General features: G+C 40.7%; 1 protein-coding gene and 1 non-coding gene across 12 annotated transcripts; both read right to left on the reverse strand.

Annotated features, from left to right (window-relative positions):
• Window positions 1-1,521: 1,521 nt before the first annotated feature.
• ODAD2 (outer dynein arm docking complex subunit 2) lies at window positions 1,522-116,053 on the reverse strand. Of its 11 annotated transcripts, none has more exons than XM_061587161.1 (21): window positions 111,452-111,572; window positions 110,504-110,641; window positions 109,164-109,425; window positions 106,473-106,633; window positions 105,909-106,104; window positions 104,003-104,109; window positions 103,575-103,711; window positions 102,617-102,733; window positions 85,735-85,949; window positions 84,326-84,430; window positions 82,766-82,910; window positions 66,299-66,445; window positions 64,727-64,936; window positions 63,699-63,935; window positions 61,948-62,058; window positions 60,079-60,233; window positions 58,708-58,950; window positions 46,618-46,732; window positions 29,013-29,201; window positions 26,351-26,572; window positions 1,522-1,976 (listed from the first exon to the last, which is right to left on the reverse strand). In XM_061587161.1, exons 3-21 carry the CDS (start codon window positions 109,385-109,387, stop codon window positions 1,863-1,865), a joined length of 3,150 nt encoding a protein of 1,049 aa, XP_061443145.1. In that variant the 5' UTR covers window positions 109,388-109,425; window positions 110,504-110,641; window positions 111,452-111,572; the 3' UTR covers window positions 1,522-1,862. The 11 variants fall into 11 exon arrangements, with proteins under 11 accessions (XP_061443145.1, XP_061443154.1, XP_061443143.1 ...); XM_061587170.1 differs by having other exon boundaries at window positions 106,473-106,630; window positions 111,446-111,572; XM_061587159.1 differs by having other exon boundaries at window positions 111,446-111,572.
• LOC133365699 (small nucleolar RNA U3) lies at window positions 7,028-7,240 on the reverse strand. Its single transcript, XR_009758292.1, has one exon. It is a non-coding gene; the product is annotated as a small nucleolar RNA U3 (small nucleolar RNA).
• Window positions 116,054-144,179: the final 28,126 nt, after the last annotated feature.

The raw sequence follows: 144,179 nt of genomic DNA on the forward strand, positions 1-144,179 counted from the left end.
TGAAATACTGTTCAAGTGTGCCTTAACAACCATAAAAACTCAGCAGATTTGATTGCATAAGTGTTTCTTGATAGCTAAATGGAAAAGTTGTGAATCTTAAATATCTCCAGATAGCTATAGCAGGGTGGAATAGTTACATATTAAATGAACTTTATGAAATGTGGAAAAATACACATAATGTCTTAGTATTGTTTTCATATAGACATCTAATAACATATTTATTACAAATTAATTATATTTTAATATTTACTAGAGCATTCCTAAAGGGCATTTTCTCTTTATTTTGGTTTGCTGCAACATCTCTGAAGATATGTGGGAATATTTTTACCAACAGCAGAAACATACTCATTATAGCTCTGGTGTACAAACATGTTTGCTGGATTCTACAAAATATGTCATCCACTGCCTCTCAGCCTCATGAAAACCCTATTCATAGGTCACCATAAGTCGGAATCGACTTGAAGGCAGTACATTTACATTTTTACAAAACATGTACCTACATTTTTAATCTTAAATACATGGATGACAACTTTCTTTTCATAGATGCTGTAACTAGTTATAGCATCACTAGTCAGTTGCAGTTTATGGGATGATGCTAGCATACCACAGGACCTTTGACTCTCAACACATTTTTCTTTCACTATGCTGAAGGGCTATCAGTTGACATAATTAAAATAAATTAGCTTTGCTGAAGAAAGCTCAAGCAAAATGTCTTTGGGGACAGAAAGCCATGAGCTGATGTAGACCTTTCGTCTTTCAATAGCGGTTCTAAACAGTTTTTGACCATGTAGGTACGGTAGCAGCTCTTCCGTGATAAATAAGGAAAATTAGACCTTACAAATAACTTTCTACATGCCATGCGACATGTATGATAAAGCTACTGCTTATTAGGGTTCCCACTGTTCATTGCAATGCAGATTGTTCTGACAGCGACTTAAAAATGAATAAAAATAGCATAATCCCTGCCCTACATCAAAAGGGAGCTATGATGGGAATTGTGGAGGTAAGGGCTAGGAATTTCCAGGAGACTTTGGGGGAAGCCATGATAGTTAATTTGGTAAAATAATGCAGCATACATATGTAGGTTCCATATGCTCCAAGTCAGAAGGGGGAAATGACACTGAGAGAAATCTAATAGGGAAGTATAAAAATGCTCATTTGTTGTATTCCCATTTAATAAATCGAGCTGCGAGTTTTAACACTTGATCTAATCATGTTCATGATGCGTTTCTAATCCAATTAAGTGATTTCTTTAGTGCTGATAGAACTAAAGGGATATTCAGGGGAGTTTTGGAAGCATGTGGACAATTCCATCTGTTTGAAGTACTTGTACAGTTCCAGATGTGAAACCAGTGCATGTGGTATATGCAGTCCTCTCTGGAGATTTGTAAGAACTCAAAAAAGCAAAACCATAATGACAGAATGATTAGACAGGTTTAGCAGGAAAAGAATTGCTCAAGACACCCAGGAATGAGACTACAACCACATGCAATAAGAGAAAACATCTTTATTATATGCCCATGACATGCCCCTTCCCCCCCAAAAAAGAATGTGGAGAGACAATGTTGTTAAACTTACATTTTTAAATAGTCCCTAGTGTGCCTTTGGAAAAGGTAAAATAGTGATTTTTCTCCAAAAAAAACACCATAAGAGTATGTTATACTCAAAATAAAAAGGACTTTTCCATTTTTTATATTTACTTCTGTTGTGTTAATTTTAGTCAAATATACATCACCTGTAACAAGAACCTAAAGTACATATTTCTGTGGCATTCTAATTCAGTGTTTTCCCACTCCAAGCTAGTAAGACTGCAGTATTAAGAAAGAAAATTCCTGAGGACGTAGTAAAAATTGTTTGGAGAGTCAGCCGTACTTTGCTTTCTCTGTAGCTAGAGCCAGCCTGCGGATGTTTGCAATGCAACCAGCCGCTGCTTCCTGAAGTGTTTCGTCCGTAGAGCCTGCCATCCCCAGCAGAAGCTTGTTAAAAAAGCAACAACATGCAAGAAAAAATAAAATAAAATGAGAATGAGCTCCAAACCAAAACCATTATACTGAAAATAAATTATTTCAAAATAATATGTCTACAGAAACATATCCAGTAATGAATGAAAACAGCCATATGTTCCGCAAGTCTGGAATTAAGTTTTCAAGGCTGGATTCTCAACAGCCCATCTACAGAAAGAACAGTGGCCAAAATGTATAACAGAGTTCCAAAAAGGACTAAACAGATGAATGGAAGATAAGCATATCAATGGCTGTTAGACAGAAAGCTCAGACCATTTCTCATAAAGGTTGTTTGTATGCCTTTCAGTGCTGAAAACTAAAAGTGCCCATCCTTTTTAAATGTCACAGCTGAAGCATCCAGATCTTGTCACTGGTCAAAGAATGAATTCAGGGCTAGATACTCCATTAGCATGACACAGTGTGACTGTTCTTATGTTTGTTCCACAAAATTATTCACAAAGATAAATTTTATTGCAGGGTAAGAGTCTTCCCGTCTGGTTTTATTGCTATGCCATGTATCACTTTTTTCCTAAGTGGATATAAATTTCCACTTGGGAAAAAGTATTTTGTTATCTATGCATCATGACATGTTATTTTCTGTTGAAGGCACACAGATGGGGTAGCCGATACAGATAGCGGCCGTTAAATTAGAAGCAAATATCAGAAAATAACTCACATCTACATAGAAATTAATTGTGGTAAAGGCAACAGCTGAGTTACATATGCCTATGAGGGCAGAAATGAGATTGTGAAGTTCAACACAAGGCTGACACACACAAAATGGCAGCCCTGTGTCAAGTTCTTTTCCCTCTCCCTACAATGTTTAGCCAGATTTACCTGTGCCGTTCCCTGGGAAGAGGTGTCAATCATTAAACCACTCAGGGAATTGTATCTCTCTGAGGAGAATAGGAGTCTGCTAACAACTCTCAGCTCCCTTCACAAACTACACTTCCCAGGATTCTTTGGGGGAAGCCATGAGCGTTTAAAGTGCAATAACGGTGGTATAAATGTATGGTGTGAATGTGGTCTTAGTACAGAATCCAGGGCCAGCCCCAGGCATGCTGGGGACCTTGGGCATCAGTTTTCCCCAGGCCTTGGGGTGTGTGTGCATGCACACATCCACACGTGCGGCCCCCACCCCCCCACCTACCTGTCGCCTGTCTTTTAGCATTGCCATTAACCAAGATGGCGGCCACAGTCCCTAAGGGGATGAAGCCTCCACCGCCATTTTGGTTGATGGCACGCGTGCGTGCTATGCACGTGCATCTCTGCCATCAACCAAGATTGCAGCAGGGGCTTCAGCACCTTAGGGAAACCTTGGCCACCATCTTCATTAAGGGCAAAGCTAAAAGGCAGGAGACAGGTAGGTGAGGCGAGGGAATGGCAGGCAGGTGGAAGCTCCTGCCCTGCGATCTGTGGCTCCTGCCGCGGATCGCAGGTGAGCAGAAGGGCCCCTCAGGGGCCCCTGTAGCTCCAGGGGCCCTCGAGTCAGTGCCCCACCTGGCCGCCCTTTAGAACCAGCCGTGACAGAATCAACAAAATGACAATATGCCTACTTAAAATCTTTGCTCTCCACCAATAAAAGGTTGTTTTGTGGCAGCAAGTCTATGACATGTAACTGCTTAAACATTTAACTTAAGGGTGCTACACAGAACCTTAGATTTTGGAAAGCCTCCCAAACTTTTAATATGGCCTCAGGTAATCTGAAGTCCACATAACCTTAATTAAAACTCTCCTTTTTCAGCCTGCAGCCCTCAGTATTCTGAATCCATCCAAACATCATTGAATCAAACCACAAAAAAATCTGTTATCATTCAGTCTTTGTGCACATTTTTCATACTGCTACAGTATTAACATAAAATTATGGACTGCTAAATATAAAAGCAGAAATTGAACACAGATTTAAGAACTATATTCTACCTTTCACTGACTTTCCAGTGGCTGGGATACATGGATCACAGCTGCGTACATATGGTACATGCTTATACAGATCAAAGCATTTTATACTTCAGGAAGTATTTGTGTTAGACTAATGCACAGCATAAGCATCTTGCCAGTCACCTCTCACCCTCTGACCTCTCAATGTAACTTGTAAAAACATTCCATTTTCTTGCTTGAATTCCATTTTATTTTTTTTTAAAAAAGGTTTCTACATATTTAGCACAAAGTTCACAGATTCACAGAACTGTAGAACTTCAAGAGGCAAAGGTTTCAAGGTAAAATGTTGCTACATGGTCAGCTAGACCAGTTCAACAGACAAAAAGCAGGATTTGCCTTAATCCAAAACTTACTTTGCAGATTTGCCTATATAATTAAAAGACACAGTCCATTTATTGTTTGTTACAAGAAAGGAGGACAACCGTATATCAGCACTAGCACCTATACTACAACCCCTAAATAAATTAACAGACAAAAACAACACAATCAACAGAGCAACTATTGTAAATTGCTAGAGACTAAAGGAGCAACACTTGGGAGTAGCGATAGCACATGGTGCACCAGCCTATAGCTCTGTCTATAGGCTGACAGTTGGATCAGATATTCCACTTGCTCTATGGACGAGCTGGTCCTGATGATAATAAATATACCACTTAATTGCAGTAATCTCTAAGCGGCACACAAGAAACTCTATACAATGAAAATAAAAATGAGATAAAACTACAAAATCAGAAGTCAGTTAAGGCTTCCTAGCATAAAAACATCTTCAGTGGATGCTGGAAGTTCAACAGGAGGGAGCCTGTCTGCCCTCAACTGGAAGGGAATTCCATAAAATTGGGCCCACACCACAATACTGAATGCACGACTCTTGGTGGATATGAGTTATGCATCAGAGCCATGGAGACCAGTAACAGTGATTTGGCAGGATATAAGGGATCAGAAGGTCCCTGAGGTATCCTAGACCCAATCTGTTATGTCCTTGTAAGAACCTTGAATCTGGACTGGTAGTGTATTGGCAGCCAGTGCAAGCTTTTGAGTTATGTGCTGGTGACAGTCTGTCCCCATCAACAGTCTAGCTGCAGTGGTTCGCACTAGCTGGAGCCTCTGGACCAGACATAAGGATAGCACTACACAAAGGACACTGCAATGATTGAGTCTTGAGGTTACCAATGCATGGATCACTGTGATCACCATGGTTTATACCAACACAATGTTCTTGCTTTCAGCCTCATGGGAGACATTTCCATGTTGTAGTTTGGGAAGGAATTTTTACGTAAGCAGATTCCCTGTTGATTCTGCAGTTTTTAACTTTCCCTAAGACAAACGTCTTCATCATCAGGCAATCTGCTTATGGAAAAAAATTATTTCCAATCTGCAACATGGCAATATCTCCCTTGAGGCTAAAAACAAGAACACCTGGTTTCTGATCTTCAGATATGAGGCCATCTATAGAAAACCAATTTACATGGTGATTACTAGGTGATAGTCAAGTGACATGTCAGAAGCTACACAGTATGACAAGTGTTGTCATACTGTATGGTGGATGAACACTGCTACTAAAATTAGCCTCCAAATCATGGTCATATGGACCAATTCTTTTGCACACAATCAGTGCACAGCTATTAATTCATAGTCCCATAATTGTTACAGAAATTAAGTCCCAAAATGATGCGCCCAATCAAGCTGATAGGGAGAGAATTGGAACTTTTGTCACTGACATCAGTGGATAATGGGTAAGTCCCTGATGTTGCTATGCTTTATTGACTAACAGCAAAGGCATAGTGCTCACATTGGAAATGACTGCATTGTTCAGCTCTATTTCTCCAACTCAACCTTTCTCTGTTTCTTGAAGTGCCTTCCTCCACTCAACTCCTAAAATGTCACCACCTATTTATGTTTCTTCAGTGAACTGCAGTTCTGATCAGCTCTCATTGCAACATGTTCCCTCAGGCACGCAGAATTTTTCCTGTGAACCTTATAGATGAGTTAAAGGCAGAAGTATTTCATGCGCCTCATTCAAAACCAAAAATATGCATGTACACAGTGTACATATGGTGGTTTCAAAAAGTCTTAAGTTTGACATTTTGAAACAAGACAAACATAGGCTATTTATAATTATAGTCTGGATGTTCACAGTAGATCTTTTGCGTTCCTCAATGATGAACCCCAAAATAATTTTCCCATAATAGTCCTTTGGATGATTTTGGCTTGGTAACCAATTCATTAAACTAGATTCCTATGAACAAAACAGATTTTTTTAATGTTATTTAGTAGCAGTAACAGAAGTGTTTCTTCCCAGGGAAGTCCCTCTTTCCCTCCCTTTTTTTTCATTTCTAGGGCCCCTTCCCACCTTCATGTGCTTTTTTCAAGGATACACCCAAGAATGTAAAACATCAATGTGACAAACATGTGTATTGTTACACTTGGCAAACTTCATGTTCTAGAGTGGATCTGAGCCAGGATTTCCGTTGGCAAAGTCATCACATTATCAGTTCTACTACACTGGCAAATAATTGATCATTTTAAAAAGATGTTCGTTAAAAGGTCTCACTGAAAACATGAACTTCAAGATGGTGTTAGGTTTGTTTGAGACAGCATGGCCACATGCAATACTATACAAAAGATGGCAGAGTTGTTCTCGTTTGCAAGTCTGGCAAAAAAAAAGTATTTTGTTGGAGAAAATACTGGGCTCATTCATTTTAGAGAGGTTTGAATGCAAAATGTTGGAGGCAATCTATAATTTCTAATATGAAAGAATGGCTTGAAAAAGCTTGACATTTTGCCCTTGAAGCTAAAGTTATATGTGAATATCGGAGGGGGGACGGGACACAAAAATTGACAATTTTTTAAACAGCTACTGTCCTTTTATTAATTCCCCCCCCCATCGCTCCCAAATATACACAATTGCTTTATAGTTTCTTCACGTGATATTTTTCTTTTTCATTGTGTGTGTGTGTGTGTGTGTGATTGGGTTGGATCTAAATGAGCTTTTCTGTGAATGGACAGAGTCATTTATTTGTTGAATGAATTTAGATCCAGGAGGGTATCCATAAATGAAAAGGGGGGGCAATCTTTTTTCTTTCTTTCCCACCCAGTCTGTGTCCTCTTCCTCCAAAGTTCTTAATAAAAAAAGGCAGAAAGGTCATCAATAGCAGGCAACAGCTACAAAAATGCAATGTTGCCTGTTCATGCTCAGAAGACAACACTTTGACTCCTCCTCGTAGTTCACTAGGCCAATTACTTTTGAGTATGCTTCTCTAGTTTGATACTATAGAAATGATCCCTGAAAATATAGTCTTTGCCAATTCCATCTTTCCCCTATAGCTCCCTGCACCACCTTCATTGCTGTTCCAGATATTTCTCCAACCTCTTAATTTGAGAGCTGAATTCATTGTCTTTTTACTTTTGCATTAAAGGTGTATTCATTAAAAGAAAAACACCAACTTACAACTTTAAAAAAATAATCTTTTACATTGGTTTTAGTTAGGGAGAGGCAGGGTGCACTAAGGTCCCATAAAAAGGATCAGATAGCAGGTGATGTAAAAGACTCTCTGCCTTAGACTCTGGAGAGCTACTGCCACTCAGAGTAGATGATGCTAGGCCAGGTGGAAAGTTTGGCATTTATGACTTGGTGTAAGTCAGCTTCCTATGTACCTCCCAAAGCTACCATCCCCCCCACCGGCTTTGATTATTTTTAGCACCACACTTTACTCTCTTTAACTGTTGTTGTATTGATTATTGTCTTGTGGCCTATTGCTAAGTGTCCTGGAAAGTTGAAATTGAAGGATGGAATTAAAATATGTTAAATATATCAATAAATCCCCAAATGGCCAAGGATCATTTTTGCCCTGTCATTCAGGCAAAAGAAAGGACTCCCAAATGCTACACCACAGTTGTTGCAAAGAAATATTGGGGTACACATGAAGATACAATGTTCATAACTTTAGCAAAGTTGATTATTGACTCTGGATCTCCTCAGAGCACATTGTAATTCTGTATGACTATGGCACAGGAAGAAGCAGAATTACAAGCCAAGCCGCCATTCCGCATATAATTTTGTTTTCGTGTTAAATACTTCACAATATTATCATTTTTGCTCATTAGCATTTTTGCTAACTACATTACATGCATGCAATTACAAGTAATTTACATTACAATTTATAATGTAGTTCCATTACATGTAATTACATTACATGGATGCAGTGTTGCGCTGGATGAAGGTCAATAAACTGAGGCTGAATTATGATAAGATTGAGGCACTGTGGGTGGGTGGTTCCCTGCTCCAGACATTGGGTTGATTGCCCATTCTGGATGTAGTCTCATGCCCGTATGGGTGAGTCATTTGGAGGTGCTCCTGGATCCACCACTATAACTGGAGGCGCAAGTGGCATCCATGGTGTGGAGTGTCTTTTGCTAACTTTGTATGGTGTATCACCTACAGCAGATCCTGAACCGGGATTGTCTGACCACAGTGATCCATGCACTGGTAACCTCAAGGCTGGGTTACCAATGAGCTCTATGCAGGGCTGCCTTGGAGGCTGGTGATATGGCTATTGTGTTGGCTACCCTGCCGGAAATACATTACACCTGTGTTGAAAGAACTGCACTGGCTGCCTATTTGTTACCAAGCCAGATTCAAGGTACTTATAGCGACATACCAAGGCTCTAAATGTGGGACCCAGATATTTGGCAGAGCACCTATCCCTATATAGATCTGTCTGTACTTTAAGATCTGCTGGAGATGCCCTCTTTAGAGTGCTGAACCATCCCAAAATTTGGTGTGTGGGAATGCCAAATGGGTCATTCTCAATGCAAGTGTTCTCTGATTATGGAACTCTCAAATAATGTGGTGACCATAAACACATTAGGGAGTTACATTTGTGGTGACACTGATAGCTTTAGTAGGATGTACATTGGTTCTGTGTACTTTCTGATTTACAAGGTGAACAGTGGGGATTCAGGTGAGGTTTTCACATTCCTGAGTCAGACTGCATCATTAGCATCTTGAGTAAGACCAGGGACTCCCTAAAGTCCCAAGGTTCTTTGCAGGTACCCTAAAACACTGCACTTTGAAAGCAAGTGGGGAGTAGGGATGTGCCAGAATTCTGCCTCATTCAGATTTGGGACCAAAATTTTCATTAATTCATTTTTTCTCAATGGCTATCAGATTTTAACGTAGCAAATTTCTGTGGCTATTTTTGAAAATGGACTTTTAAAAAAACCCACCTCTAAAACATGGATTGTAAGATATCGGTATTTCTTTTAAAAAATATCAGTATTTCCTTCAAAATATCAATATTTCTTTTAAAAATATTGATATTAATATTGATTTTTTTTCAAGTAAAAAAAACGTGAATCAGTAAAAGCAGCAGCTAGCAGATACAGAACAAGCTTGAATTGATGCCATCCTGTTAGGATGATGGAATGCTTTCGAACCGGCACCAGCCAACGGATCTCATCCCTAATGTGGAGGAAGTGGAAAGGGGGAGTATTTTTCAGTTTGATGGACAGGGCAGGTCTAGGTGTACAGTTTAATTTAATTTTCTCAGGGTACTCCAATTAGGGTGATTTGGGGGAGAGACTAAAAACTTTGTTTTTCATGTGGGTTTGTGTTGTTTTTCCCACCCCCCTTTTCCCATACAAGTCAGTGGAGAGATCTCTCTCTGCCAGGTAAAATATGTATTCCCAGAAATCTGTGGTGGTGGGCAGAATGACCCTGAGCATAACATTTCTTCTGCCGCAGTCTTTCCTACGAACCCTTGACCCTTTTTCCACCACCCCACCCCCATCATTCCTACTGTACCCACCCCAACTGAGTTAAGTCAATCTATGTGGGAGACCCCCTGCAGGTATTGTTCTGAAATTTGGCAGGCTTCATTCTCTCAGAAGGGGTGACCATTGCATCCAAGCAAAAAATAAAAGGTACTTTTAAGATGCCCTACAAAAAAAAGACTTAGGAGTATCTGCCTACAATGTGCCAGGCTTAATATGCTCTGGAGGGGCTCCTAAGTCTGGAAATTTCATTCACTACTGTGACAAGGAAAGAAAATTATAGCTGTTTTTAGATTCCCCGTTATAATGAATTGGGGGGGGGAATAGAACCTAGTTTTAACAGATTTAATTAGATATCAAGTAACAAGTCAAACTGGAAACACACAGTTCAGGGTGCTGCAGCCACATACACAAATCGAATCTTGCGGTTGGTGCACACTCCTAGAATATGCCTATGTTTTCTTATAAATCAGCTACAAGGATACCATTTTGTATCCGGGATTATTATAATTCTTGACTCTTCTTGATATCTCTTCTTGTGTGGCATGTGACAAGTGCAAATGTGCTTGTTCCACCATGTGTGCTCATACGGTAGGATGGCACAATCAACGGCACAGCCAACTGCAGCTCCCCATTGCATGAACACTCAGAAAAACAACCTAGCTTATGACTGTCACATATGATGTGTACAAATGTTTTACTACTGAAGGAGTATGTCATCATGGATGAAGCAGCCATAGTACAAGTGGACACACATGGGCTGTGCTGATGCCCATGCAGGATCTTTGTCCATGATACAGTGCAAAACAGTGATTGTTGTAGGAAAATTCTTCACTATTTGGCACCTTTGGGGTTTAAAGCTTCTTAACTAACCCAGCTATTAGGTAAGCTATAGTCTGCTCAGGTTGTATATATACATAAATAAAACCATATATCATAAAGACACCAGAATCTCCAGTCACCTTTAGTCCAAGGCAACTGAACCCTGGGTAAGTGCTGGAGCCCCTACAAGTCTCTCACTGCTCAGAGTGTGGGCTGCGCACCACAATATTTTAGTTTAAATGCATACAAAAACATGTATTTTAGGGAAATATGCACAAACATCTATGGATTTTCATGTTTTTTTAAATTTAAATTAAATTCCTGATGAAACAGGATGGAATGAACTTATGAAGGAGTATATGCAAAACTGAAAACAGACTGATCCATTCCTACATAAATCAGAAGGCAGTAACTTAACTATGTGAGGGAAAGTGCCCACTGGCTGGGCCCAACTTTTTCTTAAGAGGCTTGTTGCCAAAGAAGCTTTCAATATGAAGCATTTAATACTCTTTGGAAAAACATGCTTTATCCTTTTAAGAAATAAATAGCGAGCAACTGCCAAATCCTGCAACCATATTTAGTACTAGAGAGTTGCAAAAAATGATGAGTTGTATAAACATCAAATGTTTTTAACTTGCATAAAAAGTAAAAAAGATGCAACCCCTTAGTTTTATAATGGTTGATGTATTTCACTACCACAATGGCAGATTATTGTTTCTGAGTGATACTAGAAATTACTGACTGCACTTTTCCTTTCCAATTTAGCATTTTGCTTCCTCCACAAGCTATTTTATGAAAAGATGTAAAATTCCTTATACTAAGTTCTTCTAATTAGCAAGAGGATAGGAATAGTAGCTGTTCTCCAAAATAACATTTTACATGATTTTTATAATATAACATAAAAGAAAATATTGTCGTGAATAAAAACATATGGTAGAAACATATCCAAAAAAGTATCAATCTAGATGCAGCCAAGATTTTCCTTTTAACATTGGAAACATTTGAGGCATCCAGGTTTGTGTTTTTTATATGTATATATGTAATTTGCCCCTGCGAAAAAAGGCTTCCTGTTCAATTAAATGACAAACAATACAGCATGTAGTAGAATCCAAAAATAATTAGGATTGCCATTTCATTGCTACTTAAATTCAGAGCTCCTTTCTATTTCCAGATGAACAAAAGGGTAACACAATATTTGGAATGCACAAGTTGCCGAAAGAGAACTTGGCCTCTGATACCGTGGTCGAAAATGAACAGATTCCAACTGAAAATGGACAATGGGAAATTCCCCTTTGGAGTGAAACCTAACTATTGGCATGCAATCAGAGGATGCATTAAGCCAAGATGCTCACTAATCCCTTACCCCAGAACAAACAGAGATGTCGGAAGCTGGATCCATTGGGCTGATTGCCTTCTGTTCTACTCTTTCTTAGGAACACTTATGGTAAGGAGTCTCTTGGCATGATCTAACTAAAACTGTCAATCAGAGTGACAATGAATTTAGATACCATTAAAAAATGGATACCTTAAAGAATTTTGTAGGCCAGGGAGAGTTGAGCACAAGTTTTGTTTAAGGTTGTCCATTATTCGCCATTTATTTAGTTGGGTGTTTGTGGAGTATGAATCAATGGTTGAATCCATTTTTTAAGAATTCTAATGCCACAAAATGTCAATATATGATCTTGAATAGGGGATCTTTTAAAGGCATTTTCACAGGTGAAGTTTAATTTGCCTTTGAGCCTCTTGGATGTTATTTCTGAATGTTTTTAATGGATAGGACATGTGGAGAAACTGAACACACACCATATTAGGGGTGTAGAATCTCTCTGTGTAGGAGACAAATAATTTGGTGAATTGGGTGATTTGAGTCTCTTTCCCCTCTCCTGAGTTCAGGTATGATGTCAATAATGGATCAGGGTCCCCAAAGGCCTTGTGTGGCTCCATTGATTCTGTTATTTTCTTTACCTTATAGCTCTATGCTTTCCTATACCTCTATCTTTCTCTAGGTCCATGAGCTTTGCCAGAAGTAAGGCTGTCCAAAATATGGCCTGTAGGGCACTGAATAGCTTCATTTAGATAACATTTTGGACAGTCTCATGTTGTAAGGCCTAGTGGAGGACACAAGCACCAGAAAGGGAAGTCCAATGTGTAACTGCAAAGTTTTAAAAAATGTACAAGTAAGAATATGCATAAGAGCGTAATAACACAAGAAGAGCCTGCAGGATCAGGCCAGTGGTCCACTTAGTCCAGCATCCTGTTCACACAGAGACCATCAAGATGCCCAAGGGAAACCCGCAAGCAGGACCTGAGCACAAGAGACTCTCCCCTCCTGCAGCTTTGAGCAACTGGTATTCAGAAGTATACTGCCTTGATTATGGAGGCAAAGCATAGCCATCAAGGCTAGTAGCCATTGATAGCCTTATCCTTCATGAAAACACCACTTTTAATTATTTTAAGGTAAGAAAAAGCAAGATATAATCCCCAACATCCTCCCTCCCCCCATTAGGGATTATGGAGGAAAGTAAACCCCTCTACTTTCCCACAAAAGCTCCTGAATCTTTTGTCTGTAATTTGGCAGTCTTAATCCAATCTGGAGGGGCTCTTATGCCTGTAAATTTCATTCACTTTAGCCAAAAGTGGGGAAAGTTATATTCAGTTTTAGATTCTCTATTATAGTGAATAGGGTACACATTATTATTATAATTATAAAGAGCTGCTTGGAATCCAAAACAGATATTGAAGTGGAGAGTGCAGAGAGTGACTCAGAAACAGATTGGAATTTGTAAAAATGCACAATCACAAGGTGAAACCTGGGCCCTGTGCACACCTCTACACTGTCATAGGTAAGTTGTAAGTTCATGCTACTTATTTAAACCTCAATCAAATGTATTATATCAAATGTAAATATGTGTTTTGTATTTAGTGAGCCTCTTTCACATATAGCAAGTCTTTTTATGTGAAAAAATAGTGTGTCTCTTCCTTTGGAAAGAACAAGAATTACTCCTTCTTCATCCTCAGCATATGACCAGAGAGATTAAAATTACAAGATGAGGGAAGAAAAAGGTCTAAATGGTACCCAGCATCTTTTAAAGTCCCTAAGAGCAGAAACCTAGCCTACCCAAAAGCTAGTTAACTGAATCTTACTCTTATAGGTGACCCACACTAATAATTATAATGTGTCAGTTTGGTTGAACCAAACTATTGTCAAAAATCACCTGTTATCACCACATGAATACAGTAGCTGTCAGCTTAATATTTATAATATTTATGTAATAACTGAAATTTCACCTGACATTTTACAGTAGTGCTTGCATGAGAAACATGGCAGAAACTATGACAGTGCAACAGTGAGTTGTCGTTAGAGAAACAGTCAGCAGTTACTGCATATCCAAACTCTGAAACCTATTTTGAAAACAAGTTTAACGATTTGGATCAGTCCAAATTGGCTACAATTATGTATTGTCCAAAGCTTTGCACACACACCTATGCAAGAATTAACTGTAGATTACTGAAATTAGCAGGGGAATCTAAACCCATGGCAAAAAATGCCAATAATCTAAAGTAAGCACATAGATTGGAATCTAGAGTGTGTGACGTGTGCATGTGTGTGAGAGAAAGTGTTCCTGATTACAATCTGCCCCCACCCCGACAAACTGCTCCAGAAAATTAGGATGTCCTAAGAAGTGGCTTCCAAAAAGCATAACCTGTAGTCATATAAGGAATTTGGGGGAGCCCAAAGAATGATAAAGAATGATAAAGTATTTGGGTATGTGCACCTGGCTCTTTGAATTCAGGCCTTATTATTTTAGCTCTTTCCAAGGATATACCAGCTGTATAAATAATTTCTTATCTTTCATGTGGCCACTGACACACTGAAGGGCAAGAGCGGAGGACAAGAGAAAGAACAAAATGATAGAGAGGAACGAAAGGAACAGAGGACAGTTGCAGTAGGAGCAAGAAAGAGCAGGAATGAGAAGGAGCTGCAGAATCACTGGTGGGGAGCTACCCTACTTTGAGGGCAACAGGGTCTGGTGCATGGCTAGTGCATCCCTTCCATGTTTGCTTATGTCCATGATTACAGGCATGTCCCTTTCTCCACAGAAATCAAGGAAAAAGTCTTGAAGAAAGAAGAAGGGTAAGAATCTGCAATCAGAAAAGCAACTGCACACTTGCTTCCTGAGCTTGGAAGAACAGGGTCACTCTAAGGCAATGGGAAAACATGATGTTCCTGACTGCAGAACTTTCCCCTTTCTTCCTGGAAGTTAACAGAGTTCCATTGTCTTCACTACCTAGTGGAGAACAGGGATGGGCTTATGAATAGGTGACACATTCATAAGGGATCAATATTTGGACCCTGGAAACAGCAAAGTGTGGGGTGGAGGTACATCACCATCAACACTTATCCTGATTGCATATCCAACCCCTTTCTTCAATATTTCTCCATTTGCTTAGATAGAGAAGGGGAAAGGTCAGGAGGGAGAACTATCGATTGCAGGGGTGGGATGCCACCAGGCATAACTATTCAGCTAAAGTCCACTTTGAGAACCATTAGTCCACACCATTAAAATTAGAGGCTCAATCTTCAGAAAAAAACTCAAATCACCATAAACATTCAGCGACTCTCATGGGATATAAAAAATTATCCCCTGAAAACCAATAGCAGTTCTGATAATCCAGAAAATATGAAGCCAAAGTTCTTTTAGCATAATTTCATCTGAAGTGCTTTTCAATTTTATGTTTATGCTATTACATTTTCTGAGAGAAGTAACAAAGATAGAAGGTGCTTGGACTAACAGACGGGACAAAATTCTTTGTGGTGATATATATATATAAGACAGTTTTGAAAGCAACAAACAGAACTTCACTCAAGGTATATATCTATATCTATATATCACACTTGTTTCAGTTCACTTACCATATGTAATAGGCATTACGGAGTATGGATTTTGCCAGAGCTGTTGCTTTTATCCTTGCTGTGTATGTTTGTTCAAGTCTCACCCATTGGCCTCACTTTCTCCAACCATTGCCATCTCCTCCTTTGCTCATCTAATCTACCTTAGATTCTCTTTTCTGCATTTATTTCACTTTATATTGTTGTGAGTCTGATTTTCCCCTTTCTATAGATGAATGTAAAGTTTTGCAAATTTGGTGCACAGTTATTAAGTAGAGTTCTTCTTTTCAAAGTCCTTGACTGCTTTTCCAGTTCATATTTAAAACAGCCATCTAAAGACTTCATAAAGTACAGAACAAAAACACTCAATAACCTCTCAAAGGCTGTTTCTCAATGGGCTTAAATCAAAACGAGAAGTGTAAACAGATGGGTATTAGTGTTGTTCACTAAAGTTGTGGCAAGTTAGTTTAGTGGATGGCTCAGTTAACCAAAAAATATGGATAGATAATATATATGGAGTGAGCACCGACCACATGATTCAGTTCGGCCTCCTATTCAGTGCTTTGGAAAATAACCTGATTTGATCTGAATATTGATTTGGAAACATGAAATTCTGTGCCTCCCCCATTCACTACTGTGGGGGAAAACAGCTCTAACATTTCCCCCTTTTTGAGATAATTGGATGAAATCTATAGGCATATTAGCCCCTCTTAAAGCCTGACAAATTGCAGACAAAGGGTAGAAACACTCTTATTGTTCTGCCAGTTCTAGTGTATCTCCATCTCTCTTTTCTGAATGTGGGAGCACATGATGCTTGTCAAACCCCGCCCCTTTTTACTGTAAAACCTAGTGGGATCAGCTTGAGTACATTTTTTAAAATGTTTCAAAGAGATTTCACAACTGATCACCTGATCACCCTGTTCCCCCTCCAGGTGTGACCAATGGAAAAGCTTCGCTGTAGGCAATTAGTATGCTCACAGCCAAATATGCCCAGGGAGTCTGGTGCTGGGCACCTTATACGTTTATTTCCTTATTTTAAAAAATAATGTGCAACCTTTCCCCCCAGAATTGGAAGAAATTTGCAGATGTCAGCCCCTTCTAAGAGGGTGAATGAAGCAAAATTTCAGAACGATGGGGACGGTTGCTTTCCATGGATGGACAACTGGATCTGGCCAATGGGTCATCCCCAGAGGGTCAAGTTTGACAGTTTTATGTATTTATTTACAAATCATTTACCATGAGGTATCCTGAAGCTATTTACAATATAGTAACATATATAAAACAGTTAAAACAACTTCAATTATAAAAACAATTTAAAAAATAATTCTAAATATAAAAAAAAGTTTAAAATAACAATAGCATAGGTGCCAAATCAATTCAAATCCAAAACAGATATCAACTGGGATAAAGATTTCAGAAGCCTTGGTGAAAGAAGGAAAGTCTTTAGCAGGCAGCAAAAAGAAAACAGAAAAGGTGCCAAAACTGACATATCTTTCCATCCCTACTCAACTGTAAGGAGCTTATTGTGGCCCCAACTGGATGCCCCTAAAATAAGTAAGCCTAGTAAGAGGATGGGAAGCCTAAAATATTAAACCAAAATGATCTTCAAAAACTCCGTAACTGGGCATAAAAGTAGTACCAGAGCTTGGAAAAGTTACTTTTTTGAATTACAACTCCCATCAGCCTATTCCAGTGGCCATGCTGGCTGGGGCTGATGGGAGTTGTAGTTCAAAAAAGTAACTTTTCCAAGCTCTGAAGATCAGAAGCCCAAGAATGTTTACCAATAACTGACTCAAGAGAAATCAGCTTAGCTCATCTGATTTGCAGCTATAGTTCTACCTTAGGAATCTGGAGCTCTTTCAGACATTTTGGCTCTAAACATATTCTTTTTATTTACATTTCGCTCAATCCAGCAATTGTTTTTTAAAGTATGGGAGAGCCAAACACGAGCTTTCCTGCCCTTAACATTTAGCAATTCCTTGTAATGAAATAAAATATTCACATGAAAGAAATGCAGCAGTCCACATGGGCACGAGCTCCACACATGTGCTCTGTCCAATAGGAGTTGCTACACTGGGATGACTGACATTAAGGATGTGTACGAAGCAACAGCATTTCAGTAGTGCGCCTATTATGAAAATGCCTTGATTGCAGTTCTGCTACAAGTTCTGCTATTCTTCTGGTTTGAGAATCAGCAGGATTTGCACCGCACTGATCAGATGGTTGGCTCTGGTGTTGGCTCTGGTGTCAGTCAAGGAGCAGACCTGTGCACATTTGTGACAGGATGTTTCAGTCACAAAGCCACTTCCCTTTCCTTTTCAGAGCCAATGTAAAAGAATAAAAAGGAGGGACCTTCAAAAATTAAGCATCACACTTTTATGTAACTTTAAGAACTGGTGCCAGAGTTTTCTTTTTCTCCACTTCCCTCACCACCCCTTTTCCCTTTTGTGTCATGTCTGTTGGATTGTAAGCCTGAAGGCAAGGACTGCCATTTAAAATCTCTGTACAATGATTAGCAAATTGTAGGCACCGTTCAAATGATTTAATAATAATAAGGAACAATACATCACCACTACTACTACTACTACTACTACCACCACTACCACTACCACCATTTGTCAATACATGATAGCAATTCCAAAAATAATTGCTGGTAAAGCGTAAGAGCTGGGGTGAAAAAAATGTCAAATTAATAGATTGTGTACACTGCTACATGTTTAAGAGGTTCAAAAACGTTACTGAGATTTTTGCCCACCTGTACAGTAGATCTGAACAGAAGCTTTGCAACTTCCCTCCTTGGGACCCTATCCAGTCTTAAATTGCCCCACCAGCTGCTGAACTTCAGAACTTTTATGAGTCTGAAGATTTTTAAGGTGCTGCATGATTTAAAGACTACAAATAGATATATAACCTTCACCATTTACTTGGAGCATGCCAAGCAACCAGCCAGCAAAGAAGAAGCAAAGAATGAAATGTGTTCCTTCCCTCTGCAGCTACAATGATATGAATGGAAACCTTGCTGTAAAAGTGAGATTACCCTCTCCTACCTGTTTCACTTTCATAAAAATAAATATGTGTAACAGCTGCTACTTGCACATAAATACACCCAAATACTGAAACTCTGGTAAGTTACCCTAAAATATATTGCTCTGGCATCACTGAGATGCTCATATCTAGACTGTGCAAAAAATGCTCCCAAGAACTGTCAAGTTTCTGTAGTTTTGGAAAAACGTATCCATGAAAGTACTTCACTAATATGGAGACCCCAAAGTGCTAGTTTAACATTTATAAATTTTATCTAGATAGTAACATTAAACTTGCTGTTTTCAGGCAGAAATGTATCATATTTCAATGAATGCCAAAAAGACTAGTCAAGAAGTCTGAAATACCATTTTTATTGTTATTTCTTATGTTCAGCTTCTGTGAATAGTTTCTTTTGCAAGGAAACTATTTTTGCTCAGCTCAGTGCCAAAAGTAATTACCTGGCACCATGCCTCAGTGTGCTAAGCCCAATATCTGCCAGTTATAAGAAACTCATTTTATTCACTGTACATTTGACTTTTTTTTTAAGATGGTACTGTTTACAAATAATGCTCCTTTAGGATAACTTTTCTCAGCTATATCAAATTAAAAGGACTTTGGCCAGGATCCAAAGGCCATGTGTGATATTTCAAGAACAAACTGAGGTATTTCAAGTACAAACTCTAGTCCACCTTCACACCTCCTGAAATGCCACTTTTGTAGATTAGGGAACTTTTCAGAGCTGTATGCGATGTAACACACAGAGAGAGATAGAATGGAAAACCAGTGACCCCTCTGTGCATGCATGAAAGATGCTTCCCACTCATGCTCAGGGCTCTTTTTACAAAGTCTCTTAAACTGAAATTTGTCTTAAGACAATTGCAAGAAACTGCTCAGTATATTTCTGTGGTTTAGAAAAAGTGCCAAGTCGGAAGGAAAGGACATTCCCTGAATTCTCTGAAGCAAGATAAATACAGAAGAGAAATCTAGATGAAAGATGAAACTGTTATCTATGGCTCATGCCAGATTCTTTGGCTTTTTGGCAAATCCTGTTAAGGTTGGAAGAGTCAACGAGCAGCAACCTTTTCCATTAAAATGAGCAGTATATATTTGGGTTTAGCATACCTTGTTTATACATTCTGAACCTTCAAAACTGCCTATTTAAAATGTTTTAATGATTCCTTCTGCACAAATTGGCTACAGCTCCATTTATTTGAAACGACTCATTTATCACCAAAAGAGCTGCAGGGCACAGCTTCTGTTGAATTGCTCCAACAAACCTACAGCTTAGTGGGACAGGGTTCTTTTTATAAGACTAAAATATATTCAGAACATGCCAACATAAGAATGCCAGTGTCCAAATATGTTATCCAAATGTTCCTAAATTAGAAACTTACCAAAGTGGAGACTAAAGAAGGCAATGACAAGCTCATCTCAGTTGCTGTAACCATCTCTTACCTGGGATTAGATGGACAATGGGCTTGTTCACCCAAATTCTGTGATTGCTGTACACTTGGGGCAAATCTACACCATACATTTAAAGCACATATAATGCCCTTTTAAGTCACATGACTTCCCCCAAAGAATCCTGGGAACTATGGATTCTCCCTCACAGAGCTACAAATTCCCAGCAACCTTAAACTACAGTTCCCATGATTCTTTGGGGGAAGTAATATGCTTTAAATATGCATTGGATGTGCTATAAACGTATGGTATATTCGTCCTCTTCCAGGGACAACCACCCCACCTCTCCTGCTTCACAGTCTGAGAACTCTTACTGGCAATGTCAGTGCCCTCTGCAATGCATGTTCACACTATATATGGTGCACTTCTAATACAAAAACATTCCCAGTTAGATCTGTCTCAACTCTAACAAGCAAACAGCCAAATGATCAGAAGGAAGTATGCAGATGTTTGGACTAAACATGGGGACAAAGGGAACAATGTTATATCTGAACAAGCTCATAAGTACAGTATAGATTATCTATGTGTTTAGGCTTGCATAATTACTAGAAAGAGAGGTGCTGAAACTCAAACCTTTCTCGAAGCTGCACCAATTTCCTAGAAGTCACTTGCGGCATAAATCTAGCACAAGTTTTAGATCTCTCCTGCAACATTAAAAATTGCCATTGGAAAGGTAAAATGCATCTCAGAGTAATCTCAATAGGAAGACACCATGTAATAGTTTTCTGGTATTATTTATGGGCTTCTTGATCAACAGTTTATGTTGAAGATGGTTTTGCTTGTAGCTTCACAGCTTTCTTTTCCAAGCTGTCTGGGTTGTTTTTAATTTCCATCAAGCTAATGCCACATATTATATAAATCACAGCTGGGCATTTTAGTGTTTAAACAGACTTTTATGGATGTCAACACAACTATCATTGTAATAAAAGTTTGGTTTTTTTCCTTCCCTAAGAATTTCAGATGAGACCATATCTTGATGAAGACAAATATTTTATCTTCTCACAAAGTACTAGAAAAATTACAAGGGCCCTTACTACTACTAGCCAACCTAAAAGCCCACCATCCCTGCCTTTTTCATGTGTTTTATGAGAAGACAGAAAACTTTCAAATACATTTTCTGCAAAGTTACAATTGCATAGTTATTGTGCAACAAAACAATAAGCTGTGTCTAAATTGGCACACAGAGAAACATCAACGGAACATATTCCTGATCTCTATTATTATAAACAGAATCTTCTGAAAATCAAGACTTTGGAACAAGCACTACAGTAGGAATTAATGTTTCAAAGAAGCTGCCTAATACCATATGATGACAAACATCTCCCGTATCTGCTCCACAAATAAACAAAACAGATGTTTATCAATGTCCATGCCACCAAGAAGGAAAACCTCAAGAGGGATATTCTAAGATAACATCTTCCCTTTATTCATCAAACTTAATAACACAGGGTTCTATTTACAAAGAAATATTTTCCTCTACCATAGGAGTAAAAGATAACAAAAACGAAAAACAGGAGATTCAAAACATTTACTCCAAAAACTCCAACATATATAACAAGATCACCTGTCATAACTTACAGAAATGACTCTGCAACAATAACCAATCTCACTGCAGGCAACATGTCACAGAGTGAAATTAAGCTGCTATCCAAAGGCCTGCCTAACACCAACAGAACACAATATAGCACAAATGGAAAGTGATATCAAAGCATTTGAAAGGAGATGCAGATTGGCTGGATTTTTTATAATGACTTTTAAGAACAACATAGACTTCTACAACAGAGATCCTCTGCTACAGGTTATGCCACCAACAACTTGGACACCTAATATTAACAGGAATCCAGTCCTAGAAACCTTTGTCTTATCTGCTGCCTGGGCTCCTGCTGGGAGGAAGGGAGGGATTTAAATAAAATAAAATAAAATAATAAATAAATAACAATCACATGCCAACTCCTTTCAACCTTTCAAAAGAAGAAATAATAGCCCTAAGAGACCTCCAGATGCGGATAAGGGTGGTGCTGTTGTGATACTTAACATTGCAGACTACGCAGCAGAAGGTCAAAAACAACTAAACAATGACACAACATACAGACTAATTTTTTAAACATATAACATCTCGACAAAGACATTACCACAAATTTCAATACTCATATCATGAAAACTATACAAAACCTTACAAGCAGGAAACTTCTTAAACAGGAGACTGCTGATCTCCTTGTTAATCTAAATTTGACCTCTGGAAATTTTTACATGCTACCTAAAATCCACAAGCCAACAATTCAGGGTGTCCCATTGCCTCAGGTAACAATCATCAACTGAAAGGATTTCTTAAAATTACAAAACAGTGCAAAACCACCCATCATACATCAAAGACACCAACAACTTCTTAGTTAAAATTAAGCATCCAAACAAGCAGTATCAATTCCAGAAGAATACTATACTAGCTACCTTAGATGTCACCTCTCTTTACACCAATACACCACATAGTGATGGGATTCAGGCTTTACATGAATTACTTAACACCAGAAATTCTAACAATCCTCCAACAGAGGTTATCACAACTTTAGCTACACTGGTCCTGACTTGCAACAGGCACAGCTATGGTGATTCGCATGGCTCCATCAGAAGCAAATCTATTTATGGATAAACTGGAACAAGAGATTCTCATAAAGGTCACTAACAGATCATATGATGGCAACCCACTGATAACATATCTGTGGTCTGGATAAATGACAAAGAGAACTTAGAATAATTTAAAAATTACATCAACTCTATTCATCCAACTATTTACATTCAATAGCACCAATGATAATCCACACATCTCCTTCCTTGATGTCCTTCTCACCACTGAGAACAACAAAATAGCCACTGATCCCTACAACAAACCCAACAGTGCTCACACCTATCTAAAGTGGAAATCCTGCCATCCTACACAAATAAAGAAAAATATTATTTGCAGAGCTTGGAAAAGTTACTTTTTTGAACTACAACTCTCATCAGCCCCAGCCAGCATGGCCACTGGATTGGGCTGATGGGAGTTGTAGTTCAAAAAAGTAACTTTTCCAAGCTCTGATTATTTGTAGCTTAGCTATCCAATGTATCAGCAGCAACAAAGATAAATACCAATGAAGGATCAGTGAACTTAAAAGCCTCCTTTCCAGAGGATATCCTTCACATGTACAGGCATACCCGGCTTAACGTTGCTTCACTTAACGTTGCCTCGCTATAACGTACATGCTCCATACGTCCCCATACCCCGCTTAACGTTCACGCACTTCGGAATAACGTACATTTTATTGGCATGACGCTGCTGCCATCTAGTGGTGATTGCGTGCAGTACAAGTGAAGATAATTGCTTCACTTAAAGTAGATTTTCACTTAAAGTATACTCTCCGGTCCCATTGCGAACGTTAAAGTGGGGTATGCCTGTAATTGATTTCAACATCCACTCAGCTTCCATTCTGTCTAGAGAAAACCTTCTCCATCAAAATGAGGTTTGAAAAGAACAATGTATTCCATTTGTGGTAGATTTCAAGTATCTCCTAACTATCACCTGGCAATCAGAGAGAGCTACGCATTGTTCGCAAACTCTGACCATCTTACGAAAGCCATCAACAAGCCTCCCGTTATAGCATTTCGCCAGCCTCCTAATTTATACAAACCACTAGTGACAGATGTACTTAAACCACCTATCAGCAATCCTGGATCTCATCCTTGCCACTCCAAATGCTGTTATCACCTGTGTGTACCTCATGGAGGCAACTACTTTCAGAAGCACCAGGATGGGTAGAATATATTACATCAAACAGATCATCACTTGCAGGTCCTGCAATATAATTTATTTCATTGAATGCAAAAAATGGCATCAACCTGGAAGACATGAGCTCAGCTTTTGTGACTGAAGCCCCTCTGAGCATTCTCTCCTCAAAGCCCTATAACTGCCACCTTGGTAACAGCACACACACAAACATGCAAACACACACAAGCAGAGTGTGCCCAGGAGAGGGAGGTATGAAGGCAGGGTGGATTCATGCCTGCACTTGACTCTCCAGTCAACCCAGAGCTGCTCATGGTAAAACAACCACCACCCACAAACCAACAACTTCAAAAAAATGAAAAGGGCCAGAAAACCTTGATGGAAGATAAGGGGGAAATTTGAAGGCACTAGCATGGTGACAGGTACCATGTCAGGGACTGCCAGTTTAGCAATGTGTGTGAATGCAGCCCATGTCTTCTGGTGCCAACTGAAGCTCTGCAGTGGATTTTTTTTTACTACTTTTGAACCGGACTTTCTTGTCTCCTGTTCTGCTTTCCAGCTGCTGATTTTATTGTGGCATTTTGTTATTGTTTGGATTGCCTTTTGTATTTTTATGCTGTAAACCACTTTTCAGTTCCTAAGTGGAAGAAAGGTAGGATAAAAAAAGTAAAATGTTTTCTCCTAACCATTTTCTGCTGACCCTAGTTAAGCATTACTTAGGCACAGAAATTAACTTTAGTCAAAGCTAACCAGATGTGCTCCATAATCAGGTTTGCTAACCAGGTTTAAATTATGGTTAAAAGGGAACCGTGGTACCAGGATAGTGTCAAGATAATGGCTAATACAGAGAAGGTTGGCAGGACAAAAGTAAGGACATTTGCAACTTCTGGAAGAAGATACATCCAGTCTTGAATTTGTTAACCTGAGTCAATAGATCAGGAGCTTTACATCTGCAACACTCACCAGTGTCATCTTTGGAGGGGACTGATTTATTGAAAACTAGGATGAAAAGGTATGTAAACTACTCCTCAAGAATTGGAGATAGTTTACAATATGATCAGGAAGGAATACTGGTTATAATACCTACATTTAAGTATATATTTCGGTTGCAGATTTTAAATTTCTAAGTAATCAAAACACTTTTTCCTTCATTCACCACTGAATTTTCAAATTGAGGACTTCAGAGCAAACAGCTTTGGCAGTAAACCAACTCAATGCAATTACAACCAGTATAATATTTTGACTCAGTTTAAATATTTCTGAAGAATAAAAATAGTTATTTGTGAAATGCATTTGAAGTGCATATACTTTTCCTATGTTCCCAGAATAATAATTTGTAATTTACTACTAAAATGACTCCCTAGATTTATTTATTTATTGTTTGTTTGTTTGATTTATATCCCGCCCTTCCTCCCAGCAGGAGCCCAGGGCAGCAAACAGAAACGCTAAAAACACTTTAAAGCATCATAAAACAGACCTTAAAATACATTAAAACAAAACAACATTAAAAACATTTTAAAAAGCTTTAAAAACATCTTTAAAAAAGGGTTAAAAACATATTATTAAAAAAATGTAAATGAAAACAAGCATTTTAAAGATGGAAAATTCAAAATGTATGCAGGCACTAAAAGTAAATAGGGCAATTAAAATACATTAGTCAATTTTTGGCAGTTACCTGTTGGGTGGCTACAATATAGTCAAACATTTATTTGGTGCTGGAGAGAATTACCAATACATACAATAAAATTTTCCCCACTTTTCTTTTCTGAAGAATGATGAAGAGGCTTACAGCTCAGTCCTAACCATGTCTACTCAGAAGTAAGTCCTTTTGAAATCTATGGGGTTTACTCCCAGGTAAGTGGGGTTAGGATTGCAACCTTACTCATCCCCTCCTAACCGCAAAATGTTGGGTGACTATGTGATTTGGTTTCAAACTTTTCAGACAATGATACAATTCTCCTTCGTTCAACAGTATTTTGAACTATTCAGACACTCAAGAGGGACAACAATATTCCTGGGGATGGTATAGTTAAGGAAAGTTTAGAATGGAATGAGGTAATATGAGGGATGCATGGCACACCCACATCTTTTTCTCATCTCTCCCCAGTACCATGGACAGAAACAAAGAATGTGACATGATGTTATTGCACTTCGTATTCTCCTACCCCCTTAAGCAGCAGCAGCCAATTGTGGCTGCGCGCACATCATACTTTTAAAGCACATGCATTTCCCCCAATGAATCCTGGGAACAGTAGTTTGTTAAGGATGCTGGGAATTGTTTCTGTGAGGGATAAACTACAGTTCCCAGGGTTCTTTGGGGGAGGCCACATGCTTGACATGTGCTTTAAGTGCATGGTATGTATGCAGGTAAAATGTGAAGCAGACACTCAGAGCACTGTGACATTAGATCACAAAGTTTATTATTCTTCATGTTATGGATAGAGAGAAGGAATAGATGTAGGACTGCTGCTTCAGCTGCAGCCATCTGTTCTTCATAACATTTTGTCCCATACTTACGCCTCAGTTTTGATTGGAGATACATGTTTGGAGGGATGGCCATTTTACTATCCAATAAAATCCCCTTCTAGAAGCCAAGGCCATTTTTGCATGCCTCCACTGTGAAGACATCTTACCACTGATATGGTTAAAACTGGGTTATTACCAAAGAGGTTTTTTCCTTACCTTTACTACCCCATTTTCATGCATGGTGATGCAATTGTTGGGATCCTCTGACAGTTGATAGAGGGCTTGTGCAGTAGCTCGATGAACTGCTGGGTCACTTGATTTCAGGTAACGTACTAAAGGGGCAACAGCTTTGGTGTCTCCAAAGGCAACCCTGTTACTTCCCCACATACAGCAACGAGAAATAGCCTCAGCTAAATGACATCTTAATTTGTCGTTGTTCTACGCAAGGAGAAAAAAATAAGTCTGTTATTTATACAGTAAGTTAATATTCTGAGGCATTTTTATTGATGTCACTGTCATATGACAGTATATGCAACTAATAAAAATACAATGGATATTTCCATCCCTTTCAACAGGACCCCATTTGATATTATCAAAGCAACATAGGAGCCACTTCATATGGTGAGATCCCATGCTGTAGTGGACATCATCTGCATAGGGGAAACAGATGGGCAAGGCCAAACATGGTCACTTCTGCTCCTAGACATATACTGTTTACAAGGAACACAGCCCATATTCCTTTACAAGGCCACAGAGCTGCTCTACTGAGGCATCTACCCCATTTCCTTATCTTAAGGCAGGGATGGGAAAGCTTTGGTCCCGCAGATGTTGCTGAACTACCACTCCCATCATCCCTGGCCATCAGCCATGCTTGCTGGGGCTGATGTGACTTGCAGTTCAGCAACATCTGGAGGGCCAAAGGTTCCCCATCCCTGTCTTTAGGTAATGGAATTCTTTAATTGACTTGCAATAAATAATAAATAAATAAACATGAACAGTGAGAAGCTGAATACTTTGGAATAATTTATCTGTTATGCAATTAGAATTCTGACTCTTAATGTTTTAGAACAAAATAGACATACACACACATGCAGTCGGCACACACACAATGCACTGGTTTATACATAAACTATAAACTATGGTTTAGGGCAGGAATAGCCAACATGGTGCCCCCAGATGCTGCTGGACTACAATTCATGTCATTCCTAACCACTGCCCATGTTGACTAAGGCTGATGGAATCCAACATCATCTGGATGGTACCATATTGGCTACCCCTGGTATAGCACTAAACAGACAAGCCTCAGCAAACTCAAGTGAAGCATCAGGCTCACAAGCTTTTCCCTCCCCTCCTCCCTCCACACAGCTAGGAAGACTTTCGCCAAGCTTACTTTCAATCTCTGCTTAGTACTACATGTGAACCGGGAATCTGGTAGAAATCAAACAATGGTTAGTTGCTAAACAATCCAGCTTCAGACCAGAGATTATGAAGCTGGTTTCACTAATCATTGTTTGTTTTAATCCAGGATTCCTGGTTCACATATAATGTTAAGCCACGTTTCTCTAAAATGAAATTAAACTTGGCAGAAGTCCTCCTCCTGGCTTTGGAGGAGGAAAAGAGTGGAAGGACAGTGTGTGAGCCCTTTGGTCAGGCTCACTGAGGCTTATCCACATAATGCTAAACTGTGGTGAAGTGTTATGTGCACACCAACCTTATAAACTGATTTTTTTAAAGGTGTATTAAAGTGAATAAACAAAACACCATAAAAAAATTTAAAACGAAGGCTATGAAAATCATTTTTCTTCTTAAGTAAATAAGAAGAGGTCAATATATCATTCCAAGAACAACATGCAGGACATAGAGAAATTGCATTTCCCTGCCTAGTCTCTCGGTCCTCCAATGTATCTTTGTAATTTAAAGACAGACAGATGTAGTCTCCTCCTCTTCATAGTAAAGCCCACACCACAGGCTTTCATTCTGGACCTCTCAAAAGTTTCATTTTTTAAGAATACCCTCTGTTTTTTTTAAAAAAATGTTGGTTTCCTTTTCTATACAACATGAGAAAGAGAGCACGTTCAGCAGCCATGTGTGCTAGCTGCAAGAGAGTACGGGCTTATCTACACAGGGGTTTACAGTGTGTTTGGTGCTACTTGCATCTCCTTTTAAGTTGCATGGTTCACATGATGTTACTGGCAAACAGAAGCTATCACACAGCCTTCCCCCTGTAAATCCATACTAACCCAATCCTCTGATAATCTGAAAAGGGAAGGAAAAAATGTCTTCACTCCATATCTCTAGGACTTGCAGACGCTTTGCTCCAATGCTTTTAGGTGTGTGTCAATTGTTCCCCTCTCCATGCCCACTCCCTCCTCCTCCCTTCTTTCATTTCATTTCCTGTGGGCTGAAGAGAAACTTCTGCTGCTCTCTCCCATTCTGCAAGCCTTTTTTATGTTGCTGCAAACGGTGCCTTTATTTTCTTTCCCCCCCTAACTTGCGTGCAAAAGCATAACAGCGTTTCAGCAAAGATTTGTATTTCAGCTATATTGTACCAGTGAAAATACTAATAATTGCACTGCTGGGTTTTTTTTTTAATGACACTTACTGGTAGAACAAACTGAGCATGCTCGGCTGCCAGGTAACCAGAGGGAATGGAAATGTTAAATTAGAGGGCGTGGTCTTTAGGAAACTGCATGATTGATGCTTCCCCTCAAAACACTGTGTTTGCAGCTGGCATTGAGCCCTTACTGTGGACGGTGTAAAGGGAAAACAGAGGTAAAAACAGCATCTTTAGTTATGCTCCCATGTGGATAAGCCCTTTGCAGCAGGTTTCAGTAAGCTAGCAAGTGTTAGAGCATATTATAAAAAAGGCATTACTTACTGTATTTGCTAGTTTGGACAACAAAGGGACAACACCATGGTCTGTTATAACAGCTAAATTCTCTTGATCTTTTGCTATGTTGGTGATAGCAGCGCACACACTTGCCAGAACTTCTTTATTCTCTGATTTCAATAAATTGACAATCAACTCTAAACCACCAACAAATGAACGAACCATTTCACCAGCATCCTGAGTGGAGTGAAAACAAAACAAAAGAATTTACTTAATTTTTAATCTGGCTCAGTCTCCATTTAATGTAGTGAAAGCAGTGGCTCAATGAAAATACAATTTGCAGGTTTTTTTGCATTTTATAGCTGATTTCACATGCCATTCTTGATCCTTGTTTCCAAACATGCACATTTATGAGAAGCAGTTTGGTATCTTGTTGGGGTTTATTAGTCGGATCCAGACGTCATGCTTAGAGAAGACCACTGAAATCAGTGGGATTTAAAGTTAGTCATGACTAACTTAATCCCAATGATTTCAATGGATTTGCTCTAAACATGACTAAGTCTGAATTCAACCCCTGTTTGTACTTGTTCAAGTCTGAAGGTTGGTTAAACATAAAATGTGTTCCTTCCTATGCATGTTTCATTGTACAAATCCAAACTGCGATCAATCTATGTGATCTGTACTGCAAAAGTAACATTATTCCTGCAATGTTGTCTGTGCTGTGCCAGATGATGTAGTATGAACCAGATGATAATGAATATATTCAGCAGCTATTCTCATCCCATGATCCTGGCTGAAATTTCTCCACTCACTCATGAATTGCTTCTGAGTATATTTGTGATCCCTCTGTCACACATTACATGTCTTTGTTCCTCAAATCTATTATAATAACCATAAGGAGGTTTCTCCCATCCCCCAACAGTGTAGGTCAGGAAAAAGAACCCTCATTGCAGATATGTACAAGAGTGATACAGCAGAATAAATAACCTTTTCCAAGGTCACAGCAGAAGTCAGTATTTGAGTGAGTCCCAAAAGGACTAGAGCCCTATCAACCAGAATCTTTGGGGCACTTTGGGTCACATGATTTGCAGGACCAGATCATTGCCATTTGTTCATTTTAATATCAACATTCAATGACATATGTATTTATCTGCCAAAATATTGAAGTTTGAATCCTCTTTCAGGTCTGTGAATGACACTCTCTACTTAGTATGAGCTACTGTAAACTAAATGCTGCTTTGAAAAGGCATCGTGTTTATAAATATTCTACCCTTATAGATAAAAGCTTCCCAATAAAAAGTTAGTAGTATTTTCCATTTAGAATGTCTTATAAAGCTTAATATGTCAAAGCCAATTCATCAAGTCTAGCTGCTTTTGCCCAAAAATGTGATGGTGTGATTGAGCAAATAAACTTGAGTTACCAAGAGTCCTCTGTACACTAGGTTTCCTTCTAGAGACCTGTCCCTGTCTAATTCCATGGCCTGCCATTTTAAAGCACACCCCAACTTACTAAGTCCATTTATAGGAGGGCAGGCAGGAAGAAAAAGTTCAGTTTGCCTCTATTGCGTTTCATAGAGTACCATTATATGAGAAAGAAAAACTAATAGCATAACGTAAGTAATTAATACATGAAGCAAATGTCTTGGCAGATAAATGTATAAGGCTGCATACACATGACATTTTATTCAAGAATCAATGAAAACTGAGCTTGTTTTTTCTACCTTGTCCACACACAGTCTAGTCCTACTGCATATTTTTTGCCTCTGAAAAGCACTTCTTGATAAATAAAATCGCTTTCATTCCAAAAATAAAAGCTCATTGCAGATTGAATCCGCATTACCATACAGTGTTTCCATTTGAAGACAGATGTAGGCAGTCATAGTAATGGGGGTGTATCCATACTTCCCAATGACATTGTGGGTAAATGCGCACCAAGATCACATGGGGAAGATTTTCAAACAGGTAATCTAATCGAGGGGAGGGTTTTAAAGGCAAATCAAGTAATCATACCCCACCCATCTGGATGGAAAGATCTACATTCAATCTAGATTGAAAACAGCATGTTGAGCATAAACATTTATGATTCCATACTGAGAAAAACTACGTAATTGTGCTACAATCAGACAAGTGTATACACAGCCTACGTCTATATGAGGGATAACCAACTTTGATATTTGTGTGTGGGTACACAGTTCTAAAGACAGTTCTGGGCCAGAAATGTGTCTTGTTATACAAAATAACCCTTTCATGAGCCGTCAAGCTCCATAAAGTTTAGCAGCACCTATCTGCAAAAATTTCAGTTATGGAATGCATCTACTTTTACATGGCATTTCATACCAATAGGTCAATTTACACACTACATGTATATTACAGACAAAATCTAAATGAGAAAGAAACATTACAGTTAAATTTTTCAAAAGGAACTGAGGACTAATATTTTACCCTGGTGATCAAGATTTGAAACATCTGTCAGGGGACAGTCAAATATGTTTTTGAGGCCCATCCCATGGTCACCTGTTGTCCATTAAACATGAATATTAGATAGCAACTGCTGTGATGATTCCTTAGTTTGTTGGCTTTATGAAATAATTTGCATTAATATATATTGCCTTATGACTAAGCTTAGAAAGGCCAAAGTAAATTATGCATCTTTTAATAGATGATATATAATCTCCTGCAATGCCACCCCACCCAAAATGAAGACATGGTATGTAAAATGTATATACTACCCTTTATTTTAATATGATTTCAGAGAAGGTCACAACATACAAAATACATCAACATAAAATCAGATTAAAGAATGACACAAAGAGCAGTTTACAGTATAAAATGCTATATATGCTACCCTCTATCAACTTTAATAGGCCCAAACTGCTTGTTCATAAGGCCTGGTCCCCAGAACTAACCAGTGTTGGCACCAGTCTAACCTCAAGGGAAAGAGTGGCCCACAGCTAGGGTGTTGCCACTGAGAAGACCCTATTATGAGTTCTGGAAGGCCAGGACTTGTTTGATGATGGTGTAATCAAATGGACCTGATCGTAAAGCATGGGCTGTATAGTACAGGAAGAGATGCTCCTTTTGGTAGCCAGGTCCTAAGCAACCAGACAGCCTCTAAACAGCAGGCCCACCTAATGACTGCTCTATTCTTGTCCTTGCCTTCTCACCCTAGCAGTGTGCTGAGGAGGCACCTGACAGTCCCATGCCATCATGAATAGACAGCCCTAAATGAGCTGAGATTACCAGGGCATAAGGATAGCTCTCCTCTGTAGGTCGTCTTGCCAGATAGCTGTGAGAGATTGGTTGGAACATCCTTCACCATAAAGATGCCTCAGAGTGCTCAGCAGGGTAGCCTTCCTGCCTACATGCCGCACCTGCCAGATGTGCCAAATTAGTATCACTCTCTCAATCAGCCAAATTAACTTAGCAACCCCCAAAGCTTTGCAGCATGAAGAAGGCAAGAAAGGCACGCTCAGTTTTTCCAGTTGGGAGGGCACACCAAAAAAAAAAAAAAAATCCTAAATAGCTTTGCAAATGGCCAGTGGCTAATCCCATGATGAAGACTAGTCAGGGTGGTGGCGGAGGGGAATTGGGCAAGATGACACTCAGAGCCACACTGGCAAAAGCAGAGACTCCTGATTGGCTGGCACTTCCCAAACTTGTGGTATACCAGTGCCCTCCGTGTCCCTTTCCCAGACATCATTCATGCTATATAGAGATGTTATGTGGTTATATACCCTTATATAATATGGAGAAGGTAGCACATTCTCTGTCTATTATTTATTTATTTATTATTTGATTTATATCCCACCCTTCCTCCCAGCAGGAGCCATGACATGTGCTCAGGCCTCAGTACATAGCTTCTCTCCCCACTCACAATAGTACAATTCATGTCTTTATGTGATGAAATATGAATGAGCCAAGAGAAGCCAACTTAGCACGAAATGAGCATACTCAAAGTTATTTTTTCCATTATTTTGTAACAACTTCTCAAAGTTAAGAGAAAATTACTTTTAATCAAACTAAGTTTCACACTGAAATATGTAAAGAATTGTGTTATCTTGGCACTTCTTGGTGAATTTTGTGATACTATGAAGAAAGATTTTTGAATGCTGAAGTTCAGGCTAGCTCAAGAGACCATAACCCACATATAAAAATGTCTAGATCATTTTGGGTCCTATGTGTCTTTGTTTAGGATCAACACAGCAACCATGCTTGAAACAAGGAAAACTTTGTAATTTCTGAATATTTTTTACTACATTATTCAGCATAGGGAATAAAGTAGTATCATGACTACAAAATGCTTTCCAGTATCAACAGACTTCAGAACACTTTTTATTGCAATTCTTCATAATTATTTGCTTTGATTGGCTAATACACTTCCATTCTGTCACAGCAATTACTTCTACCGTTATGGTTTATAGCTATTGAATTAACCAGCTAATTACTCTAAATCTGCTTCTATTACAATGATTAGTTACCTACCTGGCCACTGTTCTCTTTCTTTTTAACAAAACCTAGTAAAGTGTTTCAATTTTATATATATCTTACCATTACAAAACAACATTAGTTAACACCAAGCAGTTCTCTGCTGTGCTGATGCAACCCTCCCTTCCTCATTCTGTGCACCAATGCAAGTAGCCCAGGTATATCTGATGGAGGAGGGGAGAGGAGGGGAGGGGAGGGGAGATTTTCATATAAACACAGGCTTCACGTTTGTTGTTTGTGTCCTGTACCATAGCATAATATTAAGGAAGTGATTCTGCAAATCACTTGCCCTAATTTTAGCATTCAGTAACTTTCAATTCCATTCTGTAAAATTCTTGCTCTCTGTTTAATCCTGCAGCCCTGTATATTTAAGGGTTTGGTGATTATTCATTTAATAGTGCTCTACAGAGAACTTATTCTTACATATTGATCAAAAGCATTTTGATTACCTAGGTATAAATGTAAGGAACATATTGCCTCAGCTTAGTCTCTACTGACTCTAGTGATTTTATCACCCCAAATTTACTGCATACCCTAAACCCTTAAGGATATGGAATTAAAGTATAGACTGATTCATTTTGTTTCAATTTCAGTTAAATCATTAAGAGGAGCTCCAATTTTCCTCATCTTTATCAGTGTCTCTAGCACTGGCTCCTCATTAGCTACAGGGCCAAGTTCAAGTTTCTGGTTTTGGTGTACAAAACTCTATACAGCTTTGGACCACGATACCTAAAAGATTGTCTTTACCCCTTATATATCCAGTCGATCACTGCACTCTGCAGGTGAGGCCCTCCTGCAGATGCCATCTTATCAGGAGGTGCACACAACAGGAAGCAGACCTTTAGAGTTGTGCACCTACCCTTTAGAATTCCCTCCCCTTAAATATTAGACAGGCACCATCTCTGTAAACTCTTTGGTCCCTACTGAACACCTTCCTTTTTCAACAAGCCTTGAAAAGTAGAGACCATAACCCAGTCTGTGTCTGTGTTGCAACTGCATTTTAAGATTTTTTAAAAGTTTTTTAAAAAAATGTTTAGTGTTTTTAGCGTTTTTGTTTGCAGCTCTGAGCCCCAGCTAGGAGGCAGAATGAGATACAAATTTTATATTAGTATTATTATTATTTCATAGTTTGGGAGCATATTTTGAACTTGACAGTTGCAGCTTTTGCATCTATAGTTCAGTACTACCACCCTTTCCCAATACTATCACCAATTTTCAAAGGTGATGGTACTGAATTATATGTTGCAAATTTATCAAATATTGCTCTTGGGAATGATACACTTTTGTCTATTGTTAAAGCTTATGAAAGTGACATAGCAAGCAATTGGGGAAGAGGGAATGGGATATTTTGGCATTTGGTAGTATCTTCTCGCTGGTGTAGGTATAGGAGAAGCCCAATACCAAGTTTTTAGTCACTGATATATAATGCTAGGTTATAAAAATTGAGTAACATCTCTAACCCAAAATGCAGGAAGGGTTGCAGGCAAGTTGGGATATACTGTATGTAACATAATCCAATGTTTTGAGAAGTTGACTATCAAAGCAATTTAGTCACAAGGCAGATGAAGACCAATATGACAATCTGTAACTTTACGACATGTTTTGACAAACTAATTTATGAGCATAAACTTTGGGCTGCCTTATTTATCATGGCTAAAATGTTGCTAGTTAAGGCAACGAAAGGATTCCAGAGTCCCAGAGTCAAAAGAATGGTTTTTTTAAAATAAGGTATTTAAAAAGGTGATAGCTATTAAGTGGGCACAGATCCTTTTGTGTTTCCAACAGATTTCCCTCAATACTCATTCTCAGTGCAATCCTATACATGTATACTCAGAAGTTGATCCTGTTAATGGACTTACTTCTAAGTGTGTTTAGCTTATATGGATGTTTCACTTAAATACAGGATATTGAATCTGTAGGCAAGATGTAGTGAAAATTTACCCTACTATTTATTGAGTTGCTCAATTTATCAGAAGATATCTAGAAACATTTCTTGCTAGACCTGGTTGTCTTTTTTTTAAAGAAACCTGGGGGGCATGGCTAGCCTGCTGCCAAGATGGCTGCTTAACCCTGGATCTCAGTGATATTCCTCATTTCCTTTGTACTGCGAATGAATGATTGTCTATACCTTTCATGGCCTGTGAGTAGCTTTGGTTCGGGGATTTAGAGGAAATCACAAACACTCTAATTTTAGTTTTCCTAGCTTTTACATCCCTGTTCTGTTACATTACAACTTTTGACAGCTCAGTGGAGGAGGGGGTGAAACCGACATGCTCAAAATGGCAACTAATAAAGTGAAGGCAGGAAAACTGTCAAAGGCTCCTGCTGAACTTTCTCTGGCAGATTTAGCTGCACAAATGCAACAAATGCAAATTAATCTTATGGAGAGTTGGCAAGCTGTTCTCAAACCCCTTGAACAGTCATTTAAGGATGTGACCACCCAAGCTGCAGAAATCACTACAACCACTGATGAAGCTTTTGAGCTGGCTTTAAGACAAAAGATCAGGACAGACAACTTAATGAATCAGGTACTAGATATCCAAATTAAACTGGAAGATCAGCAGGATTGTATTCGCAGACAGAATCTGCGCATATGTAGGGTACCAGAAGGGACTGAAAAAGGAGAGATGATTGCTTTTATTGGTGAATTATTTACACAACTGCACCTCACAGACCTGTAGCAGAAGCTGAGATTGAAAGGGCTCACTGTGCTCTGCGTCATAAATCAAAGAATGGTGGTCCCCCTAGGGACATGGTTATTCACTTCGAGCGATTTCGCAAGTGAGAATTAATCTATGATGCACTGCGAAAGCTTAAATGGATCTCCTATGAAAATGCTGAATTACAGATTTTTCAAGATGTCTGCCCTGATACTCTGCTGAGCCACAAGGCTTTCAGGCTGTTCACTGAGATTCTGAAAAAAGCTAACATCCCCTACCACTGGGGTTACCCTTTCAAGCTTATGGTTTGTCGAGGAGACCATTTTTATACAGCTTCAACGATAGGTCAAGTATTTGTTTTACTACACGATCTTGGGCTTGAGCTCCTGAACTTACCATCTGAATCATCACGTAACAGAGATACATTTTCACCTTCAGCTAAATGGTCTAGCCGAAAGAAGCGGGGTGCTTCTCAATCTACACCTCCTAGCCCTTCTGCAGATCAAACTGCTGGCTCCTCTTCCGATCCTGACTGAATTTTCTATCAGACAACCTTCATTCTTTTTATACGTTTGCTATTCTGAGGAATGTTGCTGCTTATGTTTGGACTCTTTCTCTGCTACTATCCCAATGTTGGCAGAGTTGACCCGTGGGCAATCCTGGGATGTATTTCCAGATTGTGAGGCTGCAAAGTCTCCCTCACGATATGGGTTGACTAATTGTTCTAATTGTTAAGGTCTTGTAGTGTTCTTAAAATTTTTTTGTCATTCCATGCCCTCTCAAAGTCACATTATTATGTAACACACTTAGGAAATGTCTGGACTAAAACTGTTTTCCCTTAATGTGAATGGATTGGGGATTCCTGTGAAGCATGCTAGAATCAGAACTTTATTACGGAAGGCATATCCTGATGTCGCATTTTTGCAAGAAACTCATCAAAAAGATGTATCCTCTAACAAACTTAAAGGTTGATGGATGGGTGATTATTACACAGCTTGTGGATCATCCAAATCCAGAGCAGTTGCCACTATTATAGCTTCTAGATGTCCTTTCCATGCGGAAGAATTGCTTTTGGATCCCAGAGGATGCCACTTATTTCTTCGTGGTTCTATAGCAGACTCAAAAATAACTCTGGCATCTATCTACTGCCTGAACACTCAACAACTCTCCTTCCTGCCTGACTCATCTTGAAACATTTGCTGAAAGTGATACAGTAGGACCCCACTCATACAGCAGGTTAGGTTCCAGACCCCTGCCGAAAAGCGAAAACTTCCGAAAAGCGGATCAGCTGTAGCATGCAAGGGCCTGGAACTTAACTTGCTGATCGCGCCAGAGGGGGAGAAGCTCAGCTGTAGCGTGCTACAGCTGATCTTCCCTTCCTCTAGCGCAATCAGCTGGAGTGCAGGAGTTTGATCACCCCAAGAAGATCAGCTGTAGCGCACTACAGCTGATCTTCCCCTCCTCCGGCGCGATCAGATCGAGCGCGGGAGTCTGATCACGCCAGAAGAGGAGATCAGCTGTAGCGCTATACAGCCGATCTTCCCCTCCTCTGGTGCGATCAGATTGAGCGCGGGAGTCTGATCGCACCAGAAGATGAGAAGATCAGCTGTAGCGCACTACAGCTGATCTTCCCTACCTCCGGCACGATCAGCTCGAGGATGAGAGTCTGCTCGTGCTGGAAGAGGAGAACAGCTGTAGTGCTCTACAGCTGATCTTCCCCTCGTCCGGTGAGATCAGTTGGAGAGCGGGGAGCTCTAGTCCCCCTCCAGCTGATCGCCCCGTGGACGCCGTATTAGCGGAATGCCGAAAAGCAGTGCACTGAGAAGCAGAGCCCTACTGTATTTTTGTTGGAGGTAGAGCTTGCAAGATTACTTTTCAAAAGTAGTAAATTATCATTACAATTACACGGCCCAAAAAGTAGTAATTACCATTATAATTACAATTGCTCTGAAAGTAACTGATTGCTTTTCCTCAAAAGTAATCACTACAATTACATTTCAGTTACTTTAAAAAATGCCTACAAGGTGCTGGTCTTGGCTGCTGCACATCTAAGTAGCCTAAAACAATATTAAAAATAAACACACACATACAGAGGTAGTAGAATAATTCTTTTTATCCATAAGATAGCAATGGTGGTCTCTCCACTGGTAAGGGAGGTGGGGAGGGAGACAGAGGCCACTACTCAGATCTTTGCATGTCAAACCAAGTGAAACCCCCCCACTCAGCCAGCAAGCATAATCTCTTTCATTTAACCACCTCCCGGACTCTGCCCTACCACCAACTAAGGGACACTCACCCAAGCAAACATTTTCCCATGAGATGCAAAAAAGTTAAAATACTGCAAATGCAGCACAGTAGCCAGAGAAGGTGGTGGAGGCCACTTTGTGTGCCAAGTGCAAACACAGTGTGTGTGTGTGTATATATATATATACGCACACATACACACACATTGTCATCTTTCACCTCCACAGTTCTTTATCCCCATTCTGCTGCTGCCTCCTTCTCCTTATCCATGTTCTTACCCTCTGGCTTCTTTTTCCCTCCACTCCATTCTTCACCACCACCATCCATTTTTTAAAACAATTGTTTTCTCCACTCCATCCCGTCTCACTCTTCCACCTCCTCCCTTGTCACCTCCTACCCACCCACAGAGCACAAGGGAACAGCGATGTTGCACAGAAGCACAGTTTGAGGCACATGATTTTCACCCACAAATCAGAGGAGTAGAAGACTTCCCCTGCTCCCCCCCCCAACAAATTACTTCCAAGCTCTGGGTTGGAGGCAATTTTAATGATGTTCTGCACTACAGTAAAGATAGGAGTGGAGCAAATTGCCTCGTTGCCTGTCCTAACTCAGATTTCTCCCATGTAATAGATAAATTAGCTTTAATAGACATTTGGCCAGAATGTAACCCAACAGAACACAATTACTCTTTTTACTCAAAAAGGCATAAGGTTTATTCATGCATAGATATATTCTTGATCTCCAAAACGCTGCTCCCTGCTGTTGTTGATGCAGACATTGGTCCAATACTAATCTGATCACACCCTTCTCTCATTGGTGGTAGATTTGAGGCAAAATGGCTCCTGCACTGCCGCCTGGAGACTCAATACATCCCCCTCCTACACCAAAGATATTTGGTTAGCAAACTTAAGGAGTTGCTCTCTGAATATTTTAAGCTCAACATCTACCCTGATCTCACCCAGGTGACAGTGTGGGATGCTATGAAATCAGTAATGAGAGGTTTGTGTATTAAAGAAGCTTCCATACTAAAAAAAACAGGAAGCTCTAACAGCAGCTCTAATTGCAGAAATCTCTGCCCTTGAAACAGCCCATAAAAACAAGGGAGGCTCTAAGATATACCACAAGCTAACAGCAAAACGTGCAGAACTGCAGGCTTATGACATAGACACTATTCATAAGTCTCTCATTTATACAAAACAGCGATAGTTTGAATTTGGAAACAAGACCTCTAAGCTCTTAGCCAATGCAGTGCGCAAACGGAGACTGAGAAATGTTCTTTCTGGTGTGCTCTCTCACAAAGAAAAAAAATGCTGTACCACAATTGCCTAACAGCTCTCCTGAATCAAGATGCTAAGCTACTTACATTGAACTTGTCAAGGATTATCAATATCTTGGCACAATCATTAACCAAAATGGAGACAATAGTCAAGAAATCAGAAGAAGGCTAGGACTGGGGAGGGCAGCTGTGAGAGAACTAGAAAAGGTCCTCAAATGGAAAGATGTATCACTGAACACTAAAGTCAGGATCATTCAGACCATGGTATTTCCAATCTCTATGTATGGATGTGAAAGTTGGACAGTGAAAACAGTGGATAAGAGAAAAATCAACGCATTTGAAATGTGGTGTTGGAGAAGAGCTTTGCGCATACCATGGACTGCAAAAAAGACAAATAATTGGGTGTTAGAACAAACGAAACCAGAACTATCACTAGAAGCTAAAATGATGAAACTGAGCTTATCATACTTTGGACACATAATGAGAAGACATGATTCATTAGAAAATATAATAATGCTGGGAAAAACAGAAGGAAGTAGAAAAAGAGGAAGGCCAAAGAAGAGATGGATTGATTCCATAAAGGAAGCCACAGACCTGAACTTACAAGATCTGAACAGGGTGGTTCATGAGAGATGCTCTTGGAGGTCACTGATTCATAGGGTCGCCATAAGTCGTCGTCGACTTGGAGGCACATAACAACAACAACCACAATTGATATTAGTTCTGCATTTGCTGACTTTTACACTACTCTGTAATGTATACTACAGACTCACCGGAAGATTTTTCTATTGACACATTTTTAACAGACCTTCAAATTCCCCCATTGAGCCTCAGCGTAAATCAGTCAGAACATTCTTTTTGACTGATGAAGATTTTCTCTCGGGAAGGGAGAAACATAGAGATTAACCATAAAAGCCTGTTTTGCGGGCTTCCCCCAGGCACCTGGTTGGCCACTGTGAGAACAGGATGCTGGACTAGATGGGCCACTGGCCTGATCCAGCAGGCTCTTCTTATGTTCTTATGTTCTTATGTTCTTTTGTTTGGGAGGACTGGATCTCATTAATTTATGAGAGAAGGTTCAGCCAGCAATGCCGGAGGACGTCCATCACGCTCTAGCTGAATAAACGACACGTTTATCTTTTCTTTAAAGAAGAACGGACTTAAACAAGCAAGCACCCTTCTTTCTACATTTTTTTTTTCATTTGGTTAATCGTTGCTGCAAAAAGAGATTTGTCAATGAATCAGCTATAAAGATATTCTGGGTGAGTTAAAAATTTTCTCCTTTATTCACTAAACTAAGGAGGAGAAAAATTGAAAAAAGCCTATCTTAGTTTTAATTGCAAAAAGCTGGCCTGGAGGTGCATTTTGAAGATATAAACGGAGGAGGGATTTCTATTTCGAGGAGGGAAAAAAATAAATAAATAAATTTGATTTATGAACTTTGGAGCATTATATGTTTGGGATTATTTTCTTTTTGGTCTATTTCTTTTTGACGAATCTGCTTGTTCACGACACCACTAACCCTTTTGAAGCTGGGAACTGGATTTGTTTTGTATTCCTGAACATGAGAGATAAGGCAGGCTGTACTGTCTACATTGTGACTTCATCGAGCCTGGAATATTAACCCAATTGTGACTGAAATAATTTTTGTTTTTGTGGTTCTAAGAATGGCAATCAGGAAAGGGGCTGAGACCATGGAAGAAATCATGTTTCAGAAAATAATGGATGAGATTGAGATAACGAAACAAATCTGGAGACAGGGTAGACAGAAGATGAAAAATGAATTTAGCAAAATGACGCAGGAGTTTAAAGAAATAGTGGATTCTGTGAGAGAGGAGGCTCTGGAGACTGGAACAAATGTAGTATTGGAAAAAGATCTGGAGTCTATGGATACAAGAAACAAAGCTTACTGCTTGGAACTTAACGTTGTCTCTGAAGAAATTAATGAAGATAATAGAGATAAAGTTATCAATGTCTTGGATAATTTTTTGGACTGGAATGATGTGATGGAGTTTGACATAGAAAAAATCTATGGAATTGGCTACAGATATGGGACAATGGAAAAATTCTTAAGAGATGAGCCAGTGCATTCTGTAAAAAAGAAGAGCAGAGATGTGACTTTACAACAATATCTCAGCAACATATTCAGAACTGATGGCAAGAAAAGATTTGTGATGAGGGACATTCCCATCAGACTCTTATTATATGACTATGGTTATGACAGCAAGATTAATATGGGATACTGATAATGGAAGAATGGATACTGAAAATACTGGACTGAACAAGACTATTGAAGATGGAAGATGGAATCAATATTGATATTGGAAGAATGGCTATTGAAATCATTGGATCAAACTGGTTTGACGAGATGGATTAATCTATATGTTTATTTGGACTATGGCTATGATAACAAGATTATTACGGGATACTGATAATGGAAGAATGGCTATTGAAATTATTGGACTTAATAGGATTATTGATAATGGAAGAATGGTTACTGAAATTATTGGACTTAACAGGATTATTGAAGATGGAAGATGGAATTAATATTGATAATGGAAAAATGGCTATTGAAATTATTGGACCTAGTGGATTTGAATGAGATGGATTGGTCGACATGTTTATTTGGAGAAAAATTGAAAGATATATCTTTCAAGGAATTGAAATCTCTCTTTGACTTTTTGTGGGAAGAATAAAGTAATGTTTATGAGATTTGATGAATAGTTAAGATAGCTACTGGAGGAAAGTGATTTTATAACATAATTTAGGAGACAGGATTGTTATATATTGTAGACTTATAGCTGATCTGCGATAAATCGGAAGTCAACATTTTATTTTATTGTTTAATAATTTTTGTTTTGTTTTGTTTTTTGTCTTTAAAAATTTGAATAAAAATTAATGAAAAAAAAAGAATGGTTGTTTAATAAGAATGTGTTTGCATGGATTGTATAGGTTGTCAAAGTGCCAGTGCAGTGTTGGAGATTGCAGAGGTGTCTCTTTTGTGCAAAATATGGTTGTTCATTTTCATATCCAATTTCTATCAAGTGTGTGTATAAACAGTGTTGCATCCAGTTAAGATTTATTGAAATAAAATGGACTTGGGGTACAAAAAAAAAAAAAAACAAATTCCCCCATTGAGCCTCGAGCATAGAGAATACTTAAACAGTCCTATTCTTTCTGAAGAAATAGAAGTCACTATAAAACATCTGAAAAATGGAAAGACTCTAGGTCTTGATGGCTTTGGTGCAGAATTTTATAAGACATTTAGTGAAATTCTCCTTCCTCATCTACAAGCACTGATGAACGGAATTATGTAGGGAGATAGGATCCCAGAGACCTGGAAACAAGGTAGAATAGTTCTTATCCCTAAACCTCATAAAGATCTGTGTTCCCTGGGGTCCTATTGCCTAACAGCTCTCCTGAATCAAGATGCTAAGCTACTTACTTTGATAATGGCTCAGAGACTAAATGTCTTTATCTCTAGATACATTCACACTAAACAGACAGGTTTTATTCTTAAGCAGCAACTTTCAGATGATGTAAAACGGGTTGTTAATATTGTCCATCATAGTTCACGAACAAGCGCTCCTCTTGCACTACTTTCCTTAGATGCTTTCAAAGCCTTTGACCGTCTTGAATGGCCTTTCCTACTCCACTTATTAACTAAATTAAATTGTGGTCCTTACTTCCTTAATGTCATTCATCAGTTTTATTCTAGTTCCCAAGCGACAATTAGTATCAATGGATTTGATTCCCCTTTTATTAATTTAACAAGAGGCACCAAGCAGAGATGCCTTTTATCTCCTATATTATTTGCAATTGCAATGGAAGTACTGGCTGACAAGCTTACAGCAGACCCAAATATTAAAGGTTTGGTTATTAATGGCCAAGAGCACCTATCAACCTCTTTGGAGATGACATACTCCTATTTGTACAAGAACCTCATGATGTGCTCCGTAATTTTAAAGAAGTGGCAGGGTTAGAAATCAACTACAGAAAGTTGGACTTTTTTGCATCAGTTTCCCCTTGCAAACACAGGTTCACTTGAGTGGTGTATTTGGTCTCCCACTGGTGTTTGGTGGCTTTAAATATCTAGGGGTAACTATTACCAAAGACTTAAAACAATTAAAAAGGTGTAACTTCAATCCATTAATATGAGCTATTAAAACTGAGCTTTATTCTTAGAAAAGCCTTTCCCTTTCTTAGCTTGGCAGGGTGGCTGCAGTGAAAATGGCCATTCTGCTGAAATTCCTCTTTCTCTTCCAAACTCTCCCCATTTATCTCCCTGAGACACTCCTATAGAAATGGCAACAAGGCTTGACTCTTTCTGTAACAGTGGTAAACGTTCATGCTTAAGTAAAGCAGTTCCGTATCACTCAAGTAATAAGGGAGGTTTTGGCATGCCAAATTTGCAACTATATTACAAAGCATCGCAGATCAAACAACTAACTCAAATGATTTGTTTTCATCTAAGTATACCTTTGATTTCAATGAAAATTACTTCGGAAATGAAATGCCCATCAACAGGATCACTTCCTTTCTTACCACTATCTAAATGTGCTCTTTCCTCAATCACTCACCCTTTCTTGAACACCACCTTGAAAATCTGGACTCAGTGGGTCCACAAACTAGTGCTTTGGCCGTCCCCTCTTTTTCCATTCCTAGATCACCCCAAATTTCATCACATTGACAAATATAGGCAATTTGAAGGCTAGGAGCAGAGGGGATTGCTAACAATGCAAGTTCTGTTTGACTGAGGATGTCCTTTATCAATTTCTCAATTAGAAAAATGTCTCTCTGGGTTAAGAGTCAACTGGCATAGAATCTTACAAGCATCCTCCTTTATTAACACAATTTACAAAGCAGAAGATTTGCCACGTTCTTTGACATCCTATGAAGCCCTGTGTAAACAGGGAACTTCTAGCCAAAAAGGCACTATCTCTATAACTTATAGCCTCCTATTAGAGTTTAAACATGGAAAAGAAAATTCGGTACGTAAAGCTTGGGCTAAATCTGGGGAGGGAAATCACAGAAGAGGAATGGAGTGATATATGGGTAGGCCCACACTCAAGAGCCACCTTAGCCCTCATCAAAGAAAACGGTTTGAAAGTTACACATCAGTAGCACCTCACTCCGGTCAAACTGAACTATATCAACTCCTCCCTTTCCCCTCTGTGCTGGAGGAGTTGCCCAATCCATGGCTCTTTCCTACATTTATGGTGGGACTGTAATAAAGTGAGACAATTCTGGAGTGATTTTTTCAAATTGCTAGTAAAGTCCTTAAAGCTACAATTATCCTGGATACGGGCTTGGCATTTCTTTTCCTTAAACAGGGTTCCATTGTTCCTAAAACTCAGACGTCTCTCCTATCCAGATTCCTACTTGCAGCGAGGCTTGAAATAGCCAAAAATTGGAAGGGGGAAGAACATTGATTGATAAAAAATTGGTTTACCAGACTTTGGCAACTTGTATTAGATGAAAAATTAACTCAAAAGTGAATAAAAGCTTGGGAGAAGACATCCTCCGATAAATTTACTCCAGTATGGTTTCCCTTTTTATGTTATGCTATCGAAGATGGGGCAGAAGTGAGACCACCCTCATCATTAACTTCCTTTTGGTGGGATGTGTACCCTGCTTTTCAATTCTATTATTCTGCTTTCTGGTATTCTTTCTATTTTATACATAAAGCTTCTGTTGCTGAATGTACTCGTTTTCTATTTTATAAAGAGTGACATATTTATTGTACTTTGATTGTTTTTACTTGTTTGTTGTTACGTTTACTAGAAATCTCAAAACACTATTCACAAAAAACCTATTAACAGGAATAGATGCATATGAAAAAAATGGCAATATTATATCTTCGTAGCTGAGCACATATACTAGGGGTCACATTCACTGTTGGCCAGTCCTCTAAGAGCCACATGTCAGTGAAGGGCATGGCCCAAGTGACGGTGGGGATCACCATACCCACTGTCTCTTTTGTACACACACACACACACACACACACACACCACTCTGACAGACAGACAAACTGTACATATATTGCACACACAGGGAGGAAGATGGAGGCTGGCAGGCCACCTGAAAGGTCAGTGAAGCGCATGGTCCAAGTGAAAGTGCGTGTCACCATACCCACTGTCTCTTTTGCACATACACACACCACTCTTGACAGATATACATACTGTACATATATTGCACACACAGGGAGGAAGATGGAGGCTGGTGGGCCACTTGAAATGGCTTGGTGGGCCACAGGTTCACCTCCAGCAATGTATATCAAGGGCTTTTTATGCATATGTGATCAACGACTATAGATTTTTGCATCCTGTATCTTGTTGATCAAACTGTAGTTTCTGCCATGACCTATGATATAATCAAAACTATCTATTGTGTACCCATACAAGTACTGTTGAGTTTGGGCTTTACTAGTATTTTGGTATTGCTGTTACAATTTATGAACAAATATATTAACAATTTATGAACAAATATATTAACTTACTTAAAATGAAGAACAATTGTCCACAATTACTTATTTAGGAAACTCTCTTTGAGCTTAGCTGAAGCCATTGATATGTATGGTGTGTGTGTATAACTCTTTTCAGAAGTATTGGGCCTTTTGTATTTTTGTATTATATTGTTTGTTAGAGATCCTGCTAGATCTTCCTTTCCCTTAAGAAATGCATATAGAAATATCACTGCTTTCCCCCTCTGAGGGAATTGCTAGTGCCTTTGCAACATCAGCAGCCATCCCACTAATCCCTAGCTCCATCTCAATTCTATTTGCATGTGTAGCAAGCAGCACATCTTAAATATTGAAAAGGGTAATAACTGCAATATTTAACACAACTGAAAGTAAAGGGTAACTAAAGAATGTAGGCAAACTGTAGTAAATAACAACCGAGTATATCTACTTTATAACATGAGGTGGGCATGTTACTAGTAATCAACTTAGGAAAAGACTGGTTACTTTAAAAAAACATTTACTCACCTTTGCATTTTCAATACAAGGACAAATAGCCCAGGCAGCACTTGCCTGAACGTCTGGATGAGGATTTTTCAATAAAGACCATAACAAACGAACACCATCCAAACGATCAATTATCCTATTAAAAAGAGACATTCAAGACATCAACTGAAAAAGAGATGTACAATCTGTATTCTATTAATTAGCTGATAACTGTGCAAGACTCATGTGTAATGTTATCATTGAAACATGCCAAGATTCTTTATGATGGATAATTGTAGAAATTTTAGAACAAGATATACTTTCTCATTTAATCTTACAAGTGCTATACACAACATCCCCCAACAGCACTTTACTTTAAAAATAAAATAAACTGCATTATATAGCTACGACTCTTGTAACTTAAAAACAAGCCACGTGACTTTTTAACAAGCTGCATGCAAAGTCAAACCAAAATTCAAACATACTAGTTTCTTTCATATAGCAACAAATACTTTCCAAAACAAATATTTATGCCAAAAAAACTATGTACTTAACTCTATATCGAGTCTATGTTTAATTTATTTACCTTGCTGTATGACATATTTTAAATTTCTATGTTGCTAACCTAACATTTGGAATTAAAATGGGTCACACCACAGTGCACCCTTTGTTGGGCATGAATAACGTGCAACTTGTTTCCCTTGTGTTCCTTACTGACAAGACTAACACTGAATACTGTGTTATAATTGCTTAAACATACTGTAATCAAAGTATCTACATGTCTAGCTGAAAAATGAATTATCATCAGAGTCATCTTTAAACCATCTGTCTTATGTTTATATATCAATCAGTCTAGGGGATCATAACTTCATATTAAAGTCCGCCGAGTACTTTAAAATGGAGAGGAAGACCAAACAAAACTTAATATCCTTTACAAACATGGCTTTGTTCAGGAAGATATGTAAAATTCAAAGCAGATGAAGTGAAGATAAAGAAAATCAGGCATACTTTGATTTATAACCTCAAATGTTTAATTCTACACAGTTTGTCCACATCTTTAATTGTGAATACATTATTTTGGAAATAAAATAAAATACAGATTTTACTCATATAAAAATCAAGCAAGAACATCTAATTTCTATTCATTATGTAAAATGAGTTTGCCAGGAATGAAAAGTAAGTAGAAAATCAGCCCAGTACGTAATCATACAATTATTTTGATGCAGACAGAATGATTTAGGACACGAACTCTCTGTCTAAAGTAACTACAGCTTTATTTAAATTGATGCAACCTGGTTATATAATTTTGCTTCCAACATCCAGGTATTTTGGAGAGGAGCAACGACAATTTGAAATCTTAAAACAAGACAGGCGGATTGACACTGCCAGTACAAAGAACACTAACATCAAAAAACATAATTCTGAATGGAAAATAGGAAACCAAAGGATAGACAAAGAAGTGGTAATAAAATAAGGATTCAGTACACAAGTACATATAAAACACTTATGTAAATGCTGCTCCGCTGAGTTTAGCAGGGAGAGGATTTGCCCTCCCCACATGACTCCAGAATGGAGATCACATGTGAAGGGAGCATGCTGTTGTCCAATGTTTGGGACATTGCTTTGGGAGGAAGCATCACCACTACAATAGGTGCCACTGCCCCCTCCTCGCCAGTCATGTCTTCTCATAAGCATCTGGCTCTTCGCCCGTACCAGGTGCATTTGCCCTTTCTACATGGAAAACTGTATCCAGGTAACTTTAAAATCTAAGGCACCTCTATTGATTTTAGAACATCGTTTCAGAAAATCAGTATTTTATCATCATGCACAGAACACTTTAAAAACTATGCAGAGTACCTCTTGCTGTTTCTCATGCCAATCCCTACCTGAACGGCTGTCACAGATCAACAGTGAAGAAACTGACCTTGACAAACAGTAATAGTAATAAGACCATCTAATGAGTCCAAACATGACTGTGGATTCAAGACCAAGTTATTTTTTTTTAGGTGTCCTCTAGGGTACTGTGCTTACCTTAAAGCTACAGCTACTGCCTTGACCTTGTCTTCCTTTCTGCCCACATTTCCTGCTTTCATTGTTTGAACCAGTCTATCTACACTTGGTCTGTCTTAAGAGCTCCTGACTCCCATCCCCTGGGATGCTTGATCCTGTAGCAACCACCCACTATCTACTTAATAACATCAGGGGACAAATCATGCTTCTTGCTCTGGTGCTGAAAGCCTCACACTTGGTCCTATGCTCTCCTGTCTCCACCATTGTAAGTAGCAGCCATTAGCTGCAAAAGAAACAATGAAAGGAAATGCAGAAAACAAAACACCCCCCTGAGAAATGCTTCCTCCTTAGGACTAATTATATGGCTTTTATATCAAGTGTACTCTCCCTGTTCACTGTGACGTCTGGTTCCCTGTATCTTTGTTCTTTTTTGGGGGTAAGAATTCTGTTACAGCACGGTGTAAGCTGCAGGTTTTAAAAAAAATTAATTGGCTTTTTCATCCACGTACAGTATTTATTGGTGGGTGGGCAGGCCAGTAAGAATTTTGCTAGGCTAGTAACATGCGTAAATGCATTTGCAAGGCAGTATTCCCTCCCTGTATTTTTTTTTTTAAGTTTTGAACCATTTTCGCCTCAGTCCAAATGTCAGGCCTTGTACATGGTAGAGAACATGCAAGCTGTTGGAATGGGAAAAAGGACACCCAATAACAATTCCTTAAAAACTAGCTTGTATCAGTGAGATGATGGATAGACTCTGAGCTTCTTGCAAACAGAAAGGATAAGCCAATCCAAGTAAATACAAGAGAATTCTGAAGAGCTGCATTCTATCATTATTTGGAGAGCCCATGCATCTTCCTCTCTCTTGAATTCATAATTTTTATTCAGTTTAAATCATACATATTTGCAAAGATGATTAACTAAAAAATAGAGAAATTGAAAGTATAGCATTCATAATTTAGCATACTTTATTTAATTTCAAATAAATATTTTGGATTGTGTGGTGTTTTGTTACGCCAGTATTCAACAAACATTGCCCAATTCTGTCTAAACAGATTCCATGTCTCTTGTCCTCCTCCAAATGTCTGCAAACTCTAACAGTTTTCTCTCACTGGTCTCACTGGGGATAAGGGAAGGAAGGAGGTTTCTTACCAGAGAGCTGCTGAGTTCTGGAGCTGTTGTTAGACCTGGAGGAAGAATGCTGCTTTTATTTCTCGTGCTTAGCAAACCATAGAATAGAAAAGAGAGATGGAAAGAATAGCTTTGAGCTGGAATAGTTCTTGCCTTATTTCATTTTTTTAAGGGACACGTTTTGGCCAATACAGACTCAGAGGATCTCTGGACAGCTTCTGGGAAGGTTGGCTTCAACCTAGACGTCTACTTTCCAGTACCATGAGTCTAGTGATCAGGCTCCCAATTCTATGGAATCCACTGAATTGTCTAAGGTTGCGATTAAAGAAACCTGGTTGAACCATGTTTCACCAGTCAGGGGATAACAGAAAGGGCAGCCAACTCACTGGTTCATTAGAGGTTAGGTCTCATGTGTGTAGCACTGCCACAAACAAATTCCAATCTCTAAAAGGGACTGTCTATGCTATGCAGTCATTCTGATCCATAGGCACATCATTTTGAGATTATGGGACAAATTGCCTTCAAAGTAAGAGTGACAACTGACCATCCAAGCTGGGAATTTTCATCTCTAACATGATGCCCTCAAACACACACACACAACACATACACACCACCATAATATTTGTTGAAAGAAGAAAGTATGGTTTGGGGTCCAGATGTCTTCATCTTTGCCTTTGCCTTCTTTGCAGTCACATCACAGTGTTGCCTCATATTCTGCTTGTGGTCAACAACAATTCCAAGATCCTTCTTGCATGTAATATTGCTGAGCCAAATATCCCCCATCTTATAACTGTGCACTTGGTTTCTTTTTCTTAGGTGTAGAACTTTGCACTTATCCCTGTTAAATTTCATTCTGTTGTTTTCAGAGCAATGCTCCAGCCTATCAAGAACACTTTGAATTTTGTTTCTGTCTTCCATGGTATTAGCTATCCCTCCCAATTTTGTATCATCTGCAAATATGATAAGCATTCCCAGAGCCTCCTAATCCAAGTCATTAATAAAAATGTTTAAGAGCACTGGGCCGAGGACTGAGTCCTGCGGTACCCCACTCATTACCTCCCCCCAGTTTGAGAAGGAATCATTGATAAGCATTCTTTGAGTACGATTCTGTAGCCAACTGTAGATCTGCCTCATAGTTGTTCCATCCAGCCCACATTTAGCTATCTTGCTAATCAGAATATCATGGGGCACTTTGTCAAAAACTATGCTGAAGTCAAGATATATTGTGTCCACAGCATTCTCACAGTCTATCAGGGAGGTTACTGGATCAAAAAATTAGATAAGATTAGTTTGGCAGGATTTGTCCTTGACAAGTCCATGTCCGCATGTTGGTAATCACTGCATTGTTTTCAAGGTGCTTACAGATTGACCACTTTATAATCTGCTTCAGAATTTTCTCAGGCATTGATGACAGGCTGACTCATCTGTAGTCCTCCTCCTCCTCCTCCTTCTCCTTATTATTATTATTTATTACATTTGTACACCGCCCTATAGCCAAAGCTCTCTGGGCGGTTTACAACAATTAAAAACATTAAAAACAAATATACAAATATACAAATTTTAAAACACATTTTTAAAAAACAATTTAAAAACACGCACTAAAATGCCTGGGAGACATTTACTGAAGACACAGACAACATTAGCCTTCCTCCAGCCACCCGGCACTTCACCAGTCCTCCATGATTTTGCAAAGCTCATAGAGAGTGGTTCTGAGAGTTCTTCAGCCAGTTCCTTCATTGCTCTAGGACACAGTTCATCAGGCCTTGCAGATTTGAACTCATTCAAAGTAATTAGGTGTTCCTTGACCATTTGTCTATCAATCTCAACCTGCAATCCTCCCCCTTCAACTTCATGTTTGCTAGGAGGGTCATAGACTGTCTTTTGGGAGAAGACTGAGCCAAAGTAGGAATCGAGCACTTCTGCCTTTTGTCATCTGTGATCATTTTGCCATCCTCATTGAGTAGCGGAACCACCATTTCTTTTCTCTGTCTTTTGTTATAGATGTACCTGAAGAAAACTTTTTTGTTGCTTTTAGCATCCCTTGCTACAGCTCATTCTCAGCTTTAGCCTTCCTGACACCATCCCTGCAATTCTGTTCTACCTGTTTGTACTCTTCCTTTCTGGCCTGGCCTTCCTTCCACTTCCTATGTGTCCTTTTTTGTTTTCAGGTAATCTCTAAGCTTTTTGTAAAGCCACATTGGCTTCTTCTGCTGTCTTCCACCTTTTTTTCTTGCTGGAATGGTTTGCAATTTTGCCAGATCATACAAAGTTTTGCAAACATCCCCATAGGTTTGTTTTTATGGAATTAGTGTGGTGTACGGTTAAGGTGTTGGACTACGACCTGGGAGACCAGGGTTCGAATCCCCACATAGCCATGAAGCTTACTGGTTGACCTTGGGCCAGTCACTGCCTCTCAGCCTCATGAAAACCCTATTCATAGGGTTGCCATAAGTCGGAATCAACTTGAAGGCAGTACACTTACTTACACTTGAGCTAGTCTACAGGGGCGCAGCTAGGAAGCAGAGAACAGTTTCCTAGGACTTGTATAAGCAAATGTGGGGAAGCTTCTTTATCCAAGAGAGCTAAAGCTTAGGCAAAGTCAATATGGCCTTTCCCAGTCCATGACATTGGCAACAATCCCATCACTTGGCTAAGGGAGGGCTTAGCAAGAGCCTTTTTTAAGCAGTTGCAACTGCACAAATGGTTGGTTATGGTTGATTTATTTATATTCCACATTTTGGCCCAATGGCCCCCAAAGCAGTGAACAGAATATTAATACAAAAGAAAAATATAACAATACAATTCATACAAATTCAAAAGTAGAATACATAAATTAAAAACAATATGACCATGGTATCCTTCTGAGCTAATTTAGCAAGATGGGTATTGGAGGCACTGTCTTACAGTGGTTCCGATCCTATCTCCAGGGTTGCTTTCAGAGAATAATAATAATTATTATTATTATCTTTATTTATACCCCGCCATTTTTCCAAAACTGGAACTCATGGCAGCTTCCAGATAAAAAATACATATAATTAAAAACATACAAAGTCTACATTAAAATAAGAATAAACTATTTCCAATATTAAAACCATACACACATATAGCTAAAAGAGTTCAGACTAGTTTAAAAATGATATAATAGACATTAGCAATGCAGCACCCTTCACGCCCTGTCCTTAGCCTTCAATTCCAAAGGTTTGTTGGAATAGGAAGGTCTTTGCTTGTCGGCGGAAGGACTGCAAAGAGGGGGTCATTCTTATCTCCCTAGGAAGGGAATTCCAAAGCCTAGGGGCAGCCACTGAGAAGGCCCTCTCACACGTCCCCACTAGTAATACTTGAGAAGATGTGGGTATTGAGAGAAGGGCCTCTCCTGAGGATCTCAGGGCCCGGGCAGGCTCATACAGGGAGATACGGTCTGATAAATAGCCTGGACCTAAGCCGTATAGGGCTTTATAGGTCATCACCAGCACTTTGAATTGTGTCCGGAAACAAACTGGCAACCAGTGGAGCTTTTTTAACAGGGGGGTAGTATGGTCCCTGTAACCAACCCCAGTTAACATTCTGGCTGCAGCACGTTGTACCAACTGAAGTTTCCGAACAGTCTTCAGAGGCAGCCCCACGTAGAGCGTGTTACAGTAATCTAAATGGGATGTAACTAAGGCATGTGTCACCGTGGCCAGATCAGACAGCTCAAGGAACGGGCGCAGTTGGCGCACTAATCTTAATTGTGCAAAAGCACTCCTGGCCACTGCAGAAACCTGGGACTCCAAATTTAACATTGGGTGATTGTCTTTTGGCCCCTTTGCAGTTGTGCTGTGGGATGCTGCAGGGTATCTTCTTGTCCCTGATGCTGTTTAACATTATTTGAAACCCTTGGGAGTGGTCATCAAGAGATCTGGGGTGAGATGTCAGCAGTATGTTGATGGTACCCAGCTCTCTTTCTCTGTAACATCCGAATAGGGAGAGGCCATACAAGCCCAGGATCAGTGCCTGGACTCAGTGGTGAGCTGGATGAGGGCCAATAAACTGAGTCTGAATCCTAGCAAGAAGGAGGCACTATGGGTTGGTGGCTCCCGAGTTCAGATAATTGGTTAATTGCCTGGTTTGGATGGGGTCGTATGCTGTCTGAAAGAGCAGGTGCATAGTCTGGATCCATCCTTGGTTGCTAGAGGCTCAGGTGACCTCAGTGGCTAGGAGTGCCTGTTACCAGCTCTGGCTGGTAAGAAAGACAGCTGTGGCTATTTCTGGACAGGGATAGCCTGACCACTGTTGTCCATGCACTGGTAACCTCCAGGCTGGATTACTGTAATGCGCTCTATGTGGGGCTGCCCTTGAGGTTGGTCCAGAAGCTGCAGCTGATTTAAAATGTGGTGGTGAGACTGCTCACTGGGGCAGGGTATTGCCAACATGTCACCCCTCTGCTGAAAGAATTGCACTGGCTGCCCATTACTTAAATGGGCCAAGATGTTTTGTTGAGTATATTTTAAAGTCTATTTTTAAGATGTTTTAGAGTGTTTTTAGTGTTTTGTTTGCCGCCCTAGGCTCCACCGCATGCACTATCTATCACACTAGAATTTAGATATACGTTTGTGGATTACACAAATGGAGGACTCCCATATGGACACAATTAGCATCTCCATGTGAATGTCACTAGGCTGTGAGAATCCTTGCTTGTTCTCATGGGTGATCACATGAAAGCTGCCAAACATATGAACAAGGATTTGCTTCTTGTTGATCTGGTATAGCTTGACCGGCTGTTGTGCTCATAACTGGCTGTTTAGACTACTTAGCAAGACTCTTGGGATACCTAAGCAGGCTTTGCATCAGATTCCAAGCTTCTTCTAAAGTAGAGCCATTGTTATGAGTCTCCATGCTTCTCCTGTTTAGTAACATAAGAAGCTGCCTTATACCAAGTCATTGGTCCATCTAGTCAGTACTGTCAATACTGACTAGAAGTGGCTCTCCAGGTTTCAGGCAAAAGTAAATATCTCAAACAACAGATATTTGGTATAATATCTTTAATAGGCCTGCACTGATTTACTTCTAAGTTTGCCTGGAGTCCTTCTCTAGTCGTTTGTCTGCTTCTGCTCTGTCTATCTGAAACATCTGACCTGCCATTTGCCCTTCCTAAGAGCTGGATCTGTTCCAATCACAAATTTCCCCAGTTTTCTGACAAAGCATGTTTCCCTAGAGGTCCTGAGATGTTATTCCATTTGAATTTGCCTTTTGCTATGTTCTTGAGACTACCGCTGGCTGAATCCTACCCAAACGCCCGACAGGATATGATTCAACACAGCAATTCTAATAGTTTCCTAAAATACTGCTGTACGTAAGCCAATCTTGGTTACACTGCAGAATTGATTGCTTGTGTAATTTATATTGGAATATATTTGCTAGACCTTGATTATTGTTTGGAGGCAGTTGTTTGTTTAACCTAGAAGCCATTCATACATGTCTTCATTTTAAAGATCTCCTGGATTCCCAGAGTTAAAGCAGTTTTACTGCCAAGATAGCAGTTCTAAATGAAGTCTCTCTTTCTACATGTTAACAATCTTAATCTACAGCAAGCCATTTCTGTGCTCTAATAATTTGATATTGAATATTTCCAGGATAAACAAGCCCCAGACTTACTCAAAGACACATGCACACACCCTCAACATCTGTTTCTTATATCTATCATCCCTTTTTGTTACGCCACTCTATGCCAGGACTCTTGAGAAGTCTGACTGAATCTCCTGCCAACTGAGACCACATACATAAACGTAAATAGTGTTATACTGACTATATATATTGTGCTCCTTGGTAAGATTACAGGTTTCAAGTCTTGCAAAGCACAATCTCATCTTCTTGAAAACCACAATTCAACTCTTTTAAGCTTAAACAAAAAAATTGTTACAAATGGCTTTGATAAATTGTATTGTAAATCAGGCACTCAAGCATCATCTGACTGATCAAAAAAAGCAGTACATTTTACATTTTACATAAGATTCAAAATCTTAATACTGAAATCTAGGTTGGAAGTTAAATAAAAGGCAATAAAAAAATCTAACATAATTTAAAATGGACTATGGAATTAAAGACAATGGTAGAGGATCACTAACACACACACACAAATATAGTTGGAAACAATTTTCCAAGAACAGATTCTAGTTGATCTACAAAGAACTATTTATGTGCTTCTGTAAAAATCTCAGTCATCTGTGTGACACATCTCTCCTCGGTTGTTTGCACTGGGCATCAGTGGGGGCAGGCTGTGAGTATGCTGAAAAACATAGCATTGACTAAACTGACATGAGAGAAAATATACTTCTCTCTGCTTTAATGTACTCCAATACAAAATGTGGGGAAATCCTTATAGAAATGCTGCAGACTGGCTGCTGACTGAGCCTGTTTTGTCTTCCTTATATTGTCTGCCCTGCCTTTTCTTATGAACTCCCCCCTTTTCCAGTTTGGATGCGGGAGGAATAATCTACAAGGGTTAAAGGCACATCCATTTAATTCACAGTTTAAATTGCAAAAAAAGAAAAGAATTTATTGCTGTGTTATAATTAACAGTATCTACAAATAAAGTATCTTATGATACAGTTAACCAGATAACTTGTACACTAATGTTTAATGCCTTTTGAAAATGGTTATCGTTTTCTAAGACATCATAGTCAATGCTTGGGCTGCACACCTTTTCTTCCCATTTACCCTTAAAGGGGAGACCACATTCCCAGCCACTGAAGAGGGACAGAATCTTTTGCTTTTTCTCACCCAGAAATTCATTTTGGTACACTCTAATGTAGACCAAATATTCTAATACACAACACCTGCCTTTGATTTAAAAGAGCACATTCTGGCTCAGAACTGCATGCTAATATAGCAAATACATCCTGTTGTGAAAAGAATGTAAAGAGATCATAATGGTAATTCCATTAGAAGGAAAAATGGCCAAAAATTGGAAATCTGTCATCCAAACTATCAACAGCTTTCCTCCCTCTTAAACAAGGTGAGATTTGTAAGACCACAATTTTGGCATGAATTTGAGTTGATTTTGCTGCTTTTGTTGGCCACATTTCAGTATGAAGCTGTCCATATCAGAGAGAGGAGCAATAGGCTACGAGCAATGGAATACTCTTGAGGGTTTTGCTCCTGTCAATTAGTTGTTTGAATTTATTTGCTGATTTATGACAGTGCCACTAAAAGGTTAAATATGTATATATGCTAATCTACAATTCTTTGTGGGACATGATGTGGAACTTATTTAATCTATGCATAAATTTCTGCCACTTGACTAGCCCTGTTCACGTAAGCCATGTTTACACTTCTGCACTATCTCACCACTGGGTGACGGCCAAAGCATGGAAACAAATGCCCCTTTCAGGAAATCAGAATCACTGTGCCACTCTATGAATACCAAGTGATTTTAGGCAAAACAGGAGGAGCAGGAGATAGATATCTCCTTGTAACCTTGTTGGTATATAAGAAAAGAACTATGCCACATACTTTTGTGGAGACTTTCCCCACATAGATTAAAAGCAAATGCTGAGCTGAACATTTACTGGAACATTTCTCGGGAAATTTAAATGTTAGAGTCTCAAACTGTACCAGCTTTACATTATACAAGTCAAATATCAACAGTTCTCTTTATAAAATATCAGTTCATGATCATAGTGTGCATGCAATGCAGAAAATATTAGTCTGATGTTTGTTTAGTTTCCATGTATAGCTACTAAAATATTCAGTTTAAACAGTACTTCAGGAAAGCACTCTTAGAGTTCCAAGTATGCAAATTATATTTTAAAGGCTAGATGTGCAGAAAACATACTTCACCCAAAAGCACCTGAAAACAGAAATTTACAATCCAGTTTGAGAAGGTTAGAGTGGAGATATTGTAAGGGGAGAGGCCATTGCTTAATGGCAGAACACATGATTTGGATGGAGAAGATTCTGGCATGTCCAGCTGAAATGGGCGTCTACATGAGCCCTTGGAGAGCTGCTGCTTTTCGGAGAAGACAGTACAGCACTAAATGGACCAATGGTCTAACTCAGTATAAGGCAACTTTGGCTTTTGATAGGGCTTGAGTTTTCTAAACCTTGGAAGTTATGGATTTTGATCTGAATACTACATACAGTTATTCTTTAGTTCTTATGCAGTATCTTTATATAAAGTGTGTGCGTGTGCGTGTGTGCATGTCCACATGTGTGTGTATATCAATGATACTATCAAGATCCAAGGGAATTCTTCCAACTCAAAAAGGGGGCTATAGAAGGTTTCAAAAATAACTTCCCCAATAAAAGAGACTCCTTACATAATCTAGATTTCAAGGGTTACATTACTGCATGTTTGGTCACAAAAGGAGCCATACAAGCTGCTTAGAGCTCTGAACAGCAGTTTCCCCCTTTATTACCATTCCCGTCATGGTAAAACACTTTTGAAACTCAGGGATTTTACAAAGTAGTGTGTGATATGGCAAGTGGGGTTGCCATTTGAACGATAACAATATAGAAGAAAATAAAAGTATGTATCATATCTATCCACAAAAAATCCATCACTGACTTCACAAAAAAGAATCTATGGAGATATACATGTTGCTAAAATGATGAAACTGAGGTTATAATACTTTGGACACATATTGAGAAGACATGATTCACTACAAAAGACAATAATGCTGGGAAAAACAGCAGGGAGTAGAAAAAGAGGAAGACCAAACAAGAGAAGGATTGATTCCATAAAGAAAGTCACAGACCTCACCTTACAAGATCTGAACAGGGTGGTTCATGACAGATGCAATTGGAGGTCGCTGATTCATAGGGTTGCCATAAGTCATAATCAATTTGAAGGCACATAAAAACAACAACAATAAATGTTGCACTAACAACACTAAAGGCTCATTCGCAGACTATTATTTTAATTTTGTAATAAACATGGTAAATACATAGTACACTATACATAAACAGGCTATTCCAATATGCGCACAAATTTTTTTAAAAAAAAGAGGAACTTACATCATATTTTCAGGTTCTGTTGCACAAGATCCCACTGCTTTGGTCACATTTACAAGGAGAGCCTGATTGGTTCCAGTGAGTAAAGCAACGAGGGGTGGGATGCCACCACATCTCCGGATAATGACCCGATTTGCTTGTTCTTGGCAACATTCACCTAGTGCTCCAACAACATTCACGAGGACTTCTTCTGGCTGATCTGTTAGTAGGCCAACCAAAGCTTCTATAGCTTTGTATTCCCGGAATCTAAACCCCCCCCCCAATAAGTTAGCAAAGTTAACCTCACTAGAATGATACACCCAAAAAACATTTATTGAATTAATCCTTCCGAAATCCAAAATTGGGCTTATAATTCTGAAAATATATGGGTTTCAAGTAACATGTATTATACTTTAAAGGCATGTCTACACTATATATTTAAAGTAGTTAAAATCAATTTAACTATAATCACTTTAAAAAAAACGCTGGGAAATGTAAAGTTTTAGGAAGATGTTGAAATTTTTGGTAGAAATTCCATTGCCTTTCCTACAGTTCACAGGATTCCTTAATTGGGAGTCATGGTTTTTAAAGAGATCTGAAGCTAGATTAGATAGATAGAGAGGATATACCATAAGGTTCTCCTAGCTCCAGAGGAGGTACATTAAGTGGTGACATGGAAAAGGGCCTTTTCCGTGTGGTGGTGACTCAATATGGAATCCTCTCTCTCTGGAAATGCTACTGGTGCTGATGCTTCTGTCATTTTGGCATCAGGTAAAGACACCTGTTCCCCTGGGTCTTTGCTGAATGCCAGTATTCATGTGCTGCTGCAATTGAGAAACACATGGGTGGCTCCATGGTTGTTTCTTTAGGCTGGTTATTTTAAGGATTTGTTGTTTTTTACCTGCTCTTTTAATTACTCTGGCATCATAAGATAATGGGTGTGCAAAAATATCTTTAATAAATAAAATACCATAAGATTACTGTCATAATTCTTTCAAGTATATGTCTACATTCATGAAGGTTAGCAGCTTCTTTTGACATAATAGGACAAGCCAGCATTCTCATAAATCTAGGGTGACAAAATGGGCTGCGCAAATTATTTTAGAGAACGACATGCTGGCCTATACTTAGATTATTAGGTTGCCAAATATGTCAATCAATATTTTAGCACGATGACTGGATTTCAGCATGATAACTAGAACTAGACTGAACATCGGCTGGCTTTGCATGGCTAATTTCATTGTGAACATGAATGCACATTTGCAGCATCTAAAGGTAACTTTTGATAACTCATAGAGCTGTTAAATCTTGCTTGCTTGTTTAGATGCTTGTTTTTGTCACTATATTAGAAGATGCTAAATGATACATTTGAAAATTTTAAAATATTATCCATACTTTGTCACATTTTCTTTGCTGATTGCACATTTCCAGATTGCTCCTGTCACTGCTGCCAGAAGTTCTTTATTTCCAGAATTAGCAAGCAATGTAGCAAGAGGCTTTAGACCTCCATGCTGTCTAACAAGGTCACGTGTTTCCTGATCTTCAGCACACTATGTAAAAATAAAAAAATAAAAATTATAAGCATACATAGCAGAGGCCTATAAAACAGACTTACACACTGAAAATAATGGGAACAATCCAGAGAAAAGGTAAATGCTTAAGTCTATTTAAAATAAATGGGATTTAAGCACATTTAGCTTCACACACACTTCAATGTGAATATGCTACTCCAGTGCAAGTAGGTTTCTCCAATAATGTCAGTGTTAGTGGCTCTGCTATACACATAATGGATCTGTCTTTGACACCGACGCCAATCAGGAAGCCCTTCTCATGAAGAGACTTTGTGGAGACAGATTTCAGAATCTTGGATCAGATTAACAATTAAATATTAGAGTGATGAATTAGGGAGCAGTCCTAACTCCCTTTCCCCCCACCCAATGGGGCTTTACCTACTAGTGGGGCCACTGCAGCAGCTGTAGCCCTGCCATGCATGAAGGCTGGGGCTGAAGGGGAAGCATGGCAGATGGCTGCACCAACCTACAACTGGTGCAGAAACTGGGCCTGAATCGGACCCAATGCATTCACATAATGGCAGCAGGGCTGGCTCAGGATCCAATGACTCAGCCCTACCTTCTTCATATCCTCAAAAAGCCCTGCTTTGGAAGTTCTGCCCACACATTCGGCGCATTTCAGTGCTTCCGGCCCCCTGCATGTTAGGTGGGCAGAAAGGGGAGCTTTGCACCAGCCTCCACCCAACCCAACCCCCCCAGCTCATCACAAAGGGGGTTTAAATTACTCTGTACATTTCTTAGTTGTATCATTGAAATCACAAGGCTATACTTATTTTAGATGCATTGTAACAGTTGTGACTAAGGGATCTAATACAGTTGGCAATATCTTAGAAAGCAGGGTTAATCCATAGAAGTTTAAGCATGCCACGAACTGTCATGAGTCCCGCAGTTCCAACAGCTTCTGGACTGGAATAGCAGTGCTTGACAGAGGAGAGGAGGAGGCAGTAGCAGCAGAGAGGATGAGTCAGTGCAGGGGGGGGAATGAGGACCCAGTTTCTTTGCCTCAGGTTGTTAGGGATGGGCCTACTAGGTACCGAGGGAGATGCTGACTGGGTTAGAGAGGCAGCAGTGGAGGAGGAGTTGGTGCCCAGGGGGCAGATCACTGTTATGTCACCAATGATTCAGCTACTGCTGGCATGAGCAGTTCACCCTTCTCCTTGCCAAATTGCCCACCTCTGAGCAGAGACTTCCTGTGCAGAATGAGAATCCTGCGAATGAGCTTGCCATGCCTTGACCTTTTACAGCTAGGCGGGAATGGTGAGATTTGTTGGGACATCTTTGTTGATACTGTCCAGTCTTGAACCCCAGATCCTGTTCTTAAGACTCTTGATTTGTGATCCCGGTAATCTGAAACTTCCGCTAAATCTATATTGAGTTTTCCTGAAAAAAATCTCTCTGTTTCTTGAAAGAGAAGCCTTTGCTGTGGTATTTTGAGATGGTAGCCAGGACAATTGCTTACTATTCTTTATAGATCCTTCCACTTTTGGTGAAGTAATCATATACATACTTCACCAACAGCACAGAGAGTTTATAAACTCATGTGAGCTGTGTGGAATTTTTCAGACTTCTTTGTATGGAAGGAGGATACAACTACATCCCCTCACTCCCTCTCCACATAACTGCCCAACCTGTGCAATATTATTACAGGAAATAATATACAGGAAGCCTCCTCTGGCCTGGAAACCTTCATTACCTTAAAAATGGCACTGGCACAATGCATTTGAAGCTCTTCCTTGTCACTGTTCAGATTTTTCACAAGGTTCTCTATCATCTTCTCATTTTTGATTGCAAGTCTGTAGCTCGGCTACAAATGCGAATTATACATATTAAGTTCCTCCATCACAATCATTGATTAAATGATGTGGCAAACACACAAATGTTAAAACAATTAGAACATTTAAAAACAATTCCAACACAGATGCAGAGTTTAGCATATCTGAATTTTAGCATATTAACAGAAAAATTGCTATCATTCAAAATACAAAGCACTACAGTAGAACTTTGATGGTTCAAGCCATGTTTATGCAGAACCCTTACAGGGACCACCCCCTAGCTTGTGTATAATAAAATTAACAAGGAGAGCCATTTCAAACATGACAGCACACACCACGTGCACAAATATAGGAAGATGCAAAGTAGTCTTAAGCATCATTAAGATGAAAAGTATCAACAACTACTTCAGCACAATACTACATACCTTGGACATAATCCAGCCAAGGTTAAGCACTTTTACGTCCCACTCATTTAAATGGGATAGATTTAAGTATGTGTTTAATATTCCCATCTAAACCAATAAGGCAAGTGCATACTTTTAGTTGTCTTATGCCCCAAGATGCTATGCTGATGTTGCAAATAAGTTATTCTGTCACTGCAATCAACTAACATCAATACTACTGTTCTGCACTGGGATGATGGTTCTTAGAAGGGAGGGTGGTTCTAAAGACTGAAGTGCTGTGGTGCTTCATCTAGCTTATAACAGTGGACTTTTGCATGGTTATACAGCCTGTTGCTGAATTAAAAAAAATGCAGACACACACTGAAGGTTAAAACATTTTTAATGTACAGTAATACCTCAGTTAAGGAACCTTCCAAGAAAGAAGTTCCTTTTAACTAAGGCTTTTTTAAAGGTGAAACTGACCAGTTTTGCTTTGTTATGGATAAACTTTCAGCTTTAACATGAAACTGACTAACTTGAGTCTGTGCTTTGCTATGGATGAACTTTCAAGCCCGTGCCTTTGCTTTAACGTGAAACTGGTCAGCCTGTGTCTTTGCTTTGCTAGGGTGAAACTGATAAACCTGTGCCTTTGCTTTGCATTAAAGAGATCCAATACGATTCGGGGGGGGGAAGGAGTGGGAGTGGGTGGGTGCTGGAAAGGCACCATTTAAAGCCCCTGTTGAAGCTGCTCCCACCATCTATAAGCACATCTAGGAACCTATTCTGATTCTTTCCATGTTATTCCTACCTCTGGTACCAAAGTTTCTGTTAAAGAAGTAATGTCCAGGAACGCATCTACTTTGTTAACTGAGGTATTACTGTATTTGAGTCTGTGCCATAGCACATAGTTTACATGCCCAAGGGCCAATGCTCAATCTCTAGGTAGGACTGGAAAGTACTCTTGTCTTGGAGAGTTGCTGCCATTCACGTTGACAATACTGAGGTGGACCATGGGTCTGACTCAGTATGATACAAGATGTTCCTCTGAATATTGCTAGAAGATGTAATATGCATTTCAGATTTTACTATGTTTCATTATAGTCACTGAAAGAGACACAATTTTGTTCATTATATTACTGAATCAACCTGAGATAAGAGCTATTTGATTAATTGAACCTACTTTGTGAGATATCTGCTAACAGTCGATTATACCATTTAGCATGGTTCGAACTTTTGAAAAGCATTTGTAAACTTTCTGCTTTTCTACCACCTGCAATTTAATCACTTACCTCAGATGCACACTCTTGCAAAGTTCCTACCACAGGTATTAACATGTTGGCATGAGGAGACTTCAGTAATTGAGCCAGCAGGGGGATGCCTCCAGCTTTACGTATTGCGTCTTTATTCCTGGCACTTTTGCTACAGCTCCAGAGTGCCAAAGCCCCACAGCGTGCTACTTCAATTTCTTTTCCTTGAAGTGGAGTGAGATTTGCCGACGCCATCGTTGAACAGTCCAGTAGCCCAACCTGGGAGAAAAGACAGATAGATCACTTATTGTCTATAATGCATGTCAGCAATAAAGGTGACTACAGTGTGCCCCAACCAGAGATTGTTTATGGGTCCTAGAACTACAATGTGTGTAAGAAGTCTCTGCCTGTAACAGCTGTACTATGGATGATTGAAGGAAACATATTCTCACACTGGCATTAGTTTCTGGGACTAATGCAAGAAGCTGGCTATTACCTTTAAAACACTAACAGAGTCTGATAGTTATTGCACCTCTGGGAATGTCTCCACTCTCATGAATGCCCACTGAGATTTTGCAGGAAAGCCTTTTTATATATCCAGCTATCTGAGAGTTGTGTTTAGCGACTGCCTCCAGCAGCCAGCATAGCCTTTTTAAACAGTTAGTCTAAGTCTCTGGAATTCCTTCCCTAAGAAGCTCTGCCTTAGTCCATCTCTCCTTAGTTTTTGGATGCTAAGCAAAGATACTTTTAGCTCATAAGGCATTTAGCATTCATTAGTACATTTGAAGTTATACAAATTCTAATATCCTGTTGCTGTTAGTTTAAATGACGTTTTAGAATTTTAAAATTGTGCTATATTATACTTTTATTATATTGTTTCTTAGAACCTGATTGGCAAAAGGAATTGACGCCTCTACAATATTAAGTGGTCTCTGAACTGGAGCAACTGCGTTTAAATGGAATCGACGATCATGTCACAGAATGTCTCCCTGTTATCAAAATAGCAGAAGATACAATTAAGATAAAAAAATTGATACCAAGACTGATTATTGGTTATCATGTCTGCTTACTAGTCTCTTGATTCCACCATGCTGCCGGACTGTTCTTCGTGCTCGCTTGAATCTGGCCACATTAGCTATGGTTTCGGCTGCCAAACATTTCAAATCTTGGTCTACAGAATCAAGTATCTTAACCATGATTTGTAATCCTCCAAGATCAGCAATTGTACGTCTGATTTGCGGATTCTGGCTAATTTCCTTCAAGATTTTTAATGAGCCAATCTAGTTAGAGAAGAAATTATAAAGTTAAGATTTTAAAAAGTGCATATAGAGTCTGATTACCTGAGTTAAGAACATAAGAAGAGCCTGCTGGATCAGGCCAATGGCCCATCTAGTCCAGCATCCCATTCTCACAGTGGCCAGTCAGATGCCAAGGGGAAGCCTGCAAGCAGGACCTGAGCGCAAGAGCACTCTTCCCTCCTATGGTTTCCAGCAACTGGTATTTATAACCATACTGCCTCTGGCCATGGAGGAAGAGTATAACCATTGTGGCTAGTAACCACTGACAGTCCTATCCTCCACGTATTTGTCTAATCCTCCTTTAAAGCCATCCAATTTGTGGCCATCACTGCCTCCTGTGGGAGCGGATTCCCTAGCTTAACTGTGCACTACACGAAGTACTTTCTTTTGTCTGTTCTGAATCTTCAAAAATTCAGCATCACTGGATATCCACAAATTTTAGTGTTACGGAGAAGAAGAAAAACCTTTCTCTATCCACTTTCTCCACACCAAGCATAATGTTATACACTTCTATTGTGTTACCTTGTTAAAATACTGTGAGGACTGTTCATCATGTTATGATGTGGGAAGTCGGACAGCTGCATGGGAAAGAAGTTAAAATCTTGGGTGACAGGCCTCTCTCTCTTTTTAATGAAGTTGTCCCCAGAATGGATGGAAAAGAAGTGCTATGCAACAATTGCCTTCTGAGTCCTACATCTGAGCCAACAGATGGTAGGCAAAGCCCCTTAGAAGAATGAGTGGAGATTGTCACATACCAGCAAATTTAGGTTGTACAACTATTATTGATTGGGAGGCCTTGTGACACAAACCTGCTTCCCCAAAAGATTAGACTTTTTGCGATAAAGGAAATGATGGGGAAATGCATTGGAAAGTGTGGGTAACAAGTGCTTTGACGTAGTGTCATCTAACCACCCCGCAAACCAATGAGAATGAATGGTCATTAAACAAGCATCTTAGGAGTCTGTGAAGCAGAAAGGGAGATGGCTATGCACCAGAAAACCACTACTTCACCAGCATTTTGAAACTTCAGCTGAGCTAAGCATGACGACTGTAGCTAACATTCCAGTTTATTATTTTTCACTTTAAAAGGGATTCAGCTTCACAAAGGTTAGAAAAAAATCAAGTGGGGCTGAGAACTGTTCTGAAGTTTGGAGTTGTTTTATTTTCTTATCTTTTTTCCTCATTGTTTTATGTATTAAGAGCAATCCTGGTCTTTAGTTTGCATTATGAATAAGAGACCCAGAGCTAACTGGAAAGTGTCTATCCTGGAAGTCAGTATACAACTGCTAGGTGACAGCTACTAGAATCCATATCGAGCACAATTAGTCTGACAATTTAACCTACCTTACATTTGATTTCTTCAGTATCAAGCAAATTAATTAGCACTTCAAGGCCCCCAACATCTCTAATTGCCAACTGACAAGTTTCTTGCGACAAGTTGAAATCTCTCATTGAACACAGGGCAATGACTGTTGCTGTCTGGTTGCCGGCCTACAAAATGAAATAATTCACAATGTAGGGTAAAATACAACTGTTTACTGTGCAAACATTCTGACAAAGAAAACACATAGATAGAAAGGAGACAGTGTAATGCACGCACACAAAATGAAACACTGCAACATCCATATTGTAACTTTCTTGTAAGAACCTGTTAATTCATTGCTGATTACACAGTATTACCAATTTTATTATGTATTTATTACTGCACTGATTACTGACCGAAGTCCTCTGGGCAGTTTACACAAATAAAAAAGTGTATGTATATCATACAAACCATAAAACGATCTCAATGTGAATAACATAAAAATATAAAACCAGCAAAACATTATCAAGCACACACACACACACACACCACACCAAAACAAATTAGCATAATACTAAAGAACAACCTAAAACCAGCATGAAGAAACCAATTTGCACAGATCTAAAAGCATTAAGACATTTGAAATTAAGTCCTGGGAGAAAGTCTACATCTGGCACTAAGATAACTATAACATGGGTCTTTCTGAGGAAAGTATTCCATAATTAGGGCACCTCCTCTGAGGTACAAGTATTTCAAAGAGCAGTCTATTCAATTAATGGCATACCTAAATCCAGACTGTACTTTCCTATCACATGCGATATTGTTACCTATTATATTATGGTTGACATACATTATTTATATTCAATAAGATTACAGTCCCAATCTTCCCGATGGCCGGTTGGTGGTGTTAGGATGATGTGCAGTCATCTCTCTGTCGGCCTCTGCCAATGGAGAGAAGTACCATTATATGGGGGCTCTGCTGCGGCAGAGGCCTGGACTCCACCCAAGTGGGCTTGAGGTAGCCATCAGAAAGCCCTGGAATGGGGCATTTCAGGTTGGGTTGGATCTATGAGATCCAAAGCCCTATGGACCCCAAGAAAGGCTTGATCCATGGCGCTTCAGCAGCAGCAACCTGGAGCATTTGCAGCAAAAAAGGAGGAGGAAGTACCCCTCTTTTGCCCTGGAAGGCAAGTGGTGGATATTGTGAAGGATCCACTGTTCCATACCCATCTGGCCCCTCTTAGGATTCCTTTGTAAATATTTTAAATACAAACTACTTATTCACCCACAATACATCTCAAGTAAAACAGCATAGGAAAATATACCTTATTTTGTTTTTTCTCTTGCAAAATTGCTTACACAGTTTAATATAGATTTGTTTAAATAGCAAAATCACAATGAAATATTTTTCATATGCTCTCACACGTTAGTTCTATAGCATAACCATTACTACTGGTGGCCACAACAATTATTTTTTTCTGTCTAGTAGTTATTACAGAAAGTTTTCAAGGATAGCTTTTAACAAACATGGAAAGGCTTAGTTTTGTATTAAGTGTACACAAAAGCTGCATCATGTTGTTACAGCCTTTGAAATCGGATAAAGTATGTTGGATGCAAAATAAATTCTACTGGCATTGCAATAATCACTTTCAAAGCTTTAAATTAAAGGCAGATTTCATTTATAAAAGCCTAGCCCTTCTTATAGGATAGTTCAGCATAAATATCTACAAATTTAAATAAAAATAGAATATTAATTCTATAAAGAATGTGTGCCATGCTCACAGAGAAAACATTTTCTAACCAATCTCTGAAGTTCAGCATTAAGGCAAATGACAGTTAGCTGTAAATAAAGAAAACCATCTTTCTGAAACAAGATATATAAAGTTCTTACATTTTATTTTTCAGTGGGTTTAAAGGAACAATAACAATTTCAATATTACACAATACAAAACATGTAGAGAGGTGTTTACCAAACCGCATACATTAGTAAATACAAAAATTAAAAATATGAAACACAAAATTTCTTATGGATAAGCCAAAGTAAGGAGAATAATGGAAAAGATGCCTCTGTTACTCCTGATAGAAATTTCTCAGTTGGTTAGCACAATGGGTCTAGTTCACAAACTCCACAGGCTCCTTGGAGTCCATATGGCTCTTGTAGAATTCAATTCTGAACATCCTCTTCTACAAAGATCCCATCCAAAAGAGAAGTGAATGTCTCAGTCCCTGCATATACTCCTCATTCTACTACTTCCGGGGCAAAATAAGTTCTGTTAACTAAATGACAGCTTTTGCTAGAGAGACTGTAAAAAGGGACTCCCAGCATACAAGTATAGATGCAGGAATATATTACAAGCGTTGTATCTGCTTGACTATACCTGCCACATTTTGAAAACCCAAGAGAAAAACAGATGTTCCTCTGCCCCTTGGCATTTGACTCATTTTGAAACTAAAGCCAACTTCCACCCCTATCCCAATACCAATATTATAACACTTGCATCCATTCATATTATATCCTCCAAAGCACATTTATTATCAACACGCTTTAAAACATGCATTTAAGTTTTTAGACACAATTTTAAAAGCTAGTTGCAAGGCCATAGATGTGAGCAATCTAACACAGTGTTGTTGGGGTCTTGGTTTTTTTTGCCAGGGACGGGATGTCTAGCAGTTTAGATCTAGCAACCATTATCTTAATTAACTAACAAAGTACCGGAGATCTGTCTCCTAAAAGACTCTGCTCTCATCATATACCTCAAGTTCCATGAGGGCTGAGCTTACTATATCAAATCAAAGCATGTGTGTATTTAAATTAAATTGTGTTGCAAAGTACAGGTTTATTTCTTTGAATTTTGCTGTATGTCCAACTTTTATTTAAGCAGGTGTACTAATTATTATTATTACATTTATGAATCTATTTTTACATGTGGCTCAAGGCAATTTACAAACATGCAATAAAACAGCTAAAATAATTTTAAAAATACAAAACAACTACAACTGAAGACAGGTTTTAAAACAATAAAAAATGAACAGTAAAGGTGATATGTGATTGCACTACTTTTTGGAGTGAAGGTATAAGTATCCCAGTATGGTCTTAGTGCAGGTTTTTTTTAAAAGAATGTGTTTCTAAATGTTCATTTTCTGTTCCAACTTTTCATTCTATTTTACAGAACACAGGTCAAGCTGCAACTTGTTAAGAGATGAGTTATGGACGAGTATAACTGAGTTATGGAATAATTCCTTGCCCCATTTCCTGAATCCTTTGGAGTTTTTGGGCTATAGCCTGGCAGTGAATAAAACATACAGATTAAAATAACCAGGACCAGTGGAAAATCATGACCATGATAAAAATCACAGATTCCATAATGTTCACATTACATGTCTGTTGTGCATGGAAAATGACTATTGTTTAAGAGCTAATTAAGCATTGACACCGTCAGGCCTGGTATGTCTCAATAGCAAGTGAGTACATGCAATAAAATTCAGATTAAAACTGATACCAGGTTTTCTGGTAACAAAACAAAAATTTAAAAAATCACAACACAGAAAGAACCATTCTTTCCCAGAGTGGATTCAGAACACAGCACTGGGCTGTTGTTTATGCCTCTGCTATATGACTTCCTGACCTTTTCATTTTGCGCAGTGTACAAACTGTACACTGAAGGAGACTAAACATAACCTGCTAGAGAGAATTTATTTATCTACCTATGGATTGTACTGTTGTCTTTCCCTACTGGAAGCCAAGAGATGGACTTGGCAAAAGTAAAAGAACAGAAGCAGCATGGAAAGATGAGGGAGACTGACGGAGGCAATGCACCTATCATTCCTATTATAGGTTCTCAGTGAAGACTCTAGAGCTCAATGGACAGCAGGCTGCTTCTAAATGCTTTACAAACAGCAATAGGTTGGATTGCTTCGTAGTTCATCTCATTCTGACATGGTGAGGAACCTACCACTATGTATTTCTGATGTAACCGTCATTGGTCAGTTAAACACCCCATTTTAGCTTTAATACATTTAAGAAAGGTACTTGGAAGACTGAGCAACAGATACCTTAAAGTCATCTTTTTGAGGTTCAAACTACACATTACATGCAGACGTTTTTAACTGTAGTCTGAAGTTGCCTGAGAGAGAGAGAGAGAGAGAGAGAGAGAGAGAGAGAGAGAGAGAGAGAGAGAGAGAGGCAGCACTTCTCAACCTCAAATCATACACACAGCAGGAGACACCCCACCATCACCACCTGGGCTTAGATACATGCATCTAAAACCTCACAGGAAGAAAAGCTGCTCTGAGGGAGTAAAACGCCTGTATATTTTCCCCCTTTTATTTGAATCTCCATAACCTGGTTTACACAGCCAACATTCACAGGAAACCAATTTTGGGAAAAATAAAAAAGATATGGTCATGCTGTTTCCCTCTTTGTTTCAGTTTGCTTCCCATGGCTTGCCAGTTTTAATCTCACAATGAGAATTAGAGAGCATTAGAGAAGAAGATGGGTGCCTAGACTGGCCATGGGTTTTAGGGCAAACAATTTTAAGTGTACTTTTTTAAAGTCTAAATAAGTGTATTTTTTAATATGTGCCTTTTTGCCAGTCCACAAATGTGTGGTGGCTGGCATGTTGCATACCATAAGAGCCCTTTATAAACCAATGGTAGGGAGACATAAGGCTTGTGGGATCTACTTATTTTTCACTTGAGCCCACCAACTGGAGCCTAAGCAACATAGGGGCTTAGGAAGATGGATACAGAAATATGGAAAAAGGAAAGTGAACTTCAGTCATCTTACTTCCTGCCCTTTCATGGCTGAAGCTACCCTATAAGTCTGTTAATTTTTTATATATACTAATTTGCTGTTTATTTGATTCATGGGACAGTGTTGATTATGATAGGAAGAAAGATGGTCATTCTGCAAGCAACGGGCTGTCCAGTGATGTGCCCTAGCTCCTTGCTGTTTAAGAACATATCTATAGCCAACAGATATTTCTATCAAACTTTAAAAGGCAGGGAAATTGGGCAGCTATAGTGAATGCACCAGGGGAGCAGGAGACCTCACCTCCTCTCTGAGATATTGTACTGCCCTACACATTTGTAAAAATGCAAACACAATTTGAGTTGGTCTTTCACAGTCCAATCCACTTCCTGTGTAGGGAAGAATTTGGTAACATGCGCCTCTGAGCATATGGTGAGTGGAAGAGATTAGAAGGGGATGGGGAGGGGCAAAGGGGGAGGGAAGGGGCAAGAAGGAGGGGGAAGGAGGGAGAAGGGAGGGTGGGTTTGATTATTTGCATACTTTTTGAGTTCAATAGGATTTATTTCTGTGCAATCATGTTTAGGATAGGTGAGACTGACCTGGGGGAGGGGCAAGGAGGGTGGGGGAAGGGAAGGAGAATGGGTGGGTGGGCACTGGGCAGAAGCCTCCCACCCAAATTTAAACCAAAGCTGGCCACATCCATACCAGGACTTTATTTCACTTTAGACAGTCATGGCTTCTCCCAAAAAATCCTGAGAAGTGTAGTTAGTGAAGGGTGCTGACAGTTGCTAGGAGATGCCGTTCCCCTCACAGAGCTTCAGTCAGAGTAGCTGACTGTGAAACCACTCTGGCCACTGGAGCTCTGTCAGGGGAATAGGAGTCTCCTCTCAGCACCTTCCACAAGCTACACTTCCCAGGATTCTTTGGGGGAAGCCATGACTGTCTAAAAAATAAAGGTCTGGTGTGGGTGTGGCCCCCTGATTAGGCAAGCCCAGCAGCTGTGACTCTGGCTTTTAGAACACTGACAGTTGGTTTTTACTGAGCATGCCTGATATAATCATTGAGTTCAAGGTAAAATTTCTTACATTAATTAAAGATCAGTCAGACATTTTTTTAATTTTTAAACTGCAGAAAATAAAGGTCAGAGTATGGGGCAAGGTCAGTAATAGGATTACAGGTACTCTGTGAATATGGCTGATTTTTAATTAATTTCAACAAATTATGAGAATTCTGACAGAAAGAAGTCCAAAAGGGGTCTGGAGGTTTTTTCTCTTTTTAAATTTGAACTCTCAATTCTGTCTGACTGTTTTGTGTATCACCATGAAAATTTAGAGGGTTGTTAAGCAAGCATTTCTGAGTTTAGGACTATAGGTTTTGTAAGTTTTTGTTTTGAACTGAGCTTATGGGAAGCATAAGAATGGCATGGGGGGCATTTTCAATTTAACATTGCTGAATGTGAAAAATCCATGCTGGCTATAGTATACAGCCACTCTCGTGGCCTTATAATGTATATATAAATAAATGTGGGGATCTCCACAAGGGAGTACACCACAGGGGATTATCCCTGTGAGGTCTTCCATTCTGGGATGCCCTTGGGGGCAAGGACATGAAAGTGGCAGACAGAGTGAGGAAGGACCCTGTGTGAGAAGCAGGAAAGTAGAGCTCTCCCAGGATGAGAGACTGTAAGATGAAGAAAAGCTCAGAGGTGACAGCTGGGAGGATCTGTCATTTTCTGTGAGGGTGGGAGTGAGGAATAAAGCACTACTTTTGTATAGAGAATAGATTATGTATTTGTACATTTTTTTGGATTTTATGTATCCTGCTCCTGATTTCCCCTCCCTTATTCCATAGGTTGTTGATATTATATATGTACTATGTTTTACAGCTATATCTAAGATTTTGTATTTTATTATATATTTCTTGTTTAATTTTTGTATGGTATATATATTGTCAAGTATTGGCATATATTGTTTGTTATTTTCTATACTGTAAACCATCCTGGGGTCTCTTGATGAAATATGGCATATAAATTTAACAAACAAACAAACAAGGTACACTGACCGCATGCTAAGCCTGGGTACCCAGGCTTTCTTGATCTCTATAGCCTAATTTAGGAGAGGGGAAGGCTTTTTGTTGGCTCTACTGTTAACCCATTGGAAGTTGGCATCCTGCTGGTCTGCTACAAATTACCCAGTGATATGCCAGTAGATCCTGATCTACTTTCTGTTCGCTCCTGTTTAAACATCTAGCTTCTACTATGCTCCTCTGCCTACGGCAGGCCCTTTACTTCCTGGACACTGGTGTTTCTGTCTGATGTTATATACTGAAGAAAGCATTGCACACTTCTCAAAGTGGGGCAGAAAATAGGAGAGGAGCCTCAGGACAATCTGCTTTCAGCATCTGGCAAGAGTTAAAGCTGCCACATGTGGGTGTGGGGTCATGGCTGGGCTTACAACAGTGTCTGTGAAATAAATTTAACAAGACTAATCTGGGAAGACCCATTGCTTCTTCAAGACTGTCAAGAAAACAACAAGCAGCTGAGTCTGAATAAAACGTTGGGCAATTTAGTTGTAATGGAGCCAATGGATTTTCCAAGGAAAAATTAAACCATATGAATAGAGTATTAAAAATAAGGGAAACAATACTTTCAGGGAATAAACAATTCACTAGTTCAGCAAGAAAGCATCTTAAACTTACAGAAGACTACTGAGATCTCTGGACATGTCTTTCAGATAACAGCTATCAGATTATGTGACCCAAACATTCATGGACCTGTATGCCATATAATAGCATCTGAAATATTATTAATAGTCTTGATACCAGGGCCGGTTCTAAAGGGCGGCCAGGTTGGGCACTGGCCCGACAGCCCCTGCAGCTACAGAGCCCCCCTTAGCCACCCCTCAGCTCCCCTTCTGCGATCCGTGGGCCCCCCACGCCCCCCACTTACCTGTCTGCTGTCTTTTACCATTCCCGTTAACAAAGATGGCAGCTGCGGTTTCCCTAAGGTACTGAAGCCCCTGCCGCCATCTTAGTTGATGGCAGAGATGCACGCGCATAGCACGCACGCATGCCATCAACAAAGATGGCAGCGGAGGTTTCATCTCTTAGGGAAACCGCAGCCACCATCTTCGTTAAGGGCAATGGTAAAAGACAGCAGACAGGTAGGTGGGGGTGTGGGGCCCCTGTGTACAGTAGCGCGTGTGTGCACACACACACTGGGGTCCAGGGCAAGCTGATGCCCAAGAGCCCCAGCATTCCTGGAGCTAGCCCTGCTTGATACTGTAGGTATAAAGAGGTGTTTTTTAAAAAAAGAATGATAAAGAATAAAGAAAGAAAACAGATTAAGGACAGTCACCCTCCCCAACAACAACAACATAAAGATCCTCCCAAAACCATGAATTCAGTGGCATAGCCATATATTCTCTGAAAATGGAGTTTCTATTTAGCTACTATGCTTAATAGCCCATGTGATTTTAAGAGATGATGCAGGGCGCAAGATAGCTGGATATCAATAGTCGGGAAATACCCTATAGAGAGAAGCTTGCACAGTTACACATAGGTCATATCAACTGGCCTACCTTAAAAGGATGTGGCATTTAATTAAATTGTTGAACTTTAAATTAATTGTGTGAGGGCATACATAGTTGTTGTTTTTTAGGATGTCAAGTTTGGCTGCTCTGTAATGAACAGTTTATTGACTGCCAATAACTCCTCTATTAAATGTGATATCCATCACAGCTTTGGATCTATTTTATTTGTTAGATATATTGGAGTTTTTGTCCAAACACCAGAGATTAGCTTGAGCTAACTGTAGTTTAGACTTTAAATCATGATTTGTGTTCCAGGTATACAGACAAATCATGGTTTCTGGATTTCCCTCTTTCTTCACATTTCCTAAGAATACCAAGATCATTTCCAAAATTTTCCAAAGCTAGGGCTTCCAATGCTGTAGCAATGTCCTGAACCATGTGTTGGTTGTTGTTCAGATTTGACACATCATGCCACTGCTTAAACTGTGACATGCAAACCAGCTTAAAAATGTGGTTTCACATCCTGGTTTGGCAGCCACTTCCAAACCATGGTTTGTCAGATGGTGGTGGTTCACCATTGTGATACACTGAAGTATGGTGTTTATACCTGAACTATCTCACTGTCATATTTGGATATCAAAAGTCTCATCCTTGGAATTTAACATATACTTTACACCTTTGGGCCATCTTTGCATTGTCATTTGAATGGGGACCCACATATACAAATTGATATATCATCACTTGAAGCTTCAGCGTTATCTGACTCATCCTTATCTCCGATTTCTCTTCATGTGGTGGTTAGGCCAGTCCTTTTTATTGTTTTTCTTCCATGCTGTTTCTCCAAAACTTTTGTTCCTGTCTGCCTACCAATCTCCAGAGGTAAGTGGCCTCTGGGTTTTTTTTTACTGCAAAGCTGTTCCAGTTGAACAAGTCTTATTGCTTCTTGAGGGACTATCAACAAGTTAGATCAGGATCCCACTGCTGGGGCCCCTGGATAAGCCAGAACTTTCTCCAAAGATCTTCAATGTATTGGCAAAGATGCTGCTTTTCCCTTTTTAAGGGACTGCAAGGCAGACCAGAGAAGCATTTTCTCACTCCAGTCCATGACCTTTTAGCCAATAATTTCAGGGCAACACAATTTGTGACATCATCCAAGAGACAGAATATCTTGGGCTCCTGAGTCAAATGCAAGTGGGATATCACTTGTGACTTTAGTAGAGGATCAGACACACCAACTGCAGGTGCCCCAGTGCAACAAGCTCTTATGGCAATAACCACCATGGCTCTTCTTCCTCCTCCTCTTCCATCATGGCAGAAACAGGCATTGACAGGAGTGGTGACACACTGTTGCTTAATGTACACAATATGAGTTAGACTGTGTGCTACAGGATACCAATACGATTGTTGTTATGTGCCTTCAAGTCGATTACGACTTATGGCGACCCTATGAATCAGCGACCTCCAAGAGCATCTGTCATGAACCACCCTGTTCAGATCTTGTAAGTTCAGCCACTGGTACTAGTCTTGTGCCATTTAAATTGCAGTGAATGTTTGTTTTCAAACTCTGTTAAATTATAGTAATATGCAAGGGAAGAAGTGAGACAGTATATAATACTTGAACTGCATAGCAATTTTGAACCTCTACATTTATGAATAAATAGTTCATATTTACTGTAGTTTTACTGGCACATTATTTATTCTCACATTAGCTGTTGCATCTGGTTTAAAAAAAATGTTTACTCCATGTGGTTAAATCTTTAATTTTTGTGACTACTACTGTCATAAATTTTCCTTCAACTAACAGCATTTCTAAAAGCCAACATTATCTTTTCTTTCCTCCCTCCCCTTTGGGGCATTTTTTTTTTAAATCTTGGAGAGTTCCTTTTCTCCCTTTTCAGTGCTATTAGCATGATCAACTATATATTACCATCTACAGTTAATGGATTGTGCAAAAAAAAAATATTTCTAGCATAACTAGTCCATAACTTATTTTCCAGCTGTTATCTGTGTAGCTAATTTGATCCAGCAACATCGTACACTGTTTAAAAAAATCCTTCCAACAAAAATGAATGAGACCAATTAAAAGGCTTGTATAACTTTTGACATTTATGGGAGTGTCTAGAGTAAACCAATCTCTGATTATTACTTTTTAAAAAACCAGTTCTTGAGCAATACAACTTTCCACTCCATATTATGTGCATTAATCGAAGTAGATAACAAGAGGCAAATAAACATTTATTTTGGAAAGTTACTATGATGGATATATGGCCTAATTAGAAGCACAGCAACAGTCTGAGGACAATACAACATGATTGTCACCACACTTCCCTTTCATGTAGGGAGCCTACAAATTATTATTTATCATTCACTGCATTTATGCAGCCGGGGGACAGTACCCTTTATGCAAATGCCTTTAGCAGCTATTTGTTCTCTACCAACTGCAGAATATTAATTTGTCGTAAGTTTTGAAAACTTTTAGTATTTTAAAATTGATATGCAACTGTTGCTGGTCTTTATGTCTATTATACAGCCACTCTCAATGGCTATATACTATAGCCAGCATGGATTTTTTGCATTCTGCCATGTTAAATTGAAAATACCCGCCATGTCATTCTGCTGCTTCCCATAAGCTCATTTCAAAACAAAATCTTACAAAACTTATAGTTATGAAACACTTGCTTAACAACCCTCTATGTTTTCACGGCAATACACAGAGAGAATCTAGAGTTCAAAGTGTAAAGCAAGAGGGGGGGAAATCCAGACCTGTTGGACTTTTTTCTGTCAATGATCTCATAATTTGTTGAAATTAATTAAAAATCAGCCATATTCATACAATGCCTGTAATCCTATTACTGACCTTGCCCCATACTGTGACCTTCATCTTCTGCAGTTCAAAAGTAAAAAAAAAGTATGACTGATTTTTAATTAATTTAAGAAATTTAACATTGGAGTTCATGATACTGCAGGCATGCTCAGTAAGAACCAACTGTCAGTGTTCTAACAGCCAGACTCACAGCTGTTTGGCTTGGCTAATCAGGGGTCCATACCCCCACCAGACATTTTCCCCACTTTAAACAGTCATGGCTTCCCCCAAATAATTCTGGTAACTGTAGTTTGTGAAGACTGCTGAGAGTTGTTAGACTTCTCTTCTAGTAGCCAGAGTGGTTTAACAGTCAGCCCCTCTTCTGGTGATTGTAGCTCTGTGAGGGGAATAGGGCATCCCCTCACAACAAAGCATGCAAATGATGAATCCATTCTCAGCAAACATGCACAGCAAGCTTACACATTTCTTACCTCCTGGTTTAAAAAGCAGAGAAATTCACTAATAGGCAAAAAAATAACCCTTGTAGTTTAAGAATGTACCTACACTCAACATATATTTCTATCAAACTTTTAAAAGTGGGGAAACTGGGCCACTATAGTGCATGCACCAGGGTAGCAGGAGACCTGACCTCCTCTCTGAGATATTGTACTGCCCTACACATTTGTAAAAATGCAAACACAATTTGGGTTGGTCTTTCACAGTCCAATCCCTATGTAGCTTGGAAGAATTTGGTAACATGTGCCTCTGAGCATATGGTGAGTGGTGGCAACTCCTGTAGTCAGCCCAAATAACAGAAACAAGACATGTGCTGCATGTGCTTTTTCCTAGTCTTGAATAATAAAGGTATTAAGGAGAAACATTCTATAATTTATTAAATTGATAGTGTTATCTATGAAAGACAACCTACTGAGGAGTGTATATCAAAGTATACCTGCAAAGTAGTACATACATGGCATGTTAGCAGAGCTGGCATTGGAGCAGGAGAAACAGGAAGCTAGGTTTAATTGACATTCCCAGCTAATTTTGTACCTCTTGCATAAAAGGATGGTTAAGGTAAGAAATCACGCAGTGCAAGACCCAAGTCTTTGCTTTCCCTGACTTTGAAGATGTATGACTGGGTGTCCCAGCAGTCAGTAATGGCAGTGCCCAGGATACAGAGAAGGGGGAACTGGATCCCAACACTTCCTCATTTTAGGCAGGCACAGATTCATCTGCTGTGCCAGGGGTATCACAGATCCCTTTTTATCTCCTCATCCTCATGTCATGAGCCCTATGAACCTTTCATTGCATATTTATACCATGTATCCTGCAAAAGTAGTAAGCATGTACATGACACAATAATAGTACTCCTGTGTGTTATTTTATAGTTTAAGAAGACATATTTGTAATAATTATCTAAAACTATTTGTTTCTTTATACTTCTATCATAGTCAAGCTGAAGTGTTCTGCAATTAATTATGTATGTTTTATCTGCATAGACCAAGTCTGCTGTTCTTCCTAGTCTTCCAGATAAGAAAGGGGAGATAACATGCCATACTACTTAAATTTAATAGAAATCCCTCTATAGCATTTTCATATGTAAATTAACACAGCAAAGTGAAAATAAACTGGGGGTCCTCCATTTTAAAATAAAGCACAAAACATTCTTTTGTTTTTCATCACAGCTATAAAACTGATACTGTGTGAAATTTATTTATTTTTATGGAAATGAGATTTTAATCCTGTTTAGATTATTCCTTGTACAAATATTACACATCTGGTGCAGTATTTTCTTCCATTTTCAGAGGAACAAATAAATGAAGTTCCACATGCACAATACTTTTCACCTGGTAGATCAGATATCCAAATCCCAAGTTTGTGTAATTGCCAGGTAAGAAAACAGACTACAGGGGCAAAGTGGTTTCTGCCAATATCTTGTTGTTTATAAAAATGTAAGAGGGGGTTTTCAGTTGAGGCATCCCAACTGAGGAATGCACTCCCCTCAGTGATTTGGTAGGCACCAACCATGACTTTTTAGCTATCTATTAAGAACACTTTTAATCACCCAGGCTTTTGGCTAATTGGAGGTGGAATTGGTTGGCTCCCTTTACAAATACATTGATTTTGTTTTGTTTAGATTGTTTGTTTAATTGCTTGCTTATTGTTTTATGATGTATGTTGTAACCCTCTCTGGGATTTTATTTATTTAACAAAATGTATATACGGCTCACTCAACAGAAGACTATAAACAGAGTATCCAAAATGCAACATGAGACAGTGCTGGAAGATGAGACCCCTAGGTCAGATGGCACTCAACGAGCTACTGGGAAAGAACAAAGGACAAGTACGAGTAGCACTGTGACTAATGATGCCACTTGGTCAAAGCCGAATGGAAGCCCAGAGGCTTACTGCAAAGATGCAAAAGGAGAGTCCAGAGTTGTACGACATACACGATAGGAATATGTAATGTAGGAAGCTTGAACCAGGGAAAGTTAGAAATTATCAAGCAAGAAATGGAACACATCAACATTACAATACTTGGTGTGAGTGAATTAAAATGGGCAGGAATGGGACATTTTCAATCAGGCAACTACAAAATATGTTATGCAGGAAATGAGAACCAAGAAACGAGGTTGCTTTAATAGTGAGAAGTGATGTAACAAAAGCAATTAGGAGCTATAACGCAAGGTCTGAGTGAGTTATATCAATGAGATTTAATGGGAAACCTATTAACATAACCAACATAAAAGTCTATACTCCAATGGCAAACACAGAAGAAGAGGAATTGGAGAGATTTTATGCTGAAGCAGGAAGAAATTGTTCAAACACCAAAACAAGATATTCTGATAATCATGGGGGACTGGAATGCAAAATATGAGTGGAGCGACAGTCGCTGCCTCCTACCACTGTTGAGGAGCCGCAGAGGGGCTTGGGATGCTTCCCAGCCACCTCCTGCTGAAATCAATCACTGTTTCTCCCGCTCTTCAGACACAGGATGAAAAAAACAAAATCCCTTGGAAGGCAGGCGCTCCGTCTTCTGCTGCCTCAGGGAAGCTGCGGAGGGGCCAGAGACAATTCCCGGCTACTTCCCTCCCCACTCTGAGGCTGAGGGTAATCAAACCTCGTGCAGTGGGGGAGGGGCCTGGGATGATTCCTGGCTACCCACTAAGGGTGGATTGAAAAAACAATAAAAAATAGCTCTTCTCCTCCCCCTCGTCACCTACGTAAACACTGACGGGCGGAGTTAGTTAGAGAAGACAGAAATCTGAAGAAGAAAAATCACCTTCCACCCTGTACCCCAGACCGAGGTACAGGAGCATACAGTTGACTCTGTTAATTCGCTGGAGGCAGAGTCAAGACTGGCAGTTAGAGGGTGGTTCCCTCCCCTTCCAGCTGGCCACCATCTAACACTTTGTTATAGTTTGACTCTGCCTACAGGAGGAGTTAACTCATCCACGACCCCGCTGACCGAGAATGTGCAACTACACTTCATGATATAAATTCTTACATCAGGATTTGAATAAACATCTGATTCCAATATTCTACTTTTTTTAAAAAAAAAAAAAGGAAAGATTTACAAGTATTACAAAGTAACTTTTTACCTCAGCACACAAAACCAACCAGCTGCCACTGTTATAAAATGTGTCTAAAATGAAATGGATAGCAGTTTATCATTCATATTTTGGTGTGCTCCAAGCATAATTCAATCTGAAATTGTAAGTAATTGTCCATCTTACTATAATGACATATACGCAAGCCTTCCACAACCATTTGATTAAGAGCATCTCCCAGCTGCATTAGCAACACACCACATTTGTGGGATAATTCTAAGCACGTTTTCTCAGAAGTAAGTTCCATTGTATAGCAATTATCAATTGCTATACATTCAGTGGCTAGTATTAAAAAAAACAGTTAATCACTGGATAAGCTATATAAATAATGGAAGACATAAACTGCCATACATTATGAAGAAACACAAATCTAATGAAACTACTTTAATTTCTCTCACGCATAAGAAAACATTTTAATCAAAATTCTTCCCTTTTGGGTGGGGTGGAGGGTTTTTTAAATTAAATAAAATTAATTTTCCATTTAATTAAAATTATTTTGGAGAGCTAGATTGTGCCTAAGCTTGCTAAGTTTTTTTAAAAGAGAGTTATCAGTTGTGCATAAAACCTGCCATGATCTAAGAATCCCATTTGATTCTCTTTTGCAAACAATTGTGTAATTCACCGACCAACTTTCCAGAAAACAAATAGTTTACAGCAATCTAAGTAAACAGAGTATTCCACAGAATACAATGGATTTACTTTCTTTGCACAGAAATAGGTGGCTTACTAGGCAAGAAGCCATAGCTGAATATTCAGCTTCAAAGGAAAATGTTGCTGCTTCCTAAGAACTCATTTGTAATAAATCAAACACTCCATGCCTCACCTGCCAGCATCTTCAGGGCTTTGGATCTGAAATCCAAACTTCAATCTGGTTAAATCTTTCACAAAATTGCATACAATCCTGTTTTTCACTCATCCTGTATGCTAAGAGCAAACTCATTCTCCGATGTGAATACTTATGCAGACAAAACAGCAACATCCATGCACAACAGGGAGCCTATCAGCAGACTTGGGGAAATCCCTGCTTTTCAAGAACCATAAATAAATGGGGGGTGGTGGTGGAACAAAATAGCCCAAAAAAGACAACATGCTGAGTAGCCATGGAATGCTAACTGGAAGGTAAAGGGGCAATGGAGTATCCTGTGAGAGGGCATGGCTGGCTAGAACTCTGACTGGTCCCACTTATATATTTGTTGCAGGTTCCACCTGTATATTTTAAATTTCAAATTCGATGCATCTCCTTCCACAGGATTACCAGACTGAGGACACAATCCGCAATACTCTGGTGCAGTGAAACAGTCCTGCCATCTCACTCAGATGCAATATACATAACAGTCACTCATGACTGATGCCGTGATCATGGGCATTGGTTTGTAGTTAAGAAGGTATTATGAAAAAAATGGAAATGGACTGCCTTCAAGTCGATTCCGACTTACGGCGACCCTATCAACAGGGTTTTCGTGGTAAGCGGTATTCAGAGGGGGTTTACTATTGCCTTCCTCTGAGGCTAAGAGGCAGTGACTGGCCCAAGGTCACCCAGTGAGCTTCATGGCTGTGTGGGGACTCGAACCCTGGTCTCCCAGGTCGTAGTCCAACACTCTAAAACCACTACACTACACTGGCTCTCAAGGTATTATAAATATTCCTAAAAATAAAAAAAGTTTTAAAAGTGTTTTTTTTTAAAGTTAAGATGCAAATTGATTCAGGCAGATAACAAGTGAGAAAAGAAACAGAATTAAAATGAAGCTTCATATTCAATTAGAACATCAAATTTTTATTTGCAGCTATCTAAAGAAAAGTCAAAGCTTGTTTACCTTTATATACTTTACTAATTTTTGAATTTGCCAATATTCTGATGGCAAATCAGTGTTTATTTCCTGATGACGTTCAGGTTGTTCATCTTCTTCTTCACTCTCTGATGAACTTTCACTAACTTCTTCAGGCTTTAGTGGAATTTTACTAAACAAAAATAAAATCACTTACATCTCAGCATTTATAGACAGATAAATATAATCCACCAGTCAGCGCTGGTGTGCAATTTCTCTTCAGTGTGGCTTGCATATCTCACGCAAGCCACACTGAAATGGGAATCGGCTTATAATGTATTTATACAGGCACTGTTTTTTATAACTATAAACTAATGTAGCTGTTGGAACATTTCATTCTGAGTACTTCAGTGCCATATAACATTAAGCCTTATGAATGGAGTCATCATAATTTATGTAGTTCTTCAGAGTGACCAAAGCACTTAACATACATAATCTCTACAACACTTACAACAAAGAAAAAAAAATACATGGACACATTATTTGTGTGTGTGCGTGCACGCATGTAGATAGCACATGGGGTGGGTGGGGGGACAAAATCCTTATTGGGAAAATAGCCCACAGAGAAAGTATTACATCCCCCCTCTCCTCATCTTCTCCAATGAAGGTCAGGGCCTCCTGAAGCTGCATTAAAGTAAAAGGAAAAACTTTCAGGAGATATTCCATATGTTTCCTCCTGTATCACCTTTAGTTTGGCCTGGGAACTACGTACACTTTGATACTGGCTTTTATAAAATGAACATACAAAATCATGCAAAAATGTCTCCATGTTAGCTTATATCTGTGTTACAATCAAATTGGCTAGCTTCAATAACTACAGTAACTACATTACATCAAGTTTATATAATCCACTGCTATGTCCCACATACGATAGCATCCATTCATTTATTTAAAATCAAGATAATTTGTTTGAACCCCTATGATTTCATGCTGATGAACTCTGTGAAATCAGGGAAAGAACGTGACTATGACAACTCCAGGAATGGATAGATTTATTTGCTTTTCAGATTTTGATACCAGCTTAGTCCTACAATGTTAAAGAAAAGAGACATAGGGAAGAGATTACCAAAAACAAAAATAAAAAACTTGCCTAGAAGGAGTATTTAAATTCCAGGGGCAAAGTCTTTTAAAAATGAATCTGTCCCTGTACCCTGGTTAAGAAATGCGAGCTAAGGAACTGTCTATTAAAAGCCAAGTTACTGGTACAATAAGCCAAGCAATCATCTTCTCTCTGACCATGATTAGAAAAATGGTAGCAGATGGAAGTATGAGACAATCCTGCCAGAACCAACAGGTTTATATTTTCAGCTTGGGAGTTCCCTCTTTGGTCATGCACAGGAGTGGGAATAACAGAAGAACTTTCCATTTCAAAATCAACAAAGAGCCCCACCTGATGACAGCAGAGTCTCTAGACTATTCAATTAGGTTTTTCTCATCTGAGATGCTGATATCGTTTGGAAAGCATTTACAGTTAGCTTACTGTTGGTGTTGAAAAACTGTATTTTTGTAACTCAAAGAAGAGTAAAATAACACATAGAGATTACATACCCTTTACCAGAACCAGGGGATGCTACACTGGATCTTTTCTTGCCTTCTGGAGGGATTGGTTTGATTTCCTTTTCATCCTTGCTTTCTTTCCTTGCTCCTTTGCCTCTGAAAACATTTGTTGTTGTTTGTTAACATGGCATTCAGTGCTACAGTAGGGCCCCACTCATACGGCGGGTTACATTCCAGACCCCCGCCTAAAAACAAAACCCGCTGAAAAGCGGAACTCTATCAATAAAATGGTGCCCGACACCCGAAAAACATCATAAAAGCAGAACAAGCGCCATATAAGTGGGGCCTTACTCTAATTGAAAGTCCCCGCATTAGCCGAACGCTGAAAAGCTGGGCCCTACTGTACTGTAAATATATCATAAATTTGTGTGCACATTTTATATCAAAAATTAATTTAAACAATAAGAGTGACTTAAACCGCTTAATGTCACTACATATGAAGGATGAAAAACCCACAGGTCATTACAAATTAGCAGCAAAGGTTGTTGACTCAAGAATTTTAAAAGGCTGGCTACAATTCAGCTGACAATTACCATGCGCTAAGCCTAATGATTTCAATGGACTTAAGCACACTCAAATCTTTATTGGTTTCCAGCCATAGGATTTAGCACTTCAGGATTTTAATTTTACTTGTTACTAAAAGTATTCACAATAATTCAAGCTGTTTCTGTAAGCAAGTCCCACGTATGTTTCGTCTTGACTCCTGGAACATTTAGCATTATCTGTTCTTTTCTTTGTTCTTGCTAAAAAAAAAATTAATTGCCTAATAAATTCTATTTTTAAAACTACCAAAACTTGAAATCCCCCATTAACACAAATTCAGTGTGAGGGTGGGGTAAGAACAAAAATAAATATGCTAATGTTCAACTATGTATGTCAGGGGTAGACTGCAATCTACAACCTTACTGAGCTATGTGGATCACTACAGATGTCAGATGATAACAGCTCCCAGCAAACAGCTGCAAGCCTAAGGCATTCTGTTCTTACCATGACTGGTTTAGGCTTGACAGATGGACCATGGGGGCAGGGAGCATACTATCACAGCAAGGATAATCACAGTGATTCCACTTGAATGAAAATGTGTTAGAAACACAAATGTAGAACTATTTTATAGTACATACAGCATCTGACTATAGATGCAACCTAATTGTACTGAATCCTTCAGAAAGAGGATCATAGAATTCAGAGAAAAGGACTGTGGGTAGTGCATTATTTGGAAGTAGTGTTCCCTTAAATAGGTTTTTCTAAAAATATATATATAGAGAGAGAGAGGTTTTGCCCAGATTTTTTAAAAAATTACTTGAATTTCAGGGTTAAAAAGCACACACACACAAATTGTTTCTTTTAAACCATTAATGTTAATTGGCAATATATGTTAAAAAGCCAAAAGAATTACATACTCTCTGGAGCCGGGTGTGCTCTTCCATTTAAGAGATGGTTCTAATTTCTTGCTCTCAGTAGGCTTGCTTTTTACAAGAGGACTCTTAGGCTTCTCAAATACATTCTTTTCTGCATAGTCGTAAAACTTTTGGGCTTGGCCATAATCATCTGCCTCAACCGCTTCCATATGTTGATAATGTTTTTCATACTTTGGTTCATCAAAAAAAGTATATTTCTAATAAGAGAAGAAAATATTTGGAAAAAATCACATTTCCACATGAATAAAACATGCTAAAAATTTGCAAGCTAAAGGAAATCTAGGTAGAGTGGTTTTATAGTTTTTTCTTTTGGCATATGAAAAATTCCAACATTCCTCCTGGTTTACCAAACAAGAAAAAAAGACATATTCTCTATTTATCAGCATGTGATTAAAAAATACAAAATTAATGATGTTGTTTTTAGAAAAGACTGTGATTAGCTAAACTGGCAAAATCTCAAATGGGATCTAACATTGGTTACTAATTAATATGTGATATTAATAACACAATTTCGTTACTAAGAATTTATTTACTTATGTAGATTAATATCCAGCTTATCAACTCAAAGTGGCTCACATTAAGAAAATACAAGTTATATATTTAAAACAATGTGTGTCCTCATAGCTCCTTCCCTTCTCCCTTTTCAGCATGCTGCACTTAAACTAGAAAGTCTTCAATTAACCATCATCTCCTATCATATCTGAAATGGTCCCTTGGTCCCACCTGAAGGGTGATTTTCACAGGTACGCCTGCCATCAGATTGGGTACTACTGCCATCTAGCGTCCGAAGGCAAGAATGCACTAGAGTCAAACCTGGGGCTCGAGCCCCTCCCACTCCAGTCTTCATGATGGCGAGTCTGAAGTGGTAAATCTGAAAGGAATCAAAGGGCAAAAGCCCTAGCAGCAAGGAAAATACACATAGCAAATAACATAGAGCTTGCAACATAAGAAGGTTTGACTAAAGAAAATCAGACAGAGCTCAAGGCCTATAGGCTGAACTATATACAAAACACTGAACGAATTTCCCCAGAAATCCCCCACAAGGGAGGGACGTGATGGCAGGCGTACCTGTGAAAATCACCCTTCAGGTGGGACCAAGGGACCATTTTCCACAGGTAGCCTGCCATCAGATTGGGATATACCAAAGTAGCCCCCCAATGGGGAGGGATTCCTAGGAAGTTACAAATCAGGAATGACATGTTGGAGGACACGTCTCCCAAAAGAGGCGTCAGCTGAAGCATAGCGATCAATTTTATAATGCTTCACAAAGGAGTTAGGGGTAGCCCATACCGCCGCCCTGCATATGTCTGGAAGAGGAGCATCAGTTAGGAAAGCCGCCGTAGTGGCAGCAGACCTGGTCGAATGGGCCGTGATGTTAGACGGCACTGGCAAATTAAGTGACTGATATGCAATAGAAATAGAAGCCCGAAGCCAACATGACAAAGTGGATTTGGACACCTTTTTTCCCAAAGTTCTCAGATGAAAGGATACAAATAATGCGTCTGTCTGCTGGATGTCCTGGGTACAAGAAAGGTAAACTTTGAGTGCTCTCCTAACGTCCAGCGAATGCCAGGCCTTTTCGAGGGAATGGACAGGCTTCGGACAAAAGGATGGAAGCACAATGTCCTGGCTACTGTGGAAAACTGAGTTGACCTTAGGGCAGAAAGACGGATCCAGCCTCAGGACTACTGAGTCCTTATGGAAAATGCAGAGATGACGGGCCGAAGATAAGGCCTGTAACTCCGAGATCCGCCTAGCGGAAGTGATAGCCACGAGGAAAAGGACTTTGAAAGATAACAGTCTGAGAGGCACTGCTGCAAGAGGCTCAAATGGAGGTCGCTGTAATGCCTGCAAAACCTTGGAGAGGTCCCAGGATGGAAAGTGATGACGTACAGCTGGAGAGAGGTGGGTAGCTCCTCTTAAGAAGCGTTTGATGAGCGGATGAGCGCCAAGGGGTGCGGCCGATGAAGAAACAGACAGAATTGACGAAATGGTGGAGGCCTGTCTACGCAGAGTGTTTGGTCTGAGTCCCAATGTCATGCCTCTGTATAGGAACTGTAGAACGTGCTGTACAGTGGCTTGGGTTGCCGAAAAACCTTTAGATGTGCACCAGGTGGAAAAGGCACACCAGGTACTCTGATAGATTCGAGTAGTTGACGGTCGCCGTGACGCTAAAATAGTGTTTATGACCCCTTGAGAAAGACCAGCAGTATTCAACTGTGTCCGCTCAAAAGCCAGGCTGTCAGGCTCAGCCAATTCGGGTCCGGATGCCAAACTGGTCCTTGGGAGAGAAGATCCGGCCTGGTTGGAATGGTCCAGGGATCCGCCATTGACATCGAGAGGAGGTCCGAGAACCAGGGTCTGCGAGGCCAGTAAGGTGCTATGAGTAAAATCCGTAAAATCTGTTCGAGTCGGAGTTTTGTTAATGTCCTGCCTAGGAGGGATATAGGCGGGAAGGCATACAGGAGTCCCTCTGGCCATGGTGTTGTGAGAGCATCCACTGCTTCCGCCGTAGGCTCTAGGTACCTTGAGAAGTAACGAGGCAGTTGGCAGTTGCGGCTGGAAATAAAGAGGTCCAGCGAGAGGGGGCCGAACCGCCGCTAAAGGAGGGAGAACACAGCCGGATGAAGCTTCCATTCTCCCGGGTGTACCTTTTGCCTGCTGAGCCAATCGGCCGTAATGTTTAGAGTTCCGCTGAGATGTTCTGCCCGTAATGACAGGAGATGGAACTCGGCCCAGTCGAAGATTCGTGTCGCTTCCTCCTGCAGAGCCCTGGACCTTGTGCCCCCCTGTCTGTTGATGTGAGATTTCACACAGACATTGTCCGTTCGAATAAGGACATGTTGTAGGGCGAATAGTGGCTGGAAGTGTCTGAGAGCCAGATGAGCAGCTCTGAGCTCCAGCCAGTTGATATTGTGATTTTGGTCCTGAGTGGACCACACGCCTTAGACAAAGGTGGAGTTGCAATCGGCTCCCCAGCCGGATAGACTGGCATCCGTGGTGATTAGGACTCTGGTTGGGTCCCGAAACGGTGTCCCCTTGGTGAGGGAAGTTGTGGATACCCACCAGCGGAATGATCGCTTCAGAGATTGGCCCAGCGGGATCAAGCGATGGTTGGACTTGGAGATGTCCGCCTGAAAGGGAAGAAGAGCCCATTGTAATGGTCTCGAATGATGCCGGGCCCACGGAACAATGTGGATTGAGGAAATCATTGCCCCGAGAAACTGGGCCAGAAACATGACATCTGCTGTGGAACGATGTAGAAGTAAGGTTGCCATGGCTGTAATGGAGGCAATCCGGTCTGGGGACAGAAAGAACATGGCAAGGGAGGTGTCCAGTATTGCCCCTAAGTGCTGGAGGCGCTGAGTTGGCTGGAGATGACTCTTTTCGGCATTGATCAGCCAGCCGTGATTGTGTAGGGTCTTTAGAGTGAACTGGAGCTGCCTGTTGGCCAAGTCCCGGGAGCCTGCTCGGAGTAGAAGGTCGTCGAGGTAAGCATAAATATGGACCCCCTGAAGTCGAAGATACACCAGCATGGTGGCCATCACTTTGGTGAAAACTCGGGGGACCGAGGAGAGGCCGAACAGAAGGGCCCGGTATTGAAAGTGGCGGTGGCCTAGTGCAAATCTCAGGAACCGTCTGTGACCCGGGCAAATTGGGATGTGTAAGTAAGCGTCCCTCAGGTCGATGGCTGCGAGAAAATCCCCCTGTTGCAGAGTCTCTACAATGGAAGCTAGAGATTCCATCTTGAAGTGGCGGTACTTGACGAAGCGGTTGAGGCCCTTGAGGTCTAAAACCGCCCTCCATGTGGAGTCTTGCTTGGGGACCGTAAAGAGGATGGAGTACACGCCTTGTAGCCGTTCGGATGGAGGAACAGGCTCTATAGTGGCTATCTCTAGGAGATGTCATAGGGCGCCTTGCATAGCCCCCTTGCGTGCCCTGGAGATGGGGGAGATGCAAAATTTGTCCGGTGGTGTCCGCCAAAATTCTATATTGTAGCCCTGGGTGAATAGAAGCCTGACCCAGGAGATGTTTGTCAAGTTTAGCCAGCTGCTGGAGAAGGAGAGTCTGCCTCCAATGGGGATGGAGTCAGAACTGTCTGCACTGACAGGTTCCTCTGCCATATGCCTGTTTGTTCTGGTATTGGCCCCTGTGTGGAAAGCGTTGTCTAGACCAGGGTGCCTTGGAGGGACGGAAATCTGTAGGCCTGGTATCCCGTCCTCATCCACCAGGTCATCCTCTCCGAAAGGGTTGGAAGGAACGGTAAGGAGTAAACCGCCACACGGGTCTGCGGTCGTCTCTTTTGGCCGTAGCTAGTGCAGGTTTACGATTGTCCTTGGGGTCGACAAGGACTGATTTGAGTGCGTCCTCGCCGAATAGCATAGATCCCGAGTATGGGGCTAATGATAAGTTGGTTCTGGCAGTCGAATCGGCGTCCCAATGTTGGAGCCATAGAGTACGACGAGCTACAATTTCGGCCGCAAGTGCGCGTGCACCGTGATGCGAAGTGTCTAACGTGGCGTCGGACACAAAGGCAGCCGCCTTATGTATCTTGAGTAGACTTTTCCTTAGTTTGGCGGGATCCGGGTTGGGGTCGTCAAGGAGATCCTCTACCCACATCATAGAAGCCCGTGAGAAGATAGAGGCGGTAGAAGAGGCCCGGATGGAATGAGCGGAAGCCTCATGGATCTTACGGAAGACAAAGTCAAGCCTCCTCTCATAGGGGTCCTTGAGCTGAGATTCGCCTTCCTTCGGGAGGAGAGACCAAGATACGAGATTGGAAATGGGTTGGTCCACCCCCGGGACGTTCAGAAAGGAAAAGGGTATAGAGTTTGTTGGCTAAGGATGAGGAGCGACGTGGACGAAGAGGACGGGCCCATTCTTCTCTGGTAAGTTTGTTAATGGGGTCTGGCACGGGAATGAAGTGCTGCACTGATCTGGGGGATTTGAGAACTCTGGCACCCTTGACAGGGGGAGCAACCGGTTGTATGAGTTCTGGTTGAATGCCAAGAGTGTCCATGACTCTGCGTGATAGAGGAGGAAAATCCGTCGGGTCAAAGAGGCGATAAGATACCTCCTCCTCCTGGTCAGATTCCCCACTCCAATCATCCATGTCAGTCTGAAAAACGTTCATGTAGTCATCAGCCTGAGATTGCTCTACGTCCAAAGCACCCCTGACCACATCATATGATACGATGAGCCTGGTGAGGATGATTACGATGTTGAATATATATATTACTCAGGTCTCCCAAGCTGTGAATGTTTACTATACAAGTGTCACAGGTTGAAGACGTAGAGGAGAAAAAACGGCAAAAAACGAAAACAAAATGGCAACCGCGATAACGGAACACCTAAATAAGGCCCAGAAAGGCTTGAGGAACGGCCGGGAGCCCGCTGGACTGATATGCCGCCGGGGGGGGTGGACAAAAAAGGCGGCAGAGAAAAAACAGTATCGGGCAGCCTAATTAAACTCAGGGCGGGCTGAATGTGCAGCCAGGCTGAAAAGGAAAATAGCCTCTGTGAGGAGAAATAATTAAATAAAATGGCGGTCGCGAGAGCAGAGGCGGGAAAGGGGACCGCTACAGGAAAACTAGCCTCTGTGAGGAGAAATAATTAAACAAAATGGCGGCCGCAAGAGCAGAGGCGGGAAAGGAGACCGCTACAGGAAAACTAGCCTCTGTGAGGAGAAATAATTAAATAAAATGGCGGCCGCGAGAGCGGAGGCGGGAAAGAAGACCGCTACAGGAGGCTTCAGGAGAAGTGTGAGAGAGGGAACGGGGTGCCTATGAGGGAGCCGCAGCCGCAAGCTACCCTCCGTAGAGGCTGAATACGCTCAAAAAAAGAAGGGGGGAAACCGCAGCCGCAGAACCCCGCTAACGAGGGCGCCTACGAGGGAGCCGCAGCCGCAGCCACCCTACGTAGAGGCAGAATACCAACGGAAAAAAGGAGAGGGGGAGACCGCAGCCGCGGAGCCCCCGCTAAACAAGAAAGCAGCAGTAGCTGCTGGTAAAGCCAAGGGGCAGACCCCAAAAATATAGAGGAAAAAGGGGAAACTTAAACACACTCCGAACGCAAACGTGAAAGGGGGAAGCGATAAGGAGGAGGATAATAATACAAGGAAAAAGGAGAGTAACAATAGAATTAGAATAAGGACTTAGCTACGCTCTGTCTAAATTCCGATCTGCCTCGGACGAAGGCAAGAATGAAGACTGGAGTGGGAGGGGCTCGAGCCCCAGGTTTGACTCTAGTGCATTCTTGCCTTCGGACGCTAGATGGCAGTAGTACCCAATATGATGGCAGGCTACCTGTGGAAAATGGGAAACTATGGCTACCAGATGCTGAACAAGCCAGGATCTTGCTTTGAAGTTGTTTGAGGATCTTGGCTGGTTCCAAATCTAGTGACCATACATTCCCAGTTTAGATATAATGAGAAATTAAGCTTAACTGAAGACTTACTAGTTTAACTGCAGCACACCAAGAAAGAAGGAAAGAAGCAGCATCTTCAAACAAAATGCTCATTCATATGATCATCCAAACTGGATTAGTGAGAACCGAGTAAAATGTGATGTGAGACATATTGTTATTATATCCACCAACAGGCAAATGGTTTTCCTCTCCATGTTGATTACTTCTGAGGAGTCTTCAGACATTGGCAAAAGAAACCATATTTCCCAGCACTGGGAAGCTAATGAATAAAAATCATACTTCTGAAAATCTAGAAAATATTCTGCCTCTAAATAGTTTTTAAACAATTTCCCCCCAAAACTACAGTATATCATTTATTGTGCTTTACTGGATTTCCTATCCCATCTAGTGTACCATTGTATCTCTATAAGGAGATGCTTAAATGTTTCCTCATGCTGAGTTACTGGAGTGCATGGACTGCCTTCCTGGAAAATGGCCTTGTTTGGGCATTGAATCTAGGATCTTTCCCTCAAAGTCAAAGGAAAAAACATGACTTTAGAGCAATAAAGCTAACATTTTGCAAGGATTGTGGCTACTGAACAGATAGAGCTCACAGTTGTGACTATTATTGTTGTTGTTGTTAAAATGTCAAAATATGTAGACATTCAGAAATTAAGATTCTAATATAGGACATAAAAGAGAAAGAAAAGAGAACATAGAGGGGAAAATGAAACAAGATCAACTAGGTAAGTTATTCACATCGGACAATAAAAAGCCAATCTGAAGTTCTGTCAATAAAAATAAAAGAGAGGCACTTTAATTATTCCTCTCATTATACTCTTTTTTGTGTGAAATAGTGCTGTTTCACTATAAAATTAGATTCCCCCCCTTTTAATTAGTAGTTAAGGCTTCCCCACTTCTACCAGAACAGAAACCAACACTGGGACAATTAAGAGAACCTATTCAAGGGGCTAGCCATCACTAATCTCCCATCCCGCATTCATCAGGACACAATAAAATGGATAGATCTTGCATACAGGAAATGTTTAAATAAAAACACAGGAGCACTTAAAACCCACAAAAGGGCATGACCAATATACATCTGCAACGTTTCACTACCTCACAAATCAGGCATAATTAAAGATGGAATGAATGGCAATATAGACAACATTGAAATGCATCAGCTGACAATTATGGTAAAATGGGTTAATAAAGGAGGGCTAGTGGGAAGCAACCACTAATAGCTCTTATGCTTTGTTCATGGCAGCCTTAAGCTTCCTGGGGGTTTGTTTCAATTAGGTCTAATTTCCTTTTTTCACATTTAGAAGTCTCCTTACAGCAAGTTCATTTATGTTTAATGTATAAAGCTTTTTTAAAATAATGTCTCATATTTTATTTGTTCTTTGAAGTTAAATGGAATACTAATAAATTTAACTTCTAAGTACTTAAATGAATGCATCTCATACTGTTTCTAAAGGAACTCAACAAGTAAAGATATTGGAGGAATCTGTTGAAAATGGACTATCAAGCAGATTTCCTTCTGTCTGCCTGACTGACTCCCATCATGGCATGGACTCTTGCTATTAATATTTTTCGCTGTGTGTGCATTATGCACAAATAGATACATAAAAATGCTTTGCAATACTGTATACATTATTTACATATTCACTGATGTACAATTGCTGCTGTTAGTATGCATCTAACTTGTTTGCTGCCATAGGCAACCTATAGGCACCATGGCTGCAATCCTAAACATGTCTATTCAGAAGTTAGTCCCATTGAATCCAAAAGGGGTTACTCCCAGGTAAGTGGAGTTATGACTGTAGATTTAACCTGCTTTCTACTGTGAATTTTAGAAATCAATGGAATGTATCATCCATTATTGTTCTTCTCATAAGGAAACAAAGTCAACAGATAACGACGTTACCTCTACTCATCAGTTAAAGTTAGATTATTTCAAGCTGTCAAACAGTCTTGTTTACTACAAACATTTAAAACATAAATTAGCTTGACTATCATGTTCCAGCATGTACACACACTATTTTCTGTATAAAACATAAATTTATGAAATAAAATGTTGCATTACAAAAAGGACATATAAATGGCATTAGAGTGCCTATAAAATATTTAATATGCCCACAGGAATTCATACTATCCAGGACACAAAGAGCAAAATATCAACAGGGTGGTAAATTGTCCTTTCCTGTTCCTGAGTGAGAGATAGGATTAACTTTATAATGAACTGTAGAAGATAGTGAGGCTGCAGTCCTAACCCCATTTACTCAGGATTCAGAGAGACTTCTGAGCAGCTATGGTTAAGACTGCAGCCATATTTTGTGATGGGTCATTAGCCACTTCATTAACTTGGTCTTTGAGGTGCTATAAGAGTCTTTGTTGTTTGGCTGTAAAAGACTACCAGGGCTGTTTCTCTGGAAATCCATTAACTCTGAAAGGAAAGTAATTGATTTGTAAATCGTGATGGCTGAGATACAAATTTCTATTGTGCACTATGTAGATTTCTGCATCAGTGGACAACCAAAGACTTGTGCAAAATGAAACAACTGGATGAAAGTGCAAATTAATGTCACAACAGATTTGAGGCATGCTCACACATCTCTATTAACATGTAAGATTTGAAAATGTTAACTAATTTTTTTAGAAGCTCTAGCCTGCAATTACTCTGTTAAGTAATAGTAATCAGTCTAGTTTCCATTCAGGTCCCTTGCCATCTCTTTTCCTGGGAAAATAAAGCAAGCGACCCATTGAATAGTTACATTATATTTTTGCTCCTGTTTTTGCATGTTTGTTTGGTCAGCCAGGGGACGAGAAGCCAAACGGCAGTCAAGGTAGATGAACATGCCCAGACTTGTGAAAAGAAAACCCAGGGCTGAATTCAAAGGAGTCCTTACATATGTAATAACATCTTGTGCTCATGGAAGGCCTATTTTAACTTTGTGCTAGGAGTTCCAATTTGGTCTGCGAGACTGTTTTTTCTAAGCCCCACCCACCTGCCTCAAACCTGACACCATAACTTCAGAGGAACTATCAGAAGCATTATAGCGTGCACCTGATTGTTCCTCTGCAAGCAAGGCTTGCCTTCGGCACCTTTTAGCGCTAAATACAAGCCCCCACCAGGATTGATTCCACTTGGTTGGACTTGAGAACTCCCAATCAGATATTTGGCTTAATATGGGAGCCCCTAAGTTTCATGCGATGTTTTTCTGATGGCTTCTGAAATGTTAGTGCAACTATTCAAAACAAAACAGAATGATTTTTTTGGGGGGGGAAAGCTCAGTACTCAAGGTTCTGCACAGTGCTTTGCTGTCACTTCCCCAAATTACAGTTTCAATCTCTTGTTGGGGAGGGAAAAGGAGGCACCTGGATTTAATCTTCACCTCCCAAATGAGGGATTGGCACTGTCAGAAATAACAATAATTACATGTTCAGCTGTGACTGCACAGTGCAGGGTGCTAGTATGCTCCGCTCCTACTTGGTGGGTCGCCACCAGAAGATAGTGCTTGGGGAACATTACTCGATGTCCTGGACTCTCCATTGTGGAGTCCCGCAGGGATCGGTACTGTCCCCCATGCTTTTCAACATCTACATGAAGCCGCTGGGTGCGGTCATCAGGAGTTTTGGGGTGCGTTGTCATCAGTACGCTGATGACACGCAGCTCTATTTCTCCTTTTCATCCTCTTCAGGTGAGGCTGTTAACGTGCTAAACCGTTGCCTGGCCGCGATAATGGACTGGATGGGAGCTAACAGACTGAAGCTCAATCCAGACAAGACCGAGACGCTGTAGGTGAGTGCCTTCTCTGCCCAGATGGAGGATGTTCATCCTGTTCTTGATGTGGTTACACTCCCCTTGAAGGAACAGGTGCGTAGCTTGGGAGTTCTTTTTGATCCTTCCTTGTCACTTGAGGCCCAGGTGGCCTCAGTGGCACAGAATGCTTTTTACCATCTTCGCTTGGTAGCCCAGCCACATCCCTATCTGGACAGTGACGACCTCGCCTCAGTTGTTCATGCTCTGGTAACTTCTGGACTGGACTACTGCAATGCGCTCTACGTTGGGCTGCCCTTGAAGACTGTTCGGAAACTACAGCTAGTCCAGAATGCAGCGGCCAGACTGTTGACGCGGACCAGAAGGTCCGCTCATATAACACCTGTTCTGGCCCGTCTGCACTGGCTTCCTATTTGTTTCCGGGCTAGATTCAAAGTGCTGGTTTTGACCTATAAAGCCCTACACGGCATGGGACCGCAATACCTGGTGGAACGCCTCTCCCAATATGAACCTACCCGGACACTGCGCTCAACATTTAAGGCCCTCCTCCAGGTGCCATCCCATTGAGAAGCTCGGAGGGTGGTGACTAGAACCAGGGCCTTTTCCTTGGTGGCCCCCAAAATGTGGAACAGCCTCTCTGATGAGGTGCGCCTGGCGCCGACGCTACTATCTTTTCGGTGCCAGGTGAAAACCTTTTTATACTCCCAGGCATTTTAAAGTGTGTTTTAATAGCATTTTCATTATTATTTTGTATTTTGGATGTTGTTTGGTTTCTTTATTATTTGTTTGTTTCGTTTTTTGATTTATTGTATTTATACATTCCTTGTTTTTATCTTTTTGTACACCGCCCAGAGAGCCTTCGGGCTTAGGGCGGTATATAAATTAAAATAAATAAATAAACAGTACTCATGCATATGAGACATCATATAAGAGGGGCAATCTGAATGCACCAACAAATCACACTCAGTGGATCCAATCAAATTAGGCCCCATCTGCACTATATAATTAAAGCAGTATCATATCACTTTAAACAGTCATGGTTTCCCCCAAAGAATCCTGGGAACTGTAGTTTGTTAAGGATGCTGACAGTTGTTAGGAAACCCTTACTCCCCCTCCCAGAGCTATAACTCTCAGACAGGTTTAACAGTCAATCCCTCTTCCCAGGGAACTCTGGAAATTATAGGTCAGTGAAGGGAACTGAAATCTCCTCTCAGTGCACATAACAAACTACAGTTCCCAGGATTCTTTGGGGGAAGCCATGACTGTTTAAAGTGGTACGATACTGCTTTAAATACATATCGCAGATGAGGCCTGATGCATATAATAATAACAATAAAATTTTATGAGTCGCCTCTCTGGCTGAATTAACAACCACTCTAGGCGACGTACATCAATACAATAAAATACAATATAAAACAGTGAGGGCCACAATCAATAATTAGACTAAACACTACAATTCTGATTAATAACAGTATTAAAAGCTAACCCACCCCAGGGATCCCATAGGCCTGCCTGAACAGCCAGGTCTTCAAGGCTCGGCGGAAACCTATCAGGGAGGGGGCATGGCGAAGGTCGAAGGGAAGGGAATTCCAGAGGGTGGGGGCCACAATCGAGAATGCCCTCTCTCTAGTCCACACCAGCCTCGCTATTTTAACTGGTGGGACTGTAACTGGGCAAATAGTTGCAGTTTTAAAATCAGGATTAATCTTGAAATGGAGTCTTCCCAATATTCAGCAAGTCAATAGATATTATCCAGGGCATGAAAGTTTTCAGACTTAATTTGCAATCTACAGCACAGATGATGAAATGTTTAAGACTCCAAAACGTATCTCTTCTTCTTGTTCTTCTTCAAGATCATGAGCTGTGCAAACTAGAGATAGTTTCCTTACTATATTTATTTATTTATTTATTATTTCAATTTATATACCGCCCTTAGCAGAATAGCTCTCAGGGCGGTGAACAAACAAGATAAAATACAATATATCATAATAAAAATCATAAAAACATATACAAACAAACAACAAAAACACTACAAAAACACAATACGACAAAAATTAAAAAATACAGATTAAAAGATTAAAATGGGTAAGAAAATTAAAATGCCTGGGAGCATAAAAAGGTCTTTACCTGGCACCGAAAAGATAGAAGTGTAGGCGCCAGGCGTACCTCTTTGGGGAGGCTGTTCCACAACTCAGGGGCCACCACAGAAAAGGCCCTAGATCTAGTAACCACCCTCCGGGCTTCCCGATGGGTTGGTACCCGGAGGAGGGCCTTAGATTCTGAATGAAGTGAACGGGTAGGTTCGTATCGAGAGAGGCGTTCCACAAGGTATTGAGGTCCCACGCCGTGTAAGGCTTTATAGGTAAGAACCAGCACCTTGAATCTCGCCCGGAAGCAAATAGGAAGCCAGTGCAGACGCGCCAAGACAGGTGTTATATGCGAAAACCGACTGGTCTTCGTCAGTAGTCTGGCAGCTGCGTTCTGCACCAGCTGAAGCTTCCGAATTGTCTTCAAGGGCAGCCCTACGTAGAGCGCATTACAGTAATCCAATCTTGAAGTTACCAGAGCGTGAACAACGGAGGCGAGGTCGTCCCTGTCCAGATAGGGGCGTAGTTGGGCTACCAGACGAAGATGGTAAAACGCATTCCGTGCCACCGAGGCCACTTGGGCCTCGAGAGACAGGGAAGAGTCGAAAAGAACCCCCAAACTACGTACCTGTTCCTTCAGGGGGAGTGTAACCCCATCCAGAACAGGGTTAACATCCACCATCTGAGCAGGGAAGGCATTCACCAACAATGTCTCGGTCTTGTCTGGATTGAGTCTCAGTTTATTAGCTCTCATCCAGTCCATTATCGCGGTCAGGCAACGGTTCAGCACATCAACAGACTCACCTGAAGAAGATGAAAAGGAGAAATAGAGCTGCGTGTCATCAGCATACTGATGGCAACGCACTCCAAAACTCCTGATGACTGCACCCAGCGGCTGCATGTAGATGTTGAAAAGCATGGGGGACAAAACCGACCCCTGAGGGACTCCGCAATGGAGAGTCCATGGTGTCGAGTGATGTTCCCCAAGCACTACCTTCTCGTGACGATCCGCGCAGTAGGAGCGGAACCACTGCCAAGCAGTGCCCCCGACACCCAACTCCGCGAGTCTCCTCAGAAAGATACCATGGTCGATGGTATCAAACGCCGCTGAGAGATCAAGGAGAATCAACAGAGTCACACTGCCCCTGTCCCTCTCCCGACACAGGTCATCATACAGGGCGACCAAGGCTGTTTCGGTGCCAAAACCGGGCCTGAAACCGGATTGAAACGGATCTAGATAATCTGTTTCATCCAAGAGCGCCTGGAGTTGGCTGGCAAAGTTATTCCAGATCTCACATACTGGAGTGACTCTCTGTATTTCTGGTATTCACCATATATAACTCTTAAGCAACTTAAATGCATTGAGCAGGGGGTTGGACTTGATGGCCTTGAAGGCCCCTTCCAACTCTACTATTCTATGATTCTATTTGGCTTCAAAAAAACAAAGTTCTTTCCCATTGTATGACTATCTTCAAAAACGTTTTTATGTTTTACTGGAATTTAAAGCACACCTAGTAGATACATTAGCTGCCCTGTCTTTTCCCACCAGTTATCCAAGCTCCAAAAAACCCAAAAACAAGAAAGTGTAAATGCTCATGTTTCTGGGTATATCTACAGTATAGACGCATCTTGTATTTATATTAGTTAACTATCATGGCTGTCCCTGAAGCATCCTGAGAATCAACTGAAATTTGGTGATAGTGATGAGGCTCCCCAACATCTTCTCAAAGACCTACAACTTCCCAAAGAGAAAGCATGACTATTAAACCACTTTAAGTCTACAGTGCAGATACGGCTTCTATGTGCTGAGATCTTGAGCCTCTGTTTAGGAAAAAAAAGAAGAGAAGATGGGGCTTTGGTATAGGCTTTTAAATATGTAACTCCAGAGAAAACAAACATGTTCACCACTTGCTTACTGAACATTCCAAGTGTAATAGTTTTGGCAGAACATTTTTTAACTTACAGAAACTGCTTAGTGTTATTTGAAAGTCAAGACAATCCCAAATGAATTGTCTAAGCAACAAGTAGTAGTCAGCATTTTTTGTACTTTGAAAGTGTCCAAGGATTATGTTTGGGACCTCCTAGTTTAATAAATCAAGATCCTCCGTGGTGCAGAGAGGTAAGCGGCAGTAACGCAGCCGAAGCTCTGCTCACGGCCAAAGTTCGATTCCAACGGAAGGAGGAAGTCGAATCTCTGGTAAAAGGGGTCGAGGTCCACTCAGCCTTCCATCCATCCGTGGTCAGTAAAATGAGTACCTGGCATAAGCTGGGGGGTAAAGAAAGGCCGGGGAAGGAACTGGCAATCCCACCCCATATAAAAGGTCTGCCTAGTAAACGTCGCAAGACGTCACCCTAAGTTGGAAACGACTCACACAATAAGTGAGGGGACACCTTTACCTTAGTTTAATAAATAAGCAACCTGATATCTGGTAAAATGGAGATTCCAAATCTTAAACATCTCTGATGATTAAATACTGAAAAATACAATTTCAGGAGCTAGGATGTTAGGTCCTATAATTTAGGAAAAAATCCAATTAAAATAACCAGAAATTACTTGAAATAGTCTTCTTTCATATCCTGCCATACGTTGTTGAGCACAGTATTTTAGAATTCTTTAAAATAAAAAGTATATCTCCTACTGCAGCTGTTTGTGCTGCACTGAATGATGTTCCCAAGTACAACAGCAGCTTGGGGGCAGCAGGTGATGGGGTTTAGTGGACTCTGAGAAACTGTGGAGGGAATGGCAGCTGGAAGCGAGTGAAACACTTTGCCCTCATTCTTTGGAGACTAGCCAATTTGTTTTAATCTTAGAATGAAAATCTGAAGACAAAAGTTTGCTATAAGAGCTTTGTGATAATGATAATTATTGTGTCACTACTGTGTGATTTTTTATTCTAAGGAATAAAATGTGTTTCTTCTCCTTAGTAGGCAATAACTCCTACATTTTAGAGCTACTGTAGGACAGTAGCAACATATGCTGTGTGAGCTGGAAACGCCCCAGCTGTGTCTGACGTTTAAATCAAAGACAGTTCTTGTAAAATGAGGAATATTCCTTTTATTCAAATCACAAGGGATGAAGTTAAAAAGAGGAATGGTTTTGATTATTTAATGCACTGTCAAAGACAGTTGACCTTTTTCATTAAAATATGATATTTTCCTGCTTTAAGAATTATACTGCTGCCCAAAGGAAAACCATCTGTAGAAGGCTAAAGGATGAGCAGAAGTTATTTGCCAATTGCTGCAATCCTAAACTTGCTTGCTTACTTACTTGGAAATAAGTTCCACCAAAACCAATATAGCTTCCAAATAAATGTGTTCAGGATCTGGGTGAAATTCCAGAATCAATCACAAGTATTGACATAAGTTCATACTTACAAAAAATTAACCCTTGAGTCAGGCATACAAATTTTTCTACATACTCAAATGCAAGGAGGGAAATCTACTACAGATAAAATATTAACTCTTAATAATTAAACTAAAATATCAAAAGTCACATTTGGCTGTCAACCAGAAAGCAAATCAGGCAGGCAAAGACTACGTCACAGCCTGCTCTAGCTGGACTGTCCCCCCACCCTGGGCTATTCTGTCATCAACTGTTCTGTGGGATGAATACCAAGTTTGAAAGAAGCAGTCAAAGACCACTCCAGGGCCTGCTCCAGCTGGACCTTCTGGTTCCCCCACAGGGCCATCTAGTATCCACTGCTCTGTGGGAAGGCTTTGTGGGAGGGGACAGAGATAAACAGATAGACACACACACAAGCACATAGAGGGGGAGGCAGGCAAAGTTTCTACCAGCAATAACTCTGTGGGAAAGGTTCTGATGAATTTCTCTTGAGTTATTATTTATTGTGTTTTTAAACAAATGCAATTTGACATTACTTGTAAGCTACCTTGGAAAGATTTGTATTCTGATATAAATTTCAATAAATAATTGTAATGATCATAATCATCTGAGGTTACCAAACATTTTCCACTGCACAAAATTCGAGCAGTATTTTCTCCAAATAAGTTTTCACAGCATATTTTACTAAGCCTAAGTATGCTGAAATTACTGTGCTCTTTTTCTGGTGTCACTTTCTTCAGTTGGAAACCAAAGGATTGTATTAGGCACTTAAGTAACTAGTACGTTTTAGGACCATTTGTACAACTTGGAGCTCTATTTCTTGAACACTGTGCTGTTATTCTGTATTTATGGCAATTCAAATGATTTAATTTATAATGCAACATTGAACCAGATCTTATTCTGGAAAGGTGTGTAAAGAAACAGGTAAGTAGGTAATGCTGCAATCCTATACCCACTTACCTCAGAGTAAACCCCAATGAATAACTAATATAGAGTATTGTACTGTAAAACTGATTCCCATGTCACCGTGGGCTGATCATTTCTAATGGGGTGTGTGTGCGTGCCACTATAATCGTACACAATTACAGCTACATAAAAACAATTAAGGTGAGAAATAATTGCAGGTTAAGTTAACTGGGTATTTGAATGCCTCCCTAAAGAAAATAATAACAAAAAACCAGTTCAACTGCAAACTGTTGATATTATGACAGCTTAAAGGTGGTAAGTCTGAGACTACAAAATACGTACCTGTTTAGCCATATTTTCTACAAATGCTGCTGATCTTTCTCTTAAAAATGTGACAAGATCTTTATATATGTCACTCTTTCTCTCGTAATTGATTTGATCCCTCTCTTTTTCCCTTCCCTGTAAAAAAGGCAATAGCTAGGTTACATCCTAGTCTTACATAGTCTCACATATAAAATATTTCATTCATTTATCAGAATCATAGACTTACAGTGCAGTCCTATGCATATGTACTCAGAACAGAAGTTTTAAGTTTTGCTGTGTTCAATGGGACTTAATCCCAGACAGGACTGCAGTCCTCATCTTGAAATGATTCAGTGTGGTTAAGTCCATCCTGTTTTGAAATTTGTCTTGAGGTTTAAGGTGAGTGCAAAGTTGTTAATCCAGCATGACACTCATTGGAACATTAGTCTTTTTTCTGCTTCTAGCATAGCCTTATTACACAGCTTACTTCTCTCAGCAGTGTGTGTTTATTTTCACAACAGCTATTTATGGGGATTTTCATTCATCTTGTTGATAAATCATTATTATAATCAGGGAGCAATTTGTTTTCTAATTCACAAACTGGACTACAAAAAGAACAACAAATATAGAAAGCATGTAGTAGGTGAAATAAGCATTAAAAACCTATGAGAAATAATTGTGGGCTGAGTTAACTGGCTATTTGAATGCCCTCCAAAAGAAAAGGAAAGCTGAGGAGCATTAGCCCAACACACTCTATTGTTTGAGAATATATGGCTAAGTAACTGAATCACAGAGCACTTCCTTTGGTGTAGTCCCAGCTTGTGTAAAGGGTTAAGCAGAAGTACTTGCATCTAAATTAATGTTGTCCAATTCATCTGTTCTCAAGTTTGTTTTGGAACCAGGATGCTCATAAATACATGTCACTTATTTAAAGTTTAGACATATTCTTAAGTATAATTGTCACCATGGTTTACTCTTGAATATATGTATTACTTACTCCATTTAAAAATACTCCTGCTGTGCTGCAAGTGACATACATAACATCTGTATCACAAGGTTTAATGGACAAATAGCAGATTTCTCCATGGACTTGTCTCCAAGGTGGGGCACGACATCCGTTGGAAAATTCATAGTCTGTAATCAAACAGCAGCAGTGTTTTGGTACACATTTGTGAAGTATATGGCTAGCAATGAGTCATGAAATAAGTTTCCATCATAATATGAATACAAAAAAAGAGCAAAATCCTGAGATCTTTATTCAGTCACTTTGGAGCCAACAGAGAGGGGCATGTGGGCACAGAGTGAGATTCCTGTTTAATGGAAGCTGATAAGCCATCTGACAATGTAGACTCTATTATGTTCTGGCCTATATTTACCATGAACATGCAATTACAAAAATATAGTAAGAGTAAAATGAATTTGGACCTGATATATATTCCAGCGATTCAAGGACTGCATCTTCTGTTGCTCCAGAGAAACGTTTAAGCAGTTCTACTTCATTTTTCACAGCAGTTGGAGTTAATCTCACTTCTCTGTAATTAAAATAAATTGGTTATATTCTAATAACTGAGAAGATATTTATACCGTTAATTGGAAAGAAACAAAAAGGGAATGTTGGTTATTTTCTTAAACCAAGGGTGTTTCCAGATGGGGACTTAATATTGTAAACAGGCCACAAGTGATTGCAAATGGGTCACTACCAACAGTGTTTTCCGTGACACAAACTTGCATGCATGAGCAGCACCCATCCCACAATAAATATTCACCGGGAAACGCCCAAGGTTTGTGTCTCACAGAAAAACTCTGGAAAATAATTAATCTTAGTATGTGCAAGTTTCAGGCAACAGCTCATTGGCCCCAATCCAGAGATCATTATGCACAGCAGTGGGCTGCCTGGATTTACTCCCCTTGCTCTAGGGATGGGAATAGATCCCTATCGCCACATACACCCACAAGTCAAGTTTGACAGATGGGTAGGACCATCCATCTGTCAATCACCTGATGTCACAGTGACATCAGGTGGCCCATTTTTGCCCACAGTTTGAAAGCAAACTGCAGGCAAAATTACAACCGCCTTGTAATTTTGTAGAAGTGTGGTTTATAAATATTTAAATAAATAAATTGACCAAAAAATCTGCAGATTGTCAGTGTTTAGAACAGTGCATGGAGCACAAGCCCTCTGCTCATATATGATGTCAGGTGTAGGACAAGTGGGCATGGCTTGGCTGAAACGGCCTGGCAGGCCAAATGAAAAGGTCTGTTAGGTCTAATTAGGCCTACAAGCCAGACGTTTCCCAGACCTACCTTACTCCCCAAACAGTTGATACATAGGACTGCAACCTTTGCAGCACAATCCTATGCAAGTCTACTCAGAAGTAAGTCGTACTGAGTTCAATGGGACTTACTCCCAGGTAAATATGTATAGAATTGCAGTCTTAGTTGGGTTAATGGGTATAGGATAACAATGCAATCCTTTATTTCAATGGGACTTACTCCCAGGTAAACGGTTACAGAATTTAAGCCTAAAGCTTCAGTTGACATCAGCGGGGAAAACCTTTACTCAGTGGGGATGAGATTAGCAGAAAAGTGTCATAATTTTTCAAGCCATTCTAGATCCACTATGTTACTGGAACAGAATGTGTTTTCTTCTAATAATGAGGTATGTTTTATTTACACTTCCCTAAAATTCTCAAAAAGGTACCTCTATATAGGTTGTGTATTATGAAAATGTATTTGTGTTTTATCAAATAATCAAAGCAAAATTATTTAAAGTCTACTAGCAATAAGCACTGACAGTTGTGTGTGGCCCAAGGAACTATACAGAGGTACTGTCCTCTCACTCCTATAGATTCTCACAGCTCACATTCAGAGTCATACTGCCTCCGATACTTTAAGTAATATATAGCCATCGTTAGCAGCCATTGATAGCCTTATTATACATGAATTTGTCTAATCCCTTTTCAAAGTTGTCCTAAGCCATCACTACATTTTATGATAGCAAATTCCATTGTTTAACTATGTGCTATGTGAATAAATAATTTTGTCGGTCCCAAACTTATCTTAAGATCAAAGGCTATGTGCACATATTTGTACAGCAAAATTATAGAAAACTTCGAATTACTTCCCTTGATTTTGACAGAAAATTTTCATACTTTTCATTTTTGCAAACCTGAAAAATCAGTTTCAAATCAGTTGGGTTTGAAATTAATAAAGACAGAAATAAAACCTTATTGACTAAAAAGTAAAGTTAGCATGCATGAAAGGTTTAAGTTTTGGCATGATAAAGTAGGATTTTTTTTAAAGTAACAAATACTATCTGAAATACACTCACTGTGAAACTTGTTTTAAAGAGCTATTGAGTAGTTGCATATCCAGTTGCTGGAGAAGCAGGGAAATTTTCATTTTCATTTCATTATCAGAAGCATCATCTTTTTTCATTTTGTCTAGTAAACGAAGCATGGACAGATCCTCTCCTTCAATTGTCCCATATCCAGGGCCAAGAATTTTCACAATGGGATCTCTATTAGCTATAAAGAATTCATAGTAGTGTAAGAAATTCAGATGAACACCATGTTAGGATGTTAAAATGCTCAGTTCAACAGGAAATAGCTATTCATGAATGTGCTGGAATGTTTTAATTATATCTAAGGATTATTCAACTTTAACATACAGTTTCTAACTCTACGCCAAGATAAATTGCCTCTCCCATGGGTTTTGCCCTACTTGTAAGACCTTGCTATCTCCAGGACAGAATGGAGCAACAACAAATTCTACTTCTGAGATTATTGTTAAGTCAAGAATAAGGCAAAACAAAATGTGGGTGGGTGGATGGGGGGAGTTGTATCCCTGTATATTTCAAAAGCTTCAAGGTTTACAGGCAAATAAGTCTGAATACCTTCAAGGCATGTCTGTGCTTCTGTTAGCCTTTTTTCTCCAGCCACATATAGAAAACGAGACAGTTGCCCAAAACTGCGAACTTTGAGGGCTGATCCTCTGAGCAGAAGCAGCGGCTGCCCATCTTTGTCTATTTCTTGAGATTTAACTGTTTTTTCACTGCTGGAATAAAAAAAACCTTAATATGCAAGAAGTTTTGAATAGATTACAGCTGTGAAAACATTTTTGAAAATCACTCCATCATAAAGAATACATAGAATCTGAAAAAAAATTGTCAGAGAGATCTGAAATTGTGATTTGAACAATGGAAAAAAGGGCATTGAAGAGATTGCAACAAATGTCTAGCCCTATTTGTCTTCACACAAACCATGTGGGGTGAAGGCAGGCTTAATATGAGATAGCACATGCTTTTCTCCTTCCAGGTTATGAGAATGTGTCTAGAGACAAACTCAGCTTTAATCATATATGGCGACACCACTGCTCACTGGGGCAGGGTATAGCTAACATGTCACCCTGCTGCTGAAAGTACTGCAGTGGCTGCCTATTAGTTACCGGGCTAAGTTCAAAGTTCTGGTTTTGGTGTACAAAGCCCTATATAGCTTGGGACCAGAATACCTGAAAGATCATCTTACTCCTCATATATCCAGTCAATCATTATGCTCTGCAGGTGAGGGCCTCCTGCAGATACCATCTTATCAAGAGGCCCGTTCCGCACAACATAGGAAGCGGACCTTTAGTGTAGTGGCACCTACCCTTTGGAATTTCCTCCCCTTAAATATTAAACAGGAGCCATCACTGTTATCTTTTTGTCACCTACTGAAGAGCTTCCTCTTTCAACAAGCCTTTTAAGTAGAGACTTTATTCCAGTTTGCGTCTGTGTTGGAATTTGTTCTTTAAGATGTTTTTAAAGCTTTTTTAAAATGATGTTTTTTAAGCTGTTTTGTTTTAATATATTTTAAAGTCTGTTTTTATGATTTTAGAGTGTTTTTAGTGCGTTTGCCACCTGGGCTCCTACTTGGAGGAAGGGCAGGTTATAAATCTAATAAATTAATAATAAATAAATATGCTTGTATATTGCTCAGATTCTACAGGTATTCACCAAGCAGTTGTAATGAATAATATAGCAATTACTAGTAAAATACCCACTATTATGATGCGGGAATACCTAAGAGAGGACTTGTGTATTATGCTTGGAAGCGCAACGTATCTGTGTCCCCCCTATGCGTAGCATCTGAAGAGAGCTATATGGAGGCCATCCATTGTAAGGGATTATAGACATGGTCTGTTCCCAATCTTTGCTTTTGCATGGGAGTGAATGGTGGACAGCTATTATATGAGTGAAAAAAGGATTGCACTTGAGAATACCATTGGGGTAAAGGCTACATCTGCATCTTGCCACCTCTGCTATGATCTGTCTTTCCTATGAAGAACATGTTTCCCTTTCCTAGCAGTCTTGGTTGTTTCAGTTGATTCGTACATAACATGGAATAGGAACCAAACCCATTGATATCTGTATAATCTAGATAGCCCTGTCCGAGCTCCATTTCTTGGTCTTTCTACCACGTACCTCTACCTAGAAACTCAAGTGGTTACCCGAAGATAGGTATAGCCACCTTGAGTACAGAAAAGAAGAAATAATGTGCGTGTGTTTTTGTTAAAAAGAAAAGGAGGGCTACAATAGTGGCCCACCATAGTTAAAAACAAAGCCTTAATTTGAACAAGCGTTAATGTGAAAGTTCCCATAGAACTTTCCCCCTGCTTCTGCCATGCCACAGACAAAACAAATCAGAATCTGTTCTATCATCTCTTCTGATCCCAGACTTGTGGAGTGTCTCTACAAACCAACCATGAGCAGTAACTAACCCTCGATCTTGGCTTACTTCTTCTTGCTTTTGCGGGGAAATAGACCATAAGCTCAGGTTCAGACAGCATAAAAAACCAGAGCCAGGCTTAATTTGTCAATAGCGTGGCAGCAGCATAAATGCAAGAGGAGTGCTGAGGAACTTTTGAGCAGTGTGCACCATCCTGCTTGTTCACCTTAAACCATAGTTTGTTTTAAATGGGGATCTGCTATGATGTGCAAACCAGGCAATTGTATCTTGCTCCTGGATATACATAATGCAAAATTTACAAGAGCGATACAAATTGTATTTTAAAAATGCAGTATGAGTTTTTAAGAGGCAGGAGGATTATAACTTGTTTCTGACAACTTTTCATACCCAACTACACTCATTCCTCTCTCATTCTTCTTCATGATCTCCTCAATGTGCATGCATGATCAGCGGCCCAGTAAGCACAGATGAACTGGATACTATTGAGCCAAATTTAAGACTAAAGTTTCATTGTTTCAATGAGAAAAAAAGTGATTAACTTCAGTTGGGCATACCCTTCACTATGATTTCAAGAACTGATGAGGTTTCATCAACATGAATCTATGTACATGCTTGCAAAATCTCCTGAATTCAGCAAAGCATAAAACTATAAGTGCTTTCTGGTCTGAACCAACTGCAAAGTTATGGGTGATAAAAGTAACCCCCAAACTAAATATAGATAGATAGATCACAGCACAATGTTTTATGTTCTACCCATTTCCTACAAAATCTATACAGAAGTCATAAAGAGCAAAAATCTGAATTGGCAGACTTATTACGCATTATATGCTTCAGAAATGGTCATCTAACCTCAGTCTTACCTGATTTCATAGCCTGACTCAAATGCTGAAGGCTCTAGTTTTGTCTGCCATTCAAGTGGCTCCTTAAAGACAAAGGCAGCTTCTTGAGGATGTTTGATGCTAAAGCTGTCTGTAAACTTAATGATTTCATTCAAAAGTGATTCATTCAGTGGTGTGATTTCCAGTCTTCCTGTTCCAGAACCAGCAGCAGTCCACTGAGCTGCTCTTGTCAATGCTACTCCCATGGCATAGGCTCATCCCCAGTGTCATATGCCTTCACAAACTGATACAAAAACCAAAAACTTTACAATCCCAAACAGTGTATCTTGTATAAAGAACTAATACACTAGGGCTTTACTGAACAACTTCTATGGAATACCAAAACCAAAGTAGGTAAAAGTAGAAAATTAATGCAAAACAGCTTCACTATTAAAGTTGCCACGGGATTCACATTTGTTGTCTGTCACAACTGCAACAAAATTAAGACATGCTACACTGTGGTAGTGAAATCATTCTTACAGCACATGCTTCTGTATCATTCAGCACTGGTATGTGATGCAATATTTGTAGGAGCTTACCTGATTTAAAAGGATTTTAAAAGTAGCATGTTTAAGTAAATTCCTACAGTATCATTGCTGAGAAAGCCTTCTTCATTATTTATAATTCCCCCTTACAAGTAGCCCTGATCCTATGGAGATGGATTTTACTGTTGCAGCACAAATGCAAGCTAAAGTAGCATTCTAAAAGCATGGTGGACAAAGCCATACCTCAGTCATGCAATCTTTTCAAAACTACTTACTATTGGATTTTATAAATGCAGGAATCCCTAGTCTTACAGGGTCTCTGTACACTTGTTATTGATAGTTGTGTGTAAGAGGGAATTTTAGCAGATACTTTTTTCAGCCTTGCTTGTACAAAGTGCACCTGGCCCAATTCCCTCTTCTACAGTTTTAAACACACACAAAATTTAAAAAACAAAATCAAACACTTGCTATAGCAAGGTATGATGAAGTATTAAATTCAGCCAAGAACTTGGGAATTGAGGAAGGAAGTGGACAAAGTGCACGTCAAGCCTCCTCCCCAGAATCCCATTTGCAGGGGATCCCTTTTCCATCAGGATGGGGTGGTTGAAGACTGGGGGGTCAGGGGAGAGGACAAGCCTATTCCAAACCATCTAAAAGCATTGGTCTTTCACTGGTGGGTCGGAACCTTATTATTGGGTCGCAGCTGGCCTAAAAGGTTAAGTCATAACAAAAGCATCACCACTCTAAAAGTAAATGGCCAGATAAAATAAAATGTGGGTCCCCAAATGCATGTTGGGACACAAGGTGGCTCCTGGGTCTGAAAAGGTTGAAGCTTACTGGTCTAACTAAAGTATAAGGACCGGATGCTGCCAGAGCCGTGCTGCGGGACTGACGCCTTCTGAGCCCCCCTCGGCGCCCATCACTGGCTGAGGAAAAGTGGTGTTGAGGAGCCACCGCTTGGATGCCCAACAATGCCTTCAAGCAGATGAGAAAAGAAAGAAAAATAAACTCTCTCACACACACACACCGTTCTCGTTACTCCGGAGCTGACCATGAATCTACTGACCCCTTTTCAAGAACAGCGGCAAAGCAATCTCGACAAGAAAGAGGGTGGGGGAGGAATACCAAACCCGCTCCTTCGTAGCCCTTCGTGCCCTGACAGACTGAGCCGGTTCCGAAATCCTCTGTTTTAATCTTCGCAGCTGTTACTCCCGCTGCTGTTGCTGCCGCCCGCCAGAGAGCAAGCGCGGCACGGTTGCCATGGAGACGGGCTTGCAGAAGCCTTCTGTTGCTAGGAGCCTCCCGTAAACAACGCGGGCGCAAGGCGAGACCCTCCCTCCCCTTTCCTTCGCCGCCATTCCTTGGACGGCTGCTTTGGGATATTTCCCACAAACACAGGCTGCCAGTGCCGCCTCCGCCTTGGACTGTCTGACTGCCTGATATTCCCTTTCCTCGACACCCTGCCTGAGCTGTCGATCATCTCACCGACCCCCCCCAACAGCGCCTTCTACAGACTTCCTCGTAATTGCCATGGCTTTTAACAACTAATTGTAGAGTCTCCATCTGTAAGCTTTTAGTAAGCAAGGCTTCAGTCAGTGCTTAGTTCTGTTTAATAATAATAATAATAAAATTTTATTTCTAGGCCGCCTATCTGGCTGAATTAACGGCCACTCTAGGCGGCGTACATAGACTAAAATATAACATAGAGTAAAATATAACATATAATACAAAACAAAACCCCAGTAGTCTATAGACATCGCGAGCAGCAGATTCACGCACACATACACACACACGGTCTCTGGCCCCTTCAGCAGTTGCTGCTTTTGTAGCTGGAGAGAGAGACAGGGCCCCACCCTTCCAGGCCAGGTGGAAATCAGCCAGAAATGCAGGGAGCAGGTCTTGCAAAAACTCACACAGGTAGATGGTCTCTGGCCCCTTCAGCAGTTGCTGCTTTTGTAGCTGGAGAGAGACAGGGCCCCACCCTTCCAGGCCAGGTGGAAATCAGCCAGAAATGCAGGGAGCAGGTCTTGCAAAAACTCACACAGGTAGATGGTCTCTGGCCCCTTCAGCAGTTGCTGCTTTTGTAGCTGGAGAGAGACAGGGCCCCGCCCTTCCAGGCCAGGTGGAAATCAGCCAGAAATGCAGGGAGCAGGTCTTGCAGAAACTCACACAGGTAGATGGTCTCTGGCCCCTTCAGCAGTTGCTGCTTTTGTAGCTGGAGAGAGACAGGGCCCCACCCTTCCAGGCCAGGTGGAAATCAGCCAGAAATGCAGGGAGCAGGTCTTGCAGAAACTCACACAGGTAGATGGTCTAAACAGTTTAAACAGTGTTGGGGTTTAAACCAGTTTGTAAGTCATGTTACTGGACGTAATGGTCTTCCCAACCCACACACCCGTGTTCAGGCGAGTGGGAGTGGGCTGTGTCTTGGGAATTAACACATTTTCTCCTAGCGGAAGCCAACATAACACATATTGCTTGTGGCACATCTGGAGAGGAATAGGAGAGCCAGTGGACCTGGCTGCAGCCTAGTCAACCAGTCATTGAGGTAAGGCACCTTGGAGTCAGGAGAGCAGCTGACTTCACCCATGCAGTAGCATTTTTTTATATTATTATTATTAAAATCCGAAGGTCCACCCAACTGGAGTCAGATGCAAAATGATGACTTTGGAGGCAGGGCCAATCACCCATTGCACTTCATGACCAACTTGGATAGCTTTAAAAGAGGATTAGACAATTAGAGGCTACTGTAAGGACAGAATATGGAGAAACCGATTGGTTCCCCATCGGAAAGGGTGTGAGACAGGTGAATTTTATCACCCTATCTGTTTAATCTGTGAACATATCATACGGAAAGCAGGACTGGACTAAGATGAAGGAGGTGTGAAAATTGGAGAAATATCAATAATTTAAGATACGCAGACGATACCATACTATTAGCAGAAACCAGTAATGATTTGAAATGAATGCTGTTGAAAGTTAAAGAGGAAAGCACAAAAGCAGGACTACAGCTGAACGTCAAGAAGACTAAAGTAATGACAACAGAAGATTTATGTAACTTTAAATCTGACAATGTTATTGAACATTGAATCAAGGATTATCAATACCTTGGCACAGACATTAACCATAATGGAAACAATAGTCAAGAAATAAGAAGGCTAGGACTGGGGAGGGCAGCTATGAGAGAACTAGAAAAGGTCCTCAAATGCAAAGATGTATATCACTGAACACCAAAGTCAGGATAATTCAGACCATGGTATTCCCAATCTCTATGTATGGATGTGAAAGTTAGACAGTGAAAAAGGCGGATAAGAGAAAAATCAACTCATTTGAAATGTGGTGTTGGAGGAAAACTTTGCACATACCATGGACTGCGAAAAAGACCAGTAATTGGGTGTTAGAACAAATTAAACCAGAACTGTCACTAGAAGCTAAAATGATGAAACTGAGATTACCATACTTTGGACACATAATGAGAAGACATGATTCACTAGAAAATACAATAATGCTGGGAAAAACAGAAGGGAGTAGGAAAAGAGGAAGGCCAAACAAGAGATGGATTGATTCCATAAAGGAAGCCACAGACCTGAACTTACAAGATCTGAACAGGGTGGTTCATGACAGATGCTCTTGGAGGTCACTGATTCATAGGGTCGCCATAAGTCGTAATCGACTTGAAGGCACATAACAACAACAAGACATGGAGCAGCTTTTCCCAATGGTTGGGTCCCCAGATGTTACTGGACTACAGTTCCCATAATTCCTGACCATTGGCCATGATGGCTGGGGCTGATGGGAGTTGCAGTCCAGCATCATCTGGGGACCTAACGGCTGGGAAAGGCTGATATGGAGGATAAGACTAGCAATGGCTACTAGCCATGATGGCTATGCTCTGCTTCCATGGTTAGAAGCAACATACTTCTGAATACCAGTTGCTGGAAACCACTGGTGGAGAGAATTATCTTGTGCTCAGGTCCCGCTTGTTGGCTTTCCATAGGCATTTGGTTGGCCACTGTGAGAACAGGATGCTGGATTAGATGGGCCACTGGCCTGATTCAGTAGGTTGCTCTTATGAATCCCACACACTTGGCATGGTTTACATAGAAAAGTACAAATCTATATCTGAGTTACTACAGATCAGGGATGATTATCCCTGTCCTGCACCCAGCAGAAGCTCTGGGCTGGGTGGGACACACTGGCATCTTGTAGAGGACACCCTCCCCTTCTTTGGGGTTTATGAGTTGTCCTGGCTTAGAACAGATTGTGGGGTGGGCACACCCAGTTACTTATTTTTTATTATTTTATGACATCATTATGCATTTATGAGCATTTCAGAAGCCTGATAATTTTGATTGAATGAATTTGTTGTTATTCTTGATGGGGAGAGTCCCCAAATCACAGCGATATATGATATGAGGTACCCCAACATATATTTTGCGGTTCAGAGACATGTTAACTTTGGCTTGGAGTTATTGTAGCTGTGAACTTGTCTTTCTTTAGTGTTTTTAACTTTCAAGCAAATAAGGAACTGGGAACTAGGAACCAACTTCAGTGTCGTCATGTTATCTGAGACTGATGGGAGTTGTAGTCCAACAACATCTGGAGGGCACTATGTTGAAGGCCCAATTAGATTTACACAACTCCCTTCCCCCCTACCCATCTGTTTCAAGCACATCCAGAAAAGTATGTATCTTAAATTCTATGTCTGACAGTGTGTTCCTTTCAGAGGTAAAAATTAATCTGCAATCCTATATACTTATCCATTTAACTCAGTGAGGCTTAATTTGGAGTAGACATATATAGGACTGGACTCCACCAGAATACATCTCAACATTTCAGGGGCTATACTTTATTAATGCTGTACCAACTAAAACTACCAACTGCTGCTTATGTACATATAGTGTCTCACCTAAGCTTCCTCACAGGATTGTTGCAAAGATAAACAGGGGGGAGGGAATGGCAATGGTCATGGCATTCACAAGTCAAAAATAAACCTGGGGGGGCACACACAAGTAATAAGATGGCTGACAGATAGAATGTTAACAGGTGAAACTGTCCCCATAATTGTATTTCATACAAAAAATGCTTACTCCATTTAATTTCTACCTGCCCCTCAGCTGTCCATAAGAGCCTGATCTCCTGCAGTGCCACCCCTAAACCATGCAAAGAACTCAAGTAAAACAACCAACAACCACAGAATTTGGGCAATTTTTTAAAAAAAACATATGTAGCAGTATGAAATACGACATTCTCTGGCAAAAAGAAGTTATGAGACAATTGACATAAAAACCCACACACAAAGCCTCGACAAAGAGCAACAAAAATACTCTCAACTTGAGCATTTTCACATTTTAAATTTTTACTCATCATTGTTTTTGCTTATTTATTGCCTTGGGCCAGTCCCTAACTCTTAGCCTAACCTACCTCACAGGGCTGTTCTGAAGACACAGAAGGCAGAATTAAAATGGGAAAGAAGGAAACCAAGGCTGCAATCCAGTGCTTGTCTACTCACAAGTAAGTCCCATTGGGTTTAATGGGACTTACTCCCAGGTAAGTGTGTACACAATACACACTTGCCTGGGAGTAAGTCCCATTAAACCCAATGGGACTTGTGAGTAGACAAGCACTGGATTGCAGGTTAGTCCTTGTATTACATGCATCAAATTTTACTTCCCTTAACCAGATTGATGCATCTTTGTACTATAAAGGGTCATATTTTTTCTCCCCCCCCGCAAATGGGAGTAAGTTCCATTAAACATAAAGAGACTTACTTCTGAGTAGACTTGTGTATATTGTACTGTAAGTCAGCTATACAATCATTTTTAACAAGTGCCTGTTTGAAATGCTTTGCATTTGCCATGGGGAGGAGGATTTGCAAAAAAGAGCTTCCAGGGAATATCTTCCTCACAAGAAAGGAAGGGCAGGAAAGAAAACTGGAAGCAGCAGTTTTAGGACCCTGGCTACTTGCTGCTGCAACTTCTGCCTGCCCCCCGCTCACTTGAAGCCCTGGCTTTTGGCTTTTATTATTTATTTATTTTATTTTTATTTTATTTGTTTCATTTATAGACCGCCCATAGCGAATAGCTCTCTGGGCGGTGTACAAAAAGGTTAAAATACAAAATACAACAATAAAATCAAGCTACACACAATAACGTTATAAACATTTAAACATTTAACAGTTAAAATGCCTGGGAGCATAGCCAGGTCTTAACCTGGCGCCAGAAAGACAGCAGCGTAGGCGCCAGGCTTGCATCTCTCTCCGCTGGTAAGAGAGAAGAGGTGGGGAGGAAGGAAGAAGCCACCTCGAGCTTTGCACACCACACACACACGTTGTTGTCTCTCACCTCCACAGCCAGTTCTTCGTGTCCATTTTTCTGCTGCCTCCTTGCCCTCTGGCTCTTTTCTCCCTCCACTGGTGTCCATTTTTAAACAATTGTTTTCTCCGCCCCATCTTCCTCTCCACCTCCTCCCTCGTCACCTTCTAAGCACCCATAGAGCACAAGGGAAGAGCAATGCTGCACAGAAGCCCAATTTGAAGCACATTATTTTTATCCACAAATCAGAGGAGCAGAAGACTTCCCCTGCCCCCCCCCAAGTAATGCCCAAAAGTAACTCTGGAAACATTACAGTTACAGCTCAAAAGTAATGAAGTTACTACTCGTTCTATTACCAGCAAAATGTAATTAAGTTACCCACTCGTTACTCAAAAAAGTAATAAATTACAAGTAGCTTGTTATTTGTAACTAGTTACTTCCAAGCTCTGGAGAAAGGAACGGAATAACAACATTAAAAAAGGAAGAGAGACGACATAGCATATATACCAAGGTTTTCCAATCACAAGAAAACCATACTATGTAACAGCAGTATCACATTCTCCATGGAGCATAGTGTTACAAATGTCCACCATATCTCATCTCATCACATCACATCTTTCCGTAAAAGTTCATGTGTTGATGGCAATTGCCAGTCATGTTCTTTGTCAGCTATGTATACAATAAAGCTTTGCCAGGTCTTATGAAATGTGGCCTTTGTTTTGGGGTTGTGCAAAGTTTACTCCACTTTTCCATTTATGCAGCGTTCTATATTTGATAGCACCAATATTCCATTACATTATTATATATAGATAATTCACTAATAGGCAAAAAACCTTGCGGTTTAAGAATGTACCTATAGCCCACAGATATTTCTACCAAACTTTAAAAAGCAGGGAAATTGGGCAGCTATAGTGAATGCACCAGGGGAGCAGGAGACCTGAACTCCTCTCTGAGATATTGTACTGCCCTACAAAGCTGTCAAAATGCAAACACAATTTGGGTTGGTCTTTCACAGTCCAATCCACTTGCTTTGTAGCTTGGAAGAATTTGGTAACATGTGCCTCTGAGCATATGGTGAGTGGTGGCAACACCTGCCATCTCCAAAGATGGAGAATTATATTTTTGTATGTTTGTTGGTGTTCTTCTTACTTTGCTTCTTTCCTGTGTTACTAATGTTTCTACAGAGAATCTAAACTAGAAAATTTTATTTCCCTCATTATTCATCCTAGAAATCTGTCTCAAATTTATTTTTATTAATGTCAGAGCCTTTTTATTGGTCAATGTCATATGATGGTGAAGATAGCCTTTTTTGTTTCAAACTGGAGGTTATGGTCTATTTCTATTTTGGGTGCATTAACAGTTGGACCTGAAACTGCAGTTTAATGTAAAATCAGACTCATTACAATATGCTGCTACTTTAGCAATGACTCTAGTCGTTGGAAAAAAGAGGATGCATGTTTTCAGCCTGCTATGTTTAAATAACCACTTTATTTAAGGCAAGGTGTTCACAATCAATTAAAAACATAGAGCACACCTAGAATTTTGCTAGAATATATTTCACCTCCCACTGTTTTATCTTGTGCAAATTGAGACACTTCTGAGGTCCACTGGAGACTATTTTGCAGAAATCAGTGTCATTATTCCACAATTATGTTTGGAGTTTTTTTAGTATAAATTTTGCAAAGTGTTGCTGTACTTCACATATTCACAGAAATAGAAACAAAAGAAAATGATTTCCTATAGGAAACTTCACTAAAATTGCAAAGTAAATCAGACATATTTAAAGTGACCATCTGAACTATATCAACTGTCTTAATAATGTTGCTTCCTCCCGGCTAAAACAAGATCAGCACAGGACATATCTTCTTTCTATTATTTGGGCTGATTACAGGTGTTGCCACCACTCCCCATATGCTCAGAGGCACATGTTACCAAATTCTTCCAAGCTACACAGCAAGTGGATTGGACTGTGAAAGACCAACCCAAATTGTGTTTGCATTTTGACAACTTTGTAGGGCAGTACAATATCTCAAGAGAGGAGTTCAGGTCTCCTGCTCCCCTGGTGCATTCACTATAGCTGCCCAATTTCCCTGCTTTTTAAAGTTTGGTAGAAATATCTGTGGGCTATAGGTACATTCTTAAACTGCAAGGTTTTTTGCCTATTAGTGAATTTCCCTGCTTTTTAATCCGGGAGGTAAGAAATGGGATCCTGTGCAAGTTTGCTGAGAATGGATTGATCATTGCATGCTTATTGAGTTAAGTGGGATTTACACACACACACACACACACACGGCAATCATGCTTAGGATAGGTGAAACTGACCACAGGGGATGGGGAAGGGAGGAGGGGGAGAAGGGAGGGGTGGAAAGGCGGAGGGGAGAACTGGGATGGGAGCGGGCAGGAGGGGGAGGGGAGAAGAAGGACAGATGTGGTCGTTTGCATGTTTATTGAGTTCAGTGGGATTTACTCCCGTGCAATCATGCTTAGGATAGGTAAAACTGACTGGGGGGGAGGGACGGAGGGCTGGAGTGGGCAAGGAAGGCAGAAGAAGGAAGAGGGGAGGAGAAAGGGAGAGGAAAGGGGAAGGAGGGAAAAGGCAGGTCTGATCATTTGTATGATTATTGAGTTGAATCGGATATACTCCTATGCAATCATGATTAGGATAGGTAAAACTGACCAGGCTGGGCCTGCCAACCAAGACGTCTTCTGTATCTTTCACAGTTGGGCAGGGGGAAAGGACAATTCTACCTTGGGGTTTTTCCCATTACAATGTTGCAAGAACACCAGCACTTGGCTGACTTTCTCTTCTACTAAAGATACAGGATCAGTCTCAGGCCCTGAACCTGGCAACCCTACCTCCCACCCAAATTTAAAACAAAGCTGTCCCTGGCCACATCCACACCTGTCGTGTCCAGGGCTGGACTCAGGAATCACACCAGTCGATGAAAGCAATTCAGTTTTTATTAATGTAATATCCAGACAGAGACTACGTCTCCTCATGAAGCAACACAATACACGTGTCCTGCGACTTGCAAGAGAGTTGACAGAACAAGGAATTCCCACCCCCCCTTATCCTTTTTAAGGGGGCTTTCTGGCGCGAATTCTCTCACTCCGCCTTAGGACAATTTCTTCCCCACCCCTTCTCTCTCTCCCCCTGACTCGTTTTTCCCTTCTCCGGGTTCGTGGTGAGGGTGGAAGTTCTGCCTCCCCCTCCTCTTCTGAAGATTCTGTTTCTGGGATTGGAGAAAGGGGGGTGAGCATCATGCCCATCAGGCTGACTTTTCCCTGGCTGAGGAGGGAGTGGAATCCCCTTTCCTTCTTGGTCTAACGGCTCTGGCTCAGTGAGGGGGGTAAGCGTGGGAAATTCCTTAGTAGTGTCTGTAACTTTGTCTGCTGGAGTTTCAAGGCCTCTGTGGTCGCTGGGCAACACTATCTCTGAGAGTTCTCTCTCCCCCTCTTCACCCAGCTCTGAGAAAGTGATCTCCTGCTCATCCTCTGAAGTGCTAGGGTCCCAATCCTGCATCCTGACAACATCCCCTCTCTCATGCTGTGCCCCCCCACCTGTCGGTTTTGGACGATGGGGAAACTGTTTATGGAATTCTTCCACTAAATCTGGGGCATGCACATCCCTTTCATTTTCCCAAGATCTGTCAGCTGGCCCATAACACTTCCAGTGAATTAAGTACTGTAATTGATTATGCCTCCTTCTGGAATCCAGAATCTGTTCCACTTCGAACTCCGGCTGTCCCCCTACTAGAATGGGTGCTCCTGGAACTTCCAGTGGCCGTAACTCGCTGGGAGGGGCTGCTTTTGTTAACAAAGAGCGATGAAACACGGGATAGACTTTGAAGGTAGCAGGCAATTTCAGTCTATAGGCCACGAGATTGATTTGTGCCTCCACTTCGAAAGGCCCCAGTTTCCTGTCTTGCAGCTTCCTACACTTGCCTGGCATCTGAAGGAAGCGGGTGGACAACCACACCTGATCTCCTGGCTGGAGGGAGGCCCACTCTCTTCGATGTTGGTCAGCAATTCTTTTGTACTCCAGTTTGGCCTCATTTAATTGCTGTTTAGGCACCTGCTGCATGGCCTGTAATTCCTGCAGAAATTCTCCTGCTGCAGGCACCAGCACATTTGATGCACTACTAGGGAATGCCTTGGGATGGAACCCATAATTAGCAAAGAAGGGTGTCTGTCCAGTGCTAGTATGCAAGGAGTTATTATAGGCAAACTCTGCAAAATGCAAATAGGAAACCCAGTCATTTTGTTGATACGAAACATAACAACGTAAATACCTTTCCAAGACCGCGTTCAGCCTTTCCGTCTGCCCGTCCGTCTGAGGATGATGAGCAGAAGAAAGTTTTAACTCCGTCTGCAACTGCTTCCAAACTGCTCTCCAAAACTTAGCTGTGAACTGGGTTCCTCGATCTGAGACTAAACTGTTTGGCAGCCCATGTAAACGGTAAATTTCCTTTATGAACAACTTGGCTGTTTCTTTAGCTTCTAAGGCCCCTGGGCAAGGGAGGAAATGCGCCATTTTTGTGAGGGAATCCACTATGACTAGGATGGCTGTCATTCCTTGGGACCTCGGCAAATCAGTTATAAAATCCATGGATAAATCTTTCCAGGGTTCATTCGGAGTAGGGAGGGGCTCCAACAATCCGGTAGGCCTTCCCGTCTCTGTTTTTGCTCGCATACAGACAGCACAGGATTTTACGTAGTTCTCAATGTCTCTGCGCATTGGAGGCCACCAAAAGTCCTTGGCTACATTCTGTATGGTCTTAAAGATGCCAAAGTGTCCCGCTGTGACGGAGTCATGACATTGACGCAGGATTCTGAGTCTTAGCTCACCCTTCGGCACATATCTGGCGGTGTTACGCCACAACAGCCCATCTTTCCAATGGAAGTTTACTTCTGGTCCCTGGCTCTGTTCCATCTCCTGAATGTACTGTTGCGTGCATGGATCCTCCTTTTGTGTCTTTCTGAGCTCCTCTTCCCAAGAAGGCTGACATGATCCCAACACCAGTTTCTCTGGCGGAACCACGTACTGGGGTTGGTTGTCAATCTCACCTCCTTTGTATTGTGGCTGTCTGGACAGGGCATCTGCTCTCTGATTTTTTTCATGGGCATGGTAAGTAATCTTGAAGTTAAACCTGGTAAAAAACTGCGACCAACGTATCTGCCTCTGGTTCAACTTCCGGGCCATCTGTAGACTCTCCAGGTTCTTGTGATCTGAACGTACTTCTATCTGATGTTGAGCCCCCTCTAAGTATTGCCTCCAATTTTGAAAAGAATCCTTAATGGCTAGTAACTCTTTTTCCCACACTGTATAGTTCCTCTCAGCATCCTTCAGTTTTCTGGAGAAGTACGCGCAAGGGTGTAGCTCCGTTCCTTCCCCATTCCCCTGTAAGAGGACCCCCCCGATGGCAAAGTCTGAAGCATCTGCTTCCACAACGAAAGGGCGGGTAGGGTCAGCGAAGTGCAAGATGGGCTCAGAGGAAAACTTTACCTTCAACTCCTCGAAGGCTCTTGCAGCGTCCTCTGTCCATTGAAATTTTCTCTTCCCCCTTAAGCAGTCAGTGAGAGGGGATGTTAACTTGGAGAAACCTGGAATAAACTTTCTGTAGTAGTTGGCAAATCCCAAAAAACATTGTACATCCTTTTTAGTGGCTGGTTGTCCCCAATCCAGTATACAACTCACTTTTTCTGGATCCATTTCCACTCCTTCAGCTGAGATGCGATACCCAAGGAAGTCCAAAGACTTGAGGTCAAATCCACATTTCTCTAGCTTAGCATGCAGATGATTCTCTCTCAGTCTTCTCAACACAGTTTTCACATGCTGATCATGGTCTTCTTGGTTCTTTGAGAACACCAGGATATCATCTAAGTAACAGATTACGTATGTGTCCAAAAGGTCTCTAAACACATCGTTCATGAACTTTTGAAACACGCCTGGGATTCCACAAAGCCCGAATGGCATCACCAGATATTCAAACTGACCATAAGAGGTCAAAAACCCTGTTTTCCATTCATCGCCCTCCCTCATTCTGATCAGATTGTATGCCCCTCGTAAGTCCAGTTTCGTGAAGATTTTTGCAGAGCGCAGTCGGTCTAGCAGCTCTGAGATCAGGGGCAGCGGATAGCTGTTAGGGATGGTGATTTGATTCAATGCACGGTAATCATGGCAAGGCCTGAGCTCCCCCCCTTCTTCTTCACGAACAACAGGGGCGCTCCAGCGGGGGACTGTGAGGGACGTATGAATCCTCACTTCAGGTTTTTTTTCAGGAATTCCTTCAGGGCCTCTCTCTCTTTCTCTGTGAGAGAATAAACTCTTCCCGATGGAATGCTGGCTCCTGGCACTAAATCAATCGCACAGTCATAAGGGCGGTGGGGAGGTAACGTCTCTGCCTCTTTTTCATCGAATACATCTCTAAATTCTCCATACTTCGAGGGGAGGGTTACCTGCTCGATCTCCTGCACTGCTCCAGCCAACGTGTCGGGTTTTTCTTCTGCCTGACAGTTTTCCTGGCAATACTGAGAAGTGAACCACATCACAGCGTCCTTCCACTTTATCTGTGGGTCGTGCTTGACTAACCAGGGCATTCCGAGGATTACATCAAACGTCAAAAGGTCTGTTACATACAACGAAATGAACTCTTCGTGCCCCGGGATTTGCAGTTTCAATTTCTCTGTTGCTCTCGTTACCCCCCCTCCTTTCAGGGGCCTCCCATCTATGGTCTCCACCGGCAAGGGGGTGTCCAGTTTCCATTGGGAAATTCCGTAACGCTTTGCTAACTCTGCATCAATGAAATTTGTGGTTGCTCCACTATCAATTAACGCGGTGGAGTTAAACATGTTGGCGTGTGTGCATTGTTGCGTGAAACAGCATACATTACGTTGGAGTTAAGTTGAGCAAGAAACTTCTTCAGAGCATTAGAGCATGTTAAGAGTCTTTTATTAAGACATTATGGCTTAAGGCTTAAGAGTAAATACATGTAGAGTTTCTTCAGTCATCCCCCCCTCTGGTACATCTCTCTCCAAAGGTAAAAACAAAAGACAACCTCTCAGCTCAGAGGCATAATTCAGAAGACACAACTTACAGACTCTGTTAGAACTTTCCCAGTCTATCAGATGGTTACCATAGCAACGGCCTTCACTGTCCGTTCCCAGACTGGGCAAAGACATAACTCCTCTTAACTTTCAGACTTGATGGAAAAACTACTAGGCCTCATGCCAACAAGCCCCCCTTTTTCTCATCATGTCTGTCAATTACAAAGAAATCTCAACAATACATCTCCACAACACATAGTCATACAGTAATATATTTCTACAATACCTCTTGCAATACATTTCAGTACATTGCATCATACATTTTCAGTTCAGTACAGTTCAAAATTACATCTCAGTACAGTTCAAAACTTTATTCACTCAAACTTTGGTTGAACACATGTCAAATAAAGTGTCTCAGGATCCATTTCTACAACTTTATTCATTCCAGGACTTGTTATTAATCCCACGGTAAATCTTTCAGGCGGTTTGCCTAAATTTGCTCTTGTAGAGCGTCTTAAAGCTGGAACTTCTGCCCTCTCAGCTCCTCCATCTGAGCTGCTTGTACTTGGTATAGCCTGATCAGCTAATTCCATTTCCTCAGCCTTGCGTTTCTTATTTCTACTGCGTTTCCCACAAATGAGCTCATTTAATGCATCTCTGAGAGGAATTTGTGTGCCTTCCACTTTAATGTCAAGATTTGGCTTAAATGTCTGTGATTGTGTTCGTGTTTGTGTGTCATCTGTTCCTGTAAGAATGACTGTCTGCTTTTGATCCCAAGGCTTTTCTGAGACTTTAATGCTTCTGCTCAGAATTAACTGCTGTGTTTCTGGACACCAAACTCTGAAATATGCATTCTGAAATCCCAAAACAAAACCTTGCTGTGCTCTGGGCGCAAGCTTGCCCCTCCTTTTTCCCTGTGGAATGTGGATCCAGCACCTTGCCCCGAATTTTTGAATGTGTTGTATTTTAGGCTTTCTGCCAGTAAGTTTCTCATAAGGAGACATTCCAAATGCACTGTGTAACACCCTGTTGTGAATATAATTCGCATAAAGAATTGCTTCTGCCCAGAAAGAATTCCCTAAACTGCAATCCATCAGCATGGCTCTCATTGCTTCCTGCAGCACCCTATTTTTTCTCTCAGCAGTTCCATTGGAAAACGGGCTAAATGGAGCAGTGAAATTCTGGTTTATTCCCTTACTCTCAAGGAAGTCACTTAACGCTTTGCTTGTGAATTCCCCCCCTTGATCTGAGTTGGTGGTTCTGTCAATCTGTCGTGTCCAGGGCTGGACTCAGGAATCACACCAGTCGATGAAAGCAATTCAGTTTTTATTAATGTAATATCCAGACAGAGACTACGTCTCCTCATGAAGCAACACAATACACGTGTCCTGCGACATGCAAGAGAGTTGACAGAACAAGGAATTCCCACGCCCCCTTATCCTTTTTAAGGGGGCTTTCTGGCGCGAATTCTCTCACTCCGCCTTAGGACAATTTCTTCCCCGCCCCTTCTCTCTCTCCCCCTGACTCGTTTTTCCCTTCTCCGGGTTCGTGGTGAGGGTGGAAGTTCTGCCTCCCCCTCCTCTTCTGAAGATTCTGTTTCTGGGATTGGAGAAAGGGGGGATGAGCGTCATGCCCATCAGGCTGACTTTTCCCTGGCTGAGGAGGGAGTGGAATCCGCCCTCCTTCTTGGTCTAACGGCTCTGGCTCAGTGAGGGGGGTAAGCGTGGGAAATTCCTTAGTAGTGTCTGTAACTTTGTCTGCTGGAGTTTCAAGGCCTCTGCGGTCGCTGGGCAACACTATCTCTGAGAGTTCTCCCTCCCCCTCTTCACCCAGCTCTGAGAAAGTGATCTCCTGCTCATCCTCTGAGGTGCTAGGGTCCCAATCCTGCATCCTGACAACACCAGGCCTCTATTACACTTTGGACAATCATTATTTATTTATCTATTTATTTAGTGTATTTATATACCGCCCCATAGCCGAAGCTCTCTGGGCGGTTTACAATAACTAAAAACATTAAAAACAAATATACAAATTTAAAAACAATTTAAAAGAATTTATCATGGCTTCTCTTAAAGCCATGGCTCAAAGCCAATCATGGCTTCTCTCAAAGAATCCTGGGAAGTGTAGTTAGTGAAGTGTGCTGAGAGTTGCTAGGAGACGCCCTGTTTCTCTCACAGACCTTTAATCAGAGTGGCTGACTGTTAACCATTCTCTCAGGGGAATAGGAGTCTCCTCTCATCACCCTTCACAAACTACACTTCCCAGGATTCTTTGAGGGAAGCCATGACTGTCTCAAGTGAAATCAAGCCTGGTGTGGGTGTGGCCCCCTGATTAGCCAAGCCCAGCAGGTGTGAGGCTTTTAGAACGCTGACAGTTGGTCCTTACTGAGCATGCTCCGCGTTATAATAGGCTTCCAGCCAAAATTTCTTAAATTAATTAAAAATCAACCAGGCATTTTTTTTAACTTTTAAACTGCAGTAGATGAAGGTCAGAGTATGGGGCAAGGTCAGTATTAGGATTACAGGTACTCTGTGAACATGGCTGATTTTTAATGAATTTCAACAGATTATGAGAACTCGCAGAAAAAAGTCCAAAAGGGCTCTGAGATTTTTTCTCTCTTTTTAGACTTTGAACTCTCGATTCTCTCTGACTGTTTTGTGTATCACCATGAAAATTGACAGGGTTGTTAAGCAAGCGTTTCTGAGTTCAGAACTATAAGTTTTGTAAGTTTTTGTTTTGAAATGAGCTTATGGGAAGCCTCAGAATGGCATGGGGGGATATTTTCCATTTAACATTGCGGAATGTGAAAAATCCCTGCTGACTATAGTATACAGCCACTCTCGTGGCTGTATAATATCGGGCAACAGTTTGTCTTGTTGCTGCAAGTAGAAATGTTAAAAGTTCTTTATTGGTTATCTCCCCATGGCCATCAAACATGAACAGAAGTGCAATCAAAGGGTCCATTTGTAAAGTTTGAGCCATGATTAAGCCCACCTCATGAAATATCCTTTTCTAAAAAGTTTGTATTATAAGGCAGGTCCACCACCTATGAAAATATGTACCTGTCTCCTTGTACTCTCCCCAGCACTTTGGGCTTGTGGATTTAGTAATTTTACTCAGGGTGTAGGGCATGTCTTTCTTACCCTTCCCCTGGCTGGAGCTAATGTGATCTAGGTGTCTGTTTGGGAGACAAGGAACAATAGTCAGACAATCTAGAAACAGCCTGAAAGACCTGGGTTACTCTCTGTAAGTATCCAATGCTATGCCATTGGGGGGTCTCCTAGAAATCTAAAGGGGAAGTAGGATCTGTTAGAGCATTAATCCTTTGAGCTTTCCATCACATGTTCGGCCCATATATCATATAAATAAACCTTATATCACAGAAACACCACCAGTCTTCATAGATCTTCATTCCAAGGGAATCAGACTTGTTTCAGAAGTGTATAAAAACAGGAAAAAGACAGAACAGAACTAACGCAGGGTACTGTAAGAGAACCAATCCATCTGCATATGTTAAGTCCAATAACCTGTGTGAGCACAAACCGAAGGAAAATACACCAGTAATGAAATGTGAAATCTTAATAAAAGGAATAATTTATATTGTGTTGCACCTTCTCTCTCATCTGGAGATTCAGTATAGGGAAGGAGTGAAAACCAAGTGGTAATTATTGCTTGCCTAAAGTTGCTTGGACCTGGCAAGTTAGCTGATGCAGAGTCATAACCATTCATATTCACAACATCTCTGAGTTGTTTCCATGATTTTGCCCAGGTAATGTTTGCTTTGAGATGCAAATCGAAGATATAGGAAGATACATGTAGGAAGCCAGAAGATTGTTTTGATTAATTTGGTGTAACAAGACTAGCTCAGAATCTTTTAACTACATTTATATGAAATTTAGTTTCTATAACCTGCCACTGGATACTCCCACCAGGCATGAAACAATTTATCATCTGTCTATACCTTTTACAGCATTCTCTGTAGCATCATGGAGTCTATATTTCAATGGCTAAGCAATTTGTTAACCTCTGCATGCCTCAGAAAAAGGTTTTCCAATTTTCAAGAAATGTGTTTTTCATCTGAACACCATGAGCTGTCTGCATAAGATCCATTATCTTTTGAATGACTATAATATCCCAACAGTTGTATACCAATTATATAAATGGCCTTGGAGAAAGGTGAGGTACAGGCTGGAGAAGAGCAGCTGTTGATAGATTTCTTCACCCTGTGTGTGTGCCAGCTGTGGAAGAGAAAGTGCAGGAGAAAACGTTGGAGGTGTGTGTGCGAGAGAAGCTGCCACCGCCTGGAGAAATGGCTGTGCAAGAAAAAGTGCAGGAGGAGAATCCTGAGGTGGGAGTGCAAGTCCAAGAGGAGCTCCTAGTGCCTGGAGAGATGGGCGAGATAAAATCCCCAAGTGACTTTGCTCCTTGGGTGCCCCATAATGGACTTATAGGGTGGGATCAGGTGGGTGCAGTCCCTGAGCAAATTCCAACAGGAAAGGCAACCAGCGCTCTGTGAGTTTGGAGGGCAAGAGACACTGGGAGGGTTACCTGCTCCTGTTTGGGCCCATGATTCACATTGGAAATGGTGAGGAAGAACACAGAAGATTTCTTTCTGCCAACCCGGGTGGGCTAGGCCAGCTAGCTCTGAAGAAGATGCCCCCAGACAAAGACTTGTGGCAGGACTTTGATTTGGAGGTTGGAGCAGGAGATGAAGTGGACTAGCTCAAAGACTTTTCCTAGGGCAGTGAGTGGGAGGAAGATGGCTACAGTCTGCCATGTGCTGATGAGGAAACCAATGTGTTCCTAGAGATGTGTCCCAAGTAGGGTTGCCAGGTCTCTGGTTTTCTGCCGGAGTCTCCGGCAAAAGGGGGCCGTCTCCAGCCTCCGGCTATACTTTCATTAAAGAGGTGGATCTCCGGCTTTTGAGTGACTCCCTCAGGCATGCATGCGTGACCGACACAAGCATGCGTGACCGCTGTGGCTGGCTGCCTTCCCGCACCCAGCCTGCACCTATCCACTTCCAGGAGCCCGTCCCCGGACCGTCCCCTGCCCTGCCAACTCTCTTGAAACCATCACAGCCTTGGGCAGGCCGGCCAGAGGCGTGGGTGAGGGGCACGCCAGCCGGAGCCGCCCCGGGATGGGGAAGAGGAGGCGCCGCGGGGCCGGTTGCCGGGAGGCGCCGTACACAAGAGGGAGGCACGGGGAGGTCCGGCCCGCCTCAGTCCCGTGGGCCTTGCAGGCACCCGGGTCCACCTCGCCTGCCTGCAGGGCTGGCAGTCGCGCTCCTGCTGCCCACCCAGCTGCTCCCTGCCAGGTGGGCGATCCCCCCGCCCGTTCGTCCCATCCCGGCTTCTCCCCCTCGTCGGGCTGATCACCGAAAGGCTCCCCCCCGGAGAATGGCTCTGCTGGCGGCATCTCTCTGGGCTGGGAGTCTCGCCCGCCATGTCTGGCGGGGATCCGGGTGGGGGCGGATGGGGCGCTCTGCAGGAAGCGGCGGAGTGGTGGGAGGGGCCGGGCAGGGACTGCTGGGCCCTTGGCGTGGCTCCCCCGCAACAGTCCCCACGCAGGGTCTTCCTCCGGGTCCCTCACCCAGCAGCGCCTCTCCTCTCTTCCCACTCCCAGGGCTTCGGCAAGCCTCGCTCGCCGGGCGGCCGCCGGGTTGGATCCGCCCACTCTTCTCCGCTTGCACCCAAAGATCAGCAAAACTGGTATTTCATAAGAACATTTATTGTGGCAACTTCTTTTTACCTCCAGAATTACCAGAGATATAGGTGTCCCTGGAGAACAATCATGTCTAGTCTTAAAATATTGTCTTCTCCCCACCCAGCCACCCACCAGCTCACTCTGGTAGTGCCCCTGATACAAAGAGTGCTGGTTTTTAATGTATATCTATATTTCTACGTTCCTTACACACCCTCAACCATTAGTCCCCAAGGTGGGTTACAGTAGTATCATCATACATACAAATAAAACAAACTATTCCTACAAAAGCAGCACAGTGTAGGTTAAACAAAACAGAGATTAAACACAGGCCAGGGTAAAGTGATGTGTCTTTTGCATACGGCAGAAGCTATATAACAAAAATGCTAGACACACCTCTGTAGGGAAGGGAGGGAGTTCCACAATTTAGGAGCAACCAAAGAGAAAGCCCTCTCCTGGGCCACATCATGATATGTTTTCTTGTGGGCATCATTCAGTTCCTTTCCAGGAAAGTAGCTAAAACTAACCCTAAAATAACGAGAAACATGGGCCATTCAGTTCTAACATAGAAGCTGGGATTTCCTGAGCAGTGATTTGAAGTTCTGTGTTATTAGATAGTCAAGGTTTGACTGACTAGGCTACAATATGCACATGCATCTATGTGTACAATATGTAAATAAAAGTTGGTATAGCTAGCTGATCTGTCCTTGTTCACCAGTCAAAGGCAAGGATGTTGTGTCCCTTTTCCTTTTGTAGCCAAACCATTTCTTCTTAATGGGGTAGTACATGTATAACCAGTATTTAGTTCACTGATTAACTAAAGCAATAAACCTAGTTCAGTTTTTTGACTGTGACTAAAACTTCAGTTTGTCTAAACCAGACTTGCACATATCTGTGGTCTACTAAGCTAAAGGCAGCTCACCAGCAAGGTATTATTGCCTGCCAGATGGTTGGCAGCTCTTGGTTTTTGCAGCCTCAGAGATTAGCAAGCAATGTGGTAGGATTTATTGACCTGTTGGGACACACCTTGTGTAGACTCTTGTTTTAAACAAATGCTGATTATCTGAATACTTGCAGATTTATTCATTTCAGTCAACATGACAATGCAATTACCACATTGTGCACATTATACAGCAACAATTTTAATTGTGTGTGTCCTTCAATATTCCCACAGAAGGAGGTTGATAATGGTTGCTTGTACTTTTTGTGTGTGTGGTGCATTGGGAATGATTTCTGGATGCCTTTACTCCATACTCTTCGTTTGATTCAGCTAGGATGTGTTCTATAAATCTGTAAAATTAACTTGGAATAACCTTTCTGAAATAGTGTATATCAGCACGGCTTTTTCAAAGAACTGTTAGTGTTGGAAGGGATGAAAATGGCACCAAGCACTATTATGTTCCCACCAGCCTCTCAGAAATCAGTGTATGCAATTTAGACCACAGTGATCTATAAATAGAGAACAGGTGCACACAGTAAGAGGCATTTGGAGTTATGCTCTCTGCAGGCCCCAAGCAAATGTTGAAAGGTCTTCTACCAATAAGAAACACCAAACATTTCCTTTAATAATGCTATATCCTGAATAAATTGGTGCATTAATTCTAATTCAGAAGAGTCATTTGAATTGGCTTTGTGCCATGTTTACTTGTTTTGTTTATTTGGCATAATTGTTCAAAATAAATGGGATAGATGCCATCATGGTTGCTGTCTTGTCTGTCTTGTCAGTCTGGATGCTCCAGACTGAATGGGGATCCAACTGAAATGACAGAGAGAACCTTGCATTCCTCTTGGAATGTGCGCTCAACATTTTTTCTCATGTTTACCCCCTATTTCCTGGGGAGCTTTTTTTTTAACACAAAGAGAGACTAATACAGAGATGATGAATCTTTAAATTGGTTTTTGAAGTTCTGATCCATTAAACAAGAAGCTCGCTATTCAATAACGAGCAATTTTGCTTGGCTTGGGAACAGTGGTTGCTCAGGTTGCAGTGACCTCCCTTAAGATGTGGCCTGGAAGAGGAAAAGACAAGAGAATCAGCAGTGGACAACTGTGGCGAGAACAACAAGATCAGTGTATTCAGTGAAGGGGGACCACTGAGAGCATCTTGCCCAAGTAGCCCCTATGGATAATTCAGTACAGGTGTTATTGTTGTTTAATACTGCTAAACATGTCTGTAAAGAATAAATTGTCAGCTTCTTCAGGTCTATCAGATGTAAGCATATGGTCACCCTGTTGTGGGAAAGTTCCCAATAAACTGACTCGTGTTGTCTCATTAAGTCTCTAATGTGGCAATTTAAGCGAACAGACCTGATCTTGTTCTGGGTTTTGGACTTCCAGCAGGGGCTTAGACTAGAAGGACTAAAAGGCCCCTTCTAGCTCTGTGATTCTATGCTACATGTAAGTGTGTGTGTGTGTGTGTGTGTTACATACAAACGCACAGGCACACACACAAGCATACTTTTTTTCTTTGATCAATTTTGCTTCGAAAAAAAGTGTCTTGTTCTTGTCAGTTGACTTCCTTTTTTATTCTTTGTATGTCCTTAAACAAGCTGGTCTGTTTTAAAAGAAAAGCTTGGTGGTGTTTGTGAGAGCCCACGAAAGAGCAATTTCAGGTAACTGCCACAGCCAAATGGTTAAGAATTGGCCTTATGACATAATGTGTACTGGCTGGTCTCTACAGAATTCCAAACACCATTTCAGACTTAAGGCTGCCATCTATTATCCCAAAGGCAGCCAAAGTAGCATCCTCCAGATATTGTACTAAAACTCCCATGAGCCCTATCCTGCTTGGCCAGCAATCACAATAATGAGAACTGTAGTCCAAAAACTTGACTGCATCTGTTTAATTATATGCATGAAAATGGAAATGGACTGCCTTCAAGTCGATCCCGACTTATGGCTACCCTATGAATAGGGATTTCATGGAAAGTGGTATTCAGAGGGGATTTACCATCTAAGGCTAGTACTCCCCACCTGGCTAGGGCCTGCTCAGCTTGCCACAGCTGCACAAGCCACTCCCTTCCTTGTCCGCAACTGCCAGCTGGGGGAAACTGGGCTCCTTGCGACTCTGCACCTTGCCCACAGGTGGCAGGGCACATAACCCCTGAGCCACTCACTGTGGGGGTGATCTTTAGCTGGCCCTTGACATCCAGGAGACACGAGTGGGGATTTGAACTCATAGACTCTGGACTCCCAAGCCAGGCTCTCCTCCCCACTGTGCTATACCATCTGTTGCATGAGCATACAGTTAACATACAACTGACTTCATAGCACCATGCAGATAACAACTGGCTCATTCTGCATTATCATAGCTGCTGCAAGCACTCTTAGTTCATTTTTACAAGATAGTTCAACATGCTATCTTGTTCATTAAAAAAATGCATTCATTCCTGACTTTACCTCTTACCACTTCTCCAGGCTGTAAAAAATAAAATAAAACATCTTCCACTTTCCTGTTTTGTATCTTTAATCCAGTTGTTGTTGTTAATGTGCCTTCAAGTCAATTTCAACTTATGGTGACCCTATGAATCAGCGACCCCAATAGCATCTGTTGTAAACCACCCTGTTCAAATCTTTTAACTTCAGATTTGTGGCTTCCTTTATGGAATCAATCCATCTCTTGTTTGGTCTTCCTCTTTTTCTACTCCCTTCTGTTTTTCCCAGTATTATTGTCTTTTCTAATGAATCATGTCTTCTCATTATGTGTCCAAAGTATATGTGTCCAAAGTCAGAGGAAGGCAATGGTAAACCACCTCTGAATACCTCTTACCATGAAAACCCTATTCATAGGGTCACTATAAGTCGGGATCGACCTGAAGGCATTCCATTTCCATTTTCCATCCATACTCCCTAAGATGGTGAGAAGGAATGACCTTGTCACTTCAGCTGGACCTCTTTTAGGTAAGATTTCTATTTTCATTTCCAATCAGAAAACTTGATGTCACTAGGGCCCACCCCCATTTTCTCAGGTTTTTGAATGGTTCCGACCTGGCAACCCTAGTCCCAAGACCCTGCAGGCAGCAGCAGGAATCAGCTTGGACTGGGAACTCCATGAAGCCCCAAGGCAAAGGGCCATGTGGGCAACTGCATGGTTTGGAGGTGAGGATTGTGCTTATGGGACTGTGTAGTGATTTGCTGTAGGAATTCTTCCTGATGGTTTTAGTATTGCCTTTTAGAATGCTTTTGTGTTTTTTGTATGCTTATGGGGATATGAACAGTTTAATGATTTTTTAGGATTTATGCGGATAGGTTTTTGCACTGCTATACTATGCCTGTTGCATTTTGTGTGTGTGCAACTGTTTGGGGGAGCAAGAGAAAAATGTATGTGTGTATGAGGGCTGCTGTGCTGCAGTGGTACAAGCAGAACAAAGGAGCTCTGGTACTGAGGTTGTAATCTGGCTTAAACATGTCAGGAAGTCACTATCTTGGACACTGCCAAGTATGAGGACTGGGTAAGCTGTTTGGATAGAGAACTGTGACTGGGAACTCCAAGAAAGAAGAGGAAGCCCAAAGAGAGAGTAACTGATTGGGAACTTGCTGTAAAGGGATGGGCTGTGTCTGGAGTGTAGAAATGCGACTGTACTTTGCTTTTGATGATGTATATTTCAATGTCTTGTTAACCTGCATCTGTTTTTCTTTATAGGAAAAGCTGTTACTCTGTTTGTTTGCAGGTGTGGGGCAGACCTTTGTCAGAAAAGGGAGTAGTGTTAATGGGTTTGGGGTTGAGATGGATGGTTTCTATGAGTCACCTTCCAGCATCTCATTTGGAACCCTGCACCTGGAGGTGAGAAACCCACTCTGCTGGCCAGATGAGTCCCCTTTGTTAGTCTAATAGAGTGGCCAGGTGAGTTAATGAGTCTATCAAGTGCTCATTAACTGGCGAATGGGCCAGGGAGACCCTATTGCTATTGAAACTCTTCAGGAGAGCCCCCCCCCCCCGGCCAAGGAGAGGCTTGCATTTTTAGCTGAGTCTGAGGAAAGGCTGGGAACTGGAGGCAGGCAGAGAGGCTGGCTTTCTGCACCATGGCTTTAGGGTGCTTCCTTAAGCCTGATGGAAAAGAAAGATCTATTGGACTGCTGATGCTTTGAACCCCTCCATCTTAAACTCAGGTTGGGAATGTGTGTTATTTCCATCTCCAAATCCTTCTTCCAGCTTAACATATGTTTTCTTTTCTTTTTTAATGTACCTTGCAAAAAACACTTGTTCAATTATGAAAACAAAACCTTCAAATCTACTTAGTAGCCCCCAACAAGTGCTCAACCCTAGTCAAATCTCTACTTATTTCATATCGTCTCACTTGCAAACATTAGATGAAGCTTCGTTTGTTTTGCTTTCTCATGTATAATAAATTCAGTCTGATTTATAATATCTCAAAATGTATCTAATCCACATCTGCTCCAACTCTTGTAAAAGTTCTTTCTTGAGAAATTCTACATAGATTTACATATTTTTCCATATTTTATGTATATTTATTTATTGATTCGACTTGATTTGATTTATATCTCACCCTTCCTCCCAGTAGGAGCCCAGGGTGGCAAACAAAAGCACTAAAACACTTTAGGACATCATAAAAACAGACTTTAAAATACATTAAAATAAAACATATTTTAAAACATTGTTTTAAAAAAGCTTTAAAAACGTCTTATTTTTTTTAAAAAGCTTTAAAAACATATTAAAAAGCAATTCCAACACAGACACAGACTGGGATAAGGTCTCAACTTAAAAGCCTTGTTGAAAGAGGAAAGTCTTCAGTAGGCACCAAAAAGATAACAGAGATGGCACCTGTCTAATATTTAAAGGAAGGGAATACCAAAGGGTAGGTGCCACTACACTAAAGACCTGCTTCCTATGTTGTGTGGAATGGACCTCCTGATAAGATGGTATCTGCAGGAGGCCTTCAACTGCAGAGCACACTGATCAATTGGGTATAAAAGGGATAAGACAGTCTTTCAGGTATCCTGGTCCCAAGCTGTATAGGGCTTTGTATATCCACAAGGAGATGATGTAACTTGTTTTCTTTCCTCTGCACAAGCAAACATAGTGAGATTTGTTCTTAATTTCCCTAAAAATTTCTTCAGTAGATCAGTATGAGTGTTCATCCAGTCAGTATTTATATTAATATATACAAACAAATATTTGGCTTGCCAGCTCCCCCTTTTACTTAGGGTATGGTAACACCAGCACTAATCTATGTCTGTTGCAAGATTTTAAAATGGCCAGAGATTAGCATACTGATTTATCATCAGAAACAATAACGGCAGCAGCACATTAATTTGTATTGAGAGCCCCACAGTCTCGGTTGATTCTCAAGAGCTTTTCTTGAAGCCAAACTGCTACATTGGGTCAATCAGCAATAAATTACTTTCTGTCAGAGAACCAGCAAGTTGCCAGTTGTTTTCTGTTCACTGCACCTCAACTGGTCACCTTTTGCTGTCAATGGCATGCAGAAATATGCTATGAAAGACCATTTGACAATACAATCACCTCTAAAGTGCCACAGCACTTTTTGTAATAGCCCAAGTGTAGAGAGAAATATGTTATAATACTTACTACACTCTGGAAATGAAGCAGTTATTGGCATTTAATTTACCAGTATATAGAGTGTGGCTGAATTCATAGGAATGCTAGACTTAATGTTATTAAAAAGTGAAGAGAAGGCAACTCTTTTCCCCTGCTAGGTAAAAAATATTAATTAGCAGCATGGGGCTTAAGAAAATAGCTTCTTGCTGGCTCCTAATCTGTTTATGAATTAAGTTGTGCTTGGAGGCTCTTAACTCAGAACCAGAAGTAAATTTGTATATTTTTCTTTGAGGCATCTAGGCAGTGGAACACCACAAGTTATAACCTGTTTTTAAAGAAGCTTGTATGGAGACATAGGCCTCAGATGTTGTAGGTGAACGGTGTGGTCCAGTAGGTTTAGACTCTATAGATTTTCACAGCCCTGCAGTCACTGCGCAGCTTTGAATAAGTCATGCTGTTTCAGCCTAATACCCCATCTGTCAAATGGGAATAGATAGAAGTTTTAAAAAATGTTTTTAAATGAAAAAATAACTTTAGAACACATTGGCAAAATGCTGCATAAATAATATCTACGTTTTATTCATCCTTGTGCTTGGTTGGGGGTAAATTATTTTCAGAGAACCACAACATTTACAGGATTTTCCAACTTCACTTTCCAGAGAAATAGATTTTGCGACATTCTTTGTTAGAAACTCCTGAACAAGTGCAATCCAAGTGATTGTGTAAATCTGCCCTGGGTTTTTCACACCTACAGACTGAGAAAGAGTCATAAGGCAAATCCATACAGTCATGGCTCCCACACAATGGCCTGTAGCAGTACGTGTGGTTGCTACTGGGCCCACAACCTGGTCAAGGTCATGTGAACACATTGATTGTATGAACTGGCACCTCTCCTTTGGGTTTTGGGCACCTGAGTGCTGCCATCCGCACAGTTGCAACGGCTCAAAAAAGGCCTGACATGATCGCACAAATAGCAGCCGCCACGTGACTCACCCTCCATGTGGATGCACATAGTGCTTCATACAATCAGTGCATTCATATGAGCCCTTCTGTACCACTGACTCTCCCAGAAGAACGGCCATCGGCTGTGTGAACTGGCCCTTCAAGATGTCCATTTTTGGCATCCACTGTCATTTACAGAGAAACGAGTATCCATTCTTCTACATATGCATTCATTTGCGATCACTCGTGGCCGAGTAAGATTGTCTTCCAAGATAAGGTCTTTAACAGTGGGTCCATAAGTGACTGTGGAAGCCAATTCTGGATCCACACAGCCTCCCATAGTGAGGACATAGGTTTCCGGATGGAAGATGGTCGCGATGAGGATTTGTTTGATGTGCCTTCCGCTTAGCTCATTTGTCCTGTTCAGCCTGTATTCGTGCTTCTTCGAAGTCTATAGCACCTTTGATAATAGCCGACCTCCATTTGGGACGTTCATGGGCCAAGACTTCCCAGTTCTTGATGCTCATGTTACATTTTTTTAAATTCACTTTACGAACATCTTTAGCCTTTTTTGCTGCCCACTGATTTTCTGATTTCCATCCTTAAGTTGGGAGTAAAGTAGCTGCTTTGGAAGATGGTGATCAGGCATTCAAACATGGCCAGTCCAGTGAAGTTGATGTTATTGTTTCAACACTGGTAGTCTTTGCTTCTTCCAAAACACTAACACTAGTCCGCCTGTCTTCCCAAGTACTTTGCAGAATTTTCCGGAGGCAGCGTTGGTGGAATCTTTCAAGAATTTGGGAGTGGTGTTTATAAATGGCCCATGTTTCACAGGTGTACAATAAGGCTGGTAGTACAATGGCTTTGTAAATAAGCATTTTGGTCTCCCGCAAATATCCCAACCCTCGAACACTTTACGCTTCATTCAGGAGAATGCGGCACTTGCAGAGCTCAGATGATGTTGAATTTCAGCATTGATGTCAGCCTAAAAGTGAAACCCGACGGAAAGCAGAACTCCGTCAATAAAATGGCGGCCAATGCACGAAAAACGCCATAAAAGCGGAACAAGCGCCGCATGAGTGGGGCCTTACTCCAATTGAAAGCCACCGTATTAGCGGAACGCCGAAAAGAGGGCCGCCGAAAAGCAGGGCCCTACTGTATAGGGTTTGTAACATCTATTCAAAGAGTTCCCAAGATCTTATTTTATCATGAACCATATCATCCTAGTATGTTACAAATAAAACTCAATTTCTTTATAAAAGAGTCTTGTGATTGTCTTGCTTACCTTGTAACTATATTGGTGAGTTTTACAATTTATTTATTTATTAGATTTATTGGTTGCCCATCTGGCTGGTTGTCCAGCCACTCTGGGCGACATACAGAATAAAAACATACAAATACATTAAAATCTCAACAGTAGTAATAAACCTAAACATAGTTTAGATTGACTATGTACCATACTTTGATAATGCATTCATTAGTATTGTTTTTATTGATGTATTTTTATATTTGTGTTTTTTGTAAGCCGCTTTGAGGGCCTTTTGGCCAAAAGGCGGGGTAGAAATAAACAACAACAAGATAGGGGAAGTGATCAACGTTCTCCAGCATCACACCATTAAGCTGGATTGATGGTGCTACAGAGGGACTAATTCGCACCTGTTGATGAACCACTTTGCTTTTTTTAGCATTAAGTGAGAGCCCAAGCTTTCTATATGCTTCTGCAAAGACATTTAGGATAGTTTGAAGATCTTTCTCTGAATGTGCGGAGATTACATTATCATTGGCATATTGAAGTCCTACGACAGAGGTTGACCTTACTTTTTGCTTTCTGCCTACTGAGATTAAAAAGCTTTCCATCTGTTTTATATATGATTTCCACACCAGTAGGAAGTTTCCCCTCAATAAGGTGTAGAATCATAGCAATGAAGATAGCAAATAAGGTTGGAGCAATGACACCCCCATTTTACACCTGATCCAACTCTGAATGGATCGCTCTGAAAGCCGTTGTCATCCAAATTGTCACTGTCATGTTGTCATGAAGGAGTCGCAAAATATTCACAAATTTATCAGGGCATCCAGTTTTCAGAAGGATGGTACAGAGAGTGGTTCGATTCACAGTATGAAAGGCCTTAATCAGATCAATAAACACCATATGACCTCTGCAACTAGAAAATAGGTAGATAATATTTCTAAGAAATATTAACATCTTCAAATTACATAGATGCAGGAAATAAGCGATTGTGCATTGGTTCTCAAAGCAACCCAATAATCCAGCAAAGCACATGGAAATAAATTCCTCATGAGATACTTCAGAGTTCTAAATACTTGTTCCTTATAGTTCCCTCCATCCACCTCAGTCCTAATTGTGGCCTTTCAGCTGGCAAATGGCACATTCCCCAGGAAGAGAATTCCCTCTCTCCTCCACTTTACCCCTGAAACCCTCATGAGCTTTTTGCTAAATAATTGCATAGACCTTGTGGCTCACCTCCTCCCATGTTTTGCACCAGCTGTAGTCAATTAGAAAAGCTGATTACTGACTTCACGGAGGACCCTACACTCTCGGCTGATTCTCAAGAGCTTATCTTGAGGCCAAACTGTTACATTGGGTCAATCAGCAGTAAATTACTGTCTGTCAGAGAACCAGCAAAATGTCTTTCTACTAGACCCCCTTAGTGCTATATACTGTGTGTACTGAAAGCACTATATATAAAGAAATGTTTTACATTGTTAAGCATTAAAATGAGCCAACAATGAAAACAGTTATCTGGTTTTGAAATCAAAGCCAATTTTGTAGAATTGGCTAGATCAAGGGTATGGTAGTGCAGAAATAAAGTATCAATAAAAACATATAAATAGAAGATAGTGGTTTGCCAGTTGCCCCCCAGATTGATAAATTTGACCAAAAAAGGAGACACACAAATTAAATATTATTATATTATTATTATTAACAACAAAAAGGAGGATGAGGTAAATGCACACTTCGTTGTTTGAAACTTTTAGGTTGTTGATTACCCACTCATTTCTTCTGTCTCGCCGAACTGCTTACATGATGTGGAATGGTTTGTGACTGTTCAAACCATTACGGCTGCTCATTTTAAAAAATACATAAGACCTTGAGCAAGATAGGGGTGTTGATGGTAGGAATTAATACAAGAACCACCCTGCTGAATCAAAGCTCAGCTTTATCTAGCATCCTGCTTCCCTGAACCACAGGTCTCTAGGAAGTCCACAAGCTGGGCAGGAAGACCATAGCCTCTCCCCCACCATTATTCTCCAAAGCTGGTAACTCAATGGAATGCTGCCTTTGAACCTGGAGGTTCCTTATCACGGCTGCTAACTATTGATTGATTCCTTTTAGAAATAATTTAAGCTAATGACCATCATCGCATCACCACAAAAGTGTGGTGGCAGCAGCATGATTAGTAGTTAATTGTTATTTATTACAATTATCCTATACCCACTTTTCAAGATATTAGTTAATTCTATACATCATTGTGTGAAGAAGGACAGGCATCTGTCCTGAATCTACAGCCAATTAGTTTCATTGGGTGAATCCCAAATTTTAATTTGATGGGACAGAAACAAAAAGTTTTCTATATCCACTTTCTCAATACCATACGTATTTTTATTCACTAATACGCAAAAAAAACCCCTTGTGGTTTAAGAATGTACCTATAGCCAGCACATATTTCTATCAAACTTTAAAAAGCAGGGAAATTGGACAGCTGTAGTGAATGCACCAGGGGAGCAGGAGACCTGACCTCCTCGCTGAGATATTGTACTGCCCTACAAAGTTGTCAAAATGCAAACACAATTTGGGTTGGTCTTTCACAGACCAATCCACTTGCTGTGTAGCTTGGAAGAATTTGGTAACATGTGCCTCTGAGCATATGGTGAGTGGTGGCAACACCTGCCATCTTCAAAGATGGAGAATTGCATTTTTGTATGTTTGTTGGTGTTCTTCTTACTTTGCTTCTTTCCTGTGTTTCTACTGTTTCTACAGAGAATTTAACCTAGAAAATTATATTTCTCTCATTATTCATCCTAGAAACCTGTGTCAAATATATTTTTATTAATTTCAAAACCTTTTTACTGGTCAATGTCATATGATGGTGAAGACAGCCTTTTGTGTTTCAAACTGGAGGTTATGCTCTATTTCTATTTTGGGTGCCTTAACAGTTGAATCTGAAACTGCAGTTTGATGTAAAATCAGACCAATTACAATAAGTTGCTACTTAAGCAACGAATCTAGCTGTTGGAAAAAACAAACTCGGCCTGCCCAAGATGCATGTTTTCAGCCTTCTATGCTTAAACCACTCCACTTAAGAAAAGGAGGGCATCGTCAATTAAAAACATAAAGCACACCTAAAATTTTTCTAGAATATATTTCACCTCCCACTGTTTTATCTTGTGCAAACTGAGACGCTACTCGTGTCCGTTGGAGGCTATTCTGCAGAATGCTCAGTGCCATTATTCCACAATTGTTTTGGAGTGTTTTTAGTGTACATTTTGCAAAGTGTTGCTGTACTTCACATATTCACAGAAACAGAAGCAAAAGAAAATGATTTAGTATAGGAAGCTTCACTAAAATTGCAGAGTCAAACATACTTAAAGTGACTATCTGAACTATATCAACTGTCTTAATATTGTTGCTTCCTCCCTGCTAAAACAAAATCAGCACAGCACATGTCTTGTTTCTATTATTTGGGCTGATTGCAGGTGTTGCCACCACTCCCCATATGCTCAGAGGCACATTACCAAATTCTTCCAAGCTACACAGGAAGTGGATTGAACTGTGAAAGACCAACCCAAATTGTGTTTGCATTTTGACACATTTGTAGGGCAGTACAATATCTCAGAGAGGAGAAGTCTCCTGCTCCCCTGGTACATTCACTAGAGCTGTCCGGTTTCCCTGCTTTTAAAAGTTTGATAGAAATATCTGTTGGCTACAGGTACATTCTTAATCTGCAAGGGTTTTCTTTTTGCACATTAGTGGATTTCCCTGCTTTTTAATCCGGGAGGTAAGAAATGGGATCCTGTGCAAGTTTGCTGAGAATGGATTTATCATTTGCATGCTTATTGAGTTGAATGGAATTTACTCCCCTGCAATCATGCTTAGTACTGTATAGGTGAAACTGACCATGGGGGGATGGGGAGGGGAGGGAGGGGAGCAAGCAGGAGGGGAGGAGAAGGGCAGGTTTGATCATTTGCATGTTTATTAAGTTCAGTAGGATTTACTCCCATGCAATCATGCTGATAGGTAAAACTGACCATGGAGAAGGAGGGGGGAGGAGACAGACGAGGGAAGGAGGAAGGGAGGGGAGGGTAGGGGGAGGGAAGAGGGGAGGGGGAGGGAAGAGGCAAAAGGGAGGGGAGAGCAGATTTGATCATATTCATGCTTTTTGAGTTCAGTGGGATTTACTCCTGTACAATCATACTTAGGAAAGGTGAGGGGCAGGGAGGGGGGAAGAGAGAGGGAGTGGGGAAGAGAGAGAGAAGGGGAGTGGAGAGGGAGGGGAGGAGATTGAGTGGGTATGCACTGGATAGAGGGAAAGACCCTTTCCTTTCCAAAAGGAAAACATTGTGAACAGTATCATTGTTTTTTAGCATTCCCCGACCTTTTTATTTTACAGCAGGCGCAGGTAATTTCCCACCCAAATTTAAACCAAAGCTGTCGCTGGCCACATCCACAGCAGACCTTTTTTCACTTTAGACAGTCATGGTTTCCCCAAAAAAATCCTGGGAAGTGTAGTGTGTGAAACTTGCTGAGAGCTACTAGGAGATGCCCTCTTCCCCTCAAAGAGCTGCAATCCCCAGAAGAGAGGTTGACTGTTAAACCACTTTGCCCACTGGTACACTGTCAGGAATAGGAGTCTCCTAACAACTCTCAAGCACCCTTCACAAACTACACTTCCCAGGATTCTTTGAGGGAAGCCATGACTGTCTGAAGTGAAATAAATGTCTGGTGTGAGAGTGGCTGCCTGATTAGCCAAGCCAAACAGGTATGAGTCTGGCTTTTAGAGCACTGACAGTTCTTATTGAGCATGCCCAACACTATAATAGACTTCAATGTTAAATTTCTTAAATTAATTAAAAATCAGACATGCATTTTTTAAAACTTTTAAACTGCAGAAGATGAAGGTCAGAGTATGGGGCAAGACCAGTAATAGGATTACACTCTGTGAATATGGCTGATTTTTAATTTATTTCAACAAATTATGAGAACACTGACAGAAAAAAGTCCAACAGGGGTCTAAATTTCCCCCCTCTTGTTTTACACTTACCCTAACCCTGAACTCTCAATTCTCTCTGACTCTTTTGTGTACCGCCATGGAAACTTAGAGGGTTGATAAGCAAGCGTTTCTGAGTTCAGGACTATAAGTTTTGTAAGGTTTTGTTTTGAAACGAGCTTATGGGAAGCATCAGAATGGCATGGGGGTATTTTCAATTTAACATTGCGGAATGTGGAAATTGCTGGCTATAGTACACAGCTACTCTCGTGGCTGTATAATAAACCTTAATCATCTTTTTCTCCTTAGTTATATTTTTCTAAAAAGCCACAAGCACTTTAGCCATTAGGTCTAGCATTCCTAATACTACCAATATCTATGCCTGTGTATAGAGTATTATGGGGAAAGGGTTCTTTGCCAATTTTGCAGATAAACATAATGCTACAAAAGAAATCCACGTTCCTGTCCCAATAGTGCAATAGAGGGAAAATACAAATGTCTAACCTATGGATTGAGATATCATAGTATTTCTGGAACCTGAAAATAAGCTGTAACATCTGGATGCACCTCAGAGAGCATTGAAAATACAGACTACAATTAATTGGTCAACGGTGCAGTCAAACAACAGCCTTTTTCATGGAATGCACAAGGTAGACTGAGACTCTGGTGCTGGACAGCTTTCCTATATGCTAATAACAAACTCATTCTCCAGGTATGGCAACATCCACACAGAAGAGGGAGGTTATCCGCAGGCTTGGGGGAATCCCAAGTTTGCGGAGGTAGAAGAAATATGTAGAAAAAAACCTCAAAAACAGCCCAGTAACAACTCAGCATGCTAATCAGGCCTAGATTGCTGACTGTGTGTTTGGTTGGGATGGGAAAATGTGGGGGAATGAAATGGATTATCCTAGAAGAGGGAATGGCTGGCTGGAACCCAAACAGGAACATTCCACACCACAACATGTTGCAAGCTCCACTTGTATTCAATATACACACAGACTTCCTTTTTCAATTAATATATGCACTAGTAGTGTGCACTTTCTGGAGGCAAATGTTGTCTCTGAAAACTCATGCTATAATAGACTGGAGAGTCTGAAGTGGTGCAACATGCTGAAGTTCATAGTAACACAAAAACGGCCACTCTTCAAGGTGATCTTGAACTGATCAATGGAATTTACACCACTCATACCTAGTCAATAGGCATTGGGCAAATTATTATTTACTTTTCCTGTGTGAACTGGCTAAGGTGGTGCATAATTTTGCAGAGCTAATGAAGGAAGGTGGAAAATCTATTAAACATGTAAACAGGCATGGGACACAGGGCCAGCCCTAGGATAAATAGTGCCCTGCCAAGGAGTGCCTTTAGTAACCCCCTGTGATCAATGCAGGGTCACCCAGAGGGTTTATGGGGCTTGGTGCAGATATGATATTGGGGGCCCTGCTACTGTCCCCTACAAGGACCCCATGCATGGGTGTACAAAGCTGGGGGCCACATATGAGAATTATTGCACACACAAACTACATGTGAGAATTCTCACCTGTAGCTCCTCCTTGCCCTGGGATCAAGGAGAATGATAGATGTGCTTCATTTTTCCTTACATGGGGATAAGGAATTAGGGATCCAGTTGTGATTTTCCTGACTACCTCCTCCAGATTCTGGCAGAACTTCTTTCTGTTTCCTGAGGCTCAATCTCACTGGTTTTCTGGTTCTGGCCTGCTGCTGGCCTTCACTATTCACTCAGGAATCCTCCCTTAAGGCCTGG

The sequence above is a fragment of the Rhineura floridana genome, chromosome 10 (genome assembly GCF_030035675.1).
Source record: "Rhineura floridana isolate rRhiFlo1 chromosome 10, rRhiFlo1.hap2, whole genome shotgun sequence".
In the NCBI taxonomy this organism is placed as follows: domain Eukaryota; kingdom Metazoa; phylum Chordata; class Lepidosauria; order Squamata; family Rhineuridae; genus Rhineura; species Rhineura floridana.

Coding starts and splice junctions, on each gene's coding strand:
- ODAD2 (XM_061587165.1), bottom strand. CDS start 109,387: ATGGGAGTAGCATTGACAAGAGCAGCTCAGTGGACTGCTGCTGGTTCT. Junction 85,950..102,616: donor TAGAAAATATGGCTAAACAG/GTACGTATTTTG, acceptor TTCTCTTATTAG/AAATATACTTTTTTTGATGA. Junction 66,446..82,765: donor AATTAGTAAAGTATATAAAG/GTAAACAAGCTT, acceptor TTCATTTTGTAG/GCCGGCAACCAGACAGCAAC.